This window comes from Microcebus murinus, chromosome 9 (assembly GCF_040939455.1).
Source record: "Microcebus murinus isolate Inina chromosome 9, M.murinus_Inina_mat1.0, whole genome shotgun sequence".
NCBI lineage: Eukaryota > Metazoa > Chordata > Mammalia > Primates > Cheirogaleidae > Microcebus > Microcebus murinus.
The window spans coordinates 98,315,208-98,456,217 of NC_134112.1; the positions used below are offsets into that span (position 1 = coordinate 98,315,208).

The window sequence follows — 141,010 nt, forward strand, 5'->3', positions numbered from 1 at the left end:
TGCTAGGATTACAGGCGTGAGCCACTGCATCTGGCTGGGGTTTGTTTTGTTTTGTTTTTTTACTTTTTCTGATGAAAAAATGTAAACATACACACAAGCAGTCCAGCTAGTCTAATGAACTCTCACGCACCCATCCCCCAGCACGGGCAGTTTCATTTCACCTATGATTCTGGCCACACCCCCTGTTTGTACTATCTTTTTTCCTTTTTAAGGCTGGTCAAGTGGAGCAGTGGGAGTGGAGAAAAAACAAAGGACCCTGTTTGTACTATTTTAAAGAAAATCCCAGACACCCTATTATTCCATTTGTAAATATTTCAGTGTGTATCTCTGACAGATAAGACTTCTTTATACACACATATGGTATAAAACCATAATATATATTAATATATACTATGCTATAGTTTTATATATATACACAACCATAGCACCACTGTATATCACCAATATAACCCATATATATAACAATACCATCAACACACCTAAAAAACTAAAAATACCTTCTTAATTTCATCAAATACCGAGTACGTGGTTAAGTAGCCAATTGTCTTATAAATGCCTTTTTAAAATACAGCCTACTTATTTGAATCAAAGTTCAAATGAGGGTCACACATTGATACTACTTGCTCTGTCTTGTAAGTCTCTTTTACCCTATAGGTGTCTCGTATCTGTGTGTATCCATGTGTGCGTGTGTGAGTGTGTGCACATACGTGTGTGCCTGTGTGTATGTGTGCGAGTGTATGTGTAAGCATGTGTACTTGTGAAGGAACTAGGTCATTTGTCCTTTAGGGTTCCCACAGCCTGGACTTTGCTGGCAGTACCATGGTGGCAGGCTCAGGAGGGGCATACTGTCTGTGTCTCGTGTGATATTAACAGCAGTTGATGATCGACAATAGATTCACGAATTGATTTGATCCCACACTGGGGGCCTGAAAAGCTTCCTTTTTCTGGTCCTGGTCCTGGTGATAAGGGACACATCTAAGCTGCTCTGTCCCAAAACTCCACATGGCTTCCTCAGATCTGCCCTGTGGGGTGCAATCAAGATTCCTGGTCTGGGCCCAAGCATGGTGGCTCACGCCTGTAATCCTAACACTCTGGGAGGCCAAGGCAGGAGGATTGCTTGAGCTCAGGAGTTTGAGACCAGCCTCAGCAAGAGTGGGACCCTGTCTCTACTAAAAATAGAAAAATTTAGCCGGGCATGGTGGCGCATGCCTATAGTCCCAGGTACTCAGGAGGCTGAGGCAGGAGGATCGCCTGAGCCCAGGAGGTTGAGGTTGCTGTGAGCTAGGCTGATGCCACAGCACTCACCCTAGCCTGGGCAACAGAGTGAGGCTCTCTCTCTCTCAAAAAAAAAAAAAAAGATTCCTGGTATGTTCTCTTCTGTCCCAGGGCCCTGCATTGGGTCAGTCCTGGCACCTTGACATGTAGTGGTCACGGGCCTGTGGAGTGGGAACAAGTACCCTAATGTGACAATGGCTCCCATCCTGTGCAGGCTGTCCCTTCAGGTGCTGGGACAGGCCCAGAGGGGAAATGCCTCAAGGCAGTGAAGCTTTCCCAGCATCCCTCTACTCGTGCTCCCTGACTGCTCGATGACAAGGACGGAGGATGGGACAGACAGTCCTTATAGTGGCCCCTGAATAGGGACTTCTAGGGCACAGGGGGACAGGGGTATGTTGATTACGACCATGGGTTTCTCAGTCTGACAGACCTGAGTTTGGACATCAACTTTACCGCTCCATGGGCTGTGTGACATTGAGCAAGTTACTTGTCTTCCCATGGCAGGCTGAGAATGGTCCCCAAAGGTACGGGGTCCTAACTGCTGCAACACATCAATGACACCTTGCTTGGTGAAGGGTCTCTGCAGATGTGGTGAAGGACCTGGACATGGGGACGCTGTCCTGGATTACCCAGGTAGGCCCTAAATGCACTAAAAAATGTTCTCATTTGAGAAGCAGAGGGAGATTTGACACACACAGGAGAAGGCCACATGAAGGCAGAGCAGGGAGAGACATAAAGACACTGGCCTTGAAGATTGGAGTGACGTGGCTACAAGCCAAGGAATGTCAGCAGCCACGAGGAGCTGGAAGAAGCAAGATTCTCCTCTAGAGCCTCTGGACACCTGGATTCCAGACTTCTGGCTTCCAGAACTTGGAGAGAGCAAGTTTCTGTTGTTCTAAGCCACCAAGCTTATAGTAATGTGATACAGCAGCCACAGGAAACTAACACAGTCACTATGCCTCAGTTTCCCCATCTGCAAGATGCACAGTGAGGGAGAAACCCTGGCAGAGGTTAGGAGGTGGCGGCAAGCAGGAGCCCAGCACTCGCCCTCACCCACCTCCTCCCTCCACCCTCACAGCTGCAGGGTCGGTGCAGTGGCCTTTGCTACAGTGGGACCCAAATGCCCTGGCGGTGATTGGTGGTCTGGGCCATGGGCCCAACTTCTGGTTACCTTGGTGTCTCCCCAGGTGGCTGAGCCTCCTTGGCCCCAAGGGCACTGTGTTTCACATCCGTGGGCCGGAGGTGCAGAGGAAGGCCGCAAAGGGAGAGGGGAGCAGAGAACAGGGAGGAGAAAAGGTCGGAGGAAAGCTGCGCTGGGAGGGGTCGGGGAGCAGCAGCCTGCCCTTTCCCTTGAGAGGTGGCCTGGGGGGTCGGGAGAGGCCCACAGGTCCCCCCCCAGCCCCCTCAGGCGTCCCCTGCTCAAGGCCACGGTCCACACTTCTTGCCCATCCGTCACACGCCCGGCCCCCCCGCTGTGGAACTGCCTTCCCCGTGAGGGCAGATCAGCTCTAGTTTGCTGGCCACGCCATCCCGAGCCCGCAGCACGCAGTAGGAGCGCAACGCGTGTGCGTCGAGTGCACGAATGAGGGAGCGGACAGCTGGACGGCGGTCCGGGAGAGGCTGGTCTGATGGTGACATCACTAAGGGCCACGACTTGGGTTCAGCATTTGGGATTGTCGCCTGGAACCCTCGGACCTGCCCTGGGTGCCACTGCCCTGCTCCACAGGTGAAGGTCTGTGCCCAGGAAAGGTGAGGCCCCGCCCAAGGCCAGCCCGGCCTGCCTTAGAGCTCCTGCTTCCCTGGAGTGAACTGGCCATGAGACAGGAGCGAGAGGAGAGAGGCGGCCCCCAAGGAAGGAGCAACACACTCGGGGAGCCACCCAGGAGGAGGCCAGAGGGGTCAGTTCCTCAGGCCCAGGTGACCAGCTGGACAGAGAAAGGCACCTAGTTCTCCAGCCTTAAGAATTTACAGGACCGGACACAGAGACGCCCAGGAGGGGACCAGTTGTCCACCAGGCCCCACTCCCTGCCCGGCTAGCGGCAACTGTCCGGGGGCAGGCGAGAGTGGTTTGGGGTGGGGAGGGTGCGGGACCTGGGCTCCCCAGCCCCTCTCCCCCACCCATCTGACCTGGCTCTGCACAAACCCACTGCCAGGGACTGTGGGGGCCCCCTGAACCCCAAATGTGCCATCGGTGCGGTGCCCGTGTGTGCGCTGCGGCTGTCCACCTGACTCTGGAGCAGCCCTGGGAGCCCAGCCCCCGGGAGAGCCCCCCATCAGATTCCAGCCCCCCACCCCCATGCCTCGGGTTCCTGATCCAGGAACCTGCATTTGCTAAACGTTTGTGGCCACGACATTGCGACTATAATATTTTTCAGAGTCCTTATTTTATAGAGTCAGAAGCTGAGATAACTGAGATACAAGGTGAAACGATGGGTTGTCTGGACGTGCTTTTAAAGACAAATAGGGTGGGGGGCGTGGGTGGAGGTGTAGGGGCAACTGGATTGGCCCTTCCCTGATACTCGGTCTGCTTTTGTATATGTTTGAAATTTTCCATCGAAAACAACCCCCCGCCCGGAGATGCGGAGGAAGGGGCTGGAGAACCCGGCGGGTCGCTGGGCGGCGGAGAAGCGGGCGGCGGCGGCGGGGCGGCTGCGGGCTGGCGCGGGCTCTGGCGCCACCTGGCGGCCGCCGCGGGCCCCTCACCCCGCGGAGCTGCCCCACCGCGCCCCACCGCGCCCCACCGCGCCCCACGCGCGGGGCCTCCGCGGAGCGAAGCCGGGAAGCGGGAGCCCGCACCCCGCGCCCGGCGTGGGCCCGCCGCGGGCCGCGCGGACGCCGGAAGCCCCTCGGCACCCGGCCCGGGCGCGTTCCGCGGCCGCCTCTGATGCTCGCTCCCCACGCCCGGCCGGCCACGCGGGAAGGGCGGGGCGCAGAGCGGGTCCCGCCTGCACGGCGCGGGGGCCTCGGGGTGGGGAGGCGCGCGCACCCGCCCGCGGCACACCCGCCCCACGCCTGGGGCCTTGCCTTTGGTATCCCCGACAAGATCACAGAGTTCAGAGGCCTAGCTATTTACAGGAGGCGCGTAGGGAAGGACCAGGCCCCAGCGTCCTGCTCCCCACCTGCTCCCCACCTGCTCCCCACCGGCTCCCCACCTGCTCCCCACCTGCTCCCCACCTGCTCCCCACCGTGGGACTCCAGCCCGCCCGGGCTTGCCCGGTTCACCCCTCCCGCCCCCGCGTTTGGCACCGACAGGAAGTGCGTTTAGCTCCTCTTCCTGTGCCTTCTGCACCTCCCGGTTAGCTGTGACTTGGCGTCACTGTTCAGCCTTGCTGTTACTATAGTAGGTAACAGCTGTTCTCGAACGAGCCGTGGGCTGTGTATTGTGATGATGTTTCCTCTCTGCAGAAACTTTTTATTTCCCCTGGATTTAATGATTGTCCCACCCTTTCTTCAGCTTCCCTTCTCCATATGACTGCTATTTCATCACCAAATTCTTCCCCAGTTGTGTAAATCTCCTTTTGATAAATTCAAACGTGCTAGGTATTCTATGAGTTTCAGCGTCTTGAAGCACCCTCCCCCCTGGGGCTCCGGAGAGTGTCTGGCGCCCAGCTGGCAGGCTCCCTGCGGATGCCCTTTGCCTGTCTCTTGGTGGCAGCCACTGGTTCCTGGGGCAATTTTCTTCTTCTCCTCCTTCTCCTTGTCCTTATTCTTCGATGGGGTCTCACTCACCCCAGCTGGAGTGCAGTGGTGTCATCATCATAGCTCCAACCTCAAACTCCTGGGCTCAAGAGATCCTCCTGTTTCAGCCTCCCAAGTAGCTGGGACTATAGACGTGCCACCACCACTACCAGCTAATTTTTCTTTCTTTCTTTCTTTTTTTTTTTTTTTTGTAGAGATAGGGTCTCGCTCTTGCCCAGGCTGGTCTTGAACTCCCAACCTCAAGCGATCCTCCTGCCTCAGCTTCCCAAAGTGCTAGGATTACAGGTGTGAGCCACCACACCTGGCCTCCATTTTCTTCTTGTTTCTTGCTTTATTCTCCCATTTTAAGTGAGTACATTCTGCAGTAGCTTCTGAGAAAAGATGCTTGAGAGGTAAACTTTTGAGACCTTGCCTAACCAAACCTGTTTTTATTGGACCCTAACACTTGGTTGGTAGCTTAGCTGGGTATATAATTGTCTGGGAATCATTTTCCCTCAGAGTTTTGGCAGTGTTGCTACCTTCTAGTGTTGTTGATGAGAAGTCTGAGGCCATTCTGATCCTTGAAGCTCTATACCCACACACACATCTTTTGAAGCATTTAGAGTCTTCTCTTTATCCTCAATATCCTGAAAATTCATGATGATGTGTTTTTAGTAGGTCTAATTTTACATAGTGCAGAGCATGTGGATGCCCTTTTAGTATGTATTTCATGACCTTCAAATCTAGGAATTCAGGAGAGAAAATAAAAGTAGAAGGCAAATCCAGGATGTCCAAATTGGAGTTTTGGACATTGGAAACAAAGACTATAACAGGAAGGAAGTTATTTGCAAATGTACATGAAAATATTTCAGAATCGAATATCCTAAGTCTGCAGATTGAAAAGTCCTCGGTAGTATTCAGTATTGATGGGTGAAAAAAGATCTGTGACCAGGCACATTGTCATGTGTGACATGGTGGTCCGTGTGTTGGAAGCTGCATTTAAATGTTGTGTAGGATATAATTGGGACCTCAGTATATGGTCCAGGCAGTAAATGCTGTGTCTGATGGAAATGTTGATATTGTTTGGTTGCATCGAGATTTAAGCCAGGAAGGCTTCACGGAGGAGGTGATACTTCACCTGGTTTGTAAAGGATGGACTGACAGAGTAGGGCTAGATGTCCCACACCAAGGAAACACTGAGTTTGTAATGACCCCAAAGGGTGCCCTGGGTCAGGAGACGGGGCTGGGCCGGTACTCCAGATAAGCTTTGACGTAGGGAAGGTGGCCCTATCGTGGGGGCTGGCACAGATCCGGCTGCAGTGGAGCCCGCTCCTTATCTGCGATTTCCCGTACAGAAACAATGGCCTCGCTGTGTTCAGCCGCACAGTCGCACCGCGGAGGCTTGGGGCAGCTGAGGCCCGCCAGGTAAAGACACACACGCAGGTGAAGGCAACCACACGGGCTGCTCCCTCTCTCAGACTGTAGGGCAGTGGGTTCTGCCTACATGAGCTGCCTTTTGGGGATTTTCCAAGGCTCCCCCTGTTGTCCACCACAGAGTCAGGATTGTGGCACCAGGAGGGACCTTAGAGCCACCGAGCTACTGAGCAGAGGCCAGAGAGGGGACAGGAATTGCCCAAGGTCCTGCTGCTTACTGGTGACAGAGCTGGGCGTAGAACCCTAGTGTCTGAGCCCTCTCTCCTTTCCTTCCTGTCGGGAGAGTCGGCCCTCCAGGTAAACACAGGGACTTGGGACTTTTGTCTGAAGGCCACACTCTGGCTGCTCAGCCTGGGGGCCATCACAGGGTGTCTGGTGTTGGAAAGAGGGACAGCGGCCAGAGGGGAGGGCTTGCTGCTTGCAGTTTGACTTAAGATCTGCCTTTTGAGCTCGTGTTGAAGACGTAAGTGCCAAGGGTAACCGCGTCGGTGCTGCACTGCCGGAGCAGCCCGCGGCCCCTGCTCCTCAGGTCAGGGGCCTCAGGACGGGCCTGCCAGAGGGCCCTGAGCCGCCCGTGGGGCCGTCAGCTCCCAGAGGGAACCACAGCCGAATAAAACATAAGCGCACAGAGAACGTGAGCTGGTGAAGGCTGCACACAGAGAACGCCACTCGCAGACTGCAGTGATGCCGCCACAAACCAAGGAACTACCAGAAGCTGGAAGCGACACCTGGGACAGATCCTTCCCTAGCACCTTCAGAGGGAGCGTGGCCCTGCCCACACCTTGACCTTGGACTTCTGGTCCCTAGAACCCGGAGACAATAAATCTCTGCTGTTTAAACCAGTCAGTTTGTGGTACCATGTTGCAGAAGCCCCAGGAAACTAATGCATTGCCCAAGAGCATGCCCTGGTTTCTGCCTCCTGCCTGCCAGGCTGGTCTGTCTGTCCACCTCCCGTGGCTGTTCCCAGCCCTGCTGCCGGGGGTAGCATCAGCGAGACTGGGGTCATGGGACCCTGAGCCCCAGGGACTGCACGTGGGACAGAGCTCTTGGCCGGCCTCCCCCACCCAGTGCCCCAGGGGAGGCTCCGAGGCGCTGGTTCAGCTGGGATGTGGTGCAGACCGCTGGTGGCAGGGAGCTCAGCTGGCGCGGGGAGCACCCGGCCCGGGGCAGGAAGGCCTGGGCCTCCATCCGGTTTTTCTGCCAAGCAGTCGCGGTGGTGAGTGCCTAGGAGGGAGCCTCTCCTCGGGCTCACAGCAAACCAAGGCCTCAGGCCGCCCTGAGCCTCCCCGCTGCAGGGCCCCAGGATGTCAAAGTGGGGATGGCCATTTTGTGTTGTCATGGAAACCGGGAGTTTCTAGGACTTAGGCAGGGGAGTTGGGGGTGCCAAGCGCCCTATAATTCATGGACACAGAACCTGTCCTGCTGGAGCCCAAGGATGCCACACGGGAGCATGGGGCCGGGGTGTCCCTCTGACCTTCCTTGGCTCTGAGATCTGGTCTCAGACCACTTTCTTCGTGGAGGAAGGACGAGTCATTCTTGTGCTCCCCCAGTCCTCACCGATTTAACGTCATTTGCATTCGCAGCCTTTTAGGTTATTTAACTTGTAAATTTCCCTCAATAATTCCAGCTACATTACTTTCAGAGCCCTGATTGCAGCATTTAAATTTTTTAGTATTCCACGCACTGCGTTCTGAGATGTGTGGGCGCAGCCTTCATCAGGGCGGCCAGAAAGCACCCGAGGCGGGCGCCCTCTCCTCCCCTCTGCAGGGGACTGCCTTGGAGCGCTGCGAGGAATGACTGCAGGGGGGGCCCTCTGCACTCTTGTCTGCGTCCCAGGATAGCCCGCTGCTGTGCACGTCCCCACCCTCTGGGCACACCCTCCCAGGCCGCCTCATCTCCGTTGTACAGGGAGGCTTTTACACGCGGTTCACGCTTCCCAACCCAGATGCTTTGGGGCTGGCGATCCCCTCCCTACCCCAGATTCATTTCCGGCCCTTAGTCACTCTGTGTCTCAGGGCTGGCCCCGCAGGAGCACAGGGTGGAGGGAGAAAGGCCGGTGTTTCTGCGGCTCCTGCCACCTCCATGCCAATCCTAGTCATTGTCCCTTCAGGGCCACCCATCATCCGTGGCTCTTGCCCTTGCAGGCTCTAATAATATGATTTCCTCCTTCAAGCCTAGGGTGGCCACCATTTCCCACGATGGCATTCTTGGGACACTTGACACAGCTTGCCGTTGCCTTTACCCTGCCCACAGCTGTCTAAGTTGCTCCTGGTCCAGGTGCTGCATGACAACCCACGTCAAAACTTAGTGTCGATCATCCCGTTATGCGCCTGGGTTCCAGGGGCCAGGAATTCAGACACAGCAAAGAGGAGGCGCACTGCCTCTGTTCTGCCGTGCCGGGGCCTCAGCTGGGAAGACTGAAGGCCTGGGGCTGATGCAACAGCCTCGGGCTGGAATCATTTGGAGCCCTCTTCACTCACATAAGGTCTGGCAGCCAAGACTGGCCGGCAGCCAGAACCCTGCAGATGGCCTCTTCCCGTGCTCCCCCTGCACAAGCTGGCTTGGGCTTCCTCACAGCATGGTGGCTGCGTTCCAGGAGTGAGAGTCCCAAGGGAGCACAGAGCGAGTCCCTGGCATTTCTCAGAACTAGCCTCAGCAGTCACCATAGTGTGGCCTCCACCACACTCTGCTGTTCAGGGCAGCTAGAGCCGGAAACCATGTCGCTACACCATGGGGCAGAGTGAGGCTGCAGAGCCTTGACCTCCTTCAACCATGAGCTTCCAATTCGAGGTCAGGGAGGGGTATTACTAAATGGTGGAGCTTTGACACGTGCTGGCCCTGCAGTGGCCAGGGAGGCTGAAAGGGTGGGAGTCTGGCATTTTCTGCTTCTAGAGTGGGAGGTGATTTTTGCCTGGTAAAAGGGATTCCCTAGATCTATGGATATTGAAGATATATGACGATAGATGAAGAACTTCAGTGACTGAGTCCAGAGGAAGGAAGCTCGGTCATATAGCCCAGAAAAAGCCATCAGTCGGGACTTGTCCATAGCAGGCCATGTTGGGAAGCGCCCTCCCCCCACCCCTCTGGCAGAGTAGACCCCTGCAGTGCACATCTTTTTTGTCTTTTTCTTTGCTTTGATTGGAGTAGTATGTTTGAGAAAACTCGAATACTGCCTTTTAACTGTAATTTCAAAAATTATTTTGGTATATTTTAATAAAACAAGTGAGAAATCATAGACTCTAGATATGGATATACAGTATATAAACTGTAAACAGTAAGGCCAGGCGTGGAGGCTCACACCTGTAATCCTAGCACTCTGGGAGGCCGAGGAGGGCCGATTGCTCAAGGTCAGGAGTTTGAAACCAGCCTGAGCAAGAGCGAGATCCCGTCTCTACTAAAAATAGAAAGAAATTAATTGGACAACTAAAAATATATAGAAAAAAAATTAGCCGGGCATGGTGGCGCATGCCTGTAGTCCCAGCTACTCGGGAGGCTGAGGCAAAAAGATTGCTTGAACCCAGGAGTTTGAAGTTGTTATGAGTTAGGCGGATGCCACGGCACTCTAGCCAGGGCAAGAGTGAGATTCTGTCTCAAAAAAAAAAAAAAAAAGTATATACAATATATAACATTGTCATCAACTTAAAATTGATGAAATCTAAAACAAAGATAATAAAGATGAGAGATAAAATCAATATAAATTATTCTGACATCGAGAAGCAAATTGTAACAAAAAAACTTTCAGATCACATAAAAAGCAGTAATTGATTCAGGGGAAATGATAAATTTTGAATAGAAGCAATGAATGCGCTTTTGGATTGTTTGATAATCCAGTTAATGAATCACATGAACACACTGGAAAAAGATGTAAGTTCCCTGCTAATTTGAAATGAAAACTGACACTGACAAAATAACACTCATAGGCACCTCTTCAGGAAGGACACCTGGCTAATAAACATCATTAATTCAATGGGTATTTAAGATTAGTCACTAGGGAAGGGAAAAAAAGCCCACGAGATACCCTGGAATCTTACAACTCTTATATGAAACTTGATAGACATTTCCCCAAATTTTAAAATAATTTTGATATATAATAATTATTAACAACAATGGGTTGTAAAGCTGTACTAGTCATGTTCCAATCAGGAGACAAAAACTGCACAATAATTTGAATGAGGAAAGTTCATCACAAGGAATTAACTTTAACAGAGGAATGGGACAATAAGGATCAGCTAGAAAGAAGTAAAAGGGACTCTTGAAACATGCAGGAGTGGCAGGTATAGGGACAGCCCTTACCCTTAGGGTGGAGATAGTGCAGGCAAGGAAGAGGTCCCTCTGCCAGGGTCAGATCCAGACCTTATCAGAGAGATCATGGCAGAGAAGTCACTGTGGTGCCAGACTGGCAAAACTGCCTGGAAATCTGCTCTCCAGGGTATCACAGGAATCATCTGGGGGGTTGAGTCATGCCTCAGAACTTGCTGCAAAGCCACAGGAGAAAGTGCCAGGGGATGCCGTTCCTAGGACAGTGCCTTACTGGCCACAACCCCGTGAGAAGCTGCCCAAGGGGGTGCCTGAGAAAGCCACTAGCTGCTGGGTGTTGTTGGAGCTTGTGCTACACACACTGGGATTGTCAGTCGCTGCAGAAGCTGGGGGCCTCCCAGGTGCGCGTGCTGGAGGATCCTCACGTGCCACGGGAACCTGTCAAGAGAATCTGCCAGAACCAGGAAGGTTGGCTCTCCTTCTCCACCCACGTCCCTCTGGCTCCCTCTACTGACAAAGTCTGACACTTAGCGGTTAGCGCAGAAGCAAGTACGAGGCTCAGCTCAATTATAGGGATGCAGGCAATGAAGGGTGTAGGAGGAGCTGAGATGCAATAAATTCACAACTGGCACAGAAGCTGAAGGACTGTTCTAAATTAAGAGGTCACTACATTTTTTCCCACCCTGCTAAAGAAAAGATGGTCTTTCTAATGTCTCTAATAAGATCATTGCTATTTGAAGAGTCGAAGAGCCTACAGCCAAAACATAAGAAAAAAGTACTATCAATATGTGTCACACGATTAATAAAACCATTTTGTATTTTTCTGGATTTTATAACGTTTGTGGCATTTTTCAACTTTTAAGACTTGTAACGTATTTTTTCTCACTCTGAGTAATATTTACTTCTGTTTCTCATATTGTATTTGTAATTACTAGGTTATTTTTCAAAAAGTGGCTCCCTAAATTTTGTCGGCTTCGGGATCCCCAAAGTTCCATCTGCCCCAGCTCATGGACAGTCCTCCCTCCCAGCCGCTTTACAAGTGCTGCCACCAGGACCCTCTGCTCAGCCTAAACGGGCATTTCCCACCTCCTGAACTCCGGCGGCACGTATTGGACTGTGTGCTCGTTTGGCTCTCAGCCCACGCCACTGCCTATCTTTATTTACCTCTGGCTTTTCCATCCACAGGTCTCCCTTTCCTTGAATGTCCAGAGAATTCTCTCTCTCTTTTACTTCCTCCTTTGTACTATGGTTTGCATGGTAGACTCCTAGAGTGAAGAGGCCATGTTGTGTGTGTGTATGTGTGTGCGCGCGCGCACGTGTGTGTGTGTGTGTGTGTGTGTGTGTGTAGATCAGGGGTCCTCCAACTTTTTAAACAGGGGGCCACTTCACTGTCCCTCAGACTGTTGGGGGGCCATTGGAGAGCGCGGGGCACATTCCACACATGCGCACTGTGGGCCCGGGACGAGTCGGCTGCTGAGCAGGACAGGCAGCGGGGGCAAAAACACCCGGAGGGCCGGATAAATGTCCTCGGAGGGCCGCATGTGGACTGCCAGTCGTAGTTTGAGGACCCCTGGATAGATTCTGAGAAATGCACTGTTAGGCGGTTTCACTGTCATGTGAACATCAGAGTGCACGTAAGCAAACCGGGATGGCACAGCCTGCTGCACACCGGGGCTGTCTGGTACAGCCTGTTGCTCCCAGGCTACAAGCCTGTGCAGCACGTCACTGTGCTGAATCCTGTAGGCAAACGTATCACAGTGGGAAGTACTTGTGTGTCCAAACACAGAAAAGGTACAGTAAAAATACAACATTGTAATCTTATGGGACCACTGTTGCATATGCAATCTGTCATTGACGACAATGTCGTTATGGGGCGCATGACTATATATATATATTTGAAAACCAAATGCCTAGCAGGGTTCAATAAATGTTCCTTGCATGAATTACAACGCATCTCCTGCCTCCTCTACTAGATTGTAAACTCCCTGAGGGCAGAGGCAGGGTTAACACCTAGGGGAGCTCAGGCATGTTATCTAGTCTAATGCCCTGGTGCCTAGGTGGGGAAAATGAGGCCTGTGGTGGGGCAGGTCCCTGCGACACTCCGAGGCAAGACTACACCACACCGGTATCACGTTTGAGGCGGGCTCCTTCTACTGCTCTGCAGGGTGAGTTTGCGTGTGCCAGAGCTCTGGGTCAGGTTCCCACCTGCACCCCGCCTGGCACAGGAAGTGTGTGATGGGAACTTAAAAATGGGAGTGTCCGGGGACAGGTGACCAAAGGCTGGAGAACTGGCTGCTTTTCCAGAGGTGGGAGGGGGAGCCTCGCAGGCGACTTCACCCCAGCACCTCCCGACAGCAGGCGGGGGCTGATGACAGACTCTTAAAAGAAGAATTAATGGGTGGAAAGCATTAATTAAAAAAAAATCTAATATTCCTCATTTTCCCTTAAGGTGCTGTAATAATTACACCTTCACCCACCAGGTGTGGCGCTGCGGATTTCCCGTCCCCTCCCCCTGCGCCGCGTCCCCGCGTTTATATCCGTGCGGCTTCACTGCAGGCAGTTGTTCGTTTGCTTCTCTGTCGTCACCAGGGGCCTAAACATGTTTTTAAATGTTCTCCAGTCATTTAAATGTGTGTGTGTGTGTGCGTGTGTGCGTGTGTGTGTGTGTGTGTGAGTTCCCGTGGTTCTTAGTTATTGTTGGGTTCATCTTTCCCTTAAGAACTTCTTTAGATTGTTTAAAAGAGAGGGACGGGGCTCCGCGAGCGACGGCCGCCCACCTGGATGGCGGAGGACGGGATCCGGGATCCGGGTGCGCAGCGACCGTCTCCTTCTCTTTTCCCTCGCGACGCTGGGCTCGGAGGGACCAGGGTGGGGGTGGGATGCGACGGTCCGCCGCCGACAGGTTTACCGACTCCTGCCGGGCTCAAGTTTGGGGGCGAAGACCCTGGCAAATACACCGGGACGCGCTGGTTTGCAGAACGCAAACTTGCAATGCTGGCTGTGCACAGGTGCTGCCCCGGGCGGGGAGCCGGCGCGCGCTCCGAGCCTCACCAGCAGGGGGCGCCCCAAACCCAGGAGGACTCTGAAGTTGTTGGCTTCGGTGCTTTTGTTGTTGTTTTGTTTTGAGATAAGAGTCTTGCTCTGTCACCCTGGCTGGAGTGCAGTGGCATCATCACAGCTCACTGCAACCTGAAACTCCTGGGCTCAAGCGATCCTCCTGCCCCAGCCTCCCGAGTAGCTGGGGCTATTTTCAGTTTTAACAACTCTACCTCTCACAATTTTTGATTTTCCACCTACACGATTTCCTCACAAGTTTAAATGGCTGCAAAGGACACAACGTCCAGCTTATTGCAAATCTGAATATTTTAAAATAAAACTATTATGTGACTCTTAGCTATGTGTTCGGTGATATCTAGATAGCACAGTAACTGGATACCCACCATTTAAAAATACACGAGTAAGTTCTTCTTTAACCACTCTTTCTATCCACTTCCCTCATAAAACTTTATCCTGAAACATTTATGTTTGAAAGTCTTATGGATTTCCCTTATCATATTTCTCAGCAACAAAAATATGTTTATAAATCGAAATCAAAGAAAACTACATCCTCTTGATCATAGTCTCTACTGAACAGTTTCTTCTGGTTATAATTATCATTGCCATTACTAGGCATGTAGATTTGGTTAAAGCAACGTAAACATGTGATAGACTGCTAAATGGTTGTTAAATATAAAAACTAAATTTCTCTTGGAAAATACATCTCTTCATGAGTTGAATGAAGTTTTATTTTCCAGTTTATGTATCTCTGTGCCAGATTAAGATACATTATTAACATCAATTCATTGCTGCTTTTGTTAATTGTTACAGGTGCTGGTGGTAAGAAACATTTTTTCCCCCACATAGTTAAGAAGTTAGAAGGGAACAGAAGGGGCTTTTTTCAGCAATCCCACAAAATTTTTGAACTCTTGAGTTGTATGCCAAAAATCATACAGTGGCCCATGTACTAACTATTGTTTTTAATGATCTATCACCTGACAACCTGCTTCAATTCTTGCTGTCCTTCTTGGTCATGTGTGGTCACCATGGCATTGATGCCAGCTCCCCTTGGGAGGGACCCACACTGGTCAGCCCGAGGCCTCCTTCACCATGAAATACTTCCATGCAGTGTGATCAGTGCCTGCTGCACTCTTGCTAAAGTCACATTATGCAAAATCCAAAACAAATGAAAAACTTCCCCAAATGTTCAAACCCACTTTTCTGTGTAAAGTTTTGTTCAGTGGGCACTGTAGACCCCCACACCGTTGGTGCACAGCTATGTTTGTGCGGGCACCTGGCTTTTGAATGAGCTTCCGCCATGGTGGTGGTGCAGGGCTCTTACCAGCAAGGCTGAGGTGGTTGGTTTGTGGCTCTACCAGGAAAAGCAGAGAGGGAAGTGAACAGGCTCACAAACTCCTGTGGCTAGGGAGGCGGTGATCAGACCAGGCATGTGGCTGGTTTCTGCTGTCCCCGTTCCCATGCGAACCATTGCAGTAAACCCTACAGCAGGCGTCCTCAAACTATGGCCCGCAGGCCACATGCAGCCCGCCGAGGACATTTATCCGGCCCCCGCTGGGTGTTTTTGCTGCCTCTGCCTGTCCTGCTTAGCAGGGGACTCATCCTGGGCCCACAGCGCGCATGTGTGGAATGGGCACCGCACTCTCCAACGGCCCTCCGACGGTCTGAGGGACAATGAACTGGCCTGCTGTCTAAAAAGTTTGAAGACCCCTGCCCTACAGCATTTGAGATTCCTGAGTGAGTCTGATCCTTGACTCCAAAAGGTATAACTCAGACACAAGCAAACTGTTGCATAAGAAAGAAAATATAAATATTGCTTTTATATTTATTGAAGGTGAGAATGTGTTTGCCCCAGGAGTATGAAACACATATTAACACCACAAGGATTGCAAAATATCGTCACCTGCCTCTTCTTCTCTCCTCTTTTCTCTCCTCTCCCACTCCTCTCCTTCCTCCTCCTTTTCCCCCTGAGAAAGGGTAGACTGTTTTTATATTATAATGTCTAATTCTGGTAAGGGGATAGAGAAAACAATTTATTAGTGAGTATGAAGAATCCTAAAGATTGGAACCCCTTGATCCAGTCACTCTACTTCTGGGGGTGTCACTAAATAAAACAAAACAAAATAGAACCACCAACGACCACAATAAAACACCCTAAAGCATGGAAAAAGCTCCACATCAAAGACGATCTTCACAGGATTGTAAATAATGAGTAATTAGAAACAACCTTGTCTCCAGTCCATACCGTTGCCCTTTCTCTCTCATTGCCATAGAATCCCTGTGATGCAGGGGGTATCCCAATGACAGGAAGGAAAATGCCTTAACTCACTGAGTGGGTTCCTGGAAAAAATTTGAGAGCAAGTCAACTAGCAACAGAAAGTTTATTGACAGAGAGACAAGACGATAGATCCTACTCCTCAAACAGAGCAGGGTCCTTTCCTGAGCATGAGGGGGCGGGCCGCTTACAGGGCAACGGTGACATTTTTAAATGTTCAAAGCCCCTCCCCCACCTTAGCGACCAGCATTGTGTCGTGGTCAGGCCATGAATGTTCATCATAAACTGTTGTCTCAGAAAGGTAAGCACGGTTTGTAAAGCATCCAGCTTAGTGATTTGTCTCCCCTCGGTGGGGGGAGGCTCCAGGCCTGAGACTTGCCGGTGACTTCTTGTCCAGGGTGGTCAGGGTCTGGTGTCACTCGAAATGGCTGTACCCGGGCTGTCTCTGGCTTATCCCCGTATCACCTGGCTGCAGCTGTCTAGGGTAACTACGTCTCCCAGCCCCCCTCACACCTGGTGCCCGTGGGACTGCGTGCTGGCCAACGGCAGGGCGAGCAAACGTGAGGCGCGTGGCCTGTGTCTTTTCCCTTCTCTCCGCCTAGAACGCGGACATAGCATCCGTAGGCTGGTCTGTCTTGTTGCGTTGTCCTCTCTAGCGTGTTGCATGGTCCAAGGCGGCTCACGGGCGCCTGCTTTCCTGACACGTGGAGCTGTCACATCAGCCCTGGTCTGTTGGATGAGAAAGAGGGACTCTTCCATTTCCCTTGGTCACCGTGTCTCTGTTCCAGCAGGCAAGTCTGCATTCTAGATAACGCAAACTTAAATCACCAATAATAGGCAGTGCTCCACTAACCCACAGTGTATCCACGTGGCGGGATATCAGGTAGCCGCTAAAATTATATTTATGGAGGTACGAAATAATACAAAAATGCTTAAGATATGTTAATTTTTAGAGGTAGGACAAAAATTGCACACATGGGATGGTGACTAAAGAAAAGCTCTTTTTTAGGAAGAAAACTCTGGAAAAATTTACATTAACATGTTAATACTGCTAATATTTTAGGTAACCGTCCTGATGACAACAATTCTGCCACTGACACAGGCTTCTTCCTACCACTGCTTTGGGGCACACACTCGGCGGCTGCTCCCTGGGGGTGGGTCCCCGCGTGGGCTGGGCAGCGTGGTAGCGGGAGCCCTCAGTGAACGGCGCGTGGGCGGGTGGCGGGGAGGCAGGATGGGCAGGTGGGGAGTGGGCACACAGAGAGAGGCCACCAGCCCCGGCTCTGGCTGCAGGACGTTCTTGTTGCCCACGTGGCCCCGGTTGCCTACTCGGTGTCCGTTGTCTTCCTTCTTACTCATAGATTTCCAGTTTGGGTTTTATGCCTAGGAAAGGAATGTTGGACTGAATGGCACGTGGAATGAGCTCCTTTCTCCCCACGGTGGGAGGGCAGACAACCGAAGCCCGACCTGCAGGGCAGACTTCGTGTGTCCGTAGCGAGGGATTTGGCGCTGCTGTCGGGTAGCTGTAACAGGTTACGGAGGTGAAGCAGCGGCCGGAATCAGAATCTGGCCCTGACGGCAGGGGACGTGCTTGCTGCAGACTGTGCGTGGCTTTCAAACGAAGGCCAGGTGCGGTTCTGCAGAGCGAAGAGTAAAGGACACATCCTTGAGTAGTGGCATCAACTCTGGACTCCTCTTAAAAAAGAAAACTAAGCCTCTATTTTCCCTTTCTTTCTTTCTCTCTCTCTCTCTTTCTCTCTTTCTCTCCTTCTTTCTTTTTTTGAAACAGAGCCTCACTCTGTCACCCAGGCTGAGGTGGAATGGCATGATCGCAGCTCACTGAAGCCCAGAGTTCCTGGACTCAAGCGATCCTCCCACCTCAGCCTCCCAAGTAGCTGTGACTGCAAGCACGCCCCCTCCAGCTAACTTAAAACTTTTTTTTTTTTTTTTGTAGAAACAGGGTCTCACTCTGCTGTACAGGCTGGTCTCAAAGTCCTGGTCTTAATAAAAATAAAAAATACAAAAACTAGCTGATTGTGGTGGTGTGCACCTGTAGTCCTAGCTACTCTGGAGGCTGAGGTGGGAGGATTGCTTCAGTGCAGGAGTTTGAGGCTGCAGTGAGATCATGCCATTGCACTCTAACCTCTGGTCAACAGAATGAGACCCTGTCTCTTAAAAAAATAAAAATACAGTAGTCCTTCTTTATCTGTGGTTTTGTTTGCTGCATGTTCAGTAATGCACAAACCTGGTCTGAAAATAGGTGACTACAGTACAATATATTTTGAGAGAGACAAAGAAAGACACCACATTCACATAACTTTTATTACAGTATATTATTATACAGTACAAATAAACCTACAATCTGGTCCTTTTGCCTAGGTGAGGCAATAATACAAGCATGGATAAAACGTAGTTTGTGTCCAGGCACGGTGGCTCATGCTTGCAATCCTAGCACTCTAGGAAGCTGAGACGGGAGGATCGCTTGAGGTCAGGAGTTCAAGACCAGCTGAGCAAGAGTGAGACCCTATCTCTACCGAAAATAGAAAAAATTAGCCAGGCCTGGTGGCAGGCACTTGTAGTCCCAGCTACTCGAGAGGCTGAGGCAGGAAGATGGCTTGAGCACAGAAGCTTGAGGTTTGATTGAATTATGATGATGCCACTGCACCCTAGCTAGGGAGACAGATTGAGACTCTGTCTCAAAAAAATAAAAAGCAAAACAAAACAACAACAACAAAAAACCATAATTTGTGAAACGCTCTGAGAATGAGGGATAGCCGAGTAGTTGAGGATGTGTTCTGGGCAGAGCAGAGAGATGGTGAGTAAGGCTTTTGGGGATGGACAGAGAATGGAGGACAGAGCACAGCTCAGCCCCCAGCTGTGCACCCCATCCTTTCTGAATCCCAAAGCCCGTCCCTGGACCTGCTCTGGCACTGTCATGTGTGGAGCTTGAGGACACAGTTCTGGTACTTGGGCCACTTGGGCAGCTTCCTTACTGCTCTGTCTTCCGAGGGTAACAACGCCAGTTTTGTACATCCTTCTGGGTATTCAGGGAGTTATGCATGCAAAGCACTCCATGATTGTTTTGGCACCTTTGCAGAAAATCAATTGGACATAAACATGCCGGATTATCTTCCATGGATCTACATGTCTATCCTATACCAGTATCATACTGTCTTAGTAGCTTTGTGGGAAATTTTGACATTTTGAAGTGTTCTTTTCCAAGATTCTTTTGTTCTTTGTTCTTTTTCAAGATTGTTTTGACTATTCTGGGCCCCTTGCATATCCATATGAATTTTAGGATCAGCCTGTCAATTTCTGCAAAAAAGGCAGCTGGCATTTTGATAGAGATTGCATTGAATCTATATGTATTTTCACTTTTCTTACCTCAGCCAAAGCTATGTTTAACCAAAATCTCTTACTCAATTCATCCTGCCCACTGTCCTCCTCTACAACAGATCTTACAGTTCAGATAAACTGGTTTGCGCACAGCACAGCAAACAAAGCTTACATATGCAAATCAACAGCGAATATTTAGTGCTTCCCATGTAAATCAGGGAAGGTCTTTTAGAAGAGCAAGTTGGAGAATGGAAGGAAGGCAAAGAGATTTTTAAAAAGTTAGACTCCGTGGAGAAGGAGTTTCCAAAGTACTTTAGAACAAATCAACTCATTTCAGAGCCAGAAGATTATGGGGAAAAAATTATACATGAATAATTTTAAGTGTTGTGGAGAATTTGAGGAGATGGAAATTCTTATAACAGTGCTGTTGAAAGTATAACTTAGTATACATTGAAGAATAATAAGGTAACGTTAAATAAAAATTACAGGAGGTCATTGTTTCGGACTAAGCCCCTGCACTAGGTCTCAACAGAACAGACTAAAAATCCAAAGGGAGTCACCCAGGCTGAAAGTTCCACAGTCACCAAATCCAAACTAAGTTGTTATCTGACCTTCCCACATAGACCAGATTAAATCTTCAATTGACTTTTTGTTTGCTGTGAGTTGACTGATGGCTTGTAGCCCCTAGGCTAGGATCGGGGCTGCTCACAGGAAAAACCAAGGCATAAATATAGGGTGGAAAGTTTTCAGCCTTACCCCTACAACCTCTAGGGAGGCTAAAGGTTAAGTTGCTCACTAATGGCCAATGATTTAATCAGTCGTGCCCACATAATGAAGCTTCTATAGAAACCCAAAAGGACTGGATTCATTGAGCTTCCAGATCGCTGGACCCAGGAAGGTTCCTGAAGGTTGGTGTGCCTGGAGAGGATGTGGGAGCTCCATGCCCCTTCCTACATCCTTGACCCATCCACCTCTTCATCTGCTATCCTTTGTAATATCCTTTATAGTAAACCAGAAAGTGAAAGTGTAACCGAGGTAAAGGTCTGAAAAGGGGCAAAATGTGTTATGAGTTGTCTCTTTAAAACCCTACCCACTTTTTGGGAATTAAAACCTGCACTCCTGCCTGAGGCCAGTAATCAAAGGGGCAGAAAAATGTTGTTTGTTTTCTAGCATCTTAAACCACAGGAGGTGGCTCCACAGAATTGTCTGGAGGTCAAGAGATCATCTTTACTGGAGATAAGGTTGACCAAAACCAACAACTACAGTTAAACAACAATAGCCCAAAGTCACAATAAGTGACACTGGTCACATAGACCAGAGCCCAATCTCTGAACCCCCCACCCCACCCGCCCTTTAAAAAGCCCCATCTTTCTGCTTAAAGGCAGGATGGCGGTGTTTTGAGAGACTAGTCTTCCACCCTCCTCATTTGCTGGCAAGTTAATAAACTTCTCTTTCCTTTTCCTCAAACCATTTGTCCTTGTTCTTCATTCTCACTGATTCAGCCTTGGGCATAAGTATTGAACTTTTGGTAACAAAAGTTAAGTGTTTCCCTGAGTTCTGTGAGCCTCTTGGGCAAATTAATTGAACCTAAGGAGGGGGTTGTAGGAACCCCAATTTACAGCCAGTATGTTAGAAGCACAGGTAAAACAACCTGAGGCTTATGATTGGCATTATAATCGTGTGGGATTCTTAGGGACTGAGCCCTCAACCTGTGGGATCTGGCACTATCTCCAGGTAGCTGCTGCCAGAATTGAACCGGAGGACTGCTGACTGTCTGATGCAGAAGTGATTGTTTCCTTGGTGTTTGTGTGAAAAATCCCACACACATTTGATCCCAGAAATCTTCTGTGTTGACTGTTGAGTGAGAGTATAGGAGAAACTAAATGGTGTTTTTTCCTGTAGCCTCAGTATTGGTGTCAGAAGTGGGATTTGCTAGACTAGCCCTGGCTCATGGAAATATGTGGATTGGGAAGAAAAAGGATAAAAGGGTGGGAGATGAAGAACCTTTGATTCCTGGGTGGCCACACATGTATGAAGCTGAAGCTGTGCTGCAATTGGTTACTGAAATTGAAAGTTCCCAGTAGAATATAGAGATGGATCCAGTGCCCAGGGAGTTGGTTCACTGCAAGCATAAGAAAATACAAGCTAATAAGAAAAAGGTAAAATAGTCAATCCCTTGATTATTGTTATCTGTTAAAAGCTAACATGAAATCAAAAGAGAGTGCTGGGTTGGACCTTGACACTAGACCAAGCTCAGATTTCAGTTGTTTCTGAGCTTTGGCCACTAGCCTCCAAGCTGATCCCCAAGAGAAAAATTATGCAGAAAGTACGTCTAAGACCTGTGGCTTCTAAGGAGGTTGTCAATGTGGGGGAAGGGCAAAAAACAAGAAACTATTGAAACCAGAGAGTGTAGTGTTGGGAAATAAAAATAAAATCCTAAGTCCCTCACTGACTGAATGGACCTCCTCTTGGCCAAGAGAACTGCAAAGAAATCTTAAAAGTGAAATCCCAGCCATGACAGGATGGGAGGTCAGTTGCCCCTCATTCTACCCCCTTCCTTGCTAACTGCCATCAGGCTTTCTTCCCTGAGGTTGAAACAGAACTGGTCTTTTGAAAAGACTTGCTCCACCATTGATTTCAATCAACCACTGAATGCAGCACTTCTCTTATGGTTTCAGCATAAAAGCTGACCAGCATTCCTTCCTGATAAGAGGCTACTTAACCACGGGGTGATTCTCACCAGTCTACAGAGGATTTGCACAAGGAGTTTTCATGTCCTTGGTTTCACCTTTTGATGTCAGAGGGCTGAAAACTCTACCCTTGGATCATGCTAACACCACCATTTTTGGCACATGACCCATGAAGGGGCACGAAGCTCAGTTGTGCAGGCACATGTTTCTCCTTGCATACATATTCATGACTCCTCCTATAGCTTGTTAAATATGCATATTCAACCACCCTGCTCAGCATAAATTTCTGTTCACGTTGCCTTTTGCTTGAAGTACTTGCTCTTTCTTGGCTTCTGCCCAAGGCTCTGCTTCCCAGCCTGTCAGAATGGCCACACTTTATGAGAAATAAAGCTCTCCTCTCCAAATGGATGAGCCCTGTCATTCTTCAGTTGACAGCGTGAAGGAATTATCCTGTTTTGTGGATCAGGATTATCAGATTCCTGAGGAATATTTACTAAAGCGGATTATAAGAGTAACTAATTCAGGGGCAGTTTCTTTGGCTTTAAATGATGCAGAATGCAAGAGGATGTTTGGGCTGATGCAGGACCCACCACTCACTACAGAAGAATCATAGAAGGTTATCTGTGATGCAGACACGCCGCAGGTTATTTCCAAGGGAACAGCCAACTTGGTGCACTGGATAAAAGTCACAATAAGGTCTGTTTATCCTGCAAAGCAGACTGCCCATTTCCCACTTGAGAGCCAAGTGGAATACCCCAGAGGAAGTAGCTGGTATGCTTTGTGTGCAAACCACGTGGGACTGGCTTTACCGCGATTGGGACATTTGTTGCCGCCAAACCAGTCTCATTGCCCACTGCTTAAGAGGAAGCCAATACACGGAGACAGTAGCAGTTCCAGTGGAGAAACAGTTTAATATTGCAGGACACCATGTGAGGAGACAGAAGAAATTTCTCAAACCTATCTCCCCACGAATTTTTGGGCCATGGTTTTTAAATATAGTCTGGCGGGCGAAGGGTTAGGGAATTGGATCTGCTGATTGTCTGGGGATGAACTCATAAAGTTGGGAAGCAGCAATTGTCTTCTTGTGCTGAGCCAGTTCCCAGGTAGAAGGTTGCAAGACAGTTGAGTCAGTTCGACGGTATGGGCCACTGGTCTGGTTGAGTCAGCTGGTCCACCAGAGTGCAGGGTCTGGAAGATATCTCAAAGAGCATCCTTAGGTTTTACAAGGGTGATGTTATCTATGAGAGCAATGAAGAAAGCTAGAAATCTCTATGACCATCAGCTGAGTAGTAAGCAATTCTAGGAAAGCAAGCTAGTAAACAATAGCTAGTTATATATATATATATATATATTTATACACACACACACACACACACACACACACACACATACACTATGCCTGTATCTTTGCAGAATTCAGGTCCCTACCACAGTTCCTACCTTACAGCCTTTTTATTAATTTTATAAAGGGTAGTTTCACATTCACCTGCTGAATGTGCCCCATACCCACGCCATGGTAAATGCTGTGGTTAAGGCAGGCCCCGTGTAATCTTACTGCTGCAAAACCAAAAGAAAGTTCAGGAAGCCTTATCCAATCTGCTCAGTTTCCCCTCATGTGTCTTCCAGATGCTAATAAAACATTAGATTAATTAACAGTGGAATTGGAGAAAGCAAAGGGGAGAGTCAAAGGGCTCATTCCAGGAAGGTGGAAATATAAGAAATAAAGTAAGAAAGCACTGATAAAGGTGAAACTAAGGGGGGAAAAGAAAGGAGAGAGACAAGGGACTCAGCAGGGTGAAAGTCCTTGTTTGGTTATTAAGAATTGGGATGACCAAACAAGGACTTTCACCCTGCTGAGAGGCATGGGACTGGCTCAGCACAAGAAGACAATTTCTGCTTCCCAACTTTATGAGTTCATCCCCAGCCATCAGCAGATCCAATTCCCTAACCCTTCGCCTGCCAGACTATATTTAAAAACCATGGCCCAAAAATTCGTGGGGAGATAGGTTTGAGAAATTTCTTCTGTCTCCTCACATGGTGTCCTGCAATGTAGATAGAGACATGGGACTCAGCAGGGTGAAAGTCCTTGTTTGGTTATTAAGAAATGGGATGGGCTGGGTGTGGTGGCTCACACCTGTAATCCTAGCACCCTGGGAGACCGAGGCAGGGCGTATTGTTTAAGCTCAAGAGTTCGAGACCAGCCTGAGCAACAGCGAGACCCCATCTCTACTAAAAATAAAAAGAAATTAATTGGCCAACTAAAAATATATAGAAAAAATTAGCTGGGCATGGTGGCGCATGCCTGTAGTCCCAGCTACTCGGGAAGCTGAGGCAGAAGGATCGCCTGAGCCCAGGAGTTTGAGGTTGCTGTGAGCTGAGCTGATGCCATGAGACTCTAACCAGGGCAACAGAGTGAGACTCTGTCTCAAAAAAACAAAAAAGAAATGGGATGAATAAAGTAGAAATCGATGGGGTTAAAACAAAAGTCTTCACGCAGCACTGTTAAAGGTTGGGTGCACCAAAGGAACCTCCTGCTGCTCCCCCAACACTAAGGGGTTCAAACAAGTTTGCTGTATTTGCCCCAGTTTGGGGAAGTTTAAAAACTCAGAAGGCAAAGATTATGAATAGAAATCGGAGCTATTGCCTGGGGCAATAATCGGGCAGATTAAGCAAGATAAAAACTGACAAAAGGGCCAGGGTCCCTTGGCCCGAGCCCTTGCTGAGGACTCAAAGCCTTCTGAATGAGAGAGGGTGAAATGGGGGGGAGGTAAGAGCAGTTCCTGGAATTAAAACATAATAATGTAAGGGTTGATAGGATTAAGGCAAACGATTATAGGAGGGTTGGAATGTTTGAACACAGTTCACGTGAAGTGGTTGCATCTCTTTTATCTGGGGATGGGCATTGTACCTAACTGGGGAATGTTCTCCCACCTAGCTCTGTAAAACACGAGGCATGTAAATCTGCCCTTCAAACAATATTAATTGGACGTGCTACATGGGAAGCAGTAAGACTGCCAAGCCCAGAGAGTATAGGCAGAGCTAGAGTGCTGTAAGGACAGATTCTGCATTTGGTAGCCCTCTCTGGAATGTTCACTGGGGCTTATAGCAAAAGCCTGTGATTGCCTCCCAGCGACAACTACTGGAACTTTGGACTAGGGAATTTCTATTTGAGGAGCATTTATCACCTTGCTATCAGACGTTACTTTCAGCTACCCATGTGACTGAAGGACACACAATAATCTTAAAACCTGAAACACTCATGATGTCTTGGGTGATGTCAGAGAAACACTCTGTTGCGGATAATACTGCCCAGAAGAGGTCCACAGTAAAATGCAAATGGTTCGTACAGGACCGTGCCGCCTGGGGAAGGCAAGGAGGGGGTCCTCCCAAGCAGGGAGGCTGCTTTTGCCAAGGACTGACTCTGGAGCTGAGTGCGGAGCTGCTGGATCCCCTGGACACTTGGACAGTGCCCTGTGAGCAGCTCTCACCCGGCCAACAAAGAGCCACCGGGTTTGCGGATGGCAGTTCCAAGGGGAGTGAGGAACAACCCAGCTGGAAGGCTGCCGCTCCGATCCAAGAAGGTAAAAACCATCAGCTCAGCGGGCTGAATTGCATACTGTTTTCCCAGCAGCAACAGAAGAATTGAACAGTGGTAAAAGCACCTGAGTTTGGGTTTTTACTGACTCATGGGCACTGGCCAAGATCCTGGCATGGGTTTTGTGGGATAAAGAAGCAAGAAACTAGCCGGGCGCGGTGGCTCACGCCTGTAATCCTAGCTCTTGGGAGGCTGAGGCGGGTGGATTGCTCAAGGTCAGGAGTTCAAAACCAGCCTGAGCAAGAGTGAGACCCCGTCTCTACTATAAATACAAAGAAATTAATTGGCCAACTGATATATATATAAAAAAAAATTAGCCGGGCATGGTGGCGCATGCCTGTAGTCCCAGCTACTTGGGAGGCTGAGGCAGAAGGATCGCTCGAGCCTAGGAGTTTGAGGTTGCTGTGAGCTAGGCTGACGCCACGGCACTCACTCTAGCCTGGGCAACAAAGCGAGACTCTGTCTCAAAAAAAAAAAAAAAAAAAAGAAGCAAGAAACTTCTGCTTAACTGATTTTCCTTCTGCTAGAGGAAAACCAGAAAATCTTTAAACACCACCCACACGACATTGAATTTTTTTTCTTCTTTTTAAATGTCAGAATATTACAAGAGTACAAATGTGTAAGGTTACATATATTGCCTTTGCCCTGCCCGAGCCAGAGCTACAAGCATGTCCATCCCCCAGACGGTGCACACCGCACCCATTAGGTGTGAATATACCCACCCCCTCCACCCCTCTCCCACCTGACTGACACCGGATGAATGTCATTACGATATGTGCACTTAGGTGTTGATCAATTAATACCCATTTGATGGTGAGTACATGTAGTGCTTCTTTTTCCATTCTTGGGATACTTCACTTAGTAGACCGGATTCCAGCTCTATTCAGGATAATATGAGAGGTGCTAGTTCACCAGTGTTTTTTGTGGCTGAGTAGAACTCATGGTATACATATACCATATTTTATTAATCTACTCATGTATTGATGGGCACTTGGGTTGTTTCCACATCTTTGTAATTGTGAATTGTGCTGCTGTAAACATTCTAATGCAGATGTCTTTTTTATAGAATGTCTTTTTTTTCCCTTGGATAGGTGCCCAGCAATGGGATTTTTGGATCAAATGATAATCCTACTTTTAGCTCTTTAAGGTATCTCCATATTGCTTTCCACAGAGGCCATACTAGTCTGCAGTCCCACCAGCAGTGTAAAAGTGTTCCTATATGTCTGCATCTATGCCAACATTTGTTATTTTAGGACTTTTTGATAAAACCCATTCTTACTGGAGTTAAGTGCTATCTCATTGTGGTTTTCATTTGCATTCCCCTGATCATTAGCAATGTTGAGCATTTTTTCATATGTTTGTTGACCATTAGTCTGTCTTCTTCTTTTGAAAAGTTTCTGTTCATGTCCTTTGCCCACTTTTTAATGGGGTTGTTTGGGTTTTTTCCTGCTGATTTTCCTGAGCTCTATATGGATTCTAGTTATCAGCCCTTTATTGGATGTTTAGCATGTGAATATTTTTGTCCCATTCTGTAGGTTGTCTGTTTGCTCTATGATAGTTTCCTTGGATGTGCAGAAGCTTTTTAATTTGTTCAGGTCCCATTTATTTATTTTTGTTGTTGCTGTTATTGCCTTTGGGGTCTTCTTTATAATTTTTTCCCCTAGGCCAATGTCTGTAAGAGTTTTCCCAACATTTTCTTCTAGAATTCTTATACTTTCACGCCTTAGGTTTAAGTCTGTTATCCATCATGATTTTTGTGAGAGGTGAGAGGTGCAGATCCTGTTTTAGTCTTCTACATGTGGCTATCCAATTTTCCCAGCACCATTTATTGAATAAGGGTTCTTTTCTCCAGTGTATATTTTATTCTTTGTTGAAGATCACATGGCTATATGAGGATGGTTTTATATCTGGGTTCTCAGTTCTGTTTCATTGGTCTATGTGTCTGTTCTTGTGCCAGTATCATGGTGTTTTAATTACTATAGACTTGTAGTATAGCTTGAAGTCTGATAAAAATGATGCTTCCCAATTTGTTCTTTTTGCTTAAGATTGCTTTGGCTATACGGGGTTTTCTCTGATTCCATATGACGCATAGAATTATTTTTTCTAAATCTGTGAAAAATGACATTGGTATTTTAATAGGGATTGTATTGAATCTGTAGATCACTTTGGGTGGTATAGACATTTTAACAATGTTGATTCTGCCAATCCATGAGCATCGTATGGTTTTCCACCTGTTTTGTCCTCTGCTATTTCCTTCCTCAGTGTTTCATAGTTTTTCCTGTAGAGGTCTTTCACCTCCTTAATTAAATATATTTCTAGGTATTTTATTTTCTTTGTTGCTATTGTTAAGGGTATTGAGTCTTTGATTTGGTTCTCAGTTTGACTGTTATTCACATATAGGAATGCTACTGATTTCTGTACATTGATTTTGTAACCTGAGACTTTGCTGAATTCATTTATCAATTCCAGTAGTCTCATGGCAGAATCTTTGGGGTTTTATAGATATAAGATCATATCATCAGTGAAGAGCAAGAGTTTGACCTCTTCTGCTTCCAGTTGGATGCCCTTGATTTCCTTCTCTTGCCTGATTGCTCTGGCGAGGACTTCCAGTACTATGTTGAATAGAGGTGGTGATAGAGGGCAACTGTGTCCAGTTCCAGTTCCAAGCTTTCAATTTTTCCCCATTCAGTATGATGTTGGCTATGGGTTTGTCATATATGGTTTTTATCATTTTTAGGTAAGTCCTGTCTATGCCTATTTTGTTAAGCATTCTTATCATAAAATGGTGCTGAATTTTGTCAAATGCTTTTTCTATGTCTATTGAGAGGATCATATAGTCTTTGTTTTTACTTCTATTTATGTGGTGAATTACATTTATAGATTTGCATATGCTGAACCATCCCTGCATCTCTGGGATGAAGCCCAGTTGGTCGGGATGGATTTTTTTTTTTTATAAGCATCTGAATTCAGTTTGCTAGGATTTTATTGAGAATCTTTGCATCTATGTTCATAAGGGATATTGGTTTGCAGTTTTCTTTTTTTGTTGAGTCCTTTCCTGGTTTTGGTATCAGGGTGATGTTGGTTTCATAAAATATGTTGGGTGGGGGAATTCCTTCCTTCTCAATGTTGTGGAATAATTTCTGCAGGATAGGCACCAGTTCTTCTTTGTAGGTCTGGTAAAATTCAGCTGTGAAACCATCTGGTCCACAACTTTTCAAAGGATAGTTTTGTATAGCTGTTTCAATTTGGGTGCTTGATATTGGTCTGTTCAGGAATTCTATTTCTTCCTGATTGAGCCTACGGAGACTGTGTTTCTAAGAATTTCTCCATTTCTTCATGTTTTCAAGTTTATGTGCATAGAAGTTTTTGTAGTATTTATAGATAATATTTTGTATTTCCTTTGTATCCGCTATAATTTCTCCTTTTTTCATTCTTGATTGAGCGTATTAGAGTCTTTTCTTTTCTGCTTTGGTTAATCTAGCAAGAAGCATGTCAATTTTGTTTATTTTTTCAAAGAACCAACTTTTTGTTTTATTAATCTTCTGTATAGTTTTCTGTTATTGATTTTGTTATTGAGCTCTTTATATCTGGATATCTAGATTTCTAGCAAGGCCAGGGAAATTTTCCTCCATTATATCCTCAAATAGTTTATCTAACCCTTGTGTATTTTCTTCTTCACCTTCAGGGATGTCTATGAATTTTCACATTAGGCTTCTTTACATAATCCCACATTTCTTGTAGGCTTTGCTCTTTTCTCTTAGTTTTATGCTCTGTCTCTGCAACTGACTTGTCTAATTCAAAGGTATTATCTTCAATCCCTGAGACTCCTCCTTCTGCTTGATCTATTCTTGAGGCTTTCCATTCTGTTTTGTAATTCCTTGAATAAATTCTTCATTTCCTGATGTTCTGTTATTTTTAATATTTCAATTTCTTTAGTGAATTTTTCTTCCATGTCCTGGATTTGTGTGTGTGTGTGTGTGTGTGTGTGAGTGTGGTTTCTTTGTGTTGGGTATTCATTTTCTCTTGCATTTCATTGAGTTTTCTTACAATCCACGTTCAAAAATTGTTCTTCTGTCATATCAGTGTTCTAATTTTGGTTGGCATCCATTGCTAGAAAGCTGGTATTCTCTTTCGGGGATGTCCTTTCAGTTTGATTCTTCATACTTCTGGAGTTCTTTCACTGATTCCTTCCCATCTGGAGCAGCTGTTGCTTTTTACCTTTGGATTTTCATTTAGATAATGACATGCCCAGTTTAGTCTCTGAGCCAGTAGGTGTTGCTTGTGGGTGAGATTTGACCACACCCTGTATGATGAGTCACTAAGTGCAGTAAAAGGGTGTGCAAATTGATCTCCCTGTCAGTAGGTGGCACTTACTGGGAGGAGCAAGCTGGCATGTTGTTTTTTGGTCCCGTGACCAGCTCTAGTTTCTCTGGAGAGGCACTGTAGTGCCTCAGATGGTGGGTGGGGCCCTGGGACTTCCAGGTGTGTATTTATTCTCCACCTCAGCAGGAATAGCTGGGGGAGTGAGGCTGGGTGGGGATGGGTTGGGTGAACCTGCCCTCAAGCTCCACAAATGCTTTAGCAGGGCCACGGGTCTGTTCCCTGCCTCTGGAAAAAGCTGCCAGGGAGGGGCTGAAGTGGCCCCACTCAACCAGAAAGTCTGCATATGGAGGTGGGGCTGTCTGAGACCTGCAGTCTGGCAATTTGGAGCAGGCCTTGTTCCTTTCCACCCACCCCATTCCATGGTTTCTCCTGGGCCTCTGCCTGCAGGCAGGACCTCAAGCCAGCTGAGCTCCCTCACAACTGTGATGTGGGCCTTGAGGTTCCCTTCCCAAGATCCTGGCCTGAATTGGGATCATAGCCCTCCCAGGGGAGGAGGGATGCCCCACGAGCATGCCATAGCTAGGACCCACTCTGATCTGCTCCTGAAGACACACACCTCAGTAGACTAGTTCACAAATATCCCTTCTGTGCCCCCAGACAATGTGATGGAGACCTGGGTGTATAGGATCTGGCCTGTAGGGCTGTCCCCCAGGTCCCAGAGATCAATCCCTGATTATGCCAGGGGGAAGAATGCCGGTCCCAAGTCACCCATGGAGTGCCCAAGCTGGATTGATGTCCTTCCACTTCAAGGTTTGCCCTGCTCTGCTGGAGTCACTGGGCAAGCAGCACCAGGAAGGGCCAGCACGTAGGGAGCTCACAGACTGGGCACCCCTCAGTGCACTGCAGGGCCCCAAAAGGAAAGGTCCAAGCCCCATTCCCTGTGGATGCCTCTAAATGGTGGCTAAATTGTCTTGTTTGGCAGCTGCATGTAGAGGAAGGAGAGGGGAGAACAAAGGACTAGGTGGAGGAAGGGCTGCATATTGGTAGTCTCTGACCCTCTCTCCAGGTGGCAGTCCTTCCAGAATGACCAGGCTGTGGAGTTCTGCAGGTCTCCCGGGAACCACTGGACCCCTGTGGCTCCTGCAGTCTGGGCCGGAGTTGGGAAATGTCTGTGTGGGGATGAGCAAGATGATTCCTGTGCAGTTGAGGCCCCCCAGGGAGGACACAGGCAATATGGCACCTGCCAACCAGCTCGGGTCAGTGGGGCAGGAGGTGCCCTGGGGGAGCTGGGAGCCTGGTGCCCTGTCCGCAAGAGACTCTCTTTCACTGGTAGTAGCAGTCTCTGGGCTGGTGTCAGCAGGTGTCCAGCAGTTCGAGATGCAAGGGAAGGGAATTTTTGTTGTTGTTGTTCTTACAACTATGTTTTTTTTTTTCATTTCAGCATATCATGGGGTACAAATGTTTAGGTTACATGTGTTGCCTTTGCCCCCCGGAGTCAGAGCTTCAAGTGTGTCCACCCCCCAGATGGTGCACATTGCACTCATTATGTATGTATATACCCCCCTTCCTTCCCCCTCCCATCTGCCCAATGCCCGATAAACGTTATTCCTATATGTGCACTTAGATGCACATTGATCAGTGAAACAAATTTGCTGGTGAATACATGTGGTGCTTTTTTTTTTTTCATTTTGGGGATACTTCACTTAGTAGAATGGGTTCCAGCTCTAGCCAGGAAAATACAAGAAGTGCTATATCACCATTGTTTCTTAAAGCTGAATAGTACTCCATGGTATACATATACCACATTTTATTAATCCACTCGTGTATTGATGAGCACTTGGGTTGTTTCCACATCTTGTGAATTGTGCTGCTATAAACATTTGAGTGCAGATGTCTTTTTTATAGAATGTCTTTTGTTCTTTTGGGTAGACGCCCAGTATTGCTGGATCAAATGGTAGATCTACTTATGTCTCTTTAAGGTATCTCCATATTGCTTTCCACAGAGGTTGAACTAGTTTGCAGTCCCACCAGCAGTGTATGAGTGTTCCTATCCCTCCGTATCCACGCCAACATTAATTGTTTGGGGACTTTTTGATAAAGGCCATTCTCACTGGAGATAAGTAATATCTCATTGTGGTTTTGATTTGCATTTGGGAGGGGAATTTTTTTTTTTTTTTTTTTTTGAGACAGAGTCTTGCTTTGTTGCCTAGGCTAGAGTGAGTGCCGTGGCGTCAGCCTAGCTCACAGCAACCTCAAACTCCTGGGCTCAAGTGATCCTTCTGTCTCAGCCTCCCAAGTAGCTGGGACTACAGGCATGTGCCACCATGCCCGGCTAATTTTTTCTATATATATTAGTTGGCCAATTAGTTTCTTTCTATTTATAGTAGAGACGGGGTCTCGCTCTTGCTCAGGCTGGTTTCGAACTCCCGACCTCGAGCAATCCGCCCGCCTCGGCCTCCCAGAGAGCTAGGATTACAGGCGTGAGCCACCGCGCCCGGCTAGGAGGGGAATTTTAATCGCTCTACCTCCCCCTGTCTCTGGTCTCCAGGTCTCTCAGGGCTTAATCCCTGCCGATGCCTTTCTCTGGACAGCTCTGCTCCACAACCTCTTCCCATAGAGCCTCCTGCAGGTTCAGGCTCCCTTCCCTCTGACCCTCATCGGATCTATGTCTGTCTGTCTGTCTGTTTGTTCCGCTTTCATCTAACATTTCTCCTTCTTGCAGAGACGCTTTGGCTGGAGGTGTTTCTCATCTGCCATCTTTGAAAGGTCACATCATAATTTTCTTAACCCATGCTCTGTATGTGTGGGTTAGTCATATATTTATATATTCTATAGATATTAGGTGTGTACTATGTGCCAAGCACTTTTTAAAGAATGGGAATACAGCAGTGAACCAACATTAAAAAGCGATCACTCTTCTACTATGGATCTGAGGGGATCACAGCGGGTCCCCAAAGTAGGTTCTCTGTGGATGAGAGAGGCCAGGAAAGGTGGCACAAAGCTGACCAGGTGCAGGGAACCGTGGGATTCCACATTTAGAGTGTTTTTTCAGGTTTTTCTGTTTTTTTTTTCTCTTATCTTCCAGCTGCAGGCCTGGGTTGTGGTCTCCGGCTTTCCTTAGCTGTAGGAAAATTCCCGCCAGTGCTTAGAAACATAAAAATTAACAGGTAGTTCTGGCAGTTCCTCCTCATTGATCAGCCCTCTGTATCCGTGCATTCTGCATCTGTGGATGCAATCAACTGCAGATTGAACATATCCAGAAAACAAAAATTATACAAAACTCTAAAAAGCAAAACTGAAATTTGCCATGTGCTGAGTACTACGTTGAATCCACATAAATGAAGTGACGTATTAGGCGTCATAAGTAATCTAGAGGTGACTTAAAGTATACAAGAGGATGTTCATAGGTTATGTGCAAATACTACACCATTTTATATCAGAAACTTGAGCATCTGGGGATTTTCGTATCTGTGGGATGTCCTGGAACATCCCCATGGATACGGAGGGATGACTGTACATGCATTGTTTTGTGTGGTAAACTAATTTTTATAGATGGGAAAGTAGATTTACAAAGAAAATAAGTTCATTCTTGACTTTCCTATTTACAAATGGGAATTTCCAGGGAGTGGTTATAAACTGGAATTTTAGGGGAATTTGAATGATGATTCACCCTTTCAGTCTGGTGGGTTTTCAATTTTTTTTTTTTTTAACACTACTCAATGAGGGTTTTCAGTTTCACCAGTAACTCTTGGCAAAGACTGTCCTTTGGCCAAAACTTCGGTCAGCTTCCTGAGTCTTTTCTGATAGCTCAACTTTCAGTTTCTCTCTCTGTCCTTATAGAATCCAGTTTGAACAGGAACTTTGCTAAGTCAGTTTATCGAAAATCCCCCATCCTTGACATCTGACCACCCTCTCATCTCATATTAGATCTCCCTGGCCTGCCTGCAGCAAGAATCCCACCAAGTCATTCCAGCCAGAACCCTTATCCTGATGTCTCTCCTCTTAGTCATTTCTCATCCACTGACCCCTCCCAGCTCCTTGATTATAAGACTCTACTTGCCTCCCACTCTCTTCCCAACTGCAAGACCCTGTTTCATGGTCCCTGTACCTGTCACCACAGCCCTCTGGAATAAAGGACCTTACCGTCTTTAAGAGTTGGATTTAAAAAAAAAAAAAAAGAGTTGGATTTAACTCACACTAGTTTTGAGCCAGGGGCCTCCTGAAGCAAAACTTGGGCAAAACCCTGCAGTTGGTTCGTGAAAACCTCCCTTGTTGATGTTCTTATTGTTACAATTAATATTGACAACTTAATTCTAAAAACATGAATTAAATGAATGAAAATCAATACATTTCATTTTTTATTTATGTTTACCTTTACATTACACTCAAGCCTGACAAGTCAAGAAAAACACTGTATCCTTACGAACCATTTTTCAAGTTTTCACATTACTTTTTATATTACTAATTTTCAAGTTTTTATATTACTTTTTATTTAACTACACAGAAAACAATAAAAAATAACAAATTTTTCATTAATTAGAAATGATCGTTTCGTTTTCAAAGTTTTTATTTGATTGTTGTAATAAAACACCGTGGCCCCAAGGAAAAAATATTTTTTTCTAACGTGGCAGTCAATTTTTTAACACCGTATTTGGAGACAGTCATTTACTTCAGCATTTTATGTGGATGAGAAGAACATGGAAGGAATAGAGAAACAAAGCAAGTGGAAAGGTTGTTCCCCCTGACTGGAATCTGTCCTTCAAGCAGCCTAGAGGAAGACAGACGCCAAGAGACCCCTGCCCGCGGGAAACGGGTCTCCCTGCAATGCCCCAGGCCTCTTGCAAGGCTTCTGGAGAGACAGGCAGATTCCCTTTCCTCTGACGGCCGGCAAACTGGGCCTGCGGGGCCGGGGAGAACGCGTGTGGGGTGGTCGCGGAGGCCCGAGCCTGCAGCCCCGCCGGGCCGCCCCCCACTCAGCCTGGCTGTTCGCGCCGTCCCCGCCACGCCCCCGTTCCCGCCGCAGCCCCGCCCCACAGCGGCCCCCTCCCTGCCCGGCCTGCCGGGTCCTCGCCACGCCCCATCTCGGCCCCGCCCACGACTCTCGCCCACTCCTCGCCTGCCTACTCTTAGCTCCGCCCACAACTCCTTCCGGGCAGTGGAGGCGGGGGCGGGGCCGGTCTCACCCGGAATGAAAACAAACGGCGGCCGCCGCCGCATCCGGGCACTCGGCAGGTCGCAGCGGAGGCGGTGGTGGCGCAGGTGAGGAGGCGGCGGCCGAGCATCCTGGACTCTGGCTTCTGGCGCGCCCCTGAGCGGCTGGGTTCCGGGCGTGACTGGACACCTCTCCCGGCCCGGCGGGGCGGGGTGGCAGCGGCGGGGGTGAGCGGCCCTGCGCGGAGCTGGGCCGGGGCTGGGGCCGGGGGCGGCAGAAAGGGCTTCAGGACGCGCCGGAGGTCCGGGGCCCTTAGGTTTGCGCTGGGTTGGGCGAGGGTGGTGGAGTCAGTAATAAAAAGATTGAGTGTTACTGTATTTGGGGGAGACCGAGGGATAATTATGTATATAAAAATTAACCAAATTAGCCGAACAAAATGCTTGAGTCGTAACACTCCAAGTATACCATTTGGGATTTATTTGCAATCAAAGCTAGATTTTCTTCTTGCTGTTTAATGAAACATTTTATTTTCTCGAACCTTGACCTGATTCTGTATTTCTCACTGCTTTCTCTTTTATTTTTTAATACAAGAATCTTTTCCTCTGTATCTTCCTAAAAGAAAATGTAATGTATTTTGAATATATGTATGTATGCATATATGTGTAGTTGAAAAGTTCTGGCTCAAAGTAGCCTCCTTAGACTTACTACAAAAAGTGAAAGTGAAAAATTTAAAGGATTGATTTGTAACGTTTCACTTCCAGTTTGGAGCAGTAATATTAAGTAATTTAGTCTTATCTTGGTTGTAATATGGAACATTGGTTGTATGGCATGCATGAAACTTTTTGTTTTCCAGTTAAAATGGAAAACTGATTTATTAATCTTTTTTCCTTTTGACGTGATTTAAAATGTATCATCACTATTCTGTTGTCTATAACTGAAGCTCTGTAAGTTTCAAGAGAGTGGTTTAATTTTTTTTAAACATTGAATCTTACGTAGCATAGACCCTGAAGCTGTTGATTTGCTCCCTGGAGTGTCTGACACAGACTAGTGCCACTCCTTGGTCCTTTTGTCAAGTAGTGGCTTGGATGGGGTCAGCCTTTTGAACTGGTTTGTTCCAGTAAGCTGCCCATGAAATTATTCCCACCCAGTGGGGCTGCTGTGATTATTTTGTTCTGAGGATTTATGAGTGATATGTAACATGGTCTTTTTATATTTGTATTTGAAGAGCTAATACTCATGTACTGGCTCTAATGAGTACTAACGAGTACAAAGTACTAATGAGCTTTGCTGTGATAAGCAGTTTGTTAGTGCTTGAAAATCTAGGACTCTCATGGATCACCCAAGGAGCACACAGCACCCTCCTTGACTATTTATTCCTTCATCTCGTTTTTTCCTCCCTATGCTAATTACCCTATTTGTGGACCCCAAACTGACATAAAATATATTTGAACTTTTTTTAAAAAAAATACTTGTTTATGGAATACAATTAAGCCACCAAATTGGATTTAAAAATCAGGTGGATTGGGTTTGGGAAGATGTGGAATACCAGACCTCAATAGAAAAAAGAAAGTTATTTATCTAGGTTGTATTAAGTCATATATGTATATATATGTATGTATTTTTCCCCACGTTTTAGGACTTGCTTTCATCATTCAGGAGCTAGTAACTTTTCTTACTTTTCTTACTACTCATCCAATTTGGCAGACCTTAAATCGCTGCACTACACCTGCCAGGTGCTTCACATCTCAGAGCAGCCTTGCACACACCTTTGAATTGTTTCGTTGGTGAGGGATGACAAGCCAGGCAACTCCATCGGGGCACATGCTTCTCTCGGGGAGAGAGAAATACATACATAGGACAGACCGATAGCAAGGGATTCCATGACAAAGTGCAGAGTCCAGTATTGTAGGCAGAAGTCCTAGTGCTAGTTACAATGCTGCCTGATTTTATGACCTTAGCCAAATCATTTTACCAACCTGGGGCCTGGTTTTCTCAGCTGTAAAATGATGATCCAAACAGTCTTAGTTTTAACAGTATACGTAGATATGCTGTTGTGCTGTTATCATAAGATATGCAAAACTTTTCTAATAGTATAAACTTCTTTTAATTAAAAAAGTCAGATACAGAGAATATTTAGTATTGATAGTTTACAGTTCATGCTGGCTTTTCTTTATGTTCAGCTCCCAGGGTGGTTAGTCTTTTATGTTAAGCTGGCCAAAATATGAGAGAATTTACAAGCTCTATATTGAGTTGCTTAAAGAAGTTCACTGCTGGTGGTGGTGGCTCATGCCTGTAATCCTAGCACTGGGAGGCTGAGGCGGGAGGATTGCTTGAGGTCAGGAGTTCGAAACCAGCCTGAGCAAGACCCCATCTCTACTAAAAATAGAAAGAAATTAATTCACCAACTAAAAATGTATAAACAAAATATTAGCCAGGCATGGTGGCGCATGCCTGTAGTTCCAGCTACTTGGGAGGCTGAGGCAGTAGGATCACTTGAGCCCAGGAGATTGAGGTTGCTGTGAACTAGGCTGATGCCACAGCACTCACTCTAGCCTGGGCAACAAAGTGAGATTCTGTCTCAAAAAAAAAAAAAGAAGTTGTTCACTGCTTTGGGGATACATCTTTTATTTTCCTTTTTCTCTTAGATCAGAGAATAATGCTTAATAAACAACAATAAAATTTCTGACTACATGCTAGCAACTTTGAAATATATGTTTTATATTACATAAATATGTATAATAGAATGTATATGTTTCAATATATTAATATATATTTTTAGAGAAGTCTAGAGCTAGTTAAAACCTGAGTAATTTAGTTTAAACGAGAGAAGAAGGGGTGGAGGGGAGCTCTGCTTGCTTTACGAAATGCCTCAAGATATAAATAAGTTATAAAACATTTTCAGATATGATGTGGATTTTATTGTACTGTTTCACTTTCAAGGATGGCACAAAAGAAATACCTTCAAGCAAAATTGACTCAGTTTTTAAGGGAAGATAGGATTCAACTTTGGAAACCTCCATATACAGATGAAAATAAAGAAGTTGGCTTAGCATTAAAGGTATTTTTTTTAAGATATAAATAATTGGCCGGGCGCGGTGGCTCATGCCTGTAATCCTAATACTCTAGGAGGCCGAGACGCGAGGATTGCTCAAGATCAGGTGTTCGGAACCAGCCTGAGCAAGAGTGAGACCCTGTCTCTACTAAAGATAGAAAGAAATTAATCAGCCAGCTAATATATATAGAGAGAAAACATTAGCTGGGCATGGTAGTGCATGCCTATAGTCCCAGCTGCTTGGGAGGTTGAGGCAGTAGGATTGCTTGAGCCCAGGAGTTTGAGGTTGCTATGAGCTAGGCTGACGCCACGGCACTCACTCTAGCCTGGGCAACAAAATGAGACTCTGTCTCAAAAAGAAAAAATAAAAAGATATAAATAATTAACAGTATTATAAATCTCCTTGGAAAATAAGATTCTGAAGTCACCAGAAATTGCCATGTATGATCATATAAACTTTTGCCATAACCAAAAGCATTAGTGATTAGCAGGTACCCACTTTTTCCTGGGAGTTGACAAGCTTACTTTTGTTTACTAATACTTTATTCATATGAAAATGTTACTTAGTTTTTCAGGCATATATAATTTTTTTTTTGAGACAGTGTTTCATTCTGTTACCTGGGCTAGAGTGCAGTGGCATCATCATAGTTTACTCACTGCAACCTACAGGACCCCATCTCTACAAAAAAAATTTTTTTTAAATTAGCTGAGAGTGGTGTCCTGTGCCTGTTGTCCCAGCTATTCAGGAGGCTGAGGCTGGAGCATCACTTAAGCCCAGGATCCTGTTCAGGGCCACAGTGAGCTTGGTCATGTGACTGCACTCCAGCATGGGTGACAGAGTGAGACCCTGTCCCTTAAGAAAAAAAATATTGCCAAGCCACATGGCAAATGCCTATAGTCCTAGCTAATCAGGAGGCTGATGCAGGAGGATCACTGGAGCCAGGGAGTTTGAGGCTGTAGTGCTCTATGATTTCACCTTGAATAGCCACTGCACTCCAGCCTGGACAATGTAGTGAAACCCCATCTTTAAACAAAAAGTATTATAAATAGATTTATATTATTTTAAAAATAAAATACTCTCATTTCTGTTTTTTAACTTTATATATGTCATATATCATGATAGCTCCTTTATCATCATCTTTAAGTGCTACATAGTATTACATTATGAATTTAATGAATCCTTTAACTTTAGAGTTTTGGGAAGTGTTTACTGTTTTCTGAGATGTTTAATGGGATGTTAAGCCCCAAATGCAAATACGGGTTGAGTATCCCTTATGTGAAATGCTTAGGCCCAGAGTGTTTTGGATTTTAGAGTTTTTTCAGATGTTTGAATATTTACATTATATGTACTAGTTGAGCATCCCTGATACAAAAATCTAAAATTCACAATACCTCAGTAAATATTTCCTTTGAGCATCATGTGGGCACTCAAGTTTTAGGTTTTGGAGAATTGGGATTTTGGATTAGGGATACTTAGCCTGTATTCTTTTTGGGAGGAAACAATTACTTCACTACAAGTAATAACTGGTTCACATCCTTTTTTTTTGAGCTTCCTTAAATCTTCTAAGTTTTCTTTCCCAATTCTAAAGCTCTCCTTGGCAAATAATTTTACAGCCAGTACCCATGATTCAGAATTTTCCATTAAGCAAGTTGTTTACGTCTAACCTGACATGTTCTTACAAGTTTGAAAAATGAGAATGTTTTCTGGTTTTTTTTTCTCTTTTTCCCCTTCAGTGGAGTTGAACATTTCACTATTCCTTAAAATAATTTTTTAATGTAATGCAGTCTCATAAGTCATAGCCTATCTTTCTTTTCCCCTTAGAAGAGTTCCAATTATTTTCTTTTTCCATTGAGCCTGTTTCCCTATTTGGTAAGTGTGGCTTGCAGGATGATAGGGGTAACCTCCACTCATTAGAGTTGCCTGCCTTAGGTCCTTCATGCCCTTTTTTGTGTTTTGTTCTTTTTTTTTTGGTACTATATTTATCTGCATTTTTCTGATTTTTTTCTTCATAGGACCTTGCTAAGAAGTACTCTGTCAAGCTAGAATGCTGTGAAAATGAAGTAGAAAATATAATAGAAGAAATACGTTGCAAAGCAATTGAGCGTGGAACAGGAAATGAAAATTACAAAAAAACAGGAATTGCTACAATTGAGGTATTTTTACCACCAAGACTTAAAAAAGTGAGTAATTTCCCCAAATTTGCATAGGTATTAATGCCTAGTTAGTGATGTGATCAAATAAATTGTTGTTTTATGTAAAGCTACAATCCAAAGTTAAAATTTGTTTAAGTTACTTTGCATGTTGAACATTTATGAATTTAAAAGTTAATGTTACGAAAAAAAAAAAAAAGAAAGACCAGGTATAGTAGTGAGAGCTTGTAGTCCCAGCAAGTTGGTAGGAAGATTGCTTGAGCCTAGCCAGGAGTTCGAGGCTGTAGTGTGTGATGATTGTGCCTGTGAATAGCCACTGCAGTCCACCCTAGGCAACATTTTTAAGATCCTATCTAAAAAAAAAAGTTAATGTTAGGGATTGTTAAACTGGAATGTTCCCAAGGCAGGCTTGTTCCTCTTGGACCTCCAAAACTTCACAGAGCTGTGTGTTACATTCTTACCCTATTTCAAGTTTGAATGTTTAGAAATAATTGGGAATAATAAAGGACTTCAGGTTTTCTAGAACTCTGTACAGTGGAAAATATCACAAAAGAATTCCTCCCTTTCCTGTTCTGGCAGGGTCAGAGGGCAGTGTGCTGAGTGCTCAAGCAGGCTGAAATGACAGGGTGGGGCCACCTCATCTCATTTCTTGGGCCTCAGTAGTTCACATCCAGAAATGGTACTATGGCAGGGCACCCAACGGTGGCCAGCTTCTCAGGGATGAACACTGGTAATCATTCTCTGAAAAAATGAGTGTGTATGTAAAAACTTGCACATGGATGTTCATAGTAGCACTGTTCACTATAGTCAAAAAGTAGAAATAACCTAAATATCCATTAGTGGATGAATGGATAAATAAATATATACCTGTACAATGGAATACTATTCAGCAATACAAAGAAATGAAATACCGATATATCTATAGCATGGATGAACCTCAAACATTTTGGTTAGTGAAAGAAGCCAAACACAAAAGGCTCCATACTGTATGATACCATTTATATGAAATGGCCAGAACAGGCAAATTTATAGACACCAAAAATAGATTAATGATTACCAGGGGCTGGGAGGAAAAGGGGAGAGAATAGAGGGTGCAGGGTATGGTGTTTCTTTGACGGATCTTGAAAATGTTCTGAAATTTGATTATGGAGATGGCCAGCTGTGTGACAAACCCCTGAGTAGCCCTCCCTGGTGGTGCCATGCTGCTGCCCCCTGAGGACATTTGGATCCCAAAATCAGCCTGTGCTGTGTCCCATAGGCTTCTTCTCAAGGAAGCAGCACGTTTCTCCTTAACCAGTGACCTAAGTTTACATCCTCTGATATCAGCTTTTGTGATTTCATAGACAGGACCATAGCTCCAAAAAGTGTTAAATATGGTACATTTATTATATTTGTCTTATTTTTATAGGATAGGAAAAACTCGTTGGAGACACAGTTGCACATTACTGGCAGAGAACTGAGGTCTAAGTAAGTATCTGTGTGCTGTGTCCCAGGTGCTCTGGCCCTTTTTACATTGTCTCGTGATCCTTGTGACCATCCTGTAAGATAGGGTACGCGTTATCTTCATTTCATAGAAGGGAAAATTGAGACTTTGAGGTTGAAGGATTTATTTGGGCTCACACTGGTAAGTAAGTGGCAAAGTGAAAACTCAATACTTGAACTCTCTTCTTTATCTCTCTCTCTCTTTTTTTTTTTTTTTTGTGAGACAGAGTCTCACTCTGTTGCCCATGCTAGAGTGCAGTGGCATCAGCCTAGCTCACAACAACCTCAAACTCCTGGACTCAAGCGATCCTCCTGTCTCAGCCTCCCCAGTAGCTGGGAGTACAGGCATATGCCACCATGCCCGGCTAATTTTTCATATATATATATTTTTTTAGCTGGTCAGTTAATTTCTTTCTATTTTTAGTAGAGACCGGGTCTTGCTCTTGCTCAGGCTGGGTCTGAACTCCTGACCTTGAGTAATCTGTCTGCCTCGGCCTCCCAGAGTGCTAGTCTTCTTTATCTCTTGATGTAACTTTGGATCAGGTGGGAACTCCGTGCCCACTACATAGTAGTTACTCAGTGCACATTTGAATGAATGAATGAGTAAGTGAGTGAGTGAGTGAGTGATATAAATAAGAGAGCCTGATATTGGCCAGTTCATTAGTTTTTTTTTTTTTTTTTTTTTTTTTTGCGACAGAGTCTCACTTTGTTGTCCAGGCTAGAGTGAGTGCCGTGGCGTCAGCCTAGCTCACAGCAACCTCAAACTCCTGGGCTTGAGTGATCCTTCTGCCTCAGCCTCCCGAGTAGCTGGGACTACAGGCATGCGCCACCATGCCCGGCTAATTTTTTATATATATATCAGTTGGTCAATTAATTTCTTTCTATTTATAGTAGAGATGGGGTCTCGCTCTTGCTCAGGCTGGTTTTGAACTCCTGACCTTGAGCAATCCGCCCGCCTCGGCCTCCCAAGAGCTAGGATTACAGGCGTGAGCCACAGCGCCCGGCCAGTTCATTAGTTTTTGAATTCTATTTCCTAGTACACTAATAGCTTACTGTGACTTTCAACAAAGTGTTTTAGCCCATTTCAGGCTGTTGGCTCATGTTTTAAAAAAAAAACCAAAAAACATTCCTGTCACATACTAGTGACATTCTAACTTTGAAATATGGTCTACTATTTCATCTACTTATGTACTTTTAAATGGTACATGTCTTGAGCACCTCTGGGGCTAGCCAGTCACAGTGTCTCTTCAGCTGATTTCTGTTGCGTTGTTCTTTGGTTTGCATCAGGGCTGTTAGGGGCGGATTCAGGAAGAATCATTCACTCAGGACACAGGAGAAGATCCTCTGGCATCCTGCTGGTATGGTCTCCTCCAGGGAGACCACAGAGCTATAGGGTGTGGGTTTTCCCCTGATGAGCAGCAAGGTCCTCTTGTTCAAATGAATCTACAGTACTGTGGTCTCTACTTCCTGAGGAAACAAGTAGTAAAACAGTTTAGAAGAGGACCTTTTCTCCTCACAGTTTCAGATAGCATCTCGTAAGCTGGCTTTATCGTCTAGTGATGTTTGTGAGTAAGCAGATGGAAATCCTAGGTGATTCTGAGTATAATGTTTAAAATAGCTGTCATGACTAAACTCTTTTTAATCATAATAACAAATTTGTTTTCCTATAGTTTTTATTGGTTTTATTTTACAGAATAGCTGAAGCCTTTGGATTTCAGGAAAATTATATCAAAGTTGTCATAAATAAGAAACAGCTTCAACTAGGTATGTATAGCAAAGTATGCAAGATTTTTCAATCAAGCTAATATAGTAATGATGACTTTCCATTTCTTTCTCATTCTTCCTCTATTAAAAAATGTGTAGCTTTATTACATTTATAATCCAAAACTGATTTAGAAGTTTACTAAAATAAAAATGTAAATTAGAAAACACCTGTTTTGATAAATATTCATTGTCTGCTGCGTGCTATGGGAGGAAAGACACTCGTCACAGGACAGGTGAAATGTTACAGAATGGAAGTTGGGTGTGCTCAGCGTAAGATGGGGTTCCAGCAGATTCTCCCTATAGGAGAAGAGCGTGAGCTGCGTGAGAGAGGCTGCGGCAGAGAGGCTGCGGTGGGCGCGTTCCAAACTGAGAGCCTCCTGTCAGAGCAACCCAACATGAATTTGAGGGACTGAAAAAGGTCACCTGTGGCTGAGTGCAGAAAGTGAGGGGAGCGCTTTTTAAGGATAGAGGGCGTGGCCGATCCCACACTGTGAAGATTACAGCACAGGGTCTCAACCAGGGGCCATTTTACCACCCTGGGGACGTTTGGCATTGTCTGGAGACATTTTTGCTCGTAATAACTTGGGGGTGGGAGGAGGAGGTTGGGCGACTGTCATTTAGTGAGGGGAGGCCAGAGATACTGCCAAACGCACAGTGCACAGGGCAGCCCCACAGCAGAGCCCACCCAGCCCAGGATGGCGCTAGTGCAGCCGTCGGGAAACCCTGGGCTAGATGAACCTTATTCAGTATTCGAGAATTTCTCCTTAGAAAAATAGGAAGGCATTTGTGCTAGGGAGTGAGACACAATTATATGTGTGTTTTAAAGATCACTTTGCGGTAGGAAATGAATTTGAAGGAGGTATGAATGGACTTGGGGATACCAGTTAGTTATTGCAACAATTGAGGCAAACGCCATAGTTGAATTGGTTTTCAGTGGGCTCCTGTGGCCTTGAGAACCAAGTTCACGTTTCTTAGCTTGATGTAATGTAGCACTTCACAGCCTAGCCTGCCTTTGCGGGCCATTTCCAACCATTTCCTATTGTCTATTTTAGATGTCACAGATGTCTTTTCACTGTCATCGCATCTCTCTGTTAATTCTGTTTGCAATAGGCTTCATTGAACAGAAATTGGGATTTTTTTTTCTTTTTTTTTTTTTTGAGATAGAATGTTGCTCTGTCACCCCAGGTAGAATGCACTGGCATCAGCCTAGCTCACAGCAACCTCAGACTCCTGGGCTTAAGTGATCCTCCTGCCTCAGCCTCATGAGTAGCTGGGATGACAGGCACCTGGCTAAGTTTTCTATTTTTAGTAGAGACGGGGTCTTATTCTTGCTCAGGGTGGTCTTGAACACCTGAGCTCAAGTGATCCTCCCACCTCGGCCTTCCAGAGTGTAAGGATTCTAGGTGTGAGCCACTGCGCCCGACCCAAATCGTGGATTTTGATGTTATAAAGTCTGTCCCCTATATGGTTTGTGTTTTGTTGAAGAAATTCTTTCCTTAACCCCAGAGCCATAGGAATATTCTACATTTTCTTGTATATTAGCTTAATCTGTAAGAGGTCTTTAATCTGTTCAGAGTCCCCTTTATTTATGAAGGATAAGGGTCCAGCTCTATTTTTCCTCCACTGTCAGCTATGAAACAGCCTGCCCTGCCCTTGATCATTGGCGATGCCCCTTAGGGCTCTGTTTCTGCACTTTCTGTTCTTTCTACCCACCTGTCGTGCTTTTAGTACTGTGGCTTTGCCGTCGTCTTAAAATCTAGTAAGGCAAGTCCCCTTCTTGGCTCTTTTTTATCAAGATGGCATAACCATTGGTGGATCTTTATTTTGTATATACATGTTAGAGTGGTTGTCAGGTTTCCCAGAAGAACGAAGAACCCAGCTAGAGTTTTTCAGAAATGATTTGTGTTTATAGTTAATATTATTTTGTTATTTTAAAGTCTGTTTGCATCCGTGTTTGCCCTTTTAAAATTTTGTCTCTTTGACATAAGTTTTGTCAGGTTTATGTATTTGGTTAGTCTTTTCATAGAGCCAGCTTTTGATATTACAGTTCTCTTTCTTTCTGTTTCATTGATTTCTGCCCTTATCTTTATTTCCATTTTATGTATAAGGAAACAAGAGTCCTAGAAGAGATAAGTAATTTACTCAGGGCCACACAGTTAAAAAGGAATGGAGCCTAGGGTCTCTACTTTTAACCGTGACAACAGATTACCTCTCACAGTGTACTCCTGTACTTTAGCTTTTTGTCTCTTGCTGTGTATTGGGTTTATTATTTCTCCAACTAGAAGGTAGGAAGATTTGTGTGTTATATATTCTCATTTTCCTTTTATATTGCCTAGCACAGTATTCTCCCTGTAGTAGATTCTTAAGTATTTGTTGTTTCCATTTGGTCTCATGGTGAGACCTTAGAAAATTGGAAAAGATGAATTTAGTTGGTTCTCTTGTCACTGGCTGATTTTAACCGCTGCTCAATAGTGACTAGTTACACAACCAAATTTAAGCACATTCTTAACAATTAGGTGGTATAGTGGTTTACAGATGTTAATGCAAGTTTAAGAATTCCACTTAACATAGTATATGGACTATTACCTGGTAAATTTAATGGCTCTTTTTATAAATGCAATTCTGGCTTCACAGGGAAAACTCTTGAAGAACAAGGAGTGACTCACAACGTAAAAGCGATGGTGCTCGAGCTAAAACAGTCTGAAGAGGATGTGAGGAAAAACTTCCAGGTAGAGGAAGAGGAACAAAATGAGGCAGAACTGAAAGAAAAACAAATTCAGAGGACTAAGAGAGGACTAGAGATACTGGCAGAGAGAGGTACACAGAGCTTTGGGCTTGTCTCCTCACTCAGATGCTTAGAGGTGGGGGGATCACATCTCTCACTGAGTTTTTCCCCGACAGTCTAACCTTTTTAATGTTGTCACTGCCGCTGCTTTTTATTGTTGGGTTGATGAAGGCCCTTTTGGTTTTGTTTCAGCTGAGATGGTGGTGGATCCAGAAACTACACCATACTTAGACATAGCTAACCAGACAGGCAGATCAATCAAAATTCCCCCATCAGAAAGAAAAGTAAGTGCTATGAGAAATGTGTGGCTCGTCTTCAATCTGTTGTCATAACAGAAGGGTGGCATTCTAGTTATTATATCTTGCAATGTTGTAAAGGAGTAGAAACAGTTGTCTGTCTCCAGCCTTATGAACAGAGAATATAACCATGTGATGAGTCTATCCCTGTAATATTCAGTGTATTGGTACTAAATGTCTTGACCTTGCTGTCCTGGAGCAGTGTCCTTCAACATACCTGAGTGACATGACCCACTGCTCTCAGTATAAGTGGCTTCCTGTGGCAGTGGTTTTGGTTTGGTTTATTAGTGGACCATGTTCCCTAAGGGCTGCATCAGAATAGTGGCAGGGGGAACGGTGTATGCCATGTGGGGAAAATCTGCACAGGATTCTGGCATCTCTCCTGTCTCCTCATACCCTTTTCCCCTTTTCTATAATTTGGAATAGGTGGGAGGGGACTCTGTCTTTGAATACCCAGGGGGGTCTTTATAGCAGCATTCTACAGCTTGGACCCTGCGTGAGGTAGCTCCTTATAAAGAAGAGTTACAATGCTAATGGGTCACATTCAATTTAATTGTTCTGTCTTTAAAGGACAAGTTCAAGTCAAGTGGGTTTCACTATATGAATTATTCTGTTTAAGGACTGAAGTTTCAGCTTTAATAAGAGAACTTTGTGGATGGATGGGTGTTTGTTTTTTAAAATGTTGGTGAGCATTCGCCCAATGTTCTCTTACACTAAATGATGACATCCAGATCTTTGTGGAAAATGTCTGTAGGGCAGAATTATATAAAAATCCAAATCTAAAAAAAAATGAACTTCAAAAAATTTTGTATCACCTTTTAAAAATCATTTGTAAATATTAGAGTTGACAAATACTTTGGAAACAACTTGATGATTAAGAAGAGAAAGTGAAATGAATGCTGTTTTTAAAAAAAGGATACAGGCATTACTGACTGTTTTTGTATGTGTTTAGTCTTATAGAATACTAGAAACAGGTCTAGATTAGAGAGTACTAAAATAAACTGATGAAAACAAAAGGCCAGTTGCTGGTTATGACCATATCAGCCACATTAGATCGAGTGCTTGGTTTCAGCATTTAAATGAATTAAAACATTAATTATGTTTTCCTTAATTTTGTCTTTTAGATTGAGTTGTGATCTTGTTTTTGTTTATTTTAAAGAATTAGTATGCTTTTAATTTGTTTTATTATATTTTAAAATGATATTTTTTTGATTTCATGTTTTTTCCTAGGCCCTTATGTTAGCTATGGGATATCATGAGAAGGGCAGAGCTTTCCTGAAAAGAAAAGAATATGGAATAGCCTTGCCATGTCTGTTGGACGCTGACAAATATTTCTGGTAGGCACTTTTGTACTTGGTGAACACCAGTATTAAGGAAGATGGGCCCAGATTATATACAACACTTCCATCCCCTGTGTACTTCAGGCTAATTTACATTTTCACCTAAGACAGTGGTTAATGTAAAAGAGAAGTTAGTTTGTGAATTATTTTTTCCCTTTGTATTTCTAATTAACCTCTGTTCCCTAAAGAATTTTATAAACATACGTACTTTTTTTGTTTCACAACAAGCATGTAGAATACCATCTCTCTCTCTCTCTTTTGTGTGTGACGTGTTGCTAGTTGGAACTGTTGTTATGAAGTTCTCTGTGAGCTCTTCACCTGATGGCTTTGGTGTAGGCCTTGGTCATTCCCCAAATCTGTTGCTTCATTAGGGGCTGCAAACTGGTGATACCCTGTTAATCCTTTTGTATTCATTGTTAAAATTCTTCTGAAAAGACATATTTGCCTCATCAGCTATTTGGTTATGCTGGGGTACAATTTGTACAGGAAAGACAGAATAAAATATTTGGTTCCTTTTTCCTTATTTTCTTGTTTTCAGAATAAATAAGTTGCTTCACTGGCATCCTCAAAAGGTGACCAAAGACGTCTTCATTTTCTTTTTTTTTTAAGGATCAATATCTTAACTCTTGGATTTTGGTCCACTGGCTGTGTTTCAAATGTCAGTGCCTCAGTTGGCCATCTTTGGCTGCCAGGTAGCCCCTGCGTCCTCTAATCTGATCCTGGTAGTCTTTGTCGTCTCTGACATCTTTAGCACAGAGATATTCCAGGCCCATCTTGGACATTTCATGCCTCAGACCAGGAACCAGCAATTTCTCAAGGATTTCTGGTTTCTCTTAATGGGAAATGGTACTTAGAGACTACAATCCAGGCATACTAAACATTTGAGAAGTAGACTTGATTTTGAAAATGATCTAAAGTTAACTTCAATGTTAATTTCTTTTCTATTTTGGTGAATTCCCAAGATAATACTGTACACTTCAAGATGAATACAGATGTTTATAATTTGCCAGTGGCATCGGTCAGCACTTTTGGGTTCTAAGTGAACAAATCCCAACTTAAACTAACTGAAACAAGGGATTTGCTGTCTCACATATTTGGGAGGGGTGGAGCCACACTGGGAATAGCAAGAATGAGGACTGGGTGTCTCCGGGGCCTCTGTCTCTGCTCCTTTCTGGGTGTCAGTTTCCTTCTCTGCTACAGACAGTGTAGACTGTAAGTTGGGGCCTTAAAATTCAGGTAAATTTTTCATTCCCCTTCATAATTGTTTCTGATTTTTTATTATGGAAAATTTCAAATATGTACCTAAAAATAGAGAGCATGTATATAATCATAATCTGGCTTCAGCAGTTATCACCTGTGTGAGCCTTTCTCAATCATTTTATCCTAGACAAATCCTTGAAATAATTTTCAGGTCTCAGGGAACCCCTGAATAAAATATATTGTCAGCTCGTGGTACATTAACCACGTGTTCTGTAAGTAGTACAAATAATAATTGTCAGTGCCTTTCTAAATAGAGTATGATTTTTTTTTCTGAGGATCTGTTTGTTCTGGCCACTGTACATGCATACTTTTTGTGTGATTCTCCCTTTCAATAAAGGAGATCAGCTGTAATGCAAGTCAGTAATGTAGGCAGAGGAAATATCAGTCGTTCCATTTCTTCTCCCACTTGATTTTTCTTTCCTACCTTCTTCAAGTGAGCTAGGAGTTCTGTCACAATTGTCTCTTATCCGTTTTGGAGTATGGTGTATAGTGTAACCAAGAATAATTTCTTTCCCTATTTAAAACTAAAAATGTGAGTTCTGCTTTCAGCCACAATGGAGTAATAGGGACTGGATTTGCCTTCTCACCTGAAGGAACTGGGCAGAGCATGTGAAACAGTGGCTTCCTGACAGCGCAGGACAGTGACCCTGAGAGGGGGAAACAGACTTGGGGAGCTCACTGCCCTGGGAAGTCTCAGGCTGCAGAGCAGCAGGGAGGGCAAACCCAGGCAGAGCCTCATGCTCCCTGGGCTGAGGGGGTGGAGCTGGGAGTCTGGAGGCCAAGCAGGTGAGAGGAGAGAGAAGGCGCAGGGCATGTTGGAGAGCTTCACAGGATCCCTTTGAGCCTTCTGCCCAGTGATGATCAACACGTGTGTGAAGAAACTACCCAGGAATGGGCATGTAACCACCCTGAAAAAACAGAACAGTCCTCAGAGTTCACAGAAGGCCAGGACTAGTTTCACCAGGCAGAGTGGAGAACTTTGTAATCACAGGGCATTAAATAGAGCATTGGGAAGGGTATTGCCTCAGTACTAGGGCAAAATTAGCCCTAAAGGCTGCTCTTACCTTTACTAACAAAGCTTAAAGACTAGCCTTGAACAGTGTCCTTAAGCTACCGTTTTCAAGTAACTTGAGTGCATCCCTAATGAAGCTCAATAGTTTAGCAGTACAGAAATATCCAGCATCCGGTTAAAAATTAGGCATGCAAAGAAACAAGAAAATACAACCTGTAACGAAAATGAGCAGAAAAATCAATCAGTAGAAACAGAATCAGGAGTGACACAGAACACAGAATTTAGTAGACAAGGACATTAAAATAGCAACTATATTCCACGTTCAAGAAGGTAGAGGAAGAATTGAGCATGTCAGATAAAGACTTGGGAGACAGAAGATTTAAGAGTGGGTAGGATTAACTGCAGAATAAGCAGTGTGGAAGAGATTAGTAAATACAAAGATAAATCAATAGAAACTAACATGAAACAGAAAAAAGATTGGAAAAAAATGAACAGTGTGTCTGCAAGCAGTGGAACTTCAGGCAGCCTAATATATGTGTAATTGGAGTCCTTGAAAAAGGGAGGCAGGTTGGGACAGAAAAAATATTTGAAGAAATAATGGCCAGAATTTTTCCCAATTTGACGAAAATTATAATCCCCCAGATAAAAGAATTTTAATGAACCTCAAGTGTAAGAAATATGGGGGGAAAAACTACACCAGGGCACATTATAATCCAAGTCCTTAAAACCAATAATAAAACTAAAAATGACTTTTTAGCTTACCTTTCTTGAAATCTTTCTTTTTCATAAAAATTTTAAACCATAAGGCCAATGTAACAAATTCTATTAAACTGACTTCAATCCAAATGGGATTTAATTTTTCTAAAGCTAGGCTAAGTCGATTTTATTTAGATAAATGTCATATATTTATTTTAACAAATGTTGCTTTCAACATGAAAATTTATTGACAGTGTTGAATATTAAAGCTATTAAAATCGTAAACCAAAGCAATATTTTTTTTTTTTTTTTTGAGACAGAGTCTCACTTGTTGCCCAGGCTAGAGTGAGTGCCATGGCGTCAGCCTAGCTCACAGCAACCTCAAACTCCTGGGCTCAAGCAATCTTGCTGCCTCAGCCTCCCGAGTAGCTGGGACTACAGGCATGCGCCACCATGCCTGGCTAATTTTATATATATATTAGTTGGCCAATTAATTTCTTTCTATTTATAGTAGAGACGGGGTCTCGCTCTTGCTCAGGCTGGTTTCGAACTCCTGACCTCGAGCAATCCGCCCGCCTCAGCCTCCCAGAGTGCTAGGATTACAGGCGTGAGCCACCGCGCCCGGCTAAAAGCAATATTAATAAAAGTATACTCTAAAACACAGTTTTATACCAGGCTTTAAAAAATTTTTTTTCCAAGTGATATGATCAGGTTCAAATATAGGCTTAGCTTTATTATATACAGGTGTTGATTTCTATACAAGATGACACATACCTGTGTAACAGGAGACGTGTGCTTTGGGTTTTGGGGTATTTTCTTTTTGTGTGTGTGTGTGCACAAATACTCAATTCTGGCTCAAACTTGAAATTCATAAGCACATATTGATTTTATTTTTAACTGAAATGAGGCTGTTTCTTTTCTTGCTCTTGATGTGTATTAAACATGAAAAAGCCTGTTTGAGCACACATGTAAGAAATTGAAAAGTGGGGCAAAATGCTCCTTGCTTTCTTGTGGGTAGCAGGATAGTCCGGTGTCACAGAAACCAGAATGTGCTAAGGGCAGATCAGGAAGTCTCACCTTGAGTGTGAGACCACAGTCCATAAAGTGCTTCCTCTTCTCTCAAAGTTGTTCTTCTCAGGCTGAGCAGATGATTTGGAGAAATTGCCCTAACCTAGTCCCACCCCCTGTGTCTGTGTGCACATGTGCGTAAAATATGGTATATCTGTCCTCAAATATTAACAAAAAAGAAAAATGTTAAAAGGAAACAAAAATATAAAAATACTGCTCTAATACATTTTTTCTTTTTCTTTTTTTTCCTCCTCTTAGAACTCTTTATCAGACATCTAATACATTTTTCTTGCCCCTGCCCACTCCCACTGGGCTGGCTGTAGGGCCTCTCTCTCATTGGGAGACCACTGTTTTTAAAGAGTAAAGGACAAAAGTCCTTTTGGTTTTTCTTTTTTCTTCCAAGTATGTATTGATAGGCAAGAGAGCATGTGGATTTTGTAGTTTTATATAAGAACAGTCTTATTTTTAGTAGAAAACCAATGAAAACAAACAGATAAAACCTTTAAAGTTTGTTAATGTATAATTTATGGCTCCAAATGTTCTTTCTTATTAAATACTTGATATTTAGGTTTGCATTATGAATTTTTAATGCAATCACAACTTAAAAATCAAAATAATCTTGATGGCTGTCTTTGCCAGCATTCTTCCTGGACCACACTGACTTCTGTTTGTCTTCCTTTCCCTGTGCCTGGGTGTAGCCTGCACGTGGGCCCTTGGAAATCAGCTAGGCATTTAGACCCTGGCATTTTCTGGGTGGTTTTTCTTCCCAGCTTGAATGTGATTGAACATGAATGCCTTGTTGGAGCCTTCATCAGTTTGAGCATTTGTAGTTAAGTAGTGATTTTTTTTTTTTTTTTTTTTTTTTGGTGTCTTTAAAGCAGTGTTTTCAACCTTGGCTGTACAGTAGAATCACCTAGAGAGATTTCAGAAATATAACATCCAGGCCCCACCCCAGAAATTTCTGTTATAATTGGTCTAGGTGGGGTTCCAACATCAGTATTTCTCCAGAAAAAAGATAATTCCTGTTGCGTAGGTCATTCTCATTTGCAGTCAGAGTTGGAAGTCACTGCTTTAAAGCATGGTCCCCCCATGTTTGCTGAGGGGTTCTGCCACAGTGGCCCCCAGTTCTGCTTCCTGCAGGGCCTCTCTCCCAGTACAGCAAGGGTGTATCTGTAGGTCCTAGGGCAGGTAGCAGTAAGCTGCTATTCCTGAGCCCAAATTTCTTTTTTTTCCCCCTTATTGGAAGGATTCTGGTTACAAATACAGCTCCCTTTTGTAAACATTGGGTTCTCTCTTTTAGAGCAGTTGGCCTTTGCAAACACACCAAAAACCTGGGAGAGAATTTTAGTAATTCATGAAAAGTTTTCTCATGCTGCCTGTCTGCAGTGTCGTCTGCCTTCTCTTCCAGTCAGTGCTGCAGAGAGCTGCTGGACACAGTGGATAACTACGCAGTGCTGCAGCTGGACATAGTGTGGTGTTACTTCCGCTTGGAACAACTGGAATGCCTTGACGATGCTGAGAGAAAATTAAACTTGGCCCAGAAATGCTTTAAAAATTGTTATGGAGAAAATCATCAGAGACTGGTCCACATAAAAGTATGTTACTGTAATTTGTTTTATGTATCGTTGAGTCCATTTCTAGAATTTGTTTTTATTCCTGTTAAAGTATTTAGACTACTGCCAAACAGTGATTTTATTTTGGTAGTAGTATGCAGTGTGTTCTTTTAAAGCTGTACTTTTTTTTTTTTTTTTTTTGAGACAGAGTCTCGCTTTGTTGCCTAGGCTAGAGTGAGTGCCGTGGCGTCAGCCTAGCTCACAGCAACCTCAAACTCCTGGGCTCAAGCAATCCTACTGCCTCAGCCTCCCGAGTAGCTGGGACTACAGGCATGCGCCACCATGCCCCGCTAATTTTTTATATATATATCAGTTGGCCAATTAATTTCTTTCTATTTATAGTAGAGACGGGGTCTCGCTCTTGCTCAGGCTGGTTTCGAACTCCTGACCTTGAGCAATCCGCCCGCCTCGGCCTCCCAGAGAGCTAGGATTACAGGCGTAAGCCACTGCGCCCGGCCTACAGCTGTACTTTTATAAAGCGTTACATGTTTTATGAATCTGGCTGTTCAGTCCAGAGGAGCACAATTTTCTAAGTCCTAGAACTCCACCGATGGTTGCCCTGACCGGGAGAAACCTGGTGACGTATGTTCAGTAGAGTGTAAATGCAGAAAATAGACCTTTCAACAGTAACAGTTCTCCTGAATGAGTCACAGCTCTTGTGATTTGAGTGAGGGTCTTTCTGTGCCTGGGAGGGCCGCTGTCCTGGATGCCTGGAGGCAGGTGCCCTGGCGCGTCTTTCTCTTGTGTGGTTCAGGGAATGTCATTGTGCTTGGGGGCTTCACTTTTGCCATCAGTAGTGAAACTACAGACATTTTAACACTATCATTTTGCCTCTATGGAGACAAAGGGAATTACAGATATGAACATTACAGACCTATAATTAGAAATAAGACAGTTTTATCTCTTTTTCTCCCCAAATTTTAGGGAAATTGTGGGAAAGAAAAGGTATTGTTTTTAAGACTCTACTTGCTTCAAGGTATTCGAAACTATCACAGTGGAAATGGTGAAGAAGCTTGTGAGTATCTCAACAAGGTAAGAAAAGTAAATTTGTAACCATTTTTATCTGCTTTTTTAAATCCCTGGAAGTATTTTATCAACTCAGTAGTTTGTGACTTGTGAGAAACGTGATCTCTCTCCTGTTCCTGCTTCCTCACATACACCATAAACATTTGTATTTGTTAGGGTGCAGGCAAGATGCTGTAATAAGGAAACTTCAAAAAGACAGTGGCTTTAATTGAATAGAAGTTTCCATCTCTCATTGAGCTGTCCAGAGGAGAGCAGGCCAGGGCACACCAGCCTCCTCTTATAGGTTCCAGATTGGTCCTGTCACTGCCTCTTCCAGCCAGCAGGGGGTGCAAAAGAGGGCCCAGAAGTTGCACGCAACACTTCAGCTACATGTAGTTGGCCTACACTTCAGCTACATGTAGTTGGCCTAGACGTAACCATCTGACTACACCTAGCTGCAAGGGAGTGTCAGAAATGTCATGTGCACTGCTCTAATTCCGGGGCTTTTTTCTCTCTTGTGAAATAGAGTCTCACTCCTTTGCCCAGCCTGAAAACAGTGACATGATCATAGCTCACTGCAGCCTTAAACTCTTAGGTTCAAAGGATCCTCCTGCCTTAGCCTTGCAAGTAGCTAGGACTACAGGTGCACACCACCACCACACCTGGCTAATTTTTAAATTTTTGTAGAGACAGGGTCTCACATTGTTGCCCAAGCTGTTCTTGAACTCCTGGTCTCAAGCAGTCCTCCCTCCCTGGCCTCCTGGAGTGCTGGGTTTACAGGTGTGAGCCACTGTGCCTAGCCTCCAATTCAGGGGCTTTTATTACAAAAATAAAGGGGATGGTGGATACCACTGACTTCCACAGCACCCAGCCTGTTCACTCATGTTGCGGATTAGTTATGTGAGCAGATATTTCCATTTGTACTTGGTAATAATAGGTCACATTTAGTGAGTTTATCTAAAATCTGATGTACCTTAATACATGTTAAGTACAATATAATTTCTTTTAGGCTTTAGCCTATGTTAAGCTTTAATGTTGCTATAGTTATATGATTCTTATATTTCTTCCTGTCTATAGGCACGTCACCTCTTTAAAGAGCTATATATTGACCCATCGAAAGTTCACAATTTGTTACAGTTGGGATTTACTGCCCAGGAAGCCCGGCTTGGCCTAAGGGCGTGTGACGGGAACGTGGATCATGCAGCTACTCACATCACCAACCGCAGAGAGGTACCCTCTTCACGTGGTCTCAGCAGCACTCGATTGAGGCCTGTGCCTCAGGTTTCAAGGTTGTGAAACTTGAGGCAATAGCAAGCTTGCTCCTAAAATGCCTCAGCTGTCTTGGGTACGAAAGACCAAATAAAGAAGGCCGGGCGCCGGTGGCTCATGCCTGTAATCCTAGCACTCTGGGAGGCCGAGGCGGGCGGATTGCTCGAGGTCAGGAGTTCGAAACCAGCCTGAATAAGAGTGAGACCCTGTCTCTACTATAAATAGAAAGAAATTAATTGGCCAACTAATATATATATATATATATATATATATATATATATATATATATATATATATATATAATTAGCCGGGCATGGTGACGCATGCCTGTAGTCCCAGCTACTTGGGGAGGCTGAGGCAGAAGGATTGCTTGAGCCCAGGAGTTTGAGGTTGCTGTGAGCCAGGCTGACGCCACGGCACTCACTCTAGCTTGGGCAACAAGTGAGACTCTGTCTCAAAAAAAAAAAAAAGACCAAAAAAGATAATCCCATAGGAGATATTAATGACAAGGAACTCTATCCACTCCACATTGGGGAGGAAGGAGAAACTCGTCTTTCGTAATTATATCATTTTCAGACAGTACAGTTTCCTTAGTTTTGTTTCCTGCTGTGGTGATAGGTTATACAATCAATCTCCTCTCTTCTCTCCCCCTCTCTCCTTCTCTCTTTCTAGTGTATTTCTAGAAATCACTTTAAAAGGAGGCTGCTTTTCCTTGGGACCATTATTATGGTTTGGATGACATTCTTGCCTAGAAATATGAGATTATAGAAATGAGTAACACATTATGAAAGCACAAGTAAAAATATCTAGTCATTTAAAACAAGTACATTAAAGAAAACTTTAAAATTTGGGAGTTGGAAGGAACTTTATCATCATATCCAATATGCTAGTTTTACAGTAAAAGAACTGAGGTCCAGAGAAAGTTGATGATGGGATATTAGCAGTAGAGCCATTTTTTTCTCCTCAAAACAAGAAGTTGGTATTATTATATGTAGATTATCTCACAGGTCCTTTCCAGCTATAAACTCCAGCCATAGAAATCTCTAGAATCTTCACATGTATATAGCTCTTGTTTCTGTTTGTGCTAAATACCTGGGTAATTCTGAAGAAAAAGAGCAGCCTGAGGGATATGGAAGGGGGCAGGAAAGCCCAGTGGTCATCTGCCTGCCTAGTGCTTGGTGAGGGTGGATTCACGGTTGATTATCTGACGCCAGAGGGCTTCCAGTTTCTTCTTTCACTGTGCTAGGTACCTTCCCCTCTCTCTCCCAGTCTGCCCTTGACTGCTCTCTTAATCATGGTCCATTTGTTTTTTGTTTGTTTTTTTGAGACAGAGTCTCACTGTGTTGCCCAGGCTAGAGTGAGTGCCGTGGCATCAGCCTAGCTCACAGCAACCTCAAACTCCTGGGCTTAAGCAATCTTCCTGCCTCAGCCTCCCGAGTAGCTGGGACTACAGGCATGTGCCTTATGCCCGACTTATTTTTTTCTACATATATTAGTTGTCCAATTAATTTCTTTCTATTTATAGTAGAGACGGGGGTCTCGCTCTTGCTCAGGCTGGTTTCAAACTCCTGACCTTGAGCAATCCGCCCTCCTCTGCCTCCCAAAGTGCTAGGATTACAGGCGTGAGCCATTGTGCTCAGCCCATTTGGTCTTGTTAGAAAAGTCAAATCAATGAGTTGGGAAAGACAAAGACTTTGAAAAGCAAAGTTCTGTGTGTTTGCATTTGCGTATCTAACTCAGCACTAACAAAAGGCACACATTGCTGATAGTGCATTTATTACTTTACTATTACTTGATTACCAGCAAGAGTTTATTAGCATTTGGAAAGCCAGTGTTTTAAAATGAGATCATTTGAAAAATAATTCTCATCATGGTATATCACATGATAGTTCATAAAACAGTCTTACAGTCATGTCGTTCAGTTCTGCCTGTGACCACCTGTGAGACCCTATGAACAGGTAATTCTCATTTTACAAATGAGGAAAACTGTGGCTCAGAGGCTGACTTTTAAAGCATAGTGGAGTCATATCATATGTTCATTTTTGAATTAAGTTATAAGCCCTTGGGGAAAATGCAGGTAAAAAACAACAGTGTATATGGGCAGTTGATCCTGCTCCCTCTCTGCCCAGTGGATGTGTGTGTTAGGATGCTTTTGGTTGAAGGCAACAAAAACCCTAATTCAGAGTGGCCTAAACAACAGCAAAAGGGTGGGGGGATCTATTAGCCTACTTAATTGTAAAAAGTCCAGAAGTGGGATGGGTCTCAGGGTTAGCTGATTCAGTGGCTCTCCAATGTCACTGAGGACCTAGTGTCTGTCTCCCCTGTGTCATCCCATCACACCAACAGCCATAGTCTGTCCCAGAATCCTCAGTGAAAGTCCTGAGCTTCTTGCTGATTGGCCACCCTTGAACCAATCACTGAGACCAGGGGAATGCCAAGACCTGATTGGCTCAGGCCTTGAGCAAGGTATACAGGTTTATCCTCCCTAGCTGAGACCACTCGAGACCTACAGGGGAGCTGGATCATCCCACACCATAGGCATGGGGAGAATGGGTATTGGGAAGACAAACACAATGTCCCACAGAACGTGTGCTCCCATGGGGGCTTAAGATGAGGAAGGAATCTGCTGCCTTCTCAGTTCCTGAGGCTCCAGGTTTGAGCCTCTTGCTGAGTTGAGTGTAGTATTAAGTACATAACTCTTAAAAGTTTCTACTTTCTGTACAACGCCCTAAGTATAGGCCAGTTTCTCATCTGGCAAAAGAAACTAGACTTTGAAGCAGATCTCGGGTAGTGCTGCAGTGTGACAAGGCCCTGGGAGGCAGCCGAGCAGCTTCCTGCAAGGTTTCCAGTTTGTCTTGACCATACAGCGCCTCTCACCTGAACTCTGACTCTCCTGTATCCTTGATGTATTTTAGTGCAATGCGCATTGTCATTTATTTGGTCTGTCTTATCTTTCTAACTCTTTCCAATATAAAGAGAAATATCAGAAAATAATTTTCTCGTGTGTCTAGGTGATTAGAAGAAAACTGACTTAATCATTTGTAATTAAAGGAAGCATATTCTTTGAGGCTCCAACTTGGTGTCAGATTTGTGTTCGATAATGCCTGTGTCTGCTGGCTGGCAGCGACCTTGTCTATGCTTGAATGTTACGCATGCTGCTTAGTTTTTGAAATCTAAATGGAAAAAGCTGTAATTGAAAGCAGAGGATGGAGCCGGTAAAGGCATTTTACAGGAGGTGTACGTATGACTAGAAATGGAAATGTGAGTGCTGTGGAATAACTTTGCTGGCCTCATGGTTGAGATAGTGTAGCAGGATAAGGTCAGTTTGGAGGCGTTGGTAGGGCCCAGGGTTGGAGCCCTGGCTGTCACAGTAAGGACCTGGCCTGGCACCTAGTTGGGAGGTGGGTGGGAAGCCACTGCAGGCTTTTGAGTAGGTGGATGAGATGGTAGAGCCCAGTATGCTGTGCAGAGGGGTTGATCAGGGGAGACTGGCCACGAAGAGGCCTTGGAATGGAACAGAGTGTGGAGGCAGGCCTGGTGTGGATGACCGAGAGGCAGAGGGTCCCGTGGTTTTTCCAGGGGGCACACTGTTGGGCGCTTAGCAGTTAGAACCAGGAAGTCAGTCTGAGGGTGGCTTCATCCCTGGAGATGTTTTCAGCAGCCACACCATTTTGCCTGGCCCTATGTGGGCCCTGTGGGAATTTTTGGTTCCATGGTGGTATTTCCTTTCTTTTCCTAAGAGGTGAGGCCACTTTCTAATAATAGGAAGGAAGGCAGCAGAGGGGACATGTGTTACTTGGGCTAAGCAGGAGGTAAGAGTAGGTCTCTAGAAGGAGAAGAGGCTGCTCTCTCCTGTGCCCACTGCCGCAGACAGTGGGCTAGTCTCCCTGGCGTGGTAGACGTGATCACTTAACTTTCTTGAAAGATTTGTCTCCTTGTTGGCAAAATGATGAGGTTGGATTAAATGTGCTTGGTTTTCACACTTGATTTTGTTTGCCTTTTTTTTTTTTTTTTTTTTTTTTAGAGACAGAATCTCAGTCTGTCTAGAGACTGAGAGCATTAGCATCATCATAACTCACTGCAACCTCAAACTCCTGGGCTCAAACGATCCTCCTGCCTCAGCCTCCTGAGTATGAGTAGCTGGACCACAGGCGTGTGCCACCATGCCCTGTTAATTTTTAGTAGAGATGGGGTCTCACTCTTGCTCTGGCTGGTTTTGAACTCCTGAGCTCAAGTTGTCCTCCCACCTCAGCCTCCCAGAGTGCTAGGATTACAGGCATGAGCCACCTCATCCAGCCTGTTTTTTTTTTTTTTTTTTAAAGCAGGAAAATCCTTTTTAAAACTACATTTTTACGAGCGTTTGTGCCAGTTTATGAAACAACTTTTTTTTTTTTGAGACAGAATCTCGCTTTGTTGCCCAGGCTAGAGTGAGTGCCGTTGGCATCAGTCTAGCTCACAGCAACCTCAAACTTCTGGGCCCAAGCAATCCTGCTGCCTCAGCCTCCCGAGTAGCTGGGACTACAGGCATGTGCCACCATGCCCGGCTAATGTTTTCTATATATATTAGTTGGCCAATTAATTTCTTTTTATTTATAGTAGAGACAGGATCTCTCTCTTGCTCAGGCTGGTTTCGAACTCCTGACTTCGAGCAATTTGCCCACCTCGGCCTCCCAGAGTGCTAGGATTACAGGTGTGAGCCACTGTGCCCGGCCTGAAACAACTTTAAAACTCTCCTTGGCCGGGCGCGGTGGCTCACGCCTGTAATCCTAGCACTTTGGGAGGCCGAGACAGGCGGATTGCTCGAGGTCAGGAGTTCGAAACCAGCCTGAGCAAGAGTGAGACCCCGTCTCTACTATAAATAGAAAGAAATTAATTGGCCAACTAATATATATAGAAAAAAAATTGGCCGGGCATGGTGGCGCATGCCTGTAGTCCCAGCTACTCGGGAGGCTGAGGCAGTAGGATTGCTTGAGCCCAGGAGTTTGAGGTTGCTGTGAGCTAGGCTGATGCCATGGCACTCACTCTACCCTGGGCAACAAAGTGAGACTCTGTCTCAAAAAAAAAAAAAAAAAAAAAAAAAAAAAAAAAAAAAACTCTCCTGATTGGGCTGGGGGGGAGAGGGGAAGAGGCTAGGACTCTCCGCAGCTGTCTCAGGCTCCGCTGAGAGACAGGTGTGAGAACCATGGGCCTAGATGGCCTCTGTGCACGTACATCCTGTAGGGTCTGCACGGAATGATGAGCCTGAGAAGCCCCAGAGTGCGGCGGGTGGGTCTGCAGCGTCAGCATCGCCTGGAGCCCCTGCCCGAGTCCAAATCCACATTGGAACATGAATCCTCGGGCGAGTCAAGGCTGAGCAGTCTTCCTGCCCGGTGCAGGAAGAGGATCTGTCCTCTCTCTGATGCCAGAGTCGGGCTTGTGAGGCGCCTCCTTCCAGCCTGGGCTGGAGTCTCCACTTCCACTGCCTGTCCTAGGAGCAGTGCCCGTGGCTCTCTGCCCCGGGCTCCTGCCGTTTGGCTGGCGAGGACAGGTAGAGAGTGGACCCCTTTGGTCTGGTTTTCTGCTTTGCCTGGCAATCCCGAGAATCCTACAGAGCGCAGATTGAGAGGCTTTCTGCAAAACCTCAATCCCCAACTCAGTGGGACTTTGCTCTTTTCCTAAAGGAATTGGCCCAAATAAGGAAAGAGGAAAAAGAGAAGAAAAGACGCCGCCTGGAGAACATCAACTCTCTGAAAGGAATGGGCTACTCGACGCACGCAGCCAAGCAGGCGCTCCATCAGGCCAGCGGGAACCTGGACGGGGCCCTGAAGGTAACAGTTCCCTCAGGGCCTCCGGCCTTGTCCCTAAGCAGCGGGTGGCATCCTGCCAGCCCGAGTCTAGGCCGATCTGACTGCCTCCAAGTCTCTACAAGGTCCTTCCGGGTTCATGGGGCCCACTCCATGAACTCTAATCTTCGCGTGGATCTGAGGGTCAGTGGTCTCTCCCCTGTGCTCCAGCCAGCCAGAGCCAGGACAATAGGCCCAAGCTTGGGGCCTGGCCCACGCCTCTAGGCTCAAGCATGTGGCACCTGTCCATACTGGTGGCAGAGGCCATAGGCCAGGAATTTTTGTGTAGTGTTTCCATGTGCAACAGAAAGACTTTAACATAAACTGGCATAATTTCCATGCTTAAAGTTTTAATATTTTTTTTTTGGAATTTTTTTTTGAGACAGAGTCTCGCTTTGTTGCCCAGGCTAGAGTGAGTGCAACAGCGTCAGCCTAGCTCACAGCAACCTCAAACTCCTGGGCTCAGGCGATCCTTCTGCCTCAGCCTCCCAAGTATTTGGGACTATAGGCGTGTGCCACCATGCCTGGCTAATATTTCTATTTTTTGTGAGAGAGGGTCTCACTTGTGCTCAGGCTGGCCTCAAGTGATCCTTCTGCCTTAGCCTCCCAAAGTGCTAGGATTATAGGTGTGAGCCACCGTGCCTAGCCCAGAATTAAATTTAATTCAAATATTCAGTTTTATGTATTTAGCCCATGGCACAGGTTGGCAAAAGGGCTTTTCAGAGAAATCCTTTGGAATGACAGAGCAGGTTGGGATCTATCACATGTATGTGGAGGAGGGGCTACAGGTCACTGGGGTGGGGCTGGCAGGTGGCAGAAGTAGGGCAGGTCAGCAGGGCCAGGGGGGTGTCATCTTGTTCGCTTGCTGAGGAGGTCGCTGGGTACCGCAGGCCAAGGGAACCTGCCCTGCCTTTGTCTTTTATCCCTATCCTGTTCCTCAGAAGGCTCCACAGCCTTTATTTATACATATTATGTATATTTCTTAAATTTAAAAATGTTTGGTTATCTAGTTTGATTTTTTGTGTTGAACAAAATATAAAAGGGGCAGGAAATTCTGACTGTCTGAAGGGACTGAGGGGACTCAAGAACAGCCTTGACCCTGTAAGCAGTGCACAAAGCCCTTCGGCCAGTGAGGAGTAGCTAGCGTTAGAGGGAAACTCCGCAGCAGGGCTTCTGAAGGCTAGCAGTAAGTACTGTGTGATGAAGATGTCCCGGGTCAAAAGAGTTTCACCAACTGCTTGACACTTTCAGTCCCAAGCGCGCGCCTTCGGGAGAGGCTAGGTAGCCCCGAGCTGCTTAGGAAACTGTTCAGAGCTGCTCAGGGCCCCAGGGCTCCAGCTCCTGTTTCCTTGGAACTCTTTCCCCGCTTGCAGGGGGGAAGTGGTCTCTCTCCCTGGCTGGTTTTACTGTTCCTTGAAACCTCACCTCTGACCTTCCCTCTGCCTGGAGGCTGCTGGTGACCACCAGCCTGGGTGGGGGCCGCCTTCTCTGCTTCGTGGCACCCTTGTGTGGTCCCACCACGTGTCCTGCACTTGTTTGTCCTGCAAGTAGCCGTGGCCAGGTTGGCCTGCCCAGCACATGGGAGGGTGCAGGCTGTGAACGCGTGCGGAGTTGTTAGTGGTGAGTAAAGGGTGTTCCTGTGTTTAGATTCTGCTCAGCAATCCTCACATGTGGTGGTTAAATGATTCCGAGCCTGAAACCAACAACCATCAAGAAAGTCCTTCCCAGGAAAACGTTGACCAAGTGAGTGAAGTGCGTTTGTGCCCTCTCCGCTCATGCAGCCTTGGGTGGGGGTTGTTTGCGGTGACCGGGTGAATCAGGTGGCAGGCCCGGGTGAGGCTGTGCTGGCCTAGCTCCAGGCGTGACCTGCCTGCCCAGCAGAGGGCAGGAAAAATGAGAAGGCACCGGGCAGGTCTCTTTCTGGTGTGTCGCCCCCTTTTTCTATGTACCACTTTCTACGTTGAGCCTGCTGTTTAAATCAGCCCCTTTTGTGTTGTGTGAAACCCATCCAGCTTTTTGTGTCCCAAGTGACGACTCTGTTCCCCTCCCCAGCCACACATGTTCATATGCCTGGTACATCGTGGCTACAAATAGTGGTGCTTGTGCTCATGCTAGTGGGAGGCTCTGCTCTCTGCCCGAGACGGTTACCTGTCCTGAGGTGGCTGCGTACTGACCCATTCAACTCAGGTCTTCCAGACTTTTCCCAGGTGGCTCCATACTCACATTGGTGCCGATGCATGACTTGTGGTATGGGTGCTGTGAGTTCGGCCTGTGGGTGACGGGAGCATTGGAGGTAGAACCAGAGGTCAGCGTCATAGCGGCCCGTGTCCTCCCCTAGCTGGTGTACATGGGCTTTGATGCGGTAGTGGCCAAGGCGGCACTGAGAGTGTTCCGGGGCAACGTCCAGCTGGCCGCCCAGACCCTGGCTCACAACGGAGGCAGTCTTCCTCCTGACCTGCAGCTCTCGGCCGAAGACTCTTCCCCAACGCCATCCACGTCCCCTTCAGATTCTGCAGGTAGGTCAGAGGTCTCTGCGTGCACGCTGAGCGCAGAGTGTTCCACACCATTGGATGCCGGAGCCTGTGCCCTGGGCCGAGGCTGACATGGCCACTTAGAAGGGCGTCTGTGGCCAGCAGGAGGCACAGTGGGCTGTTGACTTTGGCCAAGTAGTCGACCCAGGGGTTATTCCCCTCACATACTCACTCATTGCTACACTGTTTTATCGTAGGAACCTCTAGTGCCTCAACAGACGAGGACATGGAGACAGAGGCCGTCAATGAGATCCTGGAAGACATTCCAGAACACGAGGAAGATTATCTGGACTCAACTCTGGAAGATGAAGAAATTATTATTGCAGAGTACCTATCGTATGTAGAAAATATAAAGTCGGCAACAAAGAAAAACTAAATAATGAACAGAAATAAGTACTAAGTTTCCGCTTATAAATGCTATCATTATGAAAAGTCTAATGCAGGTCTTCTTTCTTTTTATCTGATTTTGCTCCAAGAGTGCGTCCTCCTTGGGTATAGGAGAAAGGAGCTTCCTCGGGCCTGGCTCGGGCTCTTCTCCTCCGGCCCTGCATCCCTGACCCGGCTCCCCTGCCTGGTTTTTCTCTCAGCAGCTCGAAGGCGGCCTGCTGCTGGCGAGGGGCCGGTCTCTGGGGAAGGGTAATGGGGAGGGAGGGCGTCCAGACCCTCCTCCTCCTCCTTTTACCCACTTTCCTGTCCTCCGGCAATGTCGTCTCTGCTGTGCAAGCCCCATGGCTTCCTGTGCCACCCCACCCCCAAATCATCCTTTATGCCCACAGCACTTGGAATGGAGATTTAAAGAGGGGGCTCAGGCCGCGGCAGCCACGTGGTGGCAGGTGCCCTCAGCCTGCAGCGGCAGCGTCGTAGCTCCTCGTTCCGTACGGTGTGCACTTGAAATTCAGAGTTGAAGGTCACACTTTATATGTATTCAGAATTCCTCATTACACAAAATATTTTATTAAATGGGAATGTTTTAAATGTTAACCAAAGCAACTTATTTTTAATTAACATTTTTAGACTCTGCTGTCTTACTGAACTCACTGCTAGCTAAGAGACCTCTCAGATTTAGATATATTTTCCTCAGGTTTTCTGTGGGGTTTGTTGTTGTATCTGTATGGAGAGCCTATTTCTAAAGACACGTACGTAGCCTTTTACTGATGGAAATAACTACTTGTTGCGCCATGCATTCCTCTATAGACGTGTAGTAATGGAACACCTTGCAGCCAGGTGCTGAGTGGATCAAGTGTCAGATGTGTTCTGAGACTTCCTCCCTTCTAGAAGTTGCTGGAAGCTCCTGACTGACAGCAGGGTGGGCTATGTGTTGCTTTTAGGGGGCTGGCTGAAATGCTCCAATTTTTTTCATAAAGTATGGACAGTCTGGTTTAGACCAGCAGGAATACTGTTATTCTTTTAAAATGGATGATACTGATGGAAATAAAAGGTGGAAAATATATTCAACAATGATCAGCCTTGACTTTGCAGTGAGTTACTCGGATTCCTCAATTGTTTTAAGTATTGAAAACGTCTGGGTCACCCAGAGCTTCATTTCAATGCCAAGATGTTCGTCCTACTGAGCTTTGCAAGGGGGTGGAATGAGCACCCTCAAGCAGTGGTGTCTGCCACAGACAGGCCCACGTGGAAGGTGGGGCTTGGTGGCTCACAGAAGGAGCACGCCTCAGCACGGTGGGGGTGGGCAGAAACGTACCTGTCAGCATAGCCTCCTGAGATGCTGCCAGGCTCAGATTTTGGGCCTGAATTGAAGCTCTTGGCTAACAAGCCACTGTCCTGGGCTTGGTTCTGGGCATGGCTTCTGTTGTCACAGCTGGTTTTTGATCATAGAAAAGGCTAGGGCCACACAGCCATGCCGGCAGGCCCGTTCTCATGCAGTGGTGGAGGTGGGAGTTCTGGGTATACAGTACATCCATGCATAGCTGCTGTCTCAGGAGTGGAGAGCCAGGCCGGCTGTGCCTCTGGTCGTATGAAGCAGGGAAGGAGGGTGCTGGGGCCAGAGAGGCAGAGGACATCGCAAAGGACAAGGGTCTTAGGAGGGTTCTCCTCAGGATCACAGGAGAAAGGAGAACATTTTGGAATACAATATTGAGTGGGGTTAGGACAGGCTGAGTGTGACATGTTCACAAGGCCTCAGGGATGGTTCTGGAACCACCAGAGGTGGGGAGAGAGAAGAAAGAGGGTGGACGGTTGCTGAGTCCCTCATGCAGCACCCTGGAAGGCAGGCAGGGGTTAGGTTCGATGTGGTCGAGGACTGGGCATAGGGGTGCACAGAGATGCTGGGAGGGCGGGCAAGGGCTGTGCAGGACATAATCAGTTGCCCTTGATGCTGATCCCTTTGCTTGTTGAACTGCTCTGGGCTCTGGTGACAGTGCCCTGCCCTGTCCCTGTTTCCGTAGGCCCTATGGGAAGAATAGTTCCTGTCCTCTGTCTCCTAGCCAACTGAGTAGATTTATCAAAGGCAGACACCTGGTCTCTTCCTTTATAGCGAGGTGATTGTGGTGTGGCCGGAAGGGGACCCAGGTTCAGGGGATCTGAGTACTGTACTTACCATGTCTCTCAGGCTTTAGGGCAAAGAAGTAAGGGACATCTTGTCTCTATATCCTCAGCACCTAACAGAGGTCTTTGTGCTGTGGAAATAAAAATTACCCAAATATGTGACGCTATATAAACACCAAAACGCAGCAGCCCACGTTTTAGGGTCTGCACCCAGCCGGCTGTGTATTCTAGTCTTCCAGGGCTGGACAAGACAGGATGTGAGACGACATAGGAGCAAGAGCTGAGGTGCGAGTGCAGCGTCACCTGTTGGCATCCGTGAGCTGTGGGCACTGGTGGCTCTGAGAATGGAATATCCCAAAAGGCCCGGGACTCGCTCCTCTGGGAGTGCTCACAGGCGGCACTTGAGGTAGTTCTCTCTGCCTGCCCTTCCTGGAGAGTCACTTGGGTGTCAGGAAGTCCCCTTTTGGATAGGCATGCCCCTCCTGCCACACAGCAGGACCTGGCCACCCCACAGGTCTGCCTGTGCTTAAGTCCCACCCAGAGAACAGCACGTGGGTTCTCGGGCACCGATTCTTCTTGCTCACCCACAGGCCTGTTTTCCTGTGGGGCTGCTTGGAGGTTTGGCCTAGAGCACGATCACAAATGTGCACATCCCTTCCTACTGGCCAGGGTGCATCAGCCGAAGGGGTAGACCAGCCCATTAGGCCTGGGTGCCCCGGAGAGCCGGTGAGCCCTGCCAGGCAGCACCCATTGCTGAAGAAACGCCCATAGTGATGACAAAGCCCACCCTTCTCTACCCCAGGGGCTGCTTCTGCACCAGAGCTGCTCTTTTGGGGCCAGATGCTGAGCTCTCGGCAGCAGACAGTGTCATCCGGGGCTTCTCTTCCTGCACCAGGGGCCAGCCGGGGCCTGGCACAGGGCACCCTGGATGCATAAAGCAGCAGCCACGGGCCTGAGGAGCGCCCCCTTCAGGTGCTGCCAGAGGTGCTGGGGGAGCCTCCCCAGGATCTCTGCAGCCCGAGCCCCGCCCCCACTGGGGTGCTTGGCTCCAATGTGTGTCCTGCGTGTCCGCACGCTGGCACAGCGCTGGCCCCTGTGCATGAGGCTTCGGGGTGCTGCTACTCCAGACCCTGAAGAAGAGGCCTGCTCCAAGGCAGGGGTGCCCGCTGTCACCTGAACAGGCTAAAGAGCCAGGTCCTTGCTCCCCAGGGCCACCCCCCCACAGGAGTGACACTGGTGGCAGCCCCGCATCTCGCCGACAGGACAGGTGGCAGAGGCAGCCAGCTGGCCAGGTTCCTGGGCCCCTAGCTCTGAAGGCTGAGGCACGGTGTGCGAAACAAAATAGGATATACTCAAGAGCACTTTGAAGGACGTGTATTTCAGTTCTTCATGAAGGTCCTCACGACAGATGATTTGCCAAAATAATCAGGCTCTGTGGCTTTTGTAAAAAGTCCTCACTTGTTCTCAGCAGGAAAGGCCCAACCTATGGGGCTTGGGGAGCTTGGGCTGTCAGCCCCGAGACCCTGAGAGTGGGGGAGGCCCAGGATCAGCCAGGGGACAAGGCCTGTGCCCTCAGCACGGGGTGGGGAAGATGAGCAGGCTACAGGCTTAAGAGGGGTGGGGAAGGTGCCGGGCTGGAACACTCAGGAGAGGGCTTTGGAAAGTCTCTGAATGCCAAGGGAGAAGGAGAGCCCAGGCCCTCCAGCGCGGACGGGGTGGCCGCTGTCGCCGTGCTCCGTCGGTAGAAGGCGGCAGCCCACGGTCAGGCGGGCGGCAGGGTCGCGGCGGCGCAGCCCACCTTGTTGCTGAAGAGGCGCGGGAGGCTGCGCTTGGGCGGCGCGGGGCGCGGGCCCGAGAGCCGGCGCAGGTCCCACAGGCGCAGCGCGCCGTCGTGCGAGGCGGTGTAGAGCACCTGGCCGTGCACCTGCGGGCGGGCGGCCACTCAGCCTGCGCTCCGCCCCGCCGGGACGCCCCTGGGGGCGACAGGGCTGTGGCGGCCGCACCTACCTGCAGGCAGTTGATGACGAAGGCATGGCCCCGGAACACCCTCTGCAGCTGTCCCGACTGTGCGTCGAAGGCGCGGGCGCACGCGTCCCCACTGCCCGTGAACACTGTGAACACACAGGGCTCGCTGCGCCCTCCCGCCCGCCCGCCCGCCCTCTCCCGGGAGGCAGGGACAGAGAGGGAAGGGCGGCGCCACCTAACCTCCAGGACTCGGGTGTCCCAAGACTCAGGGGGAAGTAGGCAGAAGTGCCCCGAAAGGAAGCAGGGTCACCTATGTTACCTTGCCACCTCCTGTGGGTTCAGGAGAAGAGAGGCTGGAGGGCCTCGGTCTGCAGAAAGCCCTGCACGGCCTGTGGCCACCACGCCTTCCACGGGCTTCAGGTCAGCCTGTGCTGTCCCCTCCAGGTGGCCTGTCCCTCCTGGCTACCGCTTGGGCCCAGGTCCCCGCTCATGCCCTGTTTGGTGAGGCTGCTTGTCTGCCTGGGATGACTGGCATGTCTTGGAGGGTCTTCCCCTCCGCCCACCGCCTGAGCAGGCTCATCCCCCCCTCCTGAGAGGGACTTGGTCCTGGAAACAAAAGCCAGGTCCTCTGGGGTGCACTAGCACCTTCCCTTGTACTCCTAGCACCCTGTCAGTCAGCCTTTTCCTCCAGCCTCCGCCTCTCCTGGGGCTTTTCCTACATTATAACCTGTTTTCCAGCTTCAACCTGCAGCAGTCACCTGGCGGGCTTGTTAGGACAGATTGCTGGGCCCCGCCCCAGAGTCTCAGGTTTAGCAGGAAGGCCCAAGGATGTGCATTTCTAACCAGCTCCAGGTGAGCCACTGCTGCTGGTCAGAGGAACTCCCTTGTCTTAGGTGGGGCTCTCAGAAGCTGGACCCTGACACCAGTGTTTGTTGCAAACCGTTCATGTGCAGGCAATTCCAGGCAGGGGTGGGGAGGAAACCCCGGGACTCTGATAATGAGCAGGTAACCACTGTGGGCAGACGGGCTCAACTGTTCTGGGGGCCCTGGGGAGAAGGTGCAGCCCACCTGGGGGACAGGGATGGGCTCCTTGCCAATTCCCACCAGCCATCGGTAAGGGAGCTCAGTGGGTGTCAACCCCTAACACTGCCCTGGGCACGGCACAGGCGCCTGCAGCAGGGGCCCCACCCACCCACCGGGCTCCCACACTCAGGCAGGCATGGCCCTGGACCCCCTACAGCAGCTGGGCCTCCGGGGGGGGGGTGCAGGAGCACAGTCTGTCATCCTGTACCCTTGTTGGCAAATATCAAAGGCCAAGCTCTGCCCACGGATTCTCTTCAGCCGCAGGTTCTGTGCCAGCTGCTGCCCAGGGGTGGCGCTCTAGGTGGCTCTAGGTGGCTGCCTGGTGGGGGGTGGGGGCGCTGAGAGCAGAAGGTTCTTCATGCTCAATTAGAGGTCCCAGGCGTGGCAGAGCCCTAATCACACTTACAGGCTTAGCCACAGGAAGAAAGAAAAATAATGTTCCTGTGTTAGACACCCAAATCCTGAGGGCAGGCCAGGCTCTATTCTCAGAACTCCACATTCTACCTTCATCTGACACCTTTGCTGTGAATCTGCTCCCAGGGCTAGGAGACAGCCTCAGGCCCGGCTACCTGCGGGGCTGAAATACAGGGGGACAGGGAGGGTGATGGCAAAGCGTGAAGCTGGGGACTGTTCTGGGAGCCACAGTGCTGAGGCGTAGGGTGAGATTGGGGCTGTCTGGGGTGTGTGTCTAGACAGAGCCTGCAAGGCCCAGGTATGTCACAATTTGAGACCAGTGGGACAGACAGCTCACTGCCTGCCCAACAAGCCACTCTGCCCCTCTGTTTTTCAAGTAATCCTGACTCAATCTTGGCAGCAGGGTCCTCAGATAAAAGACTTTGATTCAGTCTCTCTTACAGAGTGGTCAGAGAGGCACAAGCCTTTGAGGCTTCCAGGAAGGATCCTGAAGGGGCCAACTCAGCTAGAGAAGATGCATTCTTTTGCCCTTCCCTCCTTTCCTTCCTGCCTGCCCAAAACATGACATTATGGCTGGAGCGCTAACAGCCATCTTGAACCATGAGGCTCCCTTAAAGATGGAAGATACATGCTAGGGACGAAGAAACAAAGTGACAGATGGAATCTGAGTGCCTGATGACTTTGCAGAGCCACCTAGTCCTGCCTACACTGCCAGCCTCTGAAATCCTTCTGCCCGAGAGAAAAATAAACCACTACTCATCGAAGCCACTGTTATCTGGATTTTTCTCATCTGTAGTCGAACCCAAGGCCAAGTGAAGCCAAGTCCTCAAGTCTGGCTGGATTAAGTGGGTGTCACTGTCTCACCTGGAAAATTAGAATGCGCCCTCGAGACGTGCTTGACCCTAGGACCTCCAAACATTCAGGTCTCCCCACCTTCTCACAGGGTAAATGTTGGGGGGCCCAAACCCTTACTCAGACATCTTTGCAGAACAGCTGGAGGAACAGGTTCGTGGGGAAGGAACAGCTGCTGCCACTGGGCCCTGCAAATCCTGAACGGCAGCAGAGGCTCATTGAGGGAAAGTCGGGCAGGAAGGAGAGAGACGGAGGAAAAGCCAGGATTTGGCTGGGGGGAGGGGCAAGGCCTCTGAGCAGGCCAGAGTGGACGGCGCGGGGACAGGTCACTTACAGGTGCCCGCGTGGTACTTGAGGGCGCTCACGCTGTGTCTGTGGGCCGCGAACGTGCGCACATGCTCCCCGGTGTCTGCCAGCCAGCACTTGGCGGTCCTGTCCGCGCTGCCCGAGTACACCAGCCGGTTCACGAGCTGGGAGGAGGGGCAAGGAGGTTGGCCGGCCGGGCACTGCCGGCCTGCAGCAGGGCAGGGCGGCTCGGGAGCCCCCAGACCCCTCTCTCTAGAGCAGAGAAAACTGCACGTGCAGGCCTCGGGCAGTGAAATCGGGGGGGCGAGCCCAGAATGACCCTGCCCCGGCCCCACCTGACCACTCACTCCAGCAACCAAGAGCAGGCGGCTCCTCCCTTCCCCGAGACAGACCCGCCACCGATCCTCACTCTGCCCTGGCTGAGTCCCTGGCTCTCTGCTCCCCCTGCTGCTGTGCCTTCCTTGAGGGGCTGCGAGGGTCACAGATACTACCAGGACCACCTCCACCGTTCAGCCGACCGTCAGGCTGAGGAAAGGGCTCTGGGGAGGAGCTCACACCGGGCTTTGCTGGCAGAAGGGCAGTGGGAGAGACCGGCCGGGCACGAGTGTGAGGCGGGCCCCGCCAGGACTGAGCTGGCCGCCAGCGGGGTCACAGGGTCACTGCTCCCCCACCCACAGGGCTGCCACCTGACAGGGAGGGGAGAGGACCCCAGGGACAGGCTCGCCCCCAGCGGCTGAATCTGCTCCTGCTCCGGCTCACAGGAGGTTAGGGGGCCCTCGCCAGGACGGACAGGACGGACAGGACAGGACAGCCCCCGGGAAGTGCGAGACTGCTGAAGTAGGATCGTCCGTAACCCCCACCACACCAGCACCGCCCTGCAGCGTCTGCAGCCAGCGGAGATGCGGACGAGGAGCCAGGGGTGGGCAGGGCTCCTTGCTGCAGGGACCGGGCACAAGGGCACGTGAGACAGCGGCAGGCTGCAAGCCCAGAGGGGCCACCAGGGACCACAGCTGGGGGCCCAGAACCAGGAACTGGGGGCAGATGAGGCACACAGGGCCCTTTTTTTTTTGCAGGCAGCGGGCACAAGGTCAGTCCACACTGGCCACCGATATCCTGAACTCGTCCCTCCTAACCTGCCCATCACGGCCACTTTCCACTTCAGTGCCCACGGCTGACTCAGTTTTCCCATATAGGTCCCTATTCAAATCCCAGCAGACAGGCCTCCAACCAGCCCGGCTCATCTTTCTACCCTGGCTATAGCCCAGGTCTAAGGAGTTAAGAGGCCTCGGGCCAGTCACTACGGCCAAGGGGTGGCGGGACCCACAGGCCACAGTGCAGCCTTCCTGGAAGCTGAGGCCGTGGGGCATTTCCCGGGGACAGTCCCCTGCTGTGTCTCAGGTCCTGCCCTGAAGCCCTGCAAGGGCTACGGTGGCCCCAGCCCATGTGGCCTCCCTGATTGGATGGTCCACTCCCCAAAGACAGGAATGGGTGCGACCACCCACCTGTCCACATCAGCACCGGCAGGATTCCGGAACATTCCTGCATGCACACCTCTGGCTGCATGTGCCCCGCCCAGGGGCACAGGTCCTGCCATCAGCAGGAGCGTCAGAGAGGCTTCCAGAGCCAGCCCGGCACACGGCCGCTGCTCACAGCTTTCAGCAGCCCCTCTTCTCCCTGAGGGAGACCCCCAAGTCCCCAAGCCTGGTGTGCGGAGGCCTCCCTCAGCCAGCGTCTCTGGACATAGCCCCCGGCTTCCAGTTCACACACCTGCTCCAGCACACCTGTGTCCGCACTGTCCCCAGGTTTCCTACAAGTCCTCCCTGCCCGGAAAGCCCCGCACCCTGAGCCTCCCCCCTTCTTCATGGCAAGTGCGGAAGGCTCCCAAGCCGTCCCCCGAAACTCCCCTCAGGCGGCCCCCAGCACGCTGTGTCCGTGTCCGGACGCCAGGCTGACCACTGCGGGCCCAGTGCGTCCTGGCCATGCCCACCCCAAGCTCCCAGAGCCTCCGGCGCCCAGGCCTGCGGCTCTCGGCGTCTGACGCGGGCATGGGGCGGCAGAGGCCTCGAGACTGAGACGCCTGTGGGCTCCAGCGGCGTGGCCTCCACACGCCCGTGCCGCTCGGCCCCACCAGGGAGGTCCGCCGGTGTCCAGGGCTGTGAGGACAAGGGGAGCCCCTCCTGCTCGCCGACAGCCCGTCCTGACGACGTGGGGGCCGTCGCCGCCGTGGTCAAAGCCCACCGGGCAGTGCGCTTTCGGGGCACAGAGCGGGGCCGCCGCAGGCCGGGGTGGCACCCGAGCCTCTCTGTTCATTCACCTCGGCTGGCTCCGAACGGGACGCCACAGGGAGGCCCGAGGCAGACGTGGGAGGGAGGCAGGACAGACGCCGGCAGGGACGCGCCAAATGGCTGGGTCCCTCGGGGCTCCCCGAAGCTCTCGGAATCCCCGGGTTCCCTGGGTTCGGCATCAAAGATGTCACAGTCCAAGTCGCAGCACGGAAGATCGTCAGGGTGGGAGCGCACCCTCGGCGCTTGGCCGACACACCAAAGTGTCGAGTCCAGACTATCATCCCGGTCCTCTGACTCCTTTCTTGGAAACATTGCCGGCAGGGCCAACACGACGACAGAGGAAACTGAGGCAGGGAGCAGCGTCACACGGGCAGCTCTTTGTTGTAGAGGAAAACCCGCCCGAGAGCTGAGAGACTGACCCACCCACTCGCCCCTCTTATTAGCAGCTCGTGGGAGGTGCGGGATGTTAGCAAATGATCAACAGGTGTCCTCAAAATTCCATCTGCCTGCCCGAGCTCCCTCTAAGCAAGCCCACCTGGGGGGTGGACCGCACTGCAGACTCAAGCTGATGGCCTGTCAATCACCGTTAGGTCACTCCATGTCACTTTCTAAATCTTACCGTGCCTGGGCTGGGGAATTCCTAGATAGGGACCGCGGTCCCTCCCTCCCCAGGTGTAGCAGGTGCTGGAGATAGGGCCGAGGGTGGGGCAGCACCCAAAGGGAGTGCCCGCCTCCTCCTCCTCCTTCCACGCGGAGCGGGGCTCGGCACAGCGCCACAGCAGGCAGCCTGCCCCGAGAGGAGCCGGAGACGCTACCTACCTACCTGGCGCAACCACGGCCGCCCTGAGGAGACTCTCCGTGGGACGAGATCCACCAGAGCTGCCGAGAGGGCCCTGGAGGCACGGGTCCCTGGTCCCGTGGCAGCCCAGGCAGCCACGCAGGGTCCCATCTCACCAGCTGCGCCCTGGCCCTGCAGGACGTCCTGGCCAGCCCCAGCACAGCCTGGTGCTCTTGGGTGCAGGTTTCGGGTATGGACGGTCCTGGGCGCAAACCCTGCCTCTACCCCTTAGCAGCTGTGAGGTGGTTGTTAATACTTATCGTCCCCAGGGCAAGTTGTTAACACTTACCATCCCCAGCTTCCGTTATTTCATGTGCAAAATGAGAAAAGACCATCTCTCTCTCAGGAGGTGGCCTAGAGGGTGCATGCGTTGGCGCAGGTGGCACAGGCCCAGGGGCTGGCCCGAACACGGCGCTCTCTCTCTCCCTAAAGTGCCGGCGCCATCTCTGCCCTCAGCTCCCTGGGGCTGGGCGAGACCGGGCTCTGCACGCAGGGAGAGAACCCCGCACAACTGCCGCTTGCTGCGCTCTCCCCGCGGTGCCTTGCCTCCTCGCTCTGGCGGACTCGAAATGCTTCATTTCCTTTGCTTTTCTGTCCTTTTCTCCTTTCCCTTCCCTTCTCCCTCCCTCCCTTCCTTCCTTTTTTTTTTTTTTTATTTAGGGACAGAGTAGTCCTGCTCTGTGTGTGTCCAGCCCCGGGGGCAGTCACTGCATGTCCCCACTTTGCAGAGTGTGAGAATGGAGGTCCCCGCAGCCCGACGGCACGGCAGACATGGAGCCCCATCACCAAGGCCCAGCGCCCTGGCTCCCAGCCGCACCCTGAGGCCGGGGGCCGAAGAGGACCCACAGCTCCCACCCCTCCCCTTTCCCAGAGACTCGAGGCCTAACAGCCATTCAGTTTGTCACTCCTCCACACGCTCAGCAGGGGTTACCGAGTGACTCCACAATTCCCCTCCCGGCACGCACCCAAGAGACCGCACGCAGCATGCGCCCGGATCCTTGCAGACCCTTTGCAACAGCCGGCAGATAGAAGCCACCCACGTGTCCGTGCTCGGCGACGGGTAAGCGACAGGTGCTATCTGCAGCCCACGGATTATTAATTGGCCACAGAAAAAGGAAGGGAATCCTGCCATGAGCTCCACAGGGCGAACTTGGAAGCCTTATGCTCAGCGAAATGCGCCAGACACGGAAGGACAACTACCGCGTGATTCCACGCACACTCGGTCCCCGGAGCCTCCAATGCACAGGGACAGGGAGCAGAATGCTGGTGCCAGGGGCTGGGGGAGAGGACGGAGCTACGTGTTCAATGGGGACAGAGTTCCAGTTCAGGGTGATGGAAAGGATTGGCAATAACAGCAGCGATGGCCGCACAGCACTGAGAGCGTGCTTGGCGCCAGCGAACTGCACGCTTACAGCTGGTTTAAAGGGAGCCTCAGGGACGTCACGACCAGGCAGCCCCAAATCAGCGAGCGGCACTTGCAGACAACCTGAAGGCTGCCGTCGCGATGGCCCACGGACGGGGAAGTCAAGAGGGCAGGAGAGAGAGAGCAGACGCAGCTGCCCCAAGGGGGCCGGGGACAGAGGGGGTGGGAGCCCCGGGCCCCGGTGTCCTGCTTCCTGGATGCCCCTGTGGGGCAGCCTCCTGCCCCCTGTGTGGAGGACAAGTTCCAGAAATTTCCCATCACTCTCGTCAAACCCCCGGCTCGGAAGACGGCAGCCTCCTAAGCCCCCAAAATTCCCATTTTCTGAGCAGTGTCCAGTGAAATAAATTACATGAAAAAAAGAGAAAAGTAAGATCAACCCTCCGCGGGTCACATGGTCCCACGGCCCCCCGCAGGGTGACAGGAGCCGGCCAATCCTGCTTCCCCGCCGCCGGTCCCGGGCCCACGGTGCTTTTCCAGAGGCAGGTCAGGGCGGGCAGGAACAGGGTCCCCCAGGCTGCCTCGGCAGAGACGAGGAGTCCCAGAGCGCAGCAAGGCCAAGGCGCGTGCCGACACCCACCTGCCACCACACGCGCTTCCCACGCGGGGGAAGTGGGGTACAGGGCACCCCTCCTCCCCAGCCGCCCTGCCGTGAGCTGACGTCTACCTCTCCCCCACCATCCCCATGGCAGGGGCTTCTCCAGTCCACCGGCCGACGATCCCGGGCAAACCGGGGGTGGCCTAACCATTAACTAAATCACTGGACAGCTGACGCTTACTGACCTCGGCGCTGGCTGCTCTTTACGCAGAGCGTGAGCCGTCTTCCCGCCGCCGACCCCTCGGACCCTCGGTTTCGGGCACGGTGCCGGCGCACAGCCCCCCACCAGTCCTGAGCCCAAGACAGCATGCAAACCAACGACCTGTCCCCCCAAAGGGGAGCTCCCGGCCTCCCCAGCTCTGACCCAGGGCTCAGCCACACGCTGCAGCCTGATGCTCCACAGTGCCAGGCCCGTGTGCCCCCACCCAGCCGGCCAGCCAGTCCTCGCCCATGGGCCTCCCCACCCAGCCTTCTCACACACCCTGCCCCGCACCCCAGCCCAGCCTGGCACCCACTCCTCGCCGGGGACAGCAACCCCCCTCCCTGACTGGGCTCCACCCTGAACCTAGGGTTTGTGCTTACGGGGGCAAGACCAACCCCACACTGGAGGCACCCTACCCCAGGAGCACCCCACACTGAGCACCCCCACATGAGAACATGTCATTGTGGGAGCACCCACCTGGGAGCACCCCACATGAAATCACCTCATACTGGGAGCACCCTACCCAGGAGCACCCCACACTGAGCACCCCCACACGAGAACACGTCATTCTGGGAGCACCCACCTGGGAGCACCCCACCCTGAGCATCCCCACCTGGGAGCACCCCACCCCGAAGCACCTCCACCCAGTGGCTTTGCCCTGGCTCCCCGGCCTCCACCAGCCGCCGGGTGCTCACTGACACGCCCTTCCCACAGCGTGCCCACCGGGCCTGGCCCCATCTAAGGGAGGAGACAGACTCCAGCCCCAACCACCGCCAGAAGCCGAGGCCCTGATGCCGCCCGGAGGCCTTCCCAGCCACCACCAGGCGCCTGCTGGGTCCGTCCTCGCCCTCCCATTTGCGCCTCCTCCCGCCTCTCCAAATCGGAAGGGTTCTGGAAGGGTCACCTCACCTCCCAGAACCCCTCTGACCAGTGTGGCCCTTGGGGGGGCTCCCTCCTCGTGGCAGCCCCACCTTCTGCCCGTTCCTCACTCCCCACCCACCCCCACCCCTGCATTCCTGCTGGGATGAGCCTGCAGGTGACTGGGCCAGCTGCCCTGCTGTCCCCACCAGCACCTCCCAAGCCCCTCCTCCGCTCCTCTTCCCATTACGTTTGCTTGCTCGCTGGGGCTGTGTTTGAGTTTCAAAGGGAATGCAGACACAGGCAGGGCACACGGCAGAGCCCCTGCCCCTGGGCGGAGCTCCCTCTTCACATCCTCAGCACGTGTGCCTGTGTGCTGTGTCTGTGCTATTTGCGCACACACGTAGCTGTGAGCACATGGTGTGTTCACACGCGTGTGCACATGTATGTATGTGGGCGTACCTGTGTGTGCGTGTGCATGTGCACATGTGTGGGTGGGGGTGCGTCTCCCCTGCGACCCCTCCTTTAGCCTTCCGGGCTCTGCAGGGACCCCCCCAAGCTTCCACTCTGCTGGCAGCACAGCACTGAGACCCACAGCATGACAGGCAGGAGCACCGGGGAGTCCCTCCAGGCCCTGGCGCACCTCCCTCCCCTGCCTGCGTCGGCCCCACCGCCCCACAGGACGGGCTCCCTCTGTGACCTCAGCGACACGAGGGGTCCCAGGCTCCCCGGGGAGGTGTGTCCCCGACTACCCCACCTGCTGCCTTGGCAAGCGCGGAGCACAGACGTGAGGGGCCTCTGCCTCCTGTCACCCCCACCCAGCCCTGGCCCCGCAGCGCTCCCTGGAAGGACGGCGGCCACGTGGCACCACCTCTCACAGGGACCCGGGATGGGGAGGGCGGTCACCACCAGCGCCTGACTCTGAGGCCCGGGGAGCGTGCCACCCTGACACACGACGCTGGGCACAGGATGATCTTAAGTTTAAGGCACGTGAAATCAGCAGGTGCAAGAAGTGCGCTCTGCCCTTCCCTTGTGTCCTGAAAGCAGGAGACAGAACCCCCGTCCCGGAAGGCGGGGAAACCCGCGCACACAGGCCTTGCTGGACTCCACGCCGCACCTGCCGGCCTCGGTCTCTCCCTGCCACTGCCCCAGCCCAGGCCCCTTTGCCCGATCATGTCGCCAAGTCTGTCCACCTTCATCGTGCCCCCTTCCCCGTGAGGGCCCCGCACGTATAAACACGCAAACGCTTTTCTCCCGTTAATCTCTTCACCTCCATTTGGCTCTCAGGCCCTGCCCGGGATGGGGACGGAGGGGACGTTCTGCCTCCCGGCCAGCGTAACCAGCCAGCTGGGATTGGAAACCCGACCTGCCCAGCTCACACCCTGCCCGTCAGCAGGACCTGAGATGGGAGACTGGGACCTGCCTGCCCCACTCCGCGCCTCGGGCCCTGGCACTCCAGGACCCACCAGGGGCCAGAGGTCACCCCGGCCAGGCACAAAGGAGCCCTTCCCTACTCCACTGGTCCTGGAGCCCCGGGGCTGCCCAAGACACCCAGAAGCCCACAGGGGCCTCCAGCAGGACGGGGCACGGGGAAGCCAGCGCCCGGGAGCCCACACGAGACCGCCCACACTCGCCTGTCGCCGGAGCCACCCCTGTGCTTCGCTGAGGCCTCGCTGAGCACCAGCGCTGCCAAGCAACGCAACCCCCTGTGACGTGGCGGGGAGCTGGCCTGGACCGGGAGAGGCTGGCCAAGGCCTGAGCCAGGGACCCAGACCCTAACATGCACGATGGGGGGCAGGCACACCCACTAGGTCCTTAGTAACCACCTTATTACACGGTCCTTAGCACAGACCAGATGCTCATGAGGGTCCCCGTCTCCTGCCAAGCCACTAAATCCTCACACCCCCCGGGATGGGAGCAATTTCATGACCGTAACCCAAACCTGGGGGCCAGATGTGTTTCAGGAATATCTTTTTATTTCAGAAACACACTCGTGCGTCCGCAGTAAAGGTGTGAGAGTCCCGGAGAGGCAGGAAGATGGAAAACAGCCTCCCGCCCGCTCAGGCCAGGCTCCCCGCAGTGAGTTTTGGGTCAAGCTTAAGAAAAAAACCTTTCCACTGTGCTCACGTTTTGGGATTTAGGAGTTACAGAGAGGGGGCTATGGGCGCGTGCCATCCTCACCAGACGTGTGAGGAAACTGAGGCACCTGTCCAGGTGAGGCGGCGGTGCCAGGGCAGCAGCCCTGCGGCCCACAGGCCACCCCGCTGCAGAGCCGCGTGCTGAACAAATCCCGCGATGGGGCCACGTTCCAGACCCCGCCACGGGGACAGACCCCAGGAGGCTGCCGGTCCGCAGCCCCGCAGCGCGAAGACCCACAGGACAGGCAACACCCGCCCCAGGCTCCTCTGGAGGGTCCGGCGCAGCCCTGTCCTACAGACTCAGAAGCTGGGCGCAGGGGGCCGGACGGTGCCCCCCAGATCCGTAGGTTGAAGCCCCCCGCTCTCCATATCTGTGAATGTGACCTTATTTGAAACAGCGCCTTAAAGAGGCAATTAAGTTACAACGAGGTCAAGGTCATCGGGGGGGCCTAACCCTGTCCGACCCTGTCCTTGCGGGAAGCGACCAGGCACAGACACGCAGAGAGGCAGGGACACAGGGAGAGGACGGCCACCCGCGGGCCAAGGAGAGAGGCCTCGGGAGGAACCAAGCCTGCCGGACGTGTCGATCTTGCGCTCCGAGCCTCCAGGAGCTCGGGACCATCGGCGTCTGTCTGTCTGTCTGTCTGTCCTTCAAGCCCCCGCCCCACCCCCGTCCCAAGCAGAGCCAAGGCACCGGGGCAGGGCGGCAGCTCAGAGGACGACCTGCCCCCCCCACCCCCCCCGCGCGGGGTGGCAGCCAGGCCAGCCTCACCTCCAGACAGATGACGGAGCCCCGGTGCTCCCGGAACACCCGCAGCTGCTCCCCACTCAGGATGTCCCAGGCGCGGATGGTGGCATCGGTGCTGCCCGTGAAGGCCGTGTGGCCGGGCGTGTCCAGGACCAGGCACAGCACCGCACCCGTGTGGCCCCTCAGCGTCTGGTGGCAGCAGCCACTGGCCACCTGCCACACCTTGGCCGTGCCATCCGTGCTGCCGGTCACCAGGAGGCCCCCGGCCGCGGCCTCCTCTGAGCGGGGAGCCCCGGGGAGGTCCCCGGGCGCAGAGTAGGCTAGCGTCAGCACGCAGTTGCGGTGGCCGCGGAACTCCCGGGACATCTGCCCCGAGTCCACGCTCCAGACGCGAGCGGTCCGGTCATAGGAGCTGCTGAAGAGCTGGTTGTTGGCCACCAGGATCCTGTGGGGGGGGAGCGTCAGGGGTCAGAACACACGGGGTTGCCAGAACCCACGCAGTCTCCCTCCCCCGGGGCCAGGCCCGGCCTCCCCCTTGCTCTGCCCGGCCTGCCGCTCTCACCTCCCAAGCTCCAGCTCAAAGCGCCTCCGCCTCCAGGAAGTCGCCCTGACTCCCCACACTCACCGCTACTTGTCTGAGCCACCTGCTCGCCTGGCCTGGACCTGCAGAGGGACCAGCTCAGCCGCTCCCAGCCCTCCCGCCCACGGCCAGGGCAGCCGCTCGCTTGGTGAGCAGCACGGAAGGAGGCGGGGAGGGGTGGGGGAGCGGGGGGAGGGTCAGGAGCGGGGAGCGGGCCACGCGGACCCTCCCAGCTCGCCCAGTGCGAGGGGTTTCTGTGGACTCAGGGCTTTGAGCCTGAAACCCGGAAAGTCCAGGCCAAAGTGGGGTGAGGCCACCCTGGGAACGGGACAGACTCAGGTGGCTGGGCAGGGGCTCTTCAGGGGCTGGCGGGCAGGAGGAACGCCCCAGTGCGCCCACGGGGACTTCTGGGGGCACGCTTGGGGACGAAGCCACAGCGGGTGGGGCGGGCAACTGCCATCGGCTCTCACAACAAACCCCTCACAGGCTGACATGTGTTGGCGACGCTCCGGCCTAGCCACCAATAGGGTTCCAGCCCTAATGGGGTTCCAGGCACACAACTGGGCCCAGGAGCCCAAGGGCACTTGGTGGGGGGGGCACAAGGGTCCGTTCATTCTGTAGAACCGGCCAACGCAGGGGGCCGAGACTCTCTTGCAGTGCATATTCACAACTCTTACTCTCTTTTCTTTCTTTCTTTCTTTCTTTCTTTCTTTCTTTCTTTCTTTCTTTCTTTCTTTCTTTCTTTCTTTCTTTCTTTCTTTTTTTTTTTTTTTTGAGATAAGAGTCTCAGCTAGAATGCAGTGGCATCATCACAGCTCACTGCAGCCTCAAACGCCAGGGCTCAGGCGATCCTCCTGCCTCAGCCTCCTGAGCAGCTGGGATCACAGGATCACAGGTGCGCACCACTATGCCCAGCTAATTTTTCTATTTTTAATAGAGATGGGGGTCTCGATCTTGCTCAGGCTGGTCTCCAACTCCTGAGTTCCAGCAATCCTCCTGCCTGGGCCTCCCAGAGTGCCAGGATTACAGGCCTGAGCCCGGCCTTCTTATTCTCATTTTGATGAAAGCTAAGAACTTCTCCCCAGAGACACACCCATCTGTCATTAGTACAGGACTCTGCATGTAGCTTCCAAGGGTCTGTTTACACGCCTGTCACGCCTTGCTAAGAGGCCCTGCCCCCAACAGGAGGGGAGGCCACACAGGGCAGAGGTCGGGGGGCGTCCCTGTGGTGTGGGGCCCTCCTGGATCAGAACCAAGGCCGGCCTCGCCGCCCCCTCTCAGGAGGCCTTGCCACAGCCTGCCGTGGACCGCACTCCCACTCAAGGGACAAGCCTGCCGCCTCCCGCCCCTGCAGGGTCCCCAGACGGTGCTTCTCGATTTCCTGCAAGTCACCTAGTGACACAGACGGCACTAAAATGCCAACTCCCCCTTCTGACTGGCTTTTTCCCTGAGACCCAAATAGCATCATTCCCGCGAGATGTGCATCTTTAAAGAAAAGCGACTCCTTGGTGCCGGGCATGGTGTGCGGGGCAGGCCTTGGGGGCGGTGGGGGTTGGGGGAGAGTCCTGCCTGGCGTGGCCCGGCGCGAGAAGGCAGGGACAGCAGGCCGCTGCCAGGCCACCGCAGTGTCGGGGCCCTGAAGCTCGCACGCCTGGCCCAGCTCTGAACACGCTGGGAAAAGTGAGTTTCACAGCCCCCCGAGGGGAGCCCACCCACTGGGGAGCACAGTTACTTAATCTTGCAAATGTCTCCCCAGAGCTATGGGACAGCGGCTGGTGGAAAATAATGTGTGTGCATGTGTGTATATGTGGGTATATGTTGTGCGTGCACATGTGTGACTGCGTTTGTGTATGTGTGTGGATATATGTTGTATGTGCACATGTGTGACTGTGTTTGTGTATGTGTGTGGGTATATGTTGTGTGTGCTGTGTATGTTGTATATGACTGCATCCGTGTATATGCATGTATACATGTGTGCAGGTGTATGTTGTGCCTATGCACGGGAGACTAACCCTGGCAGAGCATAATTTCTACCTTCCATCGTCCAGCTTTGCCTTTGAGCAGCGGCCAAGGACCAGCTGCTCCCCCAGGCGCGGCCCTCTCCCTGCGGCTGCACCCCAGCCTTTTCCTGACTCGCAGACGGAGGCCCCTACAATTTTTTTTTTTGAGACAGAGTCTCGCTTTGTTGCTAGAGTGAGTTGCTAGAGTGTTGCTAGAGTGAGTGCCGTGGCGTCAGCCTAGCTCATAGCAGCCTCAAACTCCTGGGCTCAAGCAATCCTCCTGCCTCAGCCTCCCGAGTGGCTGGGACTACAGGCATGCGCCACCATGCCCGGCTGATTTTTTCTGTATATATTAGTTGGCCAATTAATTTATTTCTATTTATATAGTAGAGACGGGGTCTCGCTCTTGCTCAGGCTGGTTTTGAACTCCTGACCTCGAGCAATCCGCCCGCCTCAGCCTCCCAGAGTGCTAGGATTACAGGCGTGAGCCACCGCGCCTGGCCTGCCCCTACACTCTTTAACAGCAAACTCTGTCTCAGGAGGGTCGGGGGGCCGGGAAGAGGCCAGCCGGGCCGGGAGCCCTGAGTTCTCACCCGGCCCTTCTCTACCCCTCTTCGGCCCGTGCTGGGCAGGTCTCCAGCCTCACGTGCTGCGGCCGAGGGACCAAGTCCCCGCCGGCTGGAGCCCCAGACGCCCTCCACTCACTGTCTGCAGGGCTCTGCACCCTTCCCCCCAGGCAGGCCAGCCTGCTCCTGGCCCCGCGGGTAACTGTCCCAGCTGCAGGCGCCTGCTCCTCCAGGCAGTCGGAATGAGGGGCGCAGCCCGCCCTTTGCACCCACTGGTCCACAGAGCCAGCCAGCGCCGTCAAAGCTCACGTGGCAGTGTCCCTTCTGGCTGGGCACGTCTTTTCCTCTCTGCCCTCCTAACGCCAGCCCTACCTGGACCAGCCTCCCGGGCAGTGCCCTCCCGTTGGCGAGGCGACCACCGCAAGTTACGTAAACGGTGTCAAACTGATCTGGTCAGCAGAGAGATTTCCATTGCTCAGCTAAGACCCAAATTCAGTAAGGAAAGGAAAAATCCGAGCCTTCTTGAGAAGAAGGGACTGGGATATTTTCAACAGCCACACAGAAAGAAGAGGTTTAAAAACATCCTTGGGCCGGCTCACGCCTGTAATCCTAGCACTCTGGGAGGCCGAGGTGGGTGGATTGCTCAAGATCAGGAGTTCAGAAACCAGCCTGAGCAAGAGCAAGACCCTGTCTCTACTATAAATAGAAATAAATTAATTGGCAACTAATATGTATAGAAAAAATTAGGGTTAGGTGGCGCATGCCTGTAGTCCCAGCTACTCGGGAGGCTGAGGCAGGAGGATTGCTTGAGCCCAGGAGTTTGAGGTTGCTGTGAGCTAGGCTGACACCACGGCACTCACTCTAGCCTGGGCAACAAAGCAAGACTCTGTCTCAAAAATAAAAAATAAATAAAAACATCTTCAACTCCTTCTTCTGAACAATCCCACTCTCCTCCCCCTCCAAACCCCAGGTCTGCCTTCAGGTGTCTACCCAACAATTTCCTCTGGACCGTGTCCCATGCCCTGTCCCCCAGGGCCCAGGCCGACCTGTTCACAATGGACGCGTGTCCTCGGTACACCTGCAGACACTGCCCGGTCAGCACGTCCCACCTCCGGACGGTGCGGTCGGCGCTGCACGTGAAGGCGGCTTCGTCCTCCAGCTGGCAGAAGGTCACGTAGCTTTCGTGTCCTGCAGACGAGGGGGCGTGAGTGCGGCAGGCACGCCAGCTCCTGCCTTTACTCTGGGAGGAACGGGCGGAAAGGGGACAAAGGGAAAGCGGGGGCAGGGAGCATTTGAGACAAGACTAGTCCTTTCTAAATGACCTGGTCTAGGAGAGGCTCAGGTGTGGGGTACGGGGAGCAGGCCGGCACCCACCCTCCACTCTCGCCTCCCTCCCCTGCCTCACCACCTCCTTTCAGTCTCCTTCAAACTTTTCAGATTTTGTGTTCAGCACGCCCAGTGTCACGCAGGCGGGAAGTGGAGGGGCCGAGGGCGTGGCCCGGATGCCGGGATGGCAGGATCCCGTGCGTGGGCTGCCCAGCCAGGTGCCTCCGCCTCCCCCCACCGCTGCCGCGCTGCAGCCCCTCACGGGCGCCGTGCACGCGGAGGTACAGTGGCAGCCACGCAGCGAAGCCTGGGTGCTTGCTTTTCCTTATGCTCGGGGACAGACACTGCGGTAGGCGGAACAACGTCCCCTGAGACTGTCAGTGTCACGTCACTCAGAAAAGGGTCTCTGCAGATGTGACCAAGCTGAGGATCCTGACGGGGGGAGATTATCCTCGGTTGTCTGGCTGGGCCCTAAACGCAGTCACAGGTGTTCTCGAGAGAGAAGAGACGGGAGGCGTGACCCACAGAGAGAGCAAGGCCGTGTGAAGGAGGCGGCAGGGACAGACGCGGCCACCGCCAAGGACGGGGCCAGACACCGATGTTCCCTACAGTTCCCGAGGGAGGGTGGCCCTACTGACACCTCGGTTTCGGCCCAGTGACACTGATTTCAGACTTCTGGCCTCCATAACTGTGCAGGAATAAACTTCAGCTGTTTCCAGGCACAGCAGCCCCAGGGCACTAACAGACACCGAGATGATTGAGACACAGTCCTGCCTTCAAATCGAGCTCCCAGTGCAGAAGGAAAGACCTCAGCCCAGGGCGGCACCGGGGCTTAGCACCCACTGGGCAGTGGTGGCGGGCGCTGGGAAGTGCGGACGGGTCTACTGGGGGCCGGGGGGGGGGGGTGGCACATGCACGTGGAGGTCTGTCCCTGTCACTCCCTGGGGGCCTCCAGGCCAGAAACCAGGTGCTTGACAGAAATGGTTGACAAGGCCACACGTGCCAGGGCCGAGGCCTGAAATTCCGGGGACCTGGCACCCGAGCGACCCCCGGCTGGCAGGATCCTGACTATTGCCCAGCTGCCAGATCAGCGTTCACGCCCGGGCGTGACTTAGCAGCCTTGGAGAAGCTCCCAGAACGCTCCCACCTCAGAGAACAACGGTCCACAGCAAACTGAAGCTGAGGACACAGTCGCCCCCAGTGTCCGGTGGGGACTGGTTCCAGGACCACGAAAACGAAATCCGCAGACGCTTAAGCCCCTTGGGCTGGTATTTGCACATAAGCTACACACTTTCTTCTGAACACTCTGAATGGTCTCCGGGTCACTCCTCATACCTAACATGACACTGCACGTCACTTGAGTAGCACTCAGTGAGCACAAAGTCAAATACTGCCTTTTGGAACTTTGTGGAATTTCCGCCCCCCCCCCCCAAATATTTTCCATCCGAGGTTGGTTGAGGCCCTGGGTAAGAAACCTGTGAGTGCGGAGGGCCAGCTGTATTGGGAGGAGTGTGGGGACCAGAAAATAAACACAATCAAAAGACTGCTAGAACTAAGCATTTTAAAGATGAGGAAACCGATTCATTGAAACATCCAAGCATTTGGGAGAAGTACTTACTACAGTAAGGATTTTGGCAGGATTTAGAATTTCGTTTAGGTGCCTGGCAACAGGTGGACAGTGGTTTACACCCTCCTGGGTAGTTTCAAGCCAGTTTACTATTTTTTTTTTTTTTGTCCTAGGTTTAAGCTTAGTTACTCGTGGAAGAACTCAACTTCCTGGGTTCTAAGAAACAGAATTAAAACGTTTCTCAGTCTCCTTGGATAGCATATACCAGGCCTCTAAGAAAACAATGTACGAATTAAGTAAACACTGGAAGAAACTGCAGATTATGTTTCTGTTAAAATACATGTCGGCTTAAACACTGAGGGCAAAAAGTGTTTGTCAAAACAGGCCGGATTTTTGCCAACCCCGAAGAGTTTATAAAGAGTTTAAGATTGTCAACAAACTTTCCCTGGGACCAGAACTGTCCCACCCTCCCACTGCCGCAGGAGGCTCAGCACAGACCAAAGAGGACACTCCCCACCCCAGCCCCGCACCCCCCACCCCCGCCTCCTCCTGCCGGCTGGGGACACCCAGGATGGAAGACGTTCTGTGGGCACTGCCAGCCTGCACGGGTGTCACCCCCCTCGGCCCCCTGAGGACCCTGTGGGGCTGGCACCAGCTAAGGCCAAGAGGGGCTGTCTCAGATACCTCTTCCCCGAGCCCACCCCACCGCAGGAAGGTCAAGCCCAGGACTGAGTCGTAAATCAAGCCAAAAAAGCACTTAAAAGCCAAGCGTGGCTAGAGAGCTTCGACACCTCTGCTCCATGGGGCTGCAGCCGTCAGGCCGGGGCGCCGAAGCCCTGAGAGGCAGGACAAGAGAGGACGCATACACAGATCGAGAGACGACGTGTACACACATCGCCGATCGCAAAAGTGCTGATGCATACAGACAAGGACTTGAAGAAGCCACAATGAAAGGAAGTGAAGTTTTTCAATGTAAAAAAAAAACCTCATCTCTGAGCCCGGGCCAGGCTGCCCTCTGCCCTCTGCCCTCTGCCCTCTGCCGGGCCTGGCACTGAGCCTGCCGAGGCCCCCCGCAGCGGTCGGGGCTCTGCGGAGACAGGCCCTCCCTCTGTGTTTCCCAGCACGCACCCCACATGTGAAAACACACCCGCGTGAGTCACGGGTCAGGGCCCTGCCAGCGGAGGGCCCGGGGGACCCTGCGGAGCACGTCCCTGGCCAGTGCCACCAGCCCCGTCACCCACATCCCACAGACGCCCCACAGGCCGCCACTGCCCCAGGCCTGCGGGCCGTCCCAGGCTGCAGGGGACAGAACCACTCCTGCCACCCACGGAGCCCACAGCCCGCCCCGACCCCGGAGGGAGGAGGGAGGGCCCGAGGCACCTCCGGGGACTGCAGGGCCCGGGCCACGCGCTGCTGGGATTGTGCGGAATAAGCAAAAACGTCAAACTCAAAATAAATATTTTCGGAGGGATGAAGACTACAGATAAGACGCAGTTATATTATGTTCAAAAGAACATGCTGAGGCCCGAGGGTTTCCTGCCAAGGTAGCAGCCCCACACCCCACGGACTTTTTGGAGGTTGGAAGTCAAACTGCTCCCCCCGTCCCCCCACCCGTCTCCAAGGGCACAGGGGGCGGCCATGGGCCCTGGTGCCACGGGGACGGCCCAACCCAACACGCCTTAGACTCAGTGTGAAAACGCCGCCCTTTCTCTGCTGAGTGCCCAGCTTTGGACAACAGAGCACGCGGCTGCCCGAACAGCCAGGCGGTGGCAGGGACGGCATCGCATGCTTGGTTCTCCAGCCTGCCACCTCCACGTCTGGGTCCTCGCCTACGCCCCCACCCGGCCCCTCCTCTTTTCCACCCTGCCAGCCCACTCCCTCCACCCCTGCACCCCAGCCGCCTGCACAGACTCAAGGTCTTCCTTGGCTCCCTGGACCTTCCATTTCCGGCTGGGTGCAGAGAACTGGGAGCCCCAGCAGACTCTAGGTCAGGTCACTTTCCCCCAGCGCCAACCGCAGGGCCCCTCAGGCTGGCTGTGGCCCTCCAGCCTGGGTCACCGGGCCTGGGAGGAAGCCCCTCCACAGCTGTCTCCCCAGGCAGGGCCTGAGTCTGGGAGAGGTGACAGCCTGCTGGTACTAGCCGCGGGCCTTACACTCTGCCTGAGTTCTATAGGGTGTCCCTTTTCTAAACTCTCCTTGTCTGACCCTGACCGAAGGCGCTGCCTTGTGATGCGTTCTCTGAGCAAGCCTGAAGCAGGTGACGCCTGGGCCCAGAAGCACCGAAGGCGTGGCTTCTGGTCTCTGCAAACCCCCGCTTTGAAGCAAGATCACCGTAGCCTTGGCTTCCTGGACGTCTCCAGTGGGACTGGCCCGCCTGCCTGAGAGCTGCCCGAAAGGCCACCTGTAGCCCCTGTCACTGGTGTGCAACGGGACCTGCTCCTTCCAGCCCGGTCTCCTCCCGCCAGCCACTTCCCTCCCAGTGGCTCTCAGCCTCCCGCCCCCAGTCCCAGTTCCCGCCCCCCTGGGCCAAGAGGGGAACCCCGAGTGCCCCTACTCACAGAGCGTTCATGCTTATCAGAAATTCAACCGCACACAGCCCCTCGGCTGGGCGCTCACTCTCCGGTCCAACCTGCAAGTCCACCGGGCGGGACCCGAGCTTCCAGCCTGATGGGGTGGGACGCCATGAGACGCCACTAGTGACGCAGAGCCTGCGGGATGCAGGTGTGGGCAGGACCACGGATGTGGCCTGTCAGGAGGTGCTCGTCGCCCGGCCTAATCACCACCGCGGCCTTGTGAGGCTAGGTTACTACTGTTACAGATGAAGAAACTGAGGCATGAGAAGTTAAATAGCAGGATTCAAACCCAAGCAGTCCAGCCTCAGAGCCCAGGCTCCTGCCCACCGGTGGCCAGCAGGGGTCACTCCGCCAGGTAGGCGCCTCCCATGCCACAGTAAATGGGAAAGTGCAGTTTGTACCCACAGAATTAACCCCTCCAATCATGTTAGCCGAGGAGGAGGCCTGTGGAATAGCCACAGTCAGGTGCAACCTCTAGGCTGGTTCCCTGACTCAATGGCAACAGAACGGGCCACCATTTGGGAAAAGGTCCCTCATCCCATTGGTCCAAGGAAGTGCCTTCCTATAAGACACGGGCAAGTCGCAGTGAGCAAGAGGGGCTGACGACTGCATAGCAGGCAATTCCTCCTTTCGCAGAGCCGGCGACTAGGCCTTCTTTCCCACTGTGGGCTCACCAGCTGTATCTGAAAGCCACTTCCACATAGTAAAAAGTAAATGTGTTCACAGAGAGAAGGTCGCCCGCCCTCCCTCCCGCCACGGTCACTCTCCCGGGGCCCCCAAGAGCAATAGCATGCCACCAAGCCCCACGCCACGGGGCACCGTCCTTACTCCTCCCTTCCAGCCCACCCCTCAGCCCTGAGCTCTGCAAGGTGCACCTCTGGCCCCCCGATCGTCTCTGCTGATGGGAGTGGAGCAAGAAGCTCATCTGCAAAGGAAATCCCCTGTATGAGTCGCCAACTCCAGCCACTGATCAACCCCAGGCTTCTACCCAGAGGCTTCCGCGGGCCTGGGCTGTGTGTGCGAGGAGCTAGCACTCAGCAGGAGTGCAGAGAGCTCTGGACCGGGCGCCAGGAGACCGCAAGGGACCAGGGCTGCTGTGATCAGCCGTGTGGCCTGGGCCCGACCTCCCCCGCAGCAGCCACCGGGGTGGAGGCAGCACCCACACAGAGGTTAGAAGCCCTCTCGCCATCGACCAGCCTCGGCACCCGGACAAGTCCTAGGACGGCACGGCGCCTCGAGGGATGTCCACAACAGGGCCCACCCCCCTCTGGGGGAGCATCCCGAAACCACTGAGAACCCTCTGCACCTGGAAACCACACCTGCACCTCCCCGTCCTCCTCTGTGAGCTGGTGTCAGTCCCGCTGCCTCAGAGCCGGGGGGGGGGGTCCCCACACAATAAAGACGTACATAGAGGAGTAGTTATAAAACACAGGGCACTAAACTAATGTTAAGACATACTACTAATGTTTCACTGATATAAAAAAAAGTCCTACAGGAGGAAGGAGCTGGCAAGACCTTGCTGTCCTTGGGTAGAGGGCACACAAACGGATTATTGAACACCCAATGATGCTTTTGCAAGTTAAGTCTATTAGTGCAATCTCGGGATAAAGAAAGGTTACCTTTGTCCCCTCTGTACTAGACAATTCTTGAATGCCAACCTTATAATAGCAGAAACAACCTGGCAGAAATGGGCAGCAGTTCTTTCATTCAACAGTTTTCCTATTGAGTGGGGACGGTCCTCAACTGGGGCAGAAGGTTGGGCACCCTTCATTGAAAAGGGGGTGCTAGTGCCTTAAGGGGACAAGCAGCTATGAGGGCCACCAAAGCGGGTGTGAAGGAAGAAAGTACAGATGCCAGACCCAGAGCTGGGCGGAAGGTGGGCCCTGGAGGCTTGGTGGGGCTGCAGAATTGCCGTGGGGGCAAAGCCAGATGCCCGCCAGGCCAGAGCCAACCTGTGGAAGCCTGGAGCTTCACTGGGAAGAAAACCCACCTACCAAGCTGGGCTCCCACAGTGGGTCCCTGGCCAGGGGGTCCCAGGGCCAGCTGTACAGCAAAATGCTTGTTAGAAATGACAATTCTAGAATCTTATTCATAGAGGATCACTGGAGCCAAGGTCTGGTGATCTGCATTTCTGAAACCCCTCCAAAGTAGGTTTTATGTTTGAGAAACAAATACAAGTTTGATGTAAAATTTCTAACAGACCCCAGACCTTCTATTCCTAGTTGGGTGCCTATCAGTGTCTGGGACGGTTTGCCGGTAGGAGGCATGTGTTAGTTTGTGGCCAACTCTCCACTATCCACACTAACCAGTAAAACCAGTATTCCAAAATCCATCCCTTTTGGTCTTGACTGTTTTTATTTAAAACCAGTAGTGTCAGGATCAGCCAATATAGAAGCCAATATCCTAGCTAAGCCGCCAGGCCACCCAGGATCTGCCGCTTATGGCAAAGCCGGGGACAGAAAGCCCGTGCCTCATCAGGGTACCGTGTGTGCAGCTCTGGCAATAACAGGACCAGAGCTGAAAAGGACCTCACAGTGCCTCAGGGCAGGCGCTGCACAGGCACAGGGCCAGATGCACCCCAGGTACACCGACCAGCAGAGCCAGTGCAGTACACAGATAGAAACCGGTAGGTGCGTGCACAAAACTGCTTCATAACTACTCACGCTACCATGTGCGATGCCTGTGATAGTTCACCCTGTTTCCAAATGCTAAACGGATTTAACACCCCCCTTTTGAGAAACTTGGATCCATCCTACCCCACACCCTCCCTTTTACAGTGGATGAGATGCCCTGGAGAGGTGGGCGGTGGGGTGCCACGGGGCTGGGGGTGTCAAATGTCAACCCTGCCCCGTCACTGGTGGTGAGACCCTGGGCCAGTTACTTAACTCGTGTCCTCAGTTTCCAAACCCACACATGGGACAACACAGTGCGACAGAGACTGCTCAGCACCGCCAGCCCCTAACACAACCCGACCGTTGCCACGACAGTCCCAAAGAGACTGTCAAGTCTTGGCCAAAGACCAAAAGGCCAGCGAGCGAGACAAGGGAAGCACTGCTCAGAAGCGGGGTAGGTGCGATTTGAGTGTGTTTGTTAAAATCGCTGTGATGGTAGGTTTCCTGCAGCCCGTAGACAAATGATCTTCGCCTCCGCAGTGGGGCGCCCCTCGGCGACTCCACCACGGCCCCACCCCGGCGCCCCCACCCCGGCGCCCCACCGAGCGCTCCCACCGAGTGCTCGGAGCGCTCTGCTGGGCACTCTTCCCCGAGTGGGCCGGCGGCAGGGCCTGGGCTTTTATTTATTTATTTATTTTTTTTTTAATTTTATTTTTTTTTTTTTGAGACAGAGTCTCACTTTGTTGCCCAGGCTAGAGTGAGTGCCGTGGCATCAGCCTAGCTCACAGCAACCTCAAACTCCTGGCTCAAGTAATCCTTCTGCCTCAGCCTCCCAAGTAGCTGGGACTACAAGCATGTGCCACCATGCCCGGCTAATTTTTTTCTATATATATATTAGTTGGCCAATTAATTTCTATTTATAGTAGAGACGGGGTCTCGCTCTTGCTCAGGCTGGTTTCGAACTCCTGACCTTGAGCAATCCGCCCGCCTCGGCCTCCCAGAGAGCTAGGATTACAGGCGTGAGCCACCGCGCCCGGCCTATTTATTTTGATTTTGATTTTTTGAGACAGAGTCTCACTTTGTTGCCCAGGCTAGAGTGAGTGCCCTGGCGTCAGCCTAGCTCACAGCAACCTCAAACTCCTGGACTCAAGCAATCCTCCTGCCTCGGCCTCCCAAGTAGCTGGACTACAGGCATGCGCCACCGTGCCCGGCTAATTTTTTTTCTATATATATTAGTTGGCCAATTAATTTCTTTCTATTTATAGTAGAGCCGGGGTCTCACTCTTGCTCAGGCTGGTTTCGAACTCCTGACCTCGAGCAATCCGCCAGCCTCGGCCTCCCAGAGTGCTAGGATTACAGGCGTGAGCCACCGCGCCGGCCGGGCTGGGCTTTTAGAAAGGGGTCTGCGGGCGCAAGCGCGGGCGGCCACAGCCTGGGCAGGCGAGCGGGGCGGCGAGCACGGGAGAGGAGCGGGGCGCGGCGAGGGCGGGTCTACCTTGCAGGAGCGCGCAGCACCGGCCGTCCGCCGTGCTCCAGAGTCGGGCCGTGCCGTCCTCGCTGCCCGTCAGCAGGCGCTGCCCGTCGGGGCTCAGGCTCAGCCAGTTGATGCCCCCGCGGTGGTCGGCGCAGACCCTCAGGGCCGACCCGCCGCCCCCCATCCCGCCGGCCGGGGCGGACGCGAGGAGGATCCGCGCCCCACTAGAGAGGGACGCCCGGGGGTCCGCGCGGCGGCTCTGTGCGGCGGCGGCCCGAGGCCATCGCGGGGAGCCCGGACACCCGGCTGCTGCGGAGGCGCGCGGAGGGGGCGAGGAGCCCTAACTCCCGCCGCCCACCAGCCTCCAGGCCCGCGAGCGGGGCAGGGGACTGCGCTGCCGGGGGCGGCCCGCTCGGGACCCACGCCCCCAGACGGGGCAGTCCTAGGCGCGCGGGCGCACACCACCCCCTTCCCGGCACCGCCTCGGAGGACCCGCACCCTGCCGGCGAGCCGGGCGGCGGCGTCTCGGGGCACACGGAGCCCCCGCCTCCTCTCGCGCCCGCAGGGCCAGGGCGGGGAGAGAACCCCGGGAAGCCAAGCGCCCCACGCCCGCGCGCCCTCCGCGCCCCGCGCCGCCGGCGGCCGAGCGCAGAACAATACCGGCCAGCCTGGCTCCTCCTCAGAGACCACCCCTCACCCTGTCCCCTCCCACTCCGCGGGCCGCGCTCCAGCCCCTGCCCCGCGCTCTCACAGCCTCGGGGCGCCGCCCCAGCACCGGTCCGGGGGACCGATCCAGGTGCCACCCTCCCGGGTGCCCGGGCTGCGCCTCCCTGCTCTGCCCTCTGCCACACGCCCCGGAGCCGAGGGCAGGGTCCCGGTGGAGCAGAACCGCTGCTCGCCCCCACCCGCCAGTCAGGTCGTCCCCGGCCCCATCCCTAAGGGCCTAGCCAGTGGGGCTCGCGGGGACTTGGGGGTGGTCCCCCTGACGGAGGGCGCAACCCGGTAAGCTCCGAGTCCGCGCTCGCTGGGAAATCCGAATTCTACAGAAGTCCGGCCCGGGATGGGGAGCGCGGGCGCCGCCGCCGCGGGGGAGGGAGGTGGGGAGCGAGCCCAGCGGCCGGAGGTCAGGTTCAGCCCCCGCGGGCTGCCCCGGCTCCGCGCGCGCCTCTGCCGATCGCGGCGGGGTCTGCGCGGGAACCCCACGCCCCGCCCGCAGCTGGTTTTCATTAGAGCAGATCCCCGGCCGACTTCGCTGGGGGGCGGGGAAGCTGACCCCCTACTCGGATCCTCCAGGTCCTAGAGGTAGCAGGATTTCCCGCACTCTCTAGGGCTCTTGCAAGAATCTAGGGAGGAGGGCAAGCAGGGGTGGCTTTGTAGAGCCAGCCCACACCAATGCGACCAGACCTCACTCTGTCCAGACTCCAAAAGAAAACCCCGCAATCGGGTCCCACAGGTCATTGGGCCTTTATTTCCCGAGTAGCCTAACCAGAGAAATCCATTCTTTTCCCCGCTTTGGAGAGGCTGGTGGGTGGTGGCCGGGGACGCTGTTTTAACCCCCACCTCCTGATCAGGAGTTCCTCTTGGGACCTGTGAGCTCCAAGGGGCCATTGCGACACCCAGGTGTGAAGACTGGTTGGCCATACAGGTGTGGCCTCCAGGAGAGATCAGAGGGCGGAGGGAGCTGGGAAGGGGACTGTGAGGGGCGAGGAGGCTGCAGTTTACTAGGGGAAGAGCCAGAGGGGACCCTGACCTTCTGGGGTACGAAAGGGAGGGACAGGGAAAGCCAGGCATCTGGTGTCCTGGAAACTAGAGGGAGGGTCACAGGCTGGGTGGGGTGAACTGGCCACTCCCTCAAGGAGCTTGCCTGGAGCTGTAAAGAGCCACACTAGGAGAAAAGCGTAACTTTCAAGGGGGTCACTAAATACTACTGAGCAAGATGGGACCCGCGCCCTCTGGCTTCTCCGTCCAGCCACCAACACAGACCATCTGGCCTAGGCTTAGACCCGGCGCGCAGAGGGTTGCGGAAGCAGGCGCCAGTCTCTGAGCCTGCAGTCCACACGGGCCGATTCGCCCAACTTCCTCTTTCCAAGTTGGTAGATGCTTTGCTCTTGACCTACCCCCCTTCCCTCACCTTGGTTTGGCACAAAGTGGCTCCTTGGTGGGGTGAGCCAGCCTTCTCTGTTTGCAGTGGGGTGCACAGTGCAGACGTCGTCCGCAGCCAGTTCTCCCTCCCTTCTGTTTTACAGGCTGCAGATTACAGACTCGGCTCTGGAAAATTTCCCCAAGTCTAACAGGAGCACAAGGAGATAGATGGGAAAGTTGGAAAACAGCACTAATTCCCTGAAATTGGGGTCTCCCCCACCTCCCCACCTTGAGACAGCAAAGCTATAGAGACCCAGGGGCCAGCCCGCCCTTCCCCCCACCACTCCTGTTCATGCCCGTAACTCTTCGAGAGCCTGAGTCCTGTGGTGCCCAGGCCTCTCCTAGATCTCTTCATTTTATAAAAGTGCTGATTTTTCTTTTTTCTTTTTTTTTAAGGTTTTTTGTTGTTGTTGTTTTTAATTCTAGGGTACAAAAAAATCAGTTGAGGGGGATTTTTTCTGGGCAAAATGATCCCTCGGTCTTTCCCACAGCAGGCCCCTAAGCAAGTAACTCTTTCACATTTGCTGCTTATAATTCCCAGGTGGTCAATATCTAGTATTTTCACTTCTGGATAAGAGAAAAAGCATTTTGGCCCATTAATTTACCCACTCGCTCCTGGAGGACATTAACCAGCTCTGCTATTACAGAGACATGGGTTTCGTCAACGTCTTGCATGATGAACTTCTTCCCCCAGGGCACTGGGCGCATCCAAATACAGCAGAGACTGCTTCATGGCAGCATCACATTCTACAGGCACTCCTTTCAAGACGTTGACCATCTTTTCCCAGTCAGAATGTGCAGATGAATGAGCAGCACCCAAGGATGCTCCTCCCACAGACCCAGCTGCGCCTCAGGGTCCCAGAGTGCCCAAGTGCTGATTTTTTCAAATGGATGGAAGCTTTCCCCATCCTTAAGTTATTTGTAGATGTTGTAAACATTGCATTCCCAAGAGTAGAGCTTGCGACCCCAGGCTCAGGGGATGCAGGAGGAAATGGGAAGCCCCTAAAGGTTTTTTACACGTGGGGGATGACAGTGTGTGAGCAAAGACACAGGAGGTCTGTCCAGAAAGTATCCAGCCATTGTTACTATAACAAGAACAGTTACGTGGCTTGGTACTTTCTGGACAGACCTTGTCCTTCAGGAAGATTGTATAGATCTGTGGTCCCCAAATCTCTGCCTCTGCCTCCCAGCTCTGCCTCCACCACCCCCACTACCCCACCCCCACTGTGGAAAAATTGTCTTCTATGAAACCCATCCCTGGTGACAAAAAGACTGGGGACCGCTGATATAGATGATCCCCCAGCTTAAGATGGTTCCAATTACAAAGGTTCTACTTTCTGGCGGTTGGAAAGTGATAGCGTTCAGTGGAAATGCACTTCGTGTACCCCTACAACCGTGTTTCCACCTTCGGTACGCACTTGAATACGTTGCATTAGACAGTCAACGCTTTAATACAAAGTTGGCTTTGGTGTTGGGCGACTTTGCTGAGCTGTAGCTGATGTCAGTGTTCTGAGCACATTTGAGCAGCTGGGCTAAGCTGTGATGTTTGGTAGGTGAGGTGCATTAAGTGCATTTTTGACTTATAATATTTTTGAGAGAAGGTGAAGACACAGGAGAGAAGAGGCAATGGGCCGAATGAGAGCCCCGGGGCCCCAGGAGCGAGGTGGGGAGGGGGCGGAAAGAGAGAGTAGCCTTGAGTGAGAGGCAAGAGCACCCCCTGACGGAGGGAAAGCACCCTGCACTGTGTTCTCTCCAGGCAGAGTGCACAGGGCTTCTTTTTGGGGGGACAATTTCTAAAATGGACTGGACTGATGGTTGCACATATCTGTGAATATGCTAAAAAAAAAAAAACCACCATTGAAAAAGCTTTACACAAATCAATTTACAGTATGTGAACTATATCTCAATAAAGATGTGTTTTTAAACATCACACACACACACATGCATGCGCTTGATGAAATAGCGCCTCACATCGGCTAGGATGGCCGTCAGTTTTAAAATGGAAAATCACAAGTGCTGGCACGGATGCGGAGACATTGGAACGCTCACGCATTGCGTAGGGACGTAAAACGGTGAGGCCACTTTGGACAACGGTCCGGTGGTTGCTCGATAAGGTTAAACACAGAATTACCATATGACCCAGTAATTCCACTCCTAGGTGCATACCCAAAAGAATTGAAAACAGGTATTCAAACAAAAATTTGGAAAGGAACGTTCATAGTAGCTGCGTTCACGATAGCCAAAAGGTGGAAAGAGCCCAAGTGTCTGTCAGACGAGAAGATAAACAAAATACGAGGGAATATTAGCTACAAAAGGGATGAAGTACTGATGTGTGCATAACGTAGGGGAATCTCGACAACATGACGCCTAGTGAAAGAAGCCAGACACAGAAGGACAAATACCGTATGACTCCATTTACATAATGCCCCGCAGGGACGCATCCATGCGGGCGGGAAGCAGACCCGGGGTGGCCGGGACTGTGGAGCAGGGGACCGGCAGCGACTGCTTACTGCATACTGGGTCTCCATTTGGGGCGATGAGAAGGTTCTGTAACTAGACAGTGTTGATGGTTGCATGCCATTGTGGATGTGCTTAATGCCACTGAATTGTTTGCTTTAAAATGGCTATGATGGTATTTTACCACACACACAAAACTTACTGTGCCATTTTAAAAAAGGCTTTGTGAAGCCCCTATATCATTACTACCGTTATTGGTGTTTGGAGAACAATGATCAGAGAAGTAAAATTATTAATGTTTGGAGAATAATACATGGCCATGTGGACCCTGTGTGTATGTGTGTCCCAGACTGTCAGCATGGCCAGAGTCCAGAGGGGGTTGGGGCCAGCAATGGATATTAAGAGAGCCCCCAGTCTCTGGGCCCCCTGTCTCTGGGCCCCCAGTCTCTGGGCCCCCAGTCTCTGGGCCCCCAGTCTCTGGGACCCCTGTCTCTGGGCCCCCAGTCTCTGGGCCCCCAGTCTCTGGGACCCCTGTCTCTGAGCCCCCAGTCTCTGAGCCCCCAGTCTCTGGGCCCCCAGTCTCTGAGCCTCCAGTCTCTGGGCCCCCAGTCTCTGGGCCCCCTGTCTCTGGGCCCCCTGTCTCTGGGCCCCCAGTCTCTGGGCCCCCAGTCTCTGAGCCTGCAGTCTTTGGGCCCCCAGTCTCTGGGCCCCCAGTCTTTGGGCCCCCAGTCTCTGGGCCCCCTGTCTCTGAGCCCCCAGTCTCTGAGCCCCCAGTCTCTGGGCCCCTAGTCTCTGAGCCCCCAGTCTCTGGGCCCCCTGTCTCTGAGCCCCCAGTATCTGAGCCCCCAGTCTCTGGGCCCCCAGTCTCTGAGCCTCCAGTCTCTGGGCCCCCAGTCTCTGGGCCCCTAGTCTCTGGCCCCCAGTCTCTGGGCCCCCAGTTCTGAGCCCCCAGTCTCTGGCCCCACCCCGTATCCGAGCCCGGGTCTCCTCACAGCTCACATCTCCTCACACCCAGCACAGCATTCTCTCAGCCTGGCTCCAAGGGGTCACTGTCCACTGCGGTCAGGTTCAAATTACAAAGGACACAGCCTTAGCAAACCAAGTCTGCTCATGTTAAGAAGACTCCCTTGTCCCCGACGCCCTGGCTGCTGCCTCTCGCTGCCGGCCCCTCGCATCAGGAGCCAGGCCGCTTGGAGGCTGGCCCCGGGTAGAGGGCGGTCCAGAGTTGGGACATGCGCAGGGTTCTCTGGGGTCCCCTCACGTTTGGGACCAGAACGTCCGGACCTTTCCTGGGTCTCCGACCAGGCGGTGCGAGCAGGGACAGGGCAGTTCTGCAGGAAGCGAGCCGGCTGGTAAACATCACAGCCCTCCAAGTTTCCACTTTATCTCCCCGCAGCCTCTTCCTGGCAACTGTGGAGAAGTGTCAAAGGCTAACCAGACAAAGGGAGCGCAGTTTTGAGGAAGCTTTCAAAATTCTCTAGCTTTGATTTCCACTTCCGGCCAAGATGGAGGAATAAGGACTTGTGGACCCTCCCGCCTCCTGTCTGAAACAACCCCCGAAACGAACATGCAGAGTACGTGACGTGACGCAATCGTCTGCCAGACGTCAGGCAGCGAGGGACAGTCATCCCTGGGAGACAAGAAGAAAACGAGGCGGGCCTGCGGCTGGCCCTGTTTAGTGCCTTGAGAGACTGTGCAGACCACAGAGCCGGAAGGGCGTCCCAGATGGAGCCCAGCGAACCTCCTGAGGTGAGGACACAGCTGAGTGGCCGGGAAGCGCAAAGTGACTGGAGTGGGCAGGACAGGGCAGCGGAGGAGAGAGAGCCCTGGAGAGCTGGCCCAGGTCCCCTCCAGCGGTGCAGGAGAAGGTGCTCGGCGTCACTCGTCCTCAGGCTAACGCACAATGGGATGCCACACGCACCTGTTAGAGCGGCTCAGACGGACATGACTGACTGTCCGAAGATTTCTGTCGCCAAGAATACTGAGCAACTATAGCTTTCATGTACAGCTAGCAGTGAGACTATAAAATGGTACGACCACTTTGGAAAAGAGTTTGACAGTTCCATAAGGAGTTAAACGTGCACCTGCCACACGACTTGCCCATTCCTGTCTGTCTGGAGAAGTGGGAGTGTGTGTCCACCCCAAGACTCACATGTCAGTTTCCGTGTAACAGCTTTATTTCCAGTAGCCACAATCTGGAAACAACCCGCACGTCCCCCGACGGCCGAGTAGATCAACAAATTATGGTGGTCAGTACAATGCGATGTTCCTCAGCAATGAATGGGAGTGAAGTGTCGCTACGCAAGGTGCCATGGATGGGTCTCAAAGTGAAAGATGCCAGGCGCAAAGCTGATCTGCAGTGACAGCAGCAGACCAGGGGTTGCCTGAGGGGTGAGGGGGGCGGGCAGTGTGGCAGGGGTGAGGATGACAAAGGAGCAGAGGGAACTTTTGGGGAGATGGCTGTGTTCTGGAGAAAGGACTGTGTTCACTGTCTTGACTGTGTGTGCATGTGTGAAAATGTATCCAAATTGGACGCTTTAAATATTCGCAGTTTGAGGCCAGGCACGGTGGCTCACGCCTGTAATCCTAGCATCTCTGGGAGGCCAAGATGGGAGGATCGCTCAAGGTCAGGAGTTTGAAACCAGCCTGAGCAAGAGCGAGACTCTGTCTCTACTAAAAAAAAAATAGAAAGAAATTAATTGGCCAATGAAAAATATATAGAAAAAATTAGTTGGGCATGGTGGCACATACCTGTAGTCCCAGCCACTCAGGAGGCTGAGGCAGGAGGATTGCTTGAGCCCAGGAGTTGGAGGTTGCTGTGAGCTAAGCTGACGCCACGGCACTCTAGCCCAGGCAACAGAGTGAGACTCTACCTCAAAAAAAAAAAAATACGTGCAGTTTGTTCCATGTCAGTTATACCTCAGTAAACCCATTAACAACAACAGCAAAATGCACTAGTTTCACCTCCTTCCCTCTGCTGGGTGGTGCTCAGACCGTGGTGAGTGACACTTGTTGGTGGCCCTGTGGGAAGGAGTTCCAGCCTCAGGCCTGGGAGATGCAGAGGCTGCGGAGAAAACCCAGAGAAGTCAGAAGACCCCTCCTCAGACTGCTGCTCCTTCTTCCAGGGTCTGGCCTGAGCCCCTCTCCACCGCACCTGCCCGGCACAGGTCCCCGCTGTGGCTGAGGGCTCTGCTCTGGAAATACCATGCCTCGCACTTCCTGGAGCAGAATAACTGAGCTTCCCTTTGCTCTTGAGGGTCGGGTCGGGTGGGGAATAAGCCTCTCCCTGCTCACAGGATTTTCAGCCGTTACAAGGCAGAGGGAGGACTATTTGGGGACAGAAGAATCTTCTCCATCCTCCTGACCGCACCACGCAGGCAGCAGCTGCCTTTGGCTTATGGTTTCAGGCCAACTCTGCTCATTCCTCTTGCAAGTAACTGCCCGAAACTATCCACCAATCACACGCTACCAGCGTCTTGCCCGGAACAGGTTATAAAGATGTAAAATCAGGCCTTCTGCACTGGCCACCACAAACCAATGGGAAAGCGACAGTTTATAAGGCTAACAGAACCCTTTTTACATATTTTATTCTCCCCAAACACTAAATGAACAAAATTCCTATGCTATAAGAAGCTTTAGTGCAGGTGCAGTGGCTCATGCCTATGATCCCTAAACTTTGGGAGGCCAAGGTGGGAGAATCGCTAGAGGCCAGGAGTTAAAGACCACTCGGGCAACAGAGGAAGACCCCATCTCTAAAAAAAAAAAATTGTTTTAATTAGTTGGACATGGTGATGCACGCCTGTAGTCCCATCTACTCTGGAGTCTGAGGCAGGAGGATCGCTTGAGCCCTGGAGTTCGAGGCAGCAGTGAGCTATGATGATGCCACTGCACTCCAGCCTGGAGGACAGAGCCAGACCCTGTCTCTAAAAAAAATTAAAAATATTCCTTGCCTTATCTACCTAAAAGAGAGAAAAAGAATAAATTTAAAATTAAAAAAAAGAAAAGAGAAAATAAGAGAACTTTTATATTATTTCATTATAACTAAGTGAAAATTATAAAGCAGGCATTATGCTGAGCACAATGTGTGTTAACAACAACAAAGAAAATTTAGTGAGGTCCATACTCTGGAGAAAGGAGAGCTTTATTTGTCACAATGGGTAGCAACCTGCCAGGTAGCCATTCCGACAGATTGGGAAGCTGAGCTCCCGGCCAGAAGCCAGGCAGGAGTGCTTCAAAGAGGAGACAAAAGGGAACAGGATTTTATACTGAGCAGGGTCGTCAAATATACATATTCAACAAGCTATAGGGGGAGTCATGAATATTCATGAAGGGACAGCATGTGCATGGAATTGTGCTTTATCTCTCCCATCCCATCATGGCTGGAAACTCAGTTTTAAGGTGTTTCTGGGGCCCCCTTGGCTGAGAGGGGTCCATTCAATTAGCAAACAGCTTAGGATTTTATTCTTAGTTCACATGTGTAAGAACTTTTTATTTATTTATTTATTTATTTTTGAGACAGAGTCTCGCTTTGTTGCCCAGGCTAGAGTGAGTGCCGTGGCTTCAGCCTAGCTCACAGCAACCTCAAACTCCTGGGCTCAAGCAATCCTCCTGCCTCAGCCTCCCAAGTAGCTGGGACTACAGGCAGGTGCCACCATGCCCGGCTAAGTTTTTCTATATATATTAGTTGGCCAATTAATTTCTTTCTGTTTATAGTAGAGATGGGGTCTCACTCTTGCTCAGGCTGGTTTCGAACTCCTGACCTCGAGCAATCCACCTGCCTCAGCCTCCCAGAGTGCTAGGATTACAGGCGAGAGCCACCGCGCCCGGCTTATTTATTTATTTTTGAGACAGGCTCTCGCTCTGTTGCCCAGGCCGGAGTACAGCGGCATCATCACGACTCACCGCAGCCTCCAAGTACTGGGCTCAACTGATGCTCCTGCCTCAGCCTCCCGAGTGGCTGGGACTACAGGGGTGCACCAACATGCCCAGATAATTTTTCTATTTTCCATAGAGATGCAGTCTCAATATGTTGCTGCTCAGGCTGGTCTTGAATTCCTACCTCAAGTGAGTCTCCCACCTGGGCCTCCCAAAGTGCTGGGATTACAGGTGTGAGCCACCAAATCCAGCCAGTGTAATAACTTTAAATTTCCATAACAACTTGTTAAGACACATATTATTATCCCAATTTTACTGATGAAGAAATGGGGGTCTATTGAGGGTAAGTAGGCAGGTCACTCATTTAGTGAGCAGAAGGTCTCAGGACTGTGGTGCCCCAGTGACCTGCCCACCAAATGGTAGAGGCTCAGTGGGACAGGTTGGTTCCCCGGCACCTGAGACAGAGAAGGCTCGTCCTACCTCCTTTCTCTCCAACTCTGCTGAATTTTCCTAAAGACAGAGATCTTGGGCGAAGGTCTGGCAGGAGCTTCTCCCCTGAAAATTCATGAGAACTACGTGCACCATTCTCAGTGCATTTTTCTGAGGACGGGGACAAGCAAGCTGTCAGGCTGTCTCCTGGCGCCTGGCACAGTCCTCCTGTCCCAGTCCGGGATCTGGGACCTTCTGTACGTAGGCATCGCTTGTCTCGTGAGGGGCTTTTGCTCTCATCTGAAACAGTACTGCACCCTGGTTAAGGAGAGAATAGTAGAGTGTGCGTGTATGTGTGTGTGTGTGTGTGTTTGGGGGTGTGAGTGTGGGGGTACAAGTGTGAGAGTGTGTGGGTGTGAGTATGTGAGTATGTGAGACGAGGAAGGAAGCCCGGCTAGGAGCATCTGTTTCACTCACTCCAGAAGATTTCTAGCTTCTCACAAAATGATGCATTTGCTTGTTCTTTGTGTGGATCCTGAACCAAGCTTAATTAGCATTCAGGCTGTTAACCCTACAAAGGGTATTTTTTCTTCTTTCTTTCTTTCTTTCTTTCTTTCTTTCTTTCTTTCTTTCTTTCTTTCTTTCTTTCTTTTCTTTCTCGCTTTCTCTCTCTCTCTCTCTCTCTCTCTCTCTCTTCTTTCTTCTCTCTTTCTTTCTTTCAAAAGTAGAGATGGAGGTCTTGCTCTTGCTGAGGCTGGTTTCAAACTCCTGAGCTCAAACAATCCACCCGCCTTGGCCTCCCAGAGTGCTAGGATTGCAGGCGCGAGCCACCGGGCCCAGCCCAAAGGGCATTTTGGATGAGTTTGGTGTCCTGCCTAAGGGCAGCCAGGGACAGCGAAGCCACCAGCCCTACATCTGCCTTTATTTGTCCGGGGCAGGAAGCGGGAGCCAGTGGGAATCAGTGAGGGTCCTTTAGTTGTGGAGAAAGAAACGCGTTCAGTGAGTTTAAGTGAGAAAATTGGAATTGGGTTTACTGGGAAGGGAGTGAGGAGGGTAGAGACGAAGGTGCAGATTTAAACAAGGACATGCTCGAGGGAAATGCCAGGGGTCTCAGCAGCCGGAACCTGCCGCATTTGTCTCTGCGACGCTACGAGCTGACGGGCTCCAGCCGTCTTTCCCGGTGTGATGTCCCACCAGACTTAACCTCCAAGGAGAGTGAATTTCCTCGCCTCCCCCTGAGTTTAATCTGGTGGGAGCAGGACCCTGTGGCTGCAGCCCGTCAGAACCACAGCGTCGTGTCGGGGACCTGCAGATCGCTCGCTGCCGTCTCACTCAGCGGCCGGATGTTCACACGCAAACACTCACTTTTCCACGGTCAGTTCCCAAAGTGCCCTGCCATACAGTGTCACGGTCCCAAGTGCATCACGGATGCGATTCTCTCTTCCCAGTGGGTGACGATCCCAAGACCCACCCCGTGTTCTGTACTCCAAAGTGACGCGATAGGATCACTGGTCTCCGAGGGCAAGAGCTCTGGGTAATGTCCCTTTCCCATCTAGATGCCGGTTGAATATTCTGCAACGTCTGGGCTAAATAATAACATCACACACCAAAAACCCACCCCACATACAAAGAGAAGACAATTTAAAAAATGCATACGACACAGCAAGCCAAGGAGAAGCAGAGACGGAGGCTACTGGCCTTATTCCTGCAACGCGTATACGGGTTCCCGTCCCCATTAGCCGTTCACGTTCCCCCTGCTTCTGTGACCCACGTCTTCCGGGTGAGATTTTTGGCCGAGTGGAGTGACCCACACCTTCATTCCTGAAAGCCCGCGGTGGTCCCGCCTGTCCACAGTGACTTCAGTGTTGCCTCAGCCCTCAGTGCTGGCCGAGGGAGTAACCGGAATCGCAACAGCAGTACTGACTGAACACTGAGAACGTGTGAGACCCTGCTCCAAGTGCTTTCGGTATCTTTAGTGACCCTCACAGTACCCTTTTGAAAAGGCACAATTAATATCCTCATCTTATTAGTGAGGAAACGGAGACGCAGAGAAGTTGAGTGACTCGCCCCGTCCGCACAATGAGCGAGAGGCTGGATTTGAACCTGCGTCCACACAGCCCCAAGCTGCCACTATGCAGCAGCAACCCTTTCTTGCCCGGAAGTCAGGGTGGGTCCCCGCCCACAGCGACACCTCCCCCACCCCTCCCTCGCCACACTTTGCTGTTCATCCTCACAAACACTCCAGTGGCAGCCCCCGAGGTGTCCCCATGCATATTTATCTGAGGAAATGCCCAAAGATCTGAGGCTTAAAGGCTGAGAAGTCACGGAACGCACATGTGATATTACAGCAGGGACCTTCCTCGAGCGCGCGGGGTCTTCCCATCCACAGGGCCCAGGCACTGGTCCGGGACTGGGAGTTCCAGGACGGGCCGTGTTCTCCAGCACGCTGGCCCGAGCCAGGCCGCTCTTAACCTTCCTGCGCCTACAAATAAAGGGGCATTGGTGGATTACTGACTTAACTTGGGTGGGGGGTCCTTGTCCACGGCCTGAGATCTTGGAAGCCCAGACCACGCCCTGCAGTCTGAGCTCCACTCCTGCCCCGGCCCCCAGCTGCCTCCCCCCGCTCAGAGACTGCGACCCAGTTTCCCCACTGCCCTCCAGACCAGCATTCCACGGCCGCCCGCAAGGCCTTCACCGGTTCGCTCCTGTGGCAGGGGTGGGGGTGGGGGAGTCCCATGGCTCCGTCCTGGGGTTCCTCCTGATGGGGGTGACGGGGGGAGGGACACAGCAATGGACTCGGTGCAGCCTTCCTGCCTCCAGAGGTCTTAGAAGCAATTCCTCCTTTCCGTGTCACTTCAGTGCCATCAGGATGCACCAGCAAATTGTCAGAGCCGGGGCAGCAGCCCCCAAGCCAGCACAGACCGTGCAGGACCTTCTTATCAATACCTCCGCCCGAGCCAGAATCCTGTTCCTCCTTCTTTGGCCAAGAACCCTCACAATCCAGTCCCTCAGACATTCTCCAGATTTCTGGCAACGCGAATGAGTGAACTCCTGCACTTCCTCTGAGTGTCTCTCTCCTTGTTTCTGCATTTCTCCCTCCAGTTTGAGCCCTACACAGGGAACTGTCACGGGGCAGGCAGCCATGGGCGGGGCGTGAGGAACGGCTAACTTTACCTGCAGGACAGGAGCACCTTCCCCAGGTAAGAGTAACACGTGGGGGAGTCTCAAAGGCCTGGGTGGATCTGGGATTCGCCAAGTCTTCCAAATCCTCCCAAATATCCCCATCTGAATGGTCAGGGTCTCATTCTTTTTGTGTGAGTGCTTTAAATTTCACTTGAAAGCTCTGGGAAGTTTGTGGATCCAACTGGTGTTTTCATGTAGAGGAGAGAGAGATATAAAATGATTCTTCATTTTAAAGAATCAATCAGTCTCCAAACTCTTTGTCCAATGAAATTTTAGCCCGATCACAGAAAGGCCTTGAGTTCCACTATACACCTTGAGGTGAACTTCGTATGATTTAATCTGGTTGTGTATCTAACTATCCAATGCTGCCAGAAGCACCCATCTACCAAGGCATCTGAATTTTGTATCCTTTAAAAATTATTTTATTGGCCAGACACAGTGGCTCATGCCTATACTACCAGCACTTTGGGATGCCAAGGCAGGAGAATCACTTAAGGCCAGGAATTCAAGACCAGCCAGGGCAACATAGTGAGACCCTGTCTCTACAAAAAGTAAAAAAAAAATTAGCTGGGCATGGTAGTGCATGCCTGGAGCCCCAGCTATTCAGGAGGCTGAAGCAAGAAGGATCGCTTGGGCCTGGGAGTTGGAGGTTGCAGCGAGCTGTGATTGTGCTACTGCACTCCAGTCTGGGCAACAGCACGAGACTCTGTCTCACTAAAAAACAAAACAAAAAAAAAAAAAAACCTTATAGCAGCAACTGTGCAGCCCTCCAAAACCTTGCCTCAGCGCACACCCAGTTCCAGGGGCCATGGATGGTAACATTCTACTACCGCAGCTCTTCTCCTCTGTGCCTGTTTCCTAGGGCTGACATAACGAAGCTCTACAAACTGAGCAGCTTAAACAACATCGCCTCACAGTTCTAGAAGCAGAAAGTTGAAGATGAAGGTGTCTGCAGGGCTGGTTCCTCCTGAGGACTGTGAAGCACCTGCTCTGGGTCTCTCCTGCTCCGCTGGTTTGCTGGCGAGCGTTGGACCTCCCCGGCTGGTAGAAGCACCACTCGGATCTCTGCCTTTATCACACGTGGCGTGCTCCCTGCACGTGTCTGTGCCCGAATGTACCCTTCTCATAGGGACACCAGTCATAGTGGATTAGGGACCCACACTACCCCAGTATGACCTTCCTATGGACTCAGTGGTGTCCCCCCTGCAAACTGATGTGTCAAAGCCCTAATCCCACCGTGTCTGTCTTTGGAGACAGGGCCTTTAGGAGCTAATGATGGTTAAATGAGGTCATAAGGGTGGGGCCCTAACCCTGCAGGATTGGTGGCCTTATAAGAAGGAAAGAGAGAGATCCCACTCTCCCTCTGCCACGCGAGGACACGGCGAGAAAGTGGCCAACTGCAAGCTAGGAAGAGAGCCCTCCCCAAACTGGCCGGAACCCTGATCTCGGACTTCCCAGTATCCAGAACCGTGAGGAAATACATGTCTGTGTTTAAGCCGCCCAGGCCCTGGCGTTTTGTTACGGCAGCCTGAGCAGGCGCCTGCAGGCAGACCTCACCGGGACTCAACCACACACACTGCCACAGAGTCACGTTCTGAGGTCCCAGCACTAGGACCTCAACACACACATCACGGTATCAGCCCGGGACGCCGTCCACACCACAGCGTAAGCAGGAGTTTAACTACTTTCTGCCCATCTGGATACCAATACCCAATTCCAAACATCCTACATTTCTCCGATGGCCCATGGCCTTCAATTTCCCGCCTAGTAGAAATTTCTGTCGGTGGGGGTCTCTGGTTTGCGAGAAGAGACTTAGCTCCAGCCTTCAACCATCTAGGGTCCCTTTGTGTCTCTGCATAAGAGTCAGATGCCCAGGGGCGTATCGACTCGGCTCAGCCTGTGGCAGGGGTGGAGGGTGGGGCACACCAGAACGGGGGTGGGGGGGTGGGGGGTGGGTACAGCCATTCCCCAGAGGAAAGGATTCTGGGCAAGCAAAGGACAAGGGCTGGACAGCACAGTGGAGACGGATGTGTTAATATTTTTAGTATTTCTGAGTGCAAGGAACTACTTGAGTTTTTGTTATTTGGGGCTTTTTTGTTGTTGTTATTGTTGTTATTATGTTATCAGCTAAGAAAGCTTTCCGCTGCATGTAATAGAAAACCTGACTAAGTGGCAAAACAAATAGGGGTCCATTTCTCTAACAGAACAAGAAGGGCGACTACTGATGCTGGTTTAGCAGCTCGATGAGTTTGGAGCCAGCATCTCCCTGATTCTCTTTGCTGTTATCTCATGGTTGCAAGAAGGCTGCCAAAGCTCCTGGCATCACATCTTCATTCGAGGCAGGAAGCCAGGGGAAAGGGGCTTTTCAATGAAGAAAGAAAAACTTTTTTAAAAGTCCTTACGAAAGTCTTCAGCTTTCATCTCGTTGACCAGAGCTTGCCCCATGGCCCGGGAGGCGGGGAAAAGAGCCGTTGGCTGTACCAGTGAAGCAGCTAAGGGAGGGGGGAGGGCCTGGCATTGAACTAGCTAATCCACCAGTGCAGGCCTCATCCCCTTAAATCTTTGTTTCCACTTCGAGGCAGTGTTGTGTTTTTCAAACTGGAGAACTAAGACCCACTAGGGCGTTGTGAAATTAATTTAGTAGGTCTCAGATCAGCACTGTTTTAAAGTAGAATAAGATAGAAAATACCGAAAACGTCCCACTCAGTGGTGAGGGTAAGGACCGCTTTGTGACACAGCCGTGCCAGTTGTGTATCTAAAGTGAGCCTCGGTCAAACAGATTTGGAGGCCACTGCAGGCAGGGTCACCGGGTGGGGCTTGCGTGCAGGCTCCGGGGTCGATGGCCTGGCGCACTGGCCTCTTTGGCCACTTACAGTATAAATCTGGGCGAGTTACCGTAACCCTTTAGGTCTAGTTCTTCAACTGTAAAAGAGAGAAATGAATAGACCCACCTCATTCCATGTAAAAACGGGTCAGCACAGGGTCTGGGGCAGGGCGACCGCCCAGTGGATGTGCTCTGATCGGGGCCTGCTGAGAGCAGACGGTCGCCAGGCCCTGCTTCCATGACCCAGTTAGATTCACTGAAAGTAGCAAAACGTTCACTCGTAAACGAATGATGTTAAAACCCTTTCCCCCATGAAAAGTTCACTTTGGCGTCATGCCGTTGACCTCATGCCATGGGACGCTATCAGCAGAGACTCTTTCCTCTGCAGGAGAGACAGTGTGGAGACGCAGCCCGTGCGGGGCCCAGAACCACGGGAGAAATCCCCTCTGGCCGCAGTCCCAGGAATTGCTGTGCTGCTTCCGGAAAACTAGTTGCTTTGCAGTCTCTTGGACTCCGTGGCTCATGGAGCTGCGCTGTGTCCCGCCATGCTCTGCCCCACCTTGCTTTCTACTACCCTCCTCCAACTCCCTCTGCCCCGGGGAGGGCCTCACCGCCTCTTCACAGCTCACTTCCCCGTCCCTGTGTGTAAGGTGGCACTTGAGTGCCTGTGTGGAGGCTGCTGCCACCTCCAGAGGCAGCCTCGAATCCAGGAGGCTCCCCTGCCTGGGCCGCCTCGCAGAACCATTTCCACCCAGCAGCCCCGTGGGCTGGCAGCGCCCCGTCCCACTGTGTGTCCGCACGGTGCAGGGCCAGGCTGGGCACACCTGTGACATGGGCATGCCATTCTGCTCCCAGTGCCTGGCACCCAGGGCAGCCTCCGCAGGCCTCAGGACTGGCCGCTCTACCTCTGCGGGAAAGGGCCCAGCAGAGAACCCCCAGCCTAGAGCGCACGGCCGTCCCCGCTGGTGGGGAGCTGCTGGCGCCCATGTCCAGCTTGCACCCCTGGCCACAGCAGTCCTCTGAGTAACCCTCTTCCAGGTGAAAACGGATCCCTCACGGAGCAAATGGCTCGCCCCGCCCCAGAAGAGCAGTCCTGGCAGTCCGGGGCAGGGGGGACCATAGATCAGAAGCGTCACCAACACTGACAGTTCAGCCTGGCCCGCACCCGGAGCAAGGGGCTGCAGGCCACAGGCTGGCCCAGGGCCGCCCCCCAGACACACAGAGCAGACACAAGGAAAGGGGGAGCCCGGCTCCCCTGCATGGTTTTAAATCCTGGACTCCAAAGCGGACCTAGCCACAGGCGGCAGGGAAGCCCCGCGTCTGTTTACAAAACCGCTCGCTGTGCAGGGCGGGCTCTGCAAGCTGCACTTGGCAAGTCACTGCCCTGGACCGCCAGCTGTCCCCAGACCCAGGGCTGGGTGTCAGGGAGGCGGGTGAGGCCCGCGCTGGTGATGGAGGTCTCCCCGTGCATTCCGCCCCAGGGCAGAGACTAGCCGGAGGTGTGGGGCAAGTGTGGGCGGATGAGATCCACACAGTCCCCCAGGGGCCAGGGAGGGTGGGCACCAAGTTACCTCCCAAAAGCCCCGAGCACTCAGGGACAGGAGCTAACCTTTTTTTTTTTTTTATTTTGGCAAAATACCCGTAACACAGAATTTACCTTCTTGGCCATTTTTCAGCACGCGGTTCAGTGGCGTGTCGCCTCGCCGCCTGCCTGCAGAGCTCTGCCCTCTCCCCCAGCGGCCACTCTGGAGCTGAATGTTTCAGATGGCCACATTCGACAAGTGTTTTGCTTGTTCTGGTTTGGGGTTTGGGGGCTTGGCATGCCTGGGGGGCTCAAACTCGTGCAACAGGTTTGGGCTGGAAACGTGTTGCGGCTTTTTGAGGGGGACGGAGACATGTAGGGCACAGCCCTGCTCCGAAGGCCCGTCCTCTCCAGTGGGGTGAAGAGGTGAGACAGGAAGGTCCCAGCCAAGAATGCAGTGGCCTCTGGGGCGCAGCGGGGAGCAGGCCCAGCACAGGGAGGGGGAGCAGAGACTCCTTGGCAGCTGGCGGGAGGGACATCCCTGGGGGTGGGGCTGGGGGTGGGAGCTCAAAAGGAATGTTTTTCCTGTGGTCAGACTGGGCCTGCTAAACGGCCCATGTGGGTCCCATCGGCAGGGGCCGGCGTGGCAGGGGTCCCGGGAGGGCCGAGGACACAGGGGCAAGGCTCTGCGAAAGCCCGGCTTTCCAAACCGCCGCAGAGGGAGACAGAAGTATGCAAAGCATGCCTGGCTCGGAGAGGCTCTGGTCCTCGGGCCACCGACCCCCTGGACCGACTTCAGATAAATTGCAAGCCTGCCCACAAGTGCTTTGGTGGGAATCTTGTTTTTCTTCTTTCTGAGGAAAAGCAGATCTGCTGACAGATTAGGGACCAGGGGGTCGGGGTGAGGGGGAGGTCACCCAGGAGCACAAAGCCGATTGGAGAAGCATTAAATCACCCGTTAATGAGGTGCTGCTACTCCTTGGGGAGCCTGGAAAAGTCCTGGAGAAGCCTCTGGAACTGCCCGGAAGGGCCTCGCAGCCTGGCCGCTCCCCGACTCCCAGGGAACTGGACTGAGCCGGAGGGGCGATGGTTCTCATTTAATCCCCTGGGAATTAATTCCCCATGAAGGGGTGGTATGATTATCCCCTCGGTACGCCTGAGCACACTGAGGCGCAGGGCAGTGACTTGTGCAAAGTCACATCCTAGTGAGTGACAGAGGGCGACTCGGGCTGGGGGCTACCGTCAGACTAACCTCTTTGGTGCAGCTGCAGCTGCTCCTCCTGCTTCACGGACACTCGCGTGGCACCTTCTCGTGGGTCTGGCTTTCACGAGTGGGCACAGTCAGTACAACAGACATTACTGTACTCATTCATTCCCCAGAGCAGGATCTGAAGCCTGGAAAGGCTTTTGGCTCATTCCAAGTTCATGGCACGAATTATACATACGTGCACGAATGTGTGGTGCACACAGTTGAGTGTGTGGAGAAAGGGGTCAGGCAGGCCCGGGTTTGAATCCCAACAGCTGTGGGACCTGGGACAAGTTGCTTCACCTGCCTGCGTCCGGCTCTGCTCTTTTGTACGGTGGTGATAATAATAAGTGTATCATAATCCTGGGCAAATAAAATCACAGGGATTCCGCCTACTGCAGAGCCTGGCACAAAAATCTGTGCTCAATAATGTGTGTTAATAGCATCATCAACACTGGCAAAGGAGCGTGCCGCCCTAGAGGCCCCAGGCCAGCTGGATGCTGCACCCAGGAGGTCTGAGGGGTCTCGGGTTGAACAGCTGTTACAGGAGAGGCTGGCCGGGCAGGGACAGGGTCCTGGCCACGGGGGCAGAGAGGCCCGCAGGGAAGGCGCCACCTCCCTGGACAAACTGGCAGAGAAGCGAAAAACAAGGGCATGATTTCATATGAACACTCTTCCCGAGTCAGAAACAGGGATGCTACATTTTAATGTCGACGGGTTCCAGGCTCAGAGATTTGAACTCGGGAAAGGTGGCTGGTCTGCTGCAGTAGCCTGTAGAGGCCCCCAGCCCTTGGTCTGAGCCATCAGAGGAGGGTCCGGCTGCGAAGAGCCACTCACCTGGCAGTCCTCAGTTCAGGGGTTCACAGGTGAGAGGAGGTGGGGCAGGGGGCATTCGGGGTAGAAGGTATGCCTTTTGTGAAGCCCCTTCCCCTTTCCTGGGCGGGGGATGGTCGCCTAGGGGGCTCATGTCTTGACCCGCTTTTGCTGATCCTGGGGCGGCCAGGGTGGGGTCCCGCAGCACACCCGGGGCTCCTACATCTTTGTTTCCCAGCTCTCAGTGGGGACAGTGTCCTGGGTGAATGGGGTGACCCTTAATGATCCTCCTTTTTCCATTTCTGTCTCAGTGGGGCATGGGGCTCGGATTGGGGGATACCCCGAGAACTGGCACATGGGTACCCCCACTAGCCCCGCAGCCGTCCCGTCCCCTCCACACTCAGGCCCTGCAGCGGGATCCAGCCCCTGCCATTTGTGCCTGTCTTCCAGGAGCCCGTTCTCCCCCGCTCAGCTCCCGGTTCCACTGCTCACCCCTAAGCCTGTCAGCCAGTCTCAGCTGGGGTTCAAGTGTCGGTCCCAGAGTTCACGTACTTCCCCATGGGGTCCTGAGGAGAGTGGCCAGCTTGAAGCCGGGCTTCCCAGCCAAAAAACTGGGACCTCTCTTCAACAAACTGGAGCAAGATGTGTGGTGAGGAGGGGGGAGGGGACTGCCAGTGGGGGGAGCCAGCTGGTGGGCCCCCCAGGAGTCGTAGTGGGGGCTGGAGGCTGGACTGAGCTTGACCCTGGTCGGAGCTGTGGGTGATCTGATCCCTCCCCCAGCCGGCTGTGGCCGGCCAGGCGAGCAGAGATCGTTCGGTCCCTGTGCGGGGGAGCCGGCCCTCGGACCCAGTGCAGTGCCTGGCTCCTGCGCAGGTGCCCAGAGGACTCCCTTGTTACCTCGTATGGCAGAGGCGCCCTCGAGGGACAGCCGCTTACACCTGCAGTCTCCATCAGGACTCTGTGGGGGGTACCTGCGGGGAGTTCCCTGGGCCACCCCATAGTACCAGCAAGCTCCCCTCCAGCTCCCCCCTGACCCTGGGGAGGCGGGGGCGGGGTGGTGTTGGGGCGTGGGGTCCAGCCTGGGGTCTCCTCCCAGGACAGGCTCCTCCCTCCCTTCTGCCCCCGGGTGGAGGTGTCCCCCCCAGATCCAAGCCCACCCCCTACAGGCGGACCCAGTGGCCCGGAGACTGGCACCTGGTGCGGCGGCGCGGCGCGGGGCGAAGGTGCGCGCCCACCTGTGCAAGCAGCCCCACCCGCCGCCCCAAAGCTCGCCCCTACAGCGTCCTGACGGGGCGGGGCCGCCCAGGCGCCAGCCCATCCTTGCAGACCGGCCTCCTTCAGGAAGCCCGAGGCTGAGCAGGGCGGAGACGACAAAAACCCCAAGAAGTACACACGCGACCCCTGAGGCAGGTCTCTGACCGCAGCGCAGCCACGTGACCCCGCGGTCCCGCGCAGCCCGGAAGGGGACGGCCCGCCCCGCCCCCATCGCGTCTCCCGCCCCGGCGTGCCCGCCCTTCCCCCCTCACCCCTCCTCCGCCCGCCCCCCGCCCGGGCCTGGGCCAGCCCCGCACCCCGGGGCGGCGAGGGAAGCACTGCGAGGCCTCAGCGCTCCGCTGTCAGGACTTTTATTGTCAGCTGTCCCGAAGTCCCCGTCCCCAGGGTCCCTCCTGTCCCCAGGGCTGCGCCCGGCCAGGCGGGCGGGCGGGCCTGGCTAGAAGAAGTTGACCACCCTGCGGAGCGACTGCACGCGGGCGCTGTGGGCCTCCCAGTCGGAGAAGCTGCGGAAGTCGCCCCTCTCCACCACGTACATGCGGCCGCGGTAGTTGGGCTCCTCGTACAGGACCCACCTGGAGGGGGGGGGCGGGTCAGGTGGCCGCTGGCATGCCACCGGTGCCCGACAGAGAGCCAGCCCGCACCCGCGCCCATGCCCGCCCGGGGTGGCTCCCCTTCACTCCCGGCACCCCGGGGGCGCCCAGGCCCCGCCCTTGGCTTTCGTCCTTTCCCCGTGTTGGGTCAGCGCTGGGGCGTGACGGGGGGGGGGGGGGTGCCCGGTATCTGCCCACTTTCTCAGCCACCCTGTGGCAAGGAGTGACTCCAGGATGCGCTGCTGCCGTTGCCCGCCCCGCACCCCCTGCTTCCTGAAGGGACAGTCTGGCACAGAGGGAACCTGAGCACCTGGCAGGGGCCTGGCACACACTGGGGACCAGTTGCAGCTGCTCACTCATCCAACAGGTGCTGTGGGGCTCCCACCGCTGTGCCCAGCACTGTGTCAGGTATGGGAGGCGCCAAAGGCAGTCAGAGGGACATGGTTCCTGCCCTCTCCTGCCTGGGGGGCTGCACAGCAGTGGGACATGGGCTGCAGGCAGGACACGGGTGTCCCGTGGGGCCTTTCCACAGCGCTGAGCGCCTGGACAGCACCAACGACCCAGAGAGCAGAAACAGGACAAGTCCTTGTGGAGTGAGCGGGCTGGGAGGCCAGTGATGGTGGGGGCAGCGGTGAGCAGGGCCCCTGGCCCTGGAGCTGGCCCAGGTAATTAGGGAGGTCTGGCCAGGAGGGATGAGGAGGGCCCAGGAGGAAGAGTGGCCTCTGCCTGGGAAGGGGAGTGTGGTCCAGGGAGGACACCTTGGGACAGCAGCGGAGCAGGGGCCGGCCCAACCCTGTCCTTTGCTCACCATCTCAGACACAAGCCTGGCTTGTCACACCTGGTGCCTGGCACAGTCTGCTGCTTCAAGGGTCAGGGGACAAGAATAAAAAGGCACAGGTGGAGGGAGGATGGGAATGAGCAGGGAGCACCTGCTGGGGGCTCAAGCAGGCCTGGGGCCCCCAGATCCAGAAACTCCCCCCCAGGGCCTCCCTACCTCCACACCTGCAGCCACAGCTGGGGCCTCAGCAGCCCCTCAGGCTTAAACCACCCCTCTCTACCGAGTGGCAGGCAGGAAACACTCCAAGGGGTGTCCTGGACCATCCTGGTGCTCTCACAGGTGTCCCCAGAAGGACAGGGCAGGGAACTGGTTGGGTGACCCCTGCAAACCCTCCTCTCCCCTGTCCTGGCTGTGACTGTTGGGAGGACACAGAAAGAAGAGGGGCCTGGTGTGGAATTCGAGACCAGCCTGGGCAACACAGCGAGACCCCCATCTCTACAAAAAATAAAAATTAAAAAATTAGCCCAGTGTGGTGGCACGCGCCTGTAGTCCCAGCTGCTCAGGAGGCTGAGGCAGGAGGATCACTTGGGCCCAGGAGTTCAGGGCTGTAATGAGCTATGATTGTGCCACTGCACTCCAGCCTGGGCAACAAAGTGAGACACAAAAAAAGAGGCAGGGAGGAGGTCATGGCCTATCCACATTAGCACTGCACCCTCCCGGGGGTGGGAAATGGGGGTGGCGGAAATGCCAGGGCTTTTCCCTCCAAGTACCCTCCAGGACAGGGGTCAGAGGTGACAGGTCATTCTTGAGCTGATGTGGGACCCAGAGGGAAATGATTCTTGGCATCTTGGAGGTGGTGGAGGGGCCCTGCCTCGTGGCACGCCCACAAGACCCCAGGAAAGGCCTCCTGGACGTGCCACTATCCAGATCCAGGGGTGTCACCATCCAGGCAGCTTCTCCTTGGCAAGAGCTTAAATTTTTTTTGAAGAGCTAAAGTCACAGGAGGCACAGGCTGAGCACACCAGGGCTCTCACGTGGAGTCACTCACCTCCTGCAGCCTCTGGCGACGTCCTGCCCAGCGGCTTCGTGCAGGGAAGGTGGGGGTTCACAGAGATCACATGCCCCCCCAGTTGAAGATGTGAGCTCCTATGTTCCCCACCTTTTTCCTAACAAGCCCCCGAGGCTCCAGGTGGGGGATGGGGAGTGTGTGTCTTGGGTCTCAGACATCTTCCATACAAAGGTGTGACTTTGGCCTCCTGAGACACGATTTAGCTAGCAAATGTTCCGGGAAAGTTGTTGCTTTGGAAATTTACCCCTGGACTCCTAAGTGCCATCAGTTTAGGGCAGGCGTGGACTTTCGAAAAGGCAGAGAAACAGGCAGAAGGAAAGCAGAGGTGAAAACCAGGGTCCTGGATTGAGCCAGGGTGACCAGCCAGAGTGACGGAGGAACAGCAGGATGGGAGCCGACGTCAGGCCACCCAGGGGAAGGTGGCCTGGACACAGCCATCCCTCCCCATCCACACACCCACGGGGGACTGATTCTGCGGCCTCCCACGGATACCCAAGTCCTCGGATGCTCACGTCCCTGATATAAAATGGCACAGTATTTGCATATAACCTGTGCACATCCCTGTGTATAGTCCCCACTTAACGTTGTCAATAGGCTCTTGGAAACTTCGACTTTAAGTGAAACGACGTATAACAAAACCATTTTTTTCTCATTAACCTTATAATGAAATGGTGTTGAACCAGAGGATATTATTCGAGGAGCTGCCGCACATTGTTTCGCTTGAAGTTGCAGCTTCCAAGAAGCCGTGGACCACGCTAAGTGAGAACTTACTGTATGTGAATGTGTCTAGATTACCTACAGGAACTAATGCAGTGTAAATGCGGTACAGATAGTTGTTTTACTGTATTGTTTAGGGAATGATGACAAGAAGAACGTCTGTACTTGTTCAGTACAGAAATTTAAAAATGTGTATTTTCGATCCACGGTTGGTTGCATCCACAGACGTGGAACCCGTGGTAGGGAGGGTCAACTGTACATAGCTCTGCCTTGGTTCGGCCTCTGCCTTCAGTCCCCCAGCTGACCTGAACTTCTGGAGCATAGAAGGCAAATGGCCCCCTAGCTGCGTAGACGAGAGCCAGGCTCCTGGACCAACCATGCACTGGGAGGTGCCCTTTTCTCGAGGGGAGGGGGCTTAGGCCTGGGAAGTCACCAGCTTTAGAACAGGGACAGATTTGGCTGCAGTCCCAGCTGTGCCACTCACATGCTGGGGCCAGGTGACCTTCTGAGTCTCAGTTTGCTCCTCTGCAAAATGGGTGCAATGGTATCTACCCCAGAGTGGTCCAGAGGATAAAAAGAGGTGGCCAACTTGAAAGTGCTCGGGGTACGGCTCTGCCTGGGGGAGTGCGTGGGGCAGTGTGGGCCGCCCCTGGGCTGACCAGAAGGAAGCCCAGGTATGCAGGGGCAGCAGGACAGGGTTCTGACGGTTGCTCTGGAGCAGGGCAGACAAGCCCTTCTGGGCCTGGGGACACATCCCCCCCCCAAGCTACGCTCTGTCTACCAGAGTGAGCCACCCAAAGTCTGTCTCCCCGGGGAGGTCAGCGTGGTGGGGGTCTGCAAAGAAGTCCAGTTCGGGGGTGAGCTCTGCAGTCTATACTGGGCATTCTACCCACCCCACCGCCAGCCCTGCGCTTGCTTGGCAGGCAGCCTCCCCACACCTGGCTGTGCGGGGCTCTGCTAGGCCTGGGGTTGGCAGCCACGCGGCCATTACTCACGCTCCATCCCCGTACACCTTGATGGCGTTGATGCAGTTCTTGGCCCAGCCCCTGCTCTGGAGGAAGGGGCAGTCCTCCACGAACTCCAGGCACTGGCCTGTGAAGTTGCAGCCCTCGAAGATTTCTAGGCGAAAATGTTCCCCGTGCTCCGAGACCCAAGCAAAGGGAGGAAGGAAAGAAGGAAAACGCTCTGAGTTCCCCTCCCCATACACAGAAGCCCCGCTCAGGAAGGAGCTCTGATCACCCCAGGGCTCTGGGCACCCCGCAGTTCCTGGGCTGGGCTGGGGGGCCGTGAGTGCCCTCACCCCAACACACACACTGCCCCCAGCACTTGTGTTTGTTCTTTCACATAAGATGTGGGTGGATGAAAAGGCTCCATTACTTTAAAAAGTTTCAAAGCCACCGAATTAGTCCAATCTCCTCCTTTTACAACTAAAGAATCCAAGTCCAGAGAGGGCAAGACTGACCAGGAGCCAGTGTCCCCTCTTAGACCAGGCCTGGGTCCCTGGGCTCCCTCCTGCTGCTCAGCCTGGGGAACTTCTGCCCCGGCCACACCATCACCAGGCTTGCCCTCTCTGCCCTGGGCTGCAGGCCTTCAAATGATAATATTTTAAAACTGTAACAGAACCTTTTATTAAAACAGGAAGCTGAAAATCTAAAACAAATAACAGATCTCGCTTGCTGAAGTCCCTGCTGGCCCTGACATCACCGTTCACTAGGGTCAGCGCACGCATCTCCCCGTACGCTTCCGCGTGTTTCCCGGAGACAGAGGGGGGCCAGCTCCTGCGGGGGACAGAAGCCCGAGGGGCTCAGGTCTACGTCACAGCTGGCCTCAAGGACAGCTCTCACGGAATGGCATTCGGAAGATACCTAGTATATGTGTCATACAGACAGCACTATGCAGGATCCACGACAACCATTTTAATTCCTCTTTTCCAAATGTCCACGGCCTGGTGGAAACACTGAGAAAGCATTCTCACTACTCGAGATGTCAAAGCTCAGCTGGTTTTGCAACCGACACAGAAAAGAGAGGGAGTCCCCGCACAGGGGCCCCTTCCCCGGAGTCATCAGATGCTCCCCAGCACCTCCTGGCCCGGGGTCAGCAACCAGCCACTTACCACCCAAACCTCCAGAATTCACAGCAGGTCAGTTAGTACTTGTGACCTGGAGGAAAAACCCCATTCCTCAGATCCCACCGTGGGGCAGCTAGACGTAAACATCCTTCGCCATGGAGAGCAACACCTCTCAGCTGCTCCCCAGACACCGGGTCACACCTGTGTAACCATAGGCTCCGCCTCCAGATTTTCCACTCACTGGCCAGTGATGCTTCAGCTTCTTCCAGGAGCCACTCTGACACCAGAGCACAGAAGGGTCCGGAAGGTGCCACAAGATCATCGGCACCAGTGGACACACCAGGCTCACGCCAGCTGCACGCTAGCTGAGTGCCTCCCCTCCGGTTGCAAACCCAAACGTATGCCATTTCAGCAGCATTCTAAACGGAAAGTTTGGCTAGATTTTGGGGCCGAGAATTCAAAGTGGTCTCCTGACACATGCATGAAGACTCCCCAGGACACTCCCACTCGGTCCCCTGCAACTTGGCTCACGCACCTTCTCCCGATCGTGCCGGTGGTGACTCCGGGCAGGGCTCTCTCATCTTAGAGACCTTCGAGCTGGCAGCCCCACACTCCCTGATTCCTTGTCCCCCGTCTGCCAGGCCTGGCCCCCGGCCACTCTAGCGGGAAGCCCCGTAGCCCCCAGTGGAGTGGCCCACTCACCATCCCTACAGGCCGACAGGAGCCCATGTGGTCGTTGTGGCCGTTCCAGCGGAAGAAGTCGGGGTAGTCGCCGTGCTCCAAGATGAACTGCTGGCCCCGGAAGTCGGGGTGGTCGAAGCAGACCCAGGCTCCGCTCTCCACGCGGATGGAGTTCACTCGGTTCATAAAGCCTCGGTCCTGGAAGTTGTCGCAGTCCCCGAAGACCTCCAGCTTCCGCCCCGTGAAGTGCTTGCCCTCATAGAGAGTGATCTAGAAAGGCCGGGTTGGAGAGCTCAGGGTCAAGGCTTCCCGCCTGCAGTGTTGGAGGCTGGTGTCTGGGCCCCAGCCCGGCACTTCCTCCGAACCCCAACTCTCAGGCCCCTAAGGCCCAGCCCTGCTGCGCACAGTGGGTGCCCAACGCCATGTGCTGACTGGGGAAGAATGAATGGCTGGCGGATCCAGACCCAGCTCCCGGCCCTCCTCTACCGAAGAGCAGACACGTGTAAGCAGCTATCTGGGGACAGGGCTCACCCTCGGTCTGGGTGCCCATTTGCAAACGGGCTCTTTTCAAACCTCCACTGCATTTTTAAGACTCATCCTTCTTTACTGTTAAAACATGACACCCATAATAACATTAAAGGAAATGTTCTCAAAAGAATAAACACCCACAGCCCCACCATGATAGCCCTACATTCATTTTGCAGAAAGTCAGGTTCCTGGGGTTGGGCCTCCTTAACCGGAGAGGCTGAATCTGCCCAGGCTGTGGTGTCATGGCCCGGCGCGGGATTAGTGTTCTCAAAAGAGGGCTTTATAAGTGTCACTCTGTCCCTCTTTGTTTTGTAGGCCACTCCTTTGGCTAACAGACATGTGTCAGGTCTGGAACTGTGTCAACCCGTCAGTAGTTCAGACAGAGCATCCTATAGCTACATATCACGGACAGGTCGTCCTCGTCCCCAAACTAAACAAGGGGAAGCAGTAACAATCCCCAAAACTCACTTCCTAAAGTGGAACCTAAAATTCCAGCCATTCAATAACTCTTTGAGTTTCAAGAATTGTGGCCCTAGAAATACCCTGTCATAGGACAGTCCTGTTACCCAGTAACCGTTGTCACTTGTGCTCTGCCAGCGTTTCCAGTCCTCCCAGGAGAACATGGCGGAACTGCTCTCGCAGGCCCTGTGCACTGAGGTGTGGCCGCGGCGCTGGCCAGGGGATGTGCATGGATGGATGCTTTGTCGGCCGGGCCACCATGGATTTTCCGGACTCTTCCTTTCCCTACCCCGCTTGGCTGCGGGGGTAGGAGTGGGAAGCGAGGCACTGTGGCCCCATGGGGGTATGGCTAGTGGCACACCGTGGGGGGAGGCCGACGCCTGGTTGCTTTACAGCTATGGCGGCACGGCCGGGCCGCACAGACTGCCCAGGCCGTGCCCTCAGCACGCACTTGGATGTGGAGACCACGGGGTTTGCAGATTAGCGAGGACGGGGAGATGAGCTACAGAAAGGGGAGAGACAGCAAATGCACCACCCTTCCTGCACGAGACAGGTCTGCTCAGGGGCCTCCAAGACATTCAGGGACCCCTGGGCACCCAGAGTATCAGAATGTCCCTCAAATCTCAACATTTTGCAGAGAACCAGCCCCCAGAGCCCCTGAAGAGATCCTGAAGCAGGAGAGGCCACATTTAGACCAGCTCAGGCAAAGAAGAGACAGCAGCAGGGCCAGGGCCGTGGGGACAAGCCAGGACTCCCTGACCCCAAGGCAGGGACAGGTCCCCCACCCTCCCTGCTCCTGACTCAGGTAGGGGAGGCAGGGCTGGGACCCCAGGAGGGCATGTGGAAGAAACCTTCCTATCCGTCCACACCAGAGAGGCCCTCTGCCAACTGCCCCCATTTTATTAAATTAACTTTGCTTGGGTTTGTCAACAGTGTGCCCCTCCCCCATGCCCTGTACTAGGGGCAATGGTGGGGCCCCGGCAACCCTCCTTCCCCCATCCCCGGCTGGTGTCCACGCGAGGTGCACTCACCTTCCCCGACCGCTGTGCCATGGTGCCACCCGCCTGTCCCCGCCGGGCCTGTTTATACCGGGCGGTGCCCTGCTGGCTCAGCGCCGCCCTGGACAAAAGATTTGCTTGGCCGGCCAGGCCCGTGTTAGTGCTGTCAGGCGTGCTAAGCCCACGAGGGGCCGCCCGGCCGCTGGGACAGTCTGGCGGCCACCCTGTGCCACCTGCACGTGTGTCCCCGCCCCTGCCCAGGTCTCCTGAGTGCTCTTGGAGGTCACTGTGCCAGCACTGTGCTCTTGAGGCCAGGCAGCGCCAAGTCACTTCCTGACCCCTCCTCCCACCCCTCCCGCCCACCCGCTGCCCCCTGCTGTGTCAGGGCCATGTACTGGCCTGGAGTCGGGCAGGGGGTGTCTGTCCAGTCCTGCGGCCTTTCTTCCCAGCGTTGTCCTGCCCCTCAGGCCTTCTCTGACCTCCCCAGCCCCCTCCCCTCGACACGTGTAGTCTCACGCTGGTGCCAACTTGTTCCTCTGGATAGGGACGGAGCCTGGGCTTCCCAGGGGCAAAGGAGACAGCCCAGGACGGGGCTCTGCCGGCAGCTCTGGTCTTAGCTCCACGGCCCCAGCCTGGCCTTTCTGCTCCAACGTCACCCAAGGCCTGGGCAGCCCCGGGTACTCCAGGCCAGGTCTCCCCACCTCGTGCTTCACTCCTGTGGTCCTCTCCCTGGGATGCCGTCGCTCTCTCTCCCCTTGAAGACCCTGCGGAGGTGGCACTGGCCCTGCCCTGAGCTGGGAGGCTGCTGTGCTCTGCACCCTGCCTCTACTGCACGGGCCACACTGCCCTGGACGACAGGGATGGGTTCACAGAATCCCGCAGCCCCGCCATGGCGGGAGACTTTCCCAGGACCCAGAAGCCCTCGGCGATGGTGGAGGCTCAGAGACCGTCTGCGGAATGAGCAGAGCAAACACGGAGCCCAGCGGGTGGACTGAACACAGGCAGCCAGCGTGCGGGGGGGGGGGGGGGGGGGGGGGGGGGGGGGGGCCCAACATCAAAGGAGAAGCCCAGGGGGCTCCACAGGGGGTCCTCACAGAGGGGCAGGAGGGGCAGATTTGGGGGGCAGTTTGGGCTGCTCCCCTACTCTCTGGACAGCATATTCTTCTCGCCACTTCACAGAGGACACACTTCAGGCCCAGGAAGAGCTGGTCATGTGCTTCCCGAGGCAGAGAGGTGAACTTGCCCCTGCTCTGGGCGGCTGTCAAAGGCAGACAGGGCAAGGACTGGAACCCCATGTCACCCTTGAACCTAAGGTCAGCCTCCTCAGCCCCCCCAGTCCCCAGCGCTGGCTCCACAGGCACCCGCGCTCGCCAAACCACACGTCCCGGCTCCGGCTCTGGACGTGGGCCCTGGTGGGGACATAAAATTAAAAACAAAATCTCCTGCCAGCCCAGAAAGTCTCTCCGCAAAGGTAGAAGAGGAAGAGAACGGCTTTATGATGGATATGACGGAGTAAGCATTAAGCCAGCGCGCGGGGGGCATCCCGGGCGATCCGCTCGGGGATTTCAAAGACGGAGAACCAGCTGCCCTGTCCCGGAGCCGGGCGGACAAAACCCATTACGCTCGTGTTTGCAGGATACGATCGCTCAGTTTCTCGGATCTTTAGGACTGCAGAAGGGTTTTGCGACTTGGAATGGGGCGGGCTGCTGTCTTCCCTGGGGTCCGTGTGTCAAAGAGATGGCCCCAGGTCCCGCAGGAAACAAGCCTGAGCTGTTAGACTGGCAAGAGGCTTGTTTAACCATTAAAAAGATGTAAATGAATTTGGAAAGGACAGAGAAAGAAATCTGCAAGAAAGGGGAGGAAAAGAAGGCCTCTTCCCTTATTTTCAACAGGGAAAATGAAGCCTTTTAAATATATATATATATATATATATATATAGACTCTTCCTTAGAGCAGTTTTAGGTTCACAGCAAAATTGAGCAGAAAGCAGAGATTTCCCGTACACCGCCGGCCCCGACACACGAGCCGGCCCTGCTGCCAGCGTCCCGCACCGTGGTGGAACCTTGGTGGCAACTGAGGACCTAAGTTACAGAGAATTCTGCACAGACCTTGTTAAAATAACTCTTATCTTTTAAGCTTTCTCCCATAATTTAGCTGCTTTTTCTTGCTGTTCTTTGTCCAGTTCAGCATGTAAGGTTTGAGCCTAACTTCTCTTTGGGTCTTCCTTTCCCTGTAGGGGGTTCCTGAGCCACTTGCATCAGATAAATCTAACTTGCATTAAATAAATCTATGTGCTTGTCTCCTGTTAATCTTACGCCAATTTATCGACATGGGGAGCTGGAGTTCCGCCACCCCTGCGGTATAATGTCACGAATCCATCGTTACAGCGCCGAGCGAGCGGGGTGTTTGTGTGGCCCTAAAAGTCCCCTGTGCCTCCCCGCCCCCTCCCGTGCCCCAGCAACCACTGATCTTTGTCCTGCTCATAGTTTGGCCTTTTCCAGGGTGTCACATAGTTGGAATCTTACGGAATGTATCCTCTAAAAAGCAAGTGTTGGGAAGTTAATCCCCAGTGCAACAGTGCCGGGGGCGGGGCCCAGTGGGAGGCGTGTAGGCCGTGGGGGCTCCCCACCCTCATGAGCGCATGAATGCCCGTTATGAAGGGCTTGAGGCTGTGAGTCGGATCCTTGCTCTCTCTCACTCTCTCTTTGCCCTCCCACGTTGATGACAAATCGAGGAGGCCCTAGCCAAACGCCACCGCAGGTATCAGACTTCCCAGACTCCAGAGCCCTAAGCCAGTAAGTTTCTGTTCATTGCAAATTGCTGAGTCTGTGGCATTCGGTGGCAGCAGCACCGAGTGAACTGAGTAAGGGGCCTGATTCCTCCCATGTCTGTTTGTGGCCTGGGCGCTCGTTTCTTCTTAGTGCTGAATATTTTCCACCTTGTGGATGTACCACAGTTCAGTTATCCATTCACCTGCTGAAGGGCATCTTGGTTGCTTTCAAGTTTTGGCAATTATTTTTTTAAATCTTTTCTTTTTATTATTTTAGTGAATTATGGGGGTACAAGTGTTAAGGTTACTTATATTGCCCATGCCCCCCTCCCCCCAAGTTTTGGCAATTATGAAGAAAGTGGCTATAACCATAAGTTTTTGCCCGGACATAGTTTTCAGCTCCTTTGAGTGTATACCAAGGAGTGCAATTGCGGGATTATATGTTAAGGGCATGTTAGTTTTGTAAGAAACTGTCAAATTGTCTTCCAAAATGGCTGGACCACTTTGCATTCCCACCAGAAATGTGTGAGTTCCTGTTGCTCCATGTTCTCCCAGCATTTGGCGCTGCCAGTGTTCTGGATTTCAGCCACTCTAATGGGAGGGTGGTGGTACCTCACTGTTGTTTTAACAGCTGCTTATTTTTTTATTTATATTTGCCCTATTGCACCAGGGCCAGAGTCCACAGACAATCTACAAAGGTGATGGAAGCAGAACCAAAACATGAGCACTGATTTTGCACGCTTTCTCTAAAAGTATACATGAAAAGACGCCCAGCCACAAGCCTCACTCTTGCCCAGGCACTCTAGCCTGGGCAACAGAGTGAGACTCTGTCTCACACACACACAAAAAAAGAATCAACAAGAAAAAAATCAAACAACCCCATCAATAAATGGGCAATGGAAATGAACAGAAACTTTTCAAAAGAAGACAGAATAGGCCAGGAGCAGTGGCTCACGCCTGTAATCCTAGCACTCTGGGAGGCCGAGGCAGGCGGATCGTTTGAACTCAGGAGTTTGAGACTAGCCTGAGCAAGAACGTCTCTAACAAAAATAGAAAAAATTAGCTAGGCATGGTGGTGCATGCCTGTAGTCCCAGCTACTCGGGAGGCCGAGGCAGAAGGATCATTTGAGCCCAGGAGTTTGAGGTTGCTGTGAGCTAGGCTGACGTTACGGCACTCTAGCCAGGGCAACAGAGTGAGATTGTGTCTCAGAAAGAAAGAACAAAAAGAAGACAGATTAATGGCCAGGAAACATAAAAAAAATGCTTAACGTCTCTAATCATTAGAGAAATGCAAATCAAAACCACAATGAGATATCACCTAACCCCAGTGAGATTGGCCTCTATCAAAAAAATCCCCAAACAAAAAATGCTGGTGAGAATGCGGAGAGACAGGAACACTTTTGTTTTTGTTTTTTTGAGACAGTCTCACTCTGTTGCCCAGGCTAGAGTGCTGTGGCATCAGCCCAGCTCACAGCAACCTCAAACTCCTGGGCTCAAGCAATCCTCCTGCCTCAGCCTCCCAAGTAACTGGGACTACAGGCATGCGCCACCATGCCCGGCTAATTTTTTATATATATTTTTAGTTGTTCAGCTAATTTCTTTCTATTTTTTTAAGTAGAGACGGGGTCTCGCTCTTGCTCAGGGTGGTCTCAAACTCCTGAGCGCAAATGATCCACCTTGGCCTCCCAGAGTGCTAGGATTACAGGCATGAGCCACCACACCCGGCCTGGAACACTTACACTGTTGGTCGGACTGCAAATTAGTGCAACCTCTGTGGAAAAGGATTTGAAGATACCTCAAAGAGCTAAAAATAGAAATACCATTTGATCCAGCAAAAGCACTATTAGGCATTTACCCAAAAGAGCAAAAGACATTCTATAATAAAGACATCTGTACCCAAATGTTTATGGCAGCACAATTTACTATTGTAAGGATGTGGAAGCAACCCAAGTGCCCATCAATTCATGAGTGGATGATTAAAATTTGGTATATGTATACAGTGGAATATTAGTCAATTATAAGAAACGACAGTGATCTAGCACCCTTTATATTTTCCTGGATTGAGCTTGAGCCAATTATCCAAAGTGAGGTAACACAAGATCAGAAGAATAGGCTCCACTTGTACTCGCCACCAAATTGGTACTGACTGATTAACACAATGGTGCTCACTTGGTAGAAATATCCTCCAGAGATCAAGGGGTTGGGGGGGTAAACTCACAACTAAAGGACACAATGAGCATTGTAGAGGGGAAGGGCGTGCCTCCTAACTCTCACTGGGGAGAGGCAAAGACATAAAATGTAACCAAAATGTTTGTACCCTCATAATACCCTGAAATAAAAAAATAAAATATATTAGAAAAATGTACCTTGAGGCCGGGCACTGTGGCTCACGCCTGTAATCCTAGCTCTTGGGAGGCCGAGGCGGGCGGATTGCTCAAGGTCAGGAGTTCAAAACCAGCCTGAGCAAGAGCGAGACCCCGTCTCTACTATAAATAGAAAGAAATTAATTGGCCAACTGATATATATATAAAAAAATTAGCCGGGCATGGTGGCGCATGCCTGTAGTCCCAGCTACTCGGGAGGCTGAGGCAGAAGGATCACTCAAGCCCAGGAGTTTGAGGTTGCTGTGAGCTAGGCTGACGCCACGGCACTCATTCTAGCCTGGACAACAAAGTGAGACTCTGTCTCAAAAAAAAAAAAAAAAAAAATGTACCTTGAAGTAGGTGAGTCACATACGACTGCTAGGTTTTAACCCATTATGTATTCTTTTGTTGCATGCGTTAATCTGTTGTCGATTCCTCTGTTGGGTGTGTGTTCATTTATTGTCTGTTCCTTTGTTGTGTGTGTGTTAACCTGTTCTCTGTTCTTTGTTGTATGTTAACTGTTGTCTATTCCTTCGTTGTGTGTGCAGCGCAAAGACCTTTTCCTAGTCCGTGGCTTGTCCCACTGGCCAGACCCATTTTTGTTAGTGTCTCTGATGGGGAGCTTACAGAGCACATGAACAGTGTAAATTCAAACTCCCAAACCTGCACTAGTTCAATAAAAAGTCAGGTGAGCGGGTAATGAAGCCCTTCCAGCCCTTTACCTGGAACCCCAGGTGTGTTGGCAGGGGAGGGGCGAGGGGCAGGGTGGAGGGGAGCCTTTCCCGTGGGCCCACATCCGGAGTGGCACACCCCTGCTCTTGAGGGAGCAGAGCAGCCCAGGCCTGGGGTGAGGCCATCCTGGGGGTGTCAGGGAGGCAGGGCTCAGTGCGACCCGCAAACCGGGTGGCCTCCAGCTCCGGCCTCCAACCCCGAGGTCCTGCCTCCTTTCCCCAGCTCCCGTGCCACCAGCCTCACCAGAATTGCTGCAGGGGCCACTCGCCGCCAGAGTGGCAGAGTGGCCTGTCCCTGTCTCTGTCTCTCTCAATTATGAGTTATCCAGGCAGGCAAAAAGGGCCAACATCAGTGAAATTACCTTCCAGCTTAAGAAGTGACACATTACAAACAGTTGGGGTTCCTGGGTGCCTCTCCCTAATCTGAATACTCATTTAAAATCTCAAATCTGATCCCGCCCCTTTCCTGCCTACAACCTCTCAATAGCTTCCGTTAGCTTTGGGATACAAAGGAGTTAGGACGCGCCCCCGAAAGGCGGCACCCCAGCACCTCGGTCGCGCGAACGGGGCTCCCCAAGGCTTGGGGACCGGGTCCCCACTTACCTCTCTTACCAGTGCTGCGCTCGCCCCGCAGGCCCGGGGGAGGCGTCCCTTCCCACGGCTGTCCCCTGAGCTCTGAGCTCGCAGGTGCTCTGCCGATAGTTACAGATGCCCAGCGTTGGAAATGCTCTCCCTACCAGCGCTCGGGGATGGGAGGGCGCTGGCTGGACGCACGTCCAACTCAGGCTCGCTTGATCCTGCAGTGAGCTGAGGCCACGCAGACACAGGACGCGGGGAGGGAAGCACCCCCTGCCGGCTGCTCCGCAAGTTCACGGTCGCTGGGGAGCCCCGGGGAGCCCCTCCCGCGGCCTCCCGAGTCCTGCGCGCACACCCGGCTGCGGGCTCTCCCCGGCAGGACCGCGCCTTCCTGGTCTCTGGCTGCGGGCACTCCGGGGGCCCGTGGATGAACGCATGCACGAACGGCCGAGTGAACGACCGCGCCGGGCAGGCACACCCGGGCGGCAGGGCCGGCGCGCGCTCTGCAGGGCGCGCAGTGCTGTTCCCGGGAGGCTCGCCAGCTGCTTGGGGACCGAGCCCGGCCGCTGGCGGGCTGCCCGGAAGGGAGCAGGAAAGAGCCCCTTTAGGCCAAATCTACGCCCTTCCGACGGGCCCTGCCGTGGGCCAGGGAGACCCGGACCTTTGCACGAGGTCAGCCCCGCCCTCCCCCGGCTCCGCGGTGTTTCAAGCCTACCTGAGGGAGAGGAGGAGCTGTCTTCCTCCCGGAGGAGCGGCCAGAGGTCGCCAGCGGGTAACGGATCAGGTCCGGGAAGGAAAGGCTGGACGGGGTCCTAGAAGGCATTCTTGTTGGTGGGCGTCTGGCGCCCTCAAACACGGCGCCGTTTGGGTCATGAAAGGTGCTGAAGCCTGACCCCTGGTGGTAGTCCCAATAAGCACCCCCCAAAGTGCTGGGGGCGCGAGGTGGGAGGATTCAGAATCACAAGAAATTCAATAATAGGCACAGTAGTAATAATGACTCTCATAGCGCTTACTATAGCCAGGCACCAGTTAAGGCTTAACATACATTAAGTCATTTAATTCTCCTATGAGAGCATTGAGGGGGTATCCCCATTTTATAGATGCGGAAAGTGAGGGTCAGAGCGAATGATTAACTTGCCAAAGGTCACACAGCAAGTAAGCAGTGGAGCTGGGACTTGAATCCAGAATTCGTGTCCTTAGCCTCTACAGATAATTATAACTCTTAACATTTCTTCAGCTTTTTCGAGTTTCAAGAGCTTCATCTATTCATGTTCTTGTTTTAGGTCTTGTTTCACTTCCCTCCCCTTTATATAAGTCTTCAACACTTCCTGATCTAATGAGTCAAAGGCTTAAAATATGCTTTAAAACTGCCCCCCAAAACACAACTTAAAAGCACAGTGAGTCCGGGCGCAGTGGCTCACGGCTGTAATCCTAGCTCTCTGGGAGGCGGAGGTGGGTGGGTCATTTGAGCTCAGGAGTTCGAAACCAACCTGAGCAAGAGCGAGACCCCATCTCTACTAAAAATAGAAATTCATTGGCCAACTAAAGGTATATAGAAAAAAGTAGCCGGGCATGGTGGCGCATACCTGTAGTCCCAGCTCCTCGGGAGGCTGAGGCAGGAGGATTGCTTGAGCCCAGGAGTTTGAGGTTGCTGTGAGCCAGGCTGACGCCATGGCACTCACTCTAGCCTGGGCCACAAAGTGAGACTGTCTCAAAAAAAAAAAAAAAGCACAGTGAGACATCAGCATGCATCTGTTAGAACAGCGGAGATGAGAAAAGCAGACAGTCCCAAATGTTGGGGACGGAGTAGAGGAAATGGAACACACACACACTGCTCATGGGAATGGGAATGGAGAGTTACTTTAGTTTTTTATAAAGTTGAGATACAAGACCTGGCAATTCTACTCCTAGTTGTTTACCCAAGAGAAATCAGAATGTATACTGGAAGACTTGCACATGTTATGATAGCAGCCAGGTGTCCATTAACAGCCAAATGGTAACCAGATTGTAGTTCATCCGAGCAACGGGACCCACTCAGCAGTGACAAGGAGCAAACTACTGAGACACACAGCGGCACAGATGGATCTCAGCCAAAGGAGCCGGCTGCAGAAGGCTGCACGTTGGGCGGCTCCATGTGTGTGAGACTCTAGTCAGGACACAGGACTCCTTGGTGACAGAAGCAGATCCGCAGCTGTCTGATCCAAAGGTGGTGGTGGCAAAGATGGAGATTTTAAGAAATAGCACAAGAGAACACTTTGGGGTGAGAGAAACAGTCTATATTTTGTTTGTAGTGGTGGATACACAGGTGCATAAATTCGTCAGAACTCATCAAGACTTCCACTCCAAAATGGCAGCACAGAAGCAAGCTGGCTTCAGTCCCCCTACCCCCAGAAAACCAAAAAACAAACATACAGCACAGAGATTATCACCAGAAATATCCCAGAATGCAAACATGAAGATGAAACAGTTCCTGGGACCACAGAGAAGTGAAAAGAAAAACCCGAGCAGATGGTAAGAGAATCAGATTTCCACATCTGTGATGCCTCTTCCCCCATCCTGCCCAGCACCAAGCACATGGAAAATTTTCCTCCAGCTAACTTATTTCTATACTGACAAAAGTGAGATGGAGGTAGACACCCAGCTTCTTGGGTTCCTGGGAAGGAGACCTGTCCCCACCTTAACCCACAGGAAGCACTGAGAGTGTCTGAATGGAGAAATATCCCTGAGGACAGGCAGTGGCAAAGGGGGGAGGTGGGACATCGCCAGCCCTATAAATTGTGCTCTGTATTTCCGCCAAAGGAGACGCCAAATCAGAGTGGCTGTTCAGCTGCGCCACACTGTAGCAGGTTCGCTTTAAAAGATATTCCATGTAACTAAAAACCAATAAAGAGCAATTATACTATACTTATATCAGATAAAATAGACTATAAATCAAAGACTGTAAAAAGAAGGTCACTAAATAATGATAAAGGAGTCAATTCAGCAAGAGGATATAACAATTATAACTATCTACGCCCTCAACACTGGAGCTCCCAAGTATATAAAGCAAACGTTAACACCTGAGAGTGGAGATGGACTGCAATACAATAATAGTAGAAGACTTCAACAGCCAGTCTCAGGAACCTACAGTTCACCCAGACAGAAACTCAACAAAGAAACACTGGTGTTAAACTACACACTAGACCTAATTGGTCTAACTGCTATTTACAGAACATTTCACCTAACTGCAGCAGAATACACATTTTTATTCATCAGCACATGGAACATTATTCAGAATAAACCATACCTTAAAACAAAACAAGCCTGAACAAACTTTTAAAAAGTAGGAATCAGGCTGGGCGTGGTGGCTTACAACTTTAATCCTAGCACTCTGGGAGGCCAAGGTGGGAGGATTGCTTGAGGCCAAGAATTTGAGACCAACCTGAGTAAGAGTAAGACCCCATCTCTACAAAAAATAGAAAAATTAACCAGGTGTGCTGGTGCACACCTGTAAGCCCAGCTACTCAGGAGGCTGAGGCAGGAGGATCACTTGAGCCCAGGAATCTGAGGTTGCAGTAAACTATGATGATGCCACTGCACACTAGCCTGGACAACAGAGCGAGACCCTGTCTCAAAAATAAATAAATAAATAAATAAAATAAAAGTAGGAATCGTATCAAATACCTTTTTGAACAAAATGGAATAAAACTAGAATCAACAACAAGAGCAACCTCAACATGGAAATTAAACAACATGCTCCCGAATGGACCAGTGTATTGATGAAGAAATTAGGAAAGAAATTTAAAAATTTCTTGAAACAAATGAAAATGTAAGTACCATATACCAAAATCTATGGGATACAGCAAAAGTAGAGTAAGGGAGAAGTTTATATCAATACATGCCTATATCAAAAAATTATAAGAGGGACGATTTCCAAGAAACAACAGTGCACCTCAAGGAACTAGAAAAGCAAGAACAAGCCAAATCCAAAATTAGTAGAAGAAAATAATAACAATTAGAGCAGAAATAAATGAAATTGAGACAAAAAATAGAGAAAATCAACAAAATGAAAAGTTGGGTTTTTGAAAAGATAAACAAAATTGACAAACCTTTGGCTAGACTAAGAAAAAGAGAAGACCCAAATAAATAACATCCGGAATGGAAAAGGAGATATAACTTCAGCATGTTTTGATAGATGTAAAAAGAAAAAAAAAAAAAAGAAAGAAAAGGAGATATAACTGAGACCACAGAAATACAAGGAATCATGAGAGACTATTATGAACAACTACACATCAACAAATTGGAAAACTGAGAAGAAATGGATAAATTCCTGGTAACATACAACCTACCAAGATTGAACTATGAAAAAAATAGAAAACCACAATAAAGCAATAACGAGATCCAAGAAGTAATAAAAAGTTTCCCAGCAAAGAAAAGCTCAGGACCTGATGGCCTCACTGCTGAATTCCAAACATTTAAAGAGGAAGTAATACCAATTCTACTCAAATGCTTCAAAATAATTTGAAGAGGAAGGAGTACTTCCAAACTCATTCTTTGAGGCCAGAATTACCCTGGTACCCAAACCAGACAAGGTATAATAATCATAATAATGAAAACTACAGGTCAATAACAATGATGACCACAGATGCAAAAATCTTCAGTAAAATGCTAGCAAACTGAATTCAACAACACATTAAAAAGATCACATACTGATCAAGTGGGATTCATCCCAGCAATGTAAGGATAGTTTAACATGTACAAATCAATAAATGTGATACATCACATTAACAGAACCAAGGACAAAAATCATGTGACTATTTCAATAGATGCTGAAAAACATTCGATAAAATTCAACATCTATTTATGATTAAAACCCTCATCAAACTGGATATAGAAGGAATATACCACAAAATAATAAAGGCCATATATGACAAACCCACAACTAACATCATACTGAGTGGGGAAAAATCAAAAGCCTTTCCTCTAAGATATGGAACAAGATAAGGATGTCCACTTTCACCACTTTTATTTAATATAATAGAAGTTATGGGCAGAGCAATTAGGCAAAAGAAAGAAATAAAGGACATCCAAATTGGAAAGAAGTCAAATTAGCCTTATCTGCAGATGACATGATCTTATACTGAGAGAAACCTAAAGAATCCACCAAAAAAACTGTTAGAGCTGATAAACAAATTCAGTAAAGTTGTAGGACATGACATCAACATACAAAAATCAGTAATATTTGTATATGCCAACAGTGAACAATCTGAAAAAGAAATCAATAAAGCAATCCCATTTACAAATAGCTACAAAGAATATAAAATACCTAAAAATCAATAATCAAAGAAGTGAAAGATTTCTACAATGAAAACACTGATGAAAGAAATTGAAGAGGGTACAAAAAATGGAAAGATATTTCATGCTCATGGATTAGAAGGATTAATATTGTTAAATGACAATGCAATCCCTATAAAAATACCAACAACATTCTTCACAAAAACAGAAAAAACAATCCTAAAATTCATATGGAACCACAAAAGACCCCACATAGCCAAAGAAATCCTGAGCAAAAAGAACAAAGTAAAAGACATCACACTATCTGACTTCAAAATTTACCACAAAGCTATAGTAACCAAAACAGCATTGTACTAGCATAAAAACAGACACATATATCAATGGAAAAGACTAGAGAACGTGTGGTATAAATCCACGTGTTTATAGCCAATTCATCTTCCGCAAAGGGACCAAGAACATATAATGGGAAAAGGGCAGTCTCTTCAATCAGTGAGGCTGGGAAAACTGGATATTCATATGCAAAAGAATGAAATTAGACACCTATTTCTCACCATACATAAAAATCAAGTCAAAATAAATTAAAGACTTACACCTGAGACCTGATACTATGAAACTAAAAGAAAACATTGGAGAAATGCTCCAGGATATTGGTCTGAGCAAAGATTATTTTTGTGTGTAAGACCTCCAAAGTGCAGATAACCAAAGCAAAATGGACAGATGGGATCGCATCAGGCTAAAAGGCTTCTCTGAACAGTAAAGGCAACAATCAACGAAGTGAAAAAACAACCCACAGAATGGGAGAAAATATTTGAAAACTACCCATCTGACAAGAGCTTAATAACCACAGCATGTAAGGAGCTCTAACAACTCAATAGCAAAAAATCAAATAATCTGATTAAAAAATGGTGCAAAAGATCTGAACACATATTTCTCAGAAGAAGACATACGAATGGCCGCCAGGTATACGAAATTGTGCTCAACATCACTAATCATCAGGTAAACGCAATCAAAACTACAATGAGATATTGTAGTTTTAACACCAGCTAAAATGGCTTTTATAAAAAAGAGGCAATAATAGATGCTGGCAAGGATGCAGAGAAAGGGGAACCCTCATACACTGTTGGTGGGAATGTGAATTAGAATAACCACTATGGAGAACAGCATGGAGGTTCCTCAAAAAACTAAAAATAGAACTACCATTTGAACACTAACTCCCCATCACCCTCCCGTAGCCCCTGGCAACTACCATTCTACTTTTTGTCTCTAGGAATTTGACTGCTCTAGGTTCCTCATATAAGTGAAATTGTGCAGTATTTGCCCATTTGTGACTGGCTTATTTCACTTAGCATAATGTCCTCGAGGTTCTTCCGTGTTGTAGCATGTGTCAGAATTTCCTTCCTGTTTAAGGCAGAATAATATTCCATTGTGTGCACACCATAGTTTGCTCATCTATTCAGCCACAGATGGACACTTGGGTCACTTCCATGTTTAGCTATTGTGAATAATGCAGGTATGTACGTGAGTATACAGATATCTGTTCGAGAACCTCTGCCTAGTGTTATTAAACAAGAGTAAGGGCAACATACAATCACTTCAGACATGCAAAGACTAAGTGTTTACTACGCACAGGCCATCACTAAATGCATAGTTGAAAGATGTACTTCAACATAAAAAGCAAGAACCCAGATGGAAGGTATAGATAAAATCTGTTGGTAAATGTAACCAGTTACAGTCTTTTAAAAGTGTTCTTACAAAAACTAAAACTATAATGATACAATAATAAACTTTGGGGAAGAGAGCTCTTCTTTCTTCAAGAGTAAATACCAGATAACTATGTTTTCTTTTTTAAATGTGCCACTAGGTATGTGTGTTAAAAAGCTGGGAGTAACCGCAGCAAGAAATGAATTCCAAACATTCAGAGGGAATAAAAGGAATAAGAAACCATTATCAACCCACAGAATACAGGAAAAATGAAACAGAGTAACAAAGATGCTGAACAAAACACAAAACTAGATGGGAAGCCCAAGTCCTAGTGTGTCAGCAATCACAGTCGTGAGAATAGATGTAATTTATCCATGAAAGGCAAAAGGATGGTGAGATTGGACTCAAAACACAGAAGCCAGCTATATGCAGCCTACAAAAAATACCTGAAACCAAATCACACAGAAAAGTCGAAAATGTGGGATATTAAAAACTATAGCACATAAATGTTAACATACAAAAAAGACTGCATTGTATCCATATTCATAATGGACGAGCTGAATTTAAAGTGGGAAGTGTAGACTGGGGTGGGTGGGATGTTACGTAATACTGAAAGGAAGGCCGTGAGTGGACCGTTATGGGTTGATTATCGTCTAGCAGTTCAGACCCAGAATACATATGACAAAGCCAATGGAATTATACCAAAAAATACAAATCCACAGTCCTGGTGGCAGAATGTTTTAAAATCAGAAACAGAGCAAACAGGCAAGTGCTTAGGAGGAATATTGCAGATCTGAACAACAGAGTTAGCAAATGTGTTCCAGCAGATAAACACAAAAGCTGCACCCAACAAATTGAGACTGTTCCTTCTTCCCAGGGACGTGTGGACTCTTTATAGAAGCCGATGTCCACTGATTCAGGATGGAAAGTTCAACAATTTTCAAAGAATCAATACCATATAGTCTTAGTCTCTGATTATAAAGTAACTATTATAAGCTAGAAAGCAATAATAAAGAGATGGTCCCCAAACTCCGTGTTTTTGGAAACTTGAAATGCACTCCTGAGTAATTTGTGGCTTCAAGAGGAATCAAATCGTGAAAGATTTTAGAAAACATTAGTTTTCTAAACTTATCAGTTCATCAGTTACAACTCATTTGTTCATCAGTTACAAATAAGAAAGATTGAAAAGAAGTAATTTTCCAGGTTCTAAAAGCCGCCTGCATTCCGTGGCTTGTGGCCCCTTCCTCTACCTCCAGAGCCAGCAGTGTGGCATCTTCAACTCTCCCTCTGACTCTGACCCTCCTGCGTCCCTCTCAGAAGTGCCCTGTGCTTGCACTGGGCCCACCTGGAAAACCCAGGATACTCTCCCCTTCTCAAGATCCTTAATCCTATCTGCAAAGCTCCTGTTGCCATGGAAGGTGGCACAGTCCCCAGCTGGGGATTAGGACGTGGACATGTTTGGGGGCCGCTATTCTGCCTACCACAAGGTACAGGAGAGTAAAGTCACAGAGCCTGGGGCCCTACATGAGGGCTGTCCTCAGCACCAGCTGGGTGGCAGGTGGGGGACCCAGTTGGCACCCTCCACCACCAGTCCCTAGATGCCCCCTCTGCTGCCACTCCCTTCCTGTGGGCTCTGGAAGTGTCCTGGCCACCAGATGGAGGGGTGGGCAGAGAGGGGGCTGCATACCTGTAGACTCTTGGGGCCCTGTGGATCTGGCTGCCCCCTCCCCCTCCCTCCTTCCTCACTGCTAGAGGAGTTGGTGCCATCCCCCCAAACCCCAAATCAGATGTGCGTGTGCACTGCGTGTGCACACCTGTGTGTGTGTGGGGGGGGCCCGAGGTGCAAGCCGGGGTACTCAGAAGCACAGAATGCAGACTCCAGGCTGCAACAGTCCAATTCCTAGTGCCTGTCCCTCCCACCTGCTCAGCCTGCTGCTCGCTGGCCTGGCTGGCCTCCCTCCATCATAGCCTCCCGTGTGGGGCCTCAATCCTTCAGGATTTCTGAGTCCAAATTCCTGGTCCAGTTCTCATGGAGCCAAGTGCAGTCCCAGTCCAGCTCACTCCTGAAGCGGGGGAATGCCCCAGGGCATGTGGGCACATGCCAGCCAGGGGAGGGGGACAAAGAGCCAAGGGCTGGCAAGGGCCACGGCCAGCCTCCTGGCCTCCTGCTGAAGCGCCTCCACCTTCAGTCCTGCTGGGGCCAAGTGGTCCTCGGCAGAGCAGGGGCGGGAGGAGAGAAGCTAATGTCTGCAGGGACACGGCCTCCAGGGCAGCCCTGAGATAGGATGGGATGTTTGTGGAATTCACATTGGTAAAAGGGTTTTTGTTTTTGAATCTGCCAACGGAAAAAAGCCAAACTCTGCAAAATAATTTTAAAGAGATTTATTCTGAGCCAAATTTGAGGACCATGACCCGGAGCCACTGCCAAGAGGCCTTGAGCAAGTGGACTCGCTGTGGCTGGGTTACAGTTTGGTTTTTATACATTTCAGAGACAAGGGTTGCAGGTAAAGCCATCAATCAATACGTGGGAGGCATACATTGGTTTGGCCCAAAAAGGAGGGCCATCTCGAAGGGGGGGGGTGGCTTACAGGTTATAGGTGGGTTTAAAGATTCTTTAGATTGTAATTGGCTAAAGACATGAAGCTTTGTCTAAAGGCTTGGAATGTTTTAACACAAGGAGATAAGCCACAGGACATAAATTTTTTGTGTAAATTAAGGCCCTGCAGGTTTGTCTTGCATATCCTTAGGCCTGTTAATGGGTTACAAAGGAAGTCTCCAAGAAGGGAGGGGGCATGATAAGGCATGTCTGACCTCCCTCCTTCCTCCTGGCAGGCAACTTTGCCCTAGAATATTCCTTTGGCCACGAGGGGGTCCATTCAGTCAGCCGGTGGGGGCAGTGAGCATTTTAGTTCACAAATCAAAACGGCCTGGTCCTGCACACGGCATGCAGGGGACAACCGCCGCACGATCTTCCTCCTCCTCTCAGTCTGTCTGCGCGGCTGTGACAGATCTCCTGCGACTAAGGAAGTATAAGGAAAAGAAATGTATTTCCCCACAGTTCTGGAGGCTGGGAAGCCTGCGGGCGTGGCGCCGGCAGGGGCAGGGGCTGGTGAGGGCCCGCTTCCCACAGACAACACAGACTGCACGTCCTCAGGCGACGGAAGGGAGTGACCAGCTTCCTCAAGCCCTTTTATAAGGGCCCAAATCTTGCGCCCGCGAGGTCCACCCTCATCGCTTGACCACTTGGCAAACGCCCACCTCTTGAATTGCAGTGTGGCGGTGGCGGCGTGGTAAGGGAAACCCCATCTACTACTTGGCGCACCTGAGACCCCGCCACCCACAGAAGACCCGCATCAGCGTCACACCCGCCTGTTTCCCGGCCCGCCAACTAGTCTGTTGCCTGGCATCAGCAAAACACTAAACCTGCTGCCTGGCGCATCCACTAACCTACACCTGGTACCCCACCGCTCCGACCACCCCAACTTCATAAAAGTGGGAAAAATCGGGTAGACGGGCTTGGCATTTGGTGGCGAGGCCCCTCCGAGCCCGGGTGCTGGGTCGCCCTCCCGCACTCTGACGCCCTGCAGCCGCGCCACCCCTGCCTGTGCTCCCTGCTCGGCCCCACGAGGCCCCCGTGCAGTCCGCGGTCACGGAAAGTGCCCCCGAGCAGCCGCCGCCCCGGGGCCTGGGAGAGCCGCGGGTGTCGCGCCCCACGCCGGGCCCAGGGAATCCGGCGCGAGCGGGCGGCGAGGCCCACCGTGCCGACGGGCCCGACAGAAGCCGCCGCGGCAGAGGCCCGCCCAGACGCAGAGAAGGTTGCGCCTCGGAGCGAATGCAAATCCCGACGTCAGCGCCCAGGAATGTGACCTTTCCCGCCGCCGCCGCCGCTGCGGCTGTCACCGCGTCGTCGTTCAGCGTACGCCTTTCAGGGTAAAGTTCATTCGGGACAGCGGCCTCACAGCGGCGCCGTGTGGAGGAGCCGGTCGCCGCGTGGGCGCGCCCGGACGCTGCGCGGAGCGACCGCGCGGGAAGGGCGACGCGGCGCGACACCGGGAGGCGGCGCTCCCCGCGGCGGCGGCCGGCGCGGCGTCTGGCAAGGGATACAGCCGCCGCGCGGGCGCCAGGCCTTGCTCGGGCAGCAGGGAGAACTGGGTGAAAGGTCTTGCTTGCTGAGGCCACGGTATTTCCAGAGTCCTGTGCGGTTCCTCGTGAGACTACATGCCGAGAGAAGTATGGAACCCGGGACCGTTCCCTCGGTTGTGGCAGGTGTGGGAGCTGGGGGTACCTGCAGGCCGGGTGCCAGGCAACCCCTCCGCCACCGAGCTGACGTCCCACCACTCAGAATCCCGGGGGACAAGTCGGCTGCCTCCCTGCCCCGGACAGGGTGCTGAGCCGTCACCACAGGTCCAGTGGGCAGGCGTGGGGTGAGCGCTGAGGCCCCCGGTGGTGGTGCGGACAGCCACCCCGCAGCAGCGCGTGAGCGCCACCACAGACCCGCCACTCCTGTGTCGCCAGGGCGGTGGTTCTTAGTGATACCTTGATACCTTGGGCCAGGCTGCAATGACACTTTCTCCTCAGATTTGGGAGACTTGCCTGTAGAGGTGCTTCGCGGTGTCCCATGTTGCCGTTTTGCACGTGTAGCCCAAGAGTAAGATGGCAGCCCCGCAGGACGGCCGGAGTCGCCCCAAACACCGCTGTCTGCTGCTGCAGAGACAGTTGGGGAAGCTCATGAAGCTTCAGAAACTCGTGGGGACCCTGACACCAGGTGAAAGATCTCAGGACAGTGGCCTGAGGTCAACACAGTCACACCCCAGACTACGACTTGGTGTTTTCACAGGGTTTTGGAAACATCCAAGGTTTTCACACTCGGACCATTACAATACAACAATCCCTGGCGAAGGTAAATTTCATGGATAACAGAAAATGAGACATGAGTATAAGGGAGTTGCCCAAAGGTACACAGAGTTGGGGCCCGAACTGGAATGTCTCAAGTTTTAGTCCAATGACATATTGAATTGGGGTTCCCTGTGGCTATCTGGGTACCAGGTCACGGGCTGCATTCATGTGTGAAGTGATGGAAACAAGGACTCCGCGTGGGTTGATCGGCATCCTAGGCGCCTGTCAACTCTGTGGGCCTCAGGTCCCTCCTCTGAAAACAAGGATGTGAAATTGGCTATCAGACTTTCCCCAGTTTTAATTCCACAGCAGACTTCACCTGGCCATAAAGTTTCCCATAGGAAATTATTGGAGGTAGGGTATGGTAATGATGGGAAAGACAAAATGTTTGTGTTTATTTGCTTAATGCAATTTTTTTTTGCTTAATGTAACACTTCCCTGCTTAGAGGAGGGGAAGGAGGCAGAATGGTCCTGGGGTCTTCTGAAGAACGCTGCAGGCGGCTTCCTGGTTTCCAGGCTGGTGCAGTCCTCCAGGCAGCCTCACTGTGCTGCTGCACAACAGAGCTGTCAAGTGCAGTAGCCACCGCGGCGTGCACAGGCCTCCCGGGAGCTCACACCCCTCCCACCTCCACCCAGGGGCGCTGCAGTGGGGGGTGGGGGGTTAGGGCAGCAGCAGACACTTCTCGGACTTGGGGTGCCGACATTTCCTTAGGAGTCCCAATGTCTACAAGGATTGGTGTTAGATAATCCTCCACAAGGCAGCAGCTTATTCTGGGTCATCTCCCAAAGAGCTGAGATTACAGGTGTGAGCCGCCCGCCTGGCTAGCCAGTTCACTACTCGGTAGACAGCCTGCTGGTTTCCTGCTCCTGGAAATTCACCATATTGATCTGAACTTAGTGCAGCCACCCAACCTTGGCGC

The 141,010-nt window shown here is 51.3% G+C and overlaps 3 protein-coding genes and 1 pseudogene across 5 annotated transcripts; 1 reads left to right on the forward strand and 3 right to left on the reverse strand.

The window, feature by feature from the left end:
- Nucleotides 1-35,060: 35,060 nt before the first annotated feature.
- Nucleotides 35,061-65,676, forward strand: NUB1 (negative regulator of ubiquitin like proteins 1). 3 transcript variants are annotated; one of them, XM_076006739.1, is made up of 15 exons: nt 35,061-35,176; nt 38,010-38,127; nt 40,135-40,302; nt 41,681-41,739; nt 43,448-43,518; nt 46,153-46,335; nt 46,496-46,587; nt 47,830-47,936; nt 53,384-53,570; nt 54,513-54,620; nt 55,671-55,823; nt 61,523-61,669; nt 63,332-63,436; nt 64,023-64,200; nt 64,413-65,676. In XM_076006739.1, exons 1-15 carry the CDS (start codon nt 35,106-35,108, stop codon nt 64,589-64,591), a joined length of 1,926 nt encoding a protein of 641 aa, XP_075862854.1. In that variant the 5' UTR covers nt 35,061-35,105; the 3' UTR covers nt 64,592-65,676. The 3 variants fall into 3 exon arrangements, with proteins under 3 accessions (XP_075862854.1, XP_012641658.1, XP_075862855.1); XM_012786204.3 differs by having other exon boundaries at nt 35,062-35,176; nt 63,332-63,427; XM_076006740.1 differs by having other exon boundaries at nt 35,168-35,296.
- Nucleotides 65,677-68,389: 2,713 nt separating this feature from the next.
- WDR86 (WD repeat domain 86) lies at nt 68,390-93,785 on the reverse strand. The gene is made up of 6 exons (XM_012786207.2): nt 93,147-93,785; nt 84,620-84,761; nt 80,452-80,872; nt 71,369-71,504; nt 68,728-68,831; nt 68,390-68,644 (listed from the first exon to the last, which is right to left on the reverse strand). The coding sequence occupies exons 1-6, from the start codon at nt 93,307-93,309 to the stop codon at nt 68,483-68,485; spliced, it is 1,128 nt and encodes a 375-aa protein (XP_012641661.2). The 5' UTR covers nt 93,310-93,785; the 3' UTR covers nt 68,390-68,482.
- Nucleotides 93,786-95,828: 2,043 nt separating this feature from the next.
- LOC105883137 (general transcription factor IIH subunit 5-like) lies at nt 95,829-96,045 on the reverse strand (annotated as a pseudogene).
- Nucleotides 96,046-114,230: 18,185 nt separating this feature from the next.
- Nucleotides 114,231-129,096, reverse strand: CRYGN (crystallin gamma N). The gene is made up of 4 exons (XM_012786209.2): nt 128,935-129,096; nt 119,816-120,064; nt 118,041-118,186; nt 114,231-114,463 (listed from the first exon to the last, which is right to left on the reverse strand). The coding sequence occupies exons 1-4, from the start codon at nt 129,040-129,042 to the stop codon at nt 114,328-114,330; spliced, it is 639 nt and encodes a 212-aa protein (XP_012641663.2). The 5' UTR covers nt 129,043-129,096; the 3' UTR covers nt 114,231-114,327.
- Between the last annotated feature and the right edge of the window lie 11,914 nt (nt 129,097-141,010).

Bases quoted from the DNA above. Each gene is read 5' to 3' on its own strand.
- NUB1 (XM_076006739.1), top strand. From the start codon at position 35,106: ATGAAAACAAACGGCGGCCGCCGCCGCATCCGGGCACTCGGCAGGTCG. The intron at 46,336-46,495 runs GTACACAGAGCT...GTTTTGTTTCAG, and splicing joins AGAGATACTGGCAGAGAGAG to CTGAGATGGTGGTGGATCCA. The intron at 54,621-55,670 runs GTAAGAAAAGTA...TCCTGTCTATAG, and splicing joins CTTGTGAGTATCTCAACAAG to GCACGTCACCTCTTTAAAGA.
- WDR86 (XM_012786207.2), bottom strand. From the start codon at position 93,309: ATGGGGGGCGGCGGGTCGGCCCTGAGGGTCTGCGCCGACCACCGCGGG. The intron at 80,873-84,619 runs GTCGGCCTGGGC...CCCCCCCCACAG, and splicing joins CACGCGTCCATTGTGAACAG to GATCCTGGTGGCCAACAACC. The intron at 68,832-71,368 runs GTAAGTGACCTG...GTGTGTTCACAG, and splicing joins CAAGTACCACGCGGGCACCT to TGTTCACGGGCAGTGGGGAC.
- CRYGN (XM_012786209.2), bottom strand. From the start codon at position 129,042: ATGCCTTCTAGGACCCCGTCCAGCCTTTCCTTCCCGGACCTGATCCGT. The intron at 120,065-128,934 runs GTAGGCTTGAAA...CGGCCTTTCTAG, and splicing joins CAGCTCCTCCTCTCCCTCAG to ATCACTCTCTATGAGGGCAA. The intron at 118,187-119,815 runs GTGAGTGGGCCA...TGGGTCTCGGAG, and splicing joins CCTGTCGGCCTGTAGGGATG to CACGGGGAACATTTTCGCCT.